General features: G+C 45.5%; 3 protein-coding genes across 11 annotated transcripts; 2 read left to right on the forward strand and 1 right to left on the reverse strand.

Annotated features, from left to right (window-relative positions):
• Window positions 1–2,254: 2,254 nt before the first annotated feature.
• On the forward strand, window positions 2,255–24,892 carry ZDHHC4 (zinc finger DHHC-type palmitoyltransferase 4). 4 transcript variants are annotated; one of them, XM_033914472.1, is made up of 6 exons: window positions 2,255–2,522; window positions 7,117–7,190; window positions 7,275–7,453; window positions 23,869–23,994; window positions 24,116–24,345; window positions 24,529–24,892. In XM_033914472.1, the coding sequence occupies exons 1-6, from the start codon at window positions 2,337–2,339 to the stop codon at window positions 24,805–24,807; spliced, it is 1,074 nt and encodes a 357-aa protein (XP_033770363.1). In that variant the 5' UTR covers window positions 2,255–2,336; the 3' UTR covers window positions 24,808–24,892. The 4 variants fall into 4 exon arrangements, with proteins under 4 accessions (XP_033770363.1, XP_033770365.1, XP_033770366.1 ...); XM_033914473.1 differs by having other exon boundaries at window positions 2,293–2,526; XM_033914474.1 differs by lacking the exon at window positions 23,869–23,994.
• Window positions 24,893–28,417: 3,525 nt separating this feature from the next.
• E4F1 (E4F transcription factor 1) lies at window positions 28,418–93,340 on the reverse strand. 6 transcript variants are annotated; one of them, XM_033914080.1, is made up of 14 exons: window positions 93,121–93,334; window positions 86,247–86,389; window positions 68,823–68,919; window positions 67,252–67,430; window positions 64,791–64,911; window positions 58,572–58,724; window positions 54,280–54,443; window positions 53,549–53,758; window positions 53,343–53,448; window positions 43,996–44,213; window positions 40,891–41,089; window positions 32,356–32,516; window positions 32,026–32,088; window positions 28,418–31,195 (listed from the first exon to the last, which is right to left on the reverse strand). In XM_033914080.1, the coding sequence occupies exons 1-14, from the start codon at window positions 93,230–93,232 to the stop codon at window positions 30,860–30,862; spliced, it is 2,262 nt and encodes a 753-aa protein (XP_033769971.1). In that variant the 5' UTR covers window positions 93,233–93,334; the 3' UTR covers window positions 28,418–30,859. The 6 variants fall into 6 exon arrangements, with proteins under 6 accessions (XP_033769971.1, XP_033769969.1, XP_033769968.1 ...); XM_033914078.1 differs by having other exon boundaries at window positions 86,238–86,389; XM_033914077.1 differs by having other exon boundaries at window positions 68,823–68,922; window positions 86,238–86,389.
• Window positions 93,341–96,513: 3,173 nt separating this feature from the next.
• PGP (phosphoglycolate phosphatase) lies at window positions 96,514–117,510 on the forward strand. Its single transcript, XM_033963948.1, has 2 exons — window positions 96,514–97,248; window positions 115,899–117,510. Exons 1-2 carry the CDS (start codon window positions 96,651–96,653, stop codon window positions 116,222–116,224), a joined length of 924 nt encoding a protein of 307 aa, XP_033819839.1. The 5' UTR covers window positions 96,514–96,650; the 3' UTR covers window positions 116,225–117,510.
• Window positions 117,511–141,251: the final 23,741 nt, after the last annotated feature.

The raw sequence follows: 141,251 nt of genomic DNA on the forward strand, positions 1-141,251 counted from the left end.
AGACCAGAGGAGAGGAGAGAGGAGCAATTCCCTAATCGGTGAATTTCAGTGTTTCTACACTGCAGGTGCTAGAACTGCATATACTGGGTCAATTATGGAAGGACTTTATTTCTCTAGAACCCCCCAGTCCCACCTGGCCCATTTTCTACCTAGAAGAGTGGAGGAGGTGGCCTAGTGCTTGGAACAGCAAACTGCCTCAGCACCCTGAGGTTGTGAGTTCAATCCCAGCCTGCTTCTTGTGACTCTGGGCAAGTCACTTAATCCTCCATTGTGATCCTGCCAGGACAGACAAGGAAAATACTTGAGTACCTGATTACTATTCAATTAATTGTAATCTGTTTTGGGTGAATCTCTTCATGAAATAAATCTAAATAATAATAAGATGCCTTTTCTCTACTCTTTCCCTCATAATAATAATAATAATAATTTTATTCTTATATACCACCAAAGCCATAGTAGTTCGAGACGGTTTACAATAAGAGGAGCTGGACAATCAGCGAAGATAGGTACAAAGTAAGGTTTTAAAGTACATGAAGCGGATAAAGGGATATGAGGGCTGGAACAGGTTGCAAACAATCAGCGAGAATAGGCTCACTGGACAGTCATCAATACATTTTTGGATAGTTATTTTGCACTCTCAGCGCAGTCCCTGCTCAAAAGAGCTTACAATCTGGTCAAGACAGCCAAATTGGACAAGAAAGTGATTCAATACACAGTGCTCAGGTGGGGGAATTACAGAGGGATTGAGAAGACAGACATCGGTGCTTAGAAGGTGGGCTGGAGTTTGGAATTGAAGCAGCTTCAAAGAAGGGGGTTTTGAGTCTGGATTTGAAGACTGCCAGAGACGGAGCCTCAGACACTCAGTTTGTTCCAGGGTATATGGTGCAGTGAGGTAGAAGGGACAGAGTACCTGGGGTGAGTGTGGGGAGAGAGGAGAGATACTGAGGAGCTGCAGAATAAATACACTTGTAGACCAGTAACAAGAATTTGAACTGTATGCAGAAAGAATGAAGTGACTTGAGGAAAATATATGACTTTAAATAGCTTTTGCTCCAGAAAAGGCTTAACTTTTCCCAATTCTCTCAAAAAAGGACTTCCTAAACCAAAGAAACTTGAGAACCCAAATTTTAAAAAAACTCAAATCCTTTATTTTCCCAGCTTCAACCACCTCTTCACCTTTTAGTCTCTATTTCATTAGCAGTTCCCGAAATCCAGAAAACTTGTATTACATGGTGACATAGTAAATGATGGCAGATAAAGACCTGAACAGTCCATCCAGTCGGCCCATAAGTTATACCCATTAAAAATACATGATTAAATTTACTTGTCTCTTCTTTGATATTTCTGGGCTGTAGACTGTAAAGTCTGGTATTGTCCTGGGTTCCAACTGCTGAAGTTCCATCTAATCAAGCCATTGTGACATCACAGATGAGGTTGGCTCTTAGGCATTGGTGGAATGAGGCATTGTGACATCACAATCTCAGCTCTGGAATGTTGCCACTCTTTGTGTTTCTGCCAGGTAACATAGTAACAGAGTAAATGACGGCAGATAAAGACCTGAACAGTCCATCCAGTCGGCCCATTAAAAATACATGATGAACTTCACTTGTCTCTTCTTTGATATTTCTGGGCCGTAGACTGTAAAGTCTGGTATTGTCCAAGCTCACTCCAGCCTCTCCAACCATCCCGTTGTTTGCAGGATATCTACCCTAAAGTCTGGCCAGTAACATCCTCATGTTCCAAGTTAGTGGAGTTCCCATCGGTGCCCTTCCCAGCCCAACCCTACACCAAATCATCACCTATGGGACCCAGTCTGCCCCGTAAATGCCTTTATTCAAGATTATTGCACTTGTCTCGATCCACTGCACCGTGATTCCCATGGGTTGGTTTCTAACTTCTTTCCCCACAGATTGAATATGTGAGGTTTTAAAAACTATTTATTGAAGAAAACTTATAGCCCAGGTAAACCTAAGGGGGTTAGAAACTGATTAGAAGATGAAATGGTAAAGATGGGGCACTCATAGAACAGAAAGGAAGGGGGGGAGGGGCACCAGTCAAACCATTTGTGAAAATCTCACACATAGGAAATAAAACGCGTCAGGCGTCTAAAGTGCTAAATGTTTCGGCCCCAACGGCCTTCTTCAGGGGCGTAAACCAATCGCCCAGTAGATGGCGCAAAAGGACGCAAAACCGGGGTCAACGTTGCCGGAAGTGCCCCTCCCCCACTTCCTCTTTTCTTCTGTGCGCTCAGGGGCAACAGAGGCTCCAGATGACGTCAGAACCAGGGAGGGGGACCGAGCAGGCGCCAAGAGAACGTTGGAGCCTTGCCGGCTGCTATGGCAACGCCGCCGTCGCCTCGCGCGCCTTCCGCCCGGCCGTCACGTCGGCGACGACGCCGGAAGTGCCGCGCTCCGGCTTTCAAGAACGCGCGCCATGGACTTCCTGGCGCTCTTCGGGCTTTACGCGCTTGCGCTGCTGCTGCTGCTGGCGGCGCTGCTGCTGGGGCGGTGGCCGGGCCCGAGGCAGGTAACCAAAAGGAGCCAAAAGCCCCTGGGACCCCCCCCCCCCAACCAAGAAAGCGGGGCGGGAGGGCTGCAGCCCAGTGGCTTTGCAGATCCAGGCTCAGTTCCTGGGGGGGGGGTTACACATGTTAACCTGATGCCATCAGACACTTCCTGCTCCACCTTCTTGACATTGGTGCAGCCCAGTGGCTTTGCAGATCCAGGCTCAGTTCCTGGGGGGGGGGGGGGGGGGGGGTTACACATGTTAACCTGATGCCATCAGACACTTCCTGCTCCACCTTCTTGACATTGGTGCAGCCCAGTGGCTTTGCAGATCCAGGCTCAGTTCCTGGGGGGGGGGGGGGGGGTTTACACATGTTAACCTGATGACATCAGACACTTCCTGCTCCACCTTCTTGACATTGGTGCAGCCCAGTGGCTTTGCAGATCCAGGCTCAGTTCCTCTGCAGCAGTGGGGTGGGGGGGGGGGTTACCATATCACCCTGATGACATCAGACACCTGGGACACCACCATGCATGCACAGATGCCCCCCCCAGTACCCCAGCTGACTGCCTACCAGACATGTTTCTTCAAGGTTTGTTAGAACCTGAACTATCCTGTCACCTAAGCCAGGGCTGTCCAACCTTTTGGCTTTCCTGGGCCAAATGATGCATCCCAAACCTAAGTGATGCATTGGCCGGAAAAAATTGTTTCTGGGGCCGCACCTACGTGCAAACACTGCAGCAAGACAGAGGAGGGAGCCGGCAAGACGGTAAAACACCCAGGGACAGCAAAGGAAAACACTGCATCGCCCTCGGCCACGTCACAGGGCCACCACTTGGACACCCCTGACCTAAGATACAGGAAGGCACAGTAGAGAGTGGAGGAATTCCAATAGCGCTAGAGGACAAAAGCATCTTTCAAGATAAAACTTTTTTCGTCTCTAACATATAAGGGCAGAGAGTGCCAAAGCCTAGACGCGTTCACAGAAAAAATATCTAGTCTTCGACTTCCTATTATTTTCAGCAATGGGGCTGTTAACACTTTTTGATCCATAGACCGAGGGGTACTATATGGAATGAGCAATTTCTCTATGAATTGTGGTTCTTTAGTGGAAAGAGTTTTAAATGTTAGAAGCAAGATTTTTAAACATGATCCTATGTTTGAGCGAAAGCCAGTGGGATTTTTTTTAATAATGGGGTTACGTGGTTATGGATAACCTTGACAGCAGTATTTTGTACTATTTGTAGATAGGCATCACAAAAAAAAGAAAAAAAAAACCCCATGAGTAAGGAATTGCAATAATCAAGTCTCACTATGATTAGCAAATGAAGTGGTATATTTAATGATTTTGGTTGAAGGAAATTGACCGCATCATTCTTAGTCTATAGAAGCATGATTTTACAACATGCTCGTCCTATGAAAGTTTCCAATTGAGGATAACTCCTAGAATTTTAATAGTTGTACATTATTTAGCGTAATGGGGATTTTTAAGCTTAACCCATCCTTCCATGGGCTGAGCATGACTTTTGTTTTCGGAACCTTGAAGGATAGCACATTTTTGAGGTAAGCCAGTGTTCAACTTGCTTGAGTTTATGGTTTAATTCTATTATTTCTTTTTCATTTTTGTGATTTAGGGGTGTATAAGTTGGGTATCGTCATAATAAGCAAAGGTTGTAAAGCCAATGGCTTGACAAAGACCTAGGAGAAGTGATAGGAAGATATTAAAGAGAAGTGGTGACAGAATAGAGCCTTGAGGTATTCCGTATTTCAGAGCAGAAGGTCTACATGAGCTGTCATTGAAGATTACTTTGGATATATGCTCACTCATAAAAGATTGTAGCCAATTGTGGATTTGTCCTGAAATACCGACTGATGCTAGTCTTTGTAGCAGTAGGCTATGATTGATGGTATCGAAAGCAGCTGACAAGTCCAGTGGTCTAAGTGCCAGTGCCAGCGCCAGCAACTCTCCCCACTGGCATCTCACCACAGCACACAGTTTGCTATACGCTAGTTTAGCATATCAGTTTTCCCAAGTTATATTCCTTCATTGTGTATTTGGAATAACACAAAAAGGGTATCAAAATTGCAAAAGTTAAATCTGTATATAAAAAAATTATTTACAATCAAAGAGTTAAGGCTTTGAATACATCACCTTTAGAAATCCGTTTAATTCCTTTGAAGGGCTTTTCATAAAAAAAACAAAGAAACCCAAGACCTATTTAAAAAAAAAAAACAAAAACGTGTGTTTTTCCTCCTCTGCTGGCTTATGCTCCGAGAAGCATTGGAGCATTTAGTACCCTGGGCCACAGTAGAAACCTCTACCGTGGCTTAGTTTTTTTAAAAAAAGGACCTACCATTGTTATTCTGACCCACTCTGAACCTGTTTGGTGGGGATATGGCAGAATACAAATCTATGAGCCTCAAAATATGAACCTAGTACATGATGTTAATTAAAAACAAAGAAATTGACCTCAGAACACTCAAATGTTAATGTTCTCACATTGCTAAAAACAAACAAACAACAAAACCCTTGTATTAATACTGAATATTTTAAAATAATTTGCTTCAATTTAAACAGTGTCCTATACGGACAACAAAAAGCATAATAGCCTTTATCCAAATAATGATCCACAAAAAAAAGAGGCACTTAACTTTTGTACGACAATGACCAGACCATTTCATTTTATTAGCTTCATCAGGGGTTGTGCTCTGAAACCCACAATCGGTGCTACTTATAACTCCTGGTCACTATACATGTCTTATGAACCCTTTTCCAATTTCAGAGCATGGCTGCGCCTCAAATATGGCGACAGCTTTTCATCATGTTAGGTCACCGCAAAATAAGCACAGAATTGCCAAATGGGTTATCACACAGGTACGCTGACTGATCCTGCTTTGATCCACACAGGCCCTGCACAAACCAGGTACAGCACCAGTAGCAGGTTAAGCAACACAGGCTCAGCACTCTTTCCTATTTGATATACTGTATTTCCTTTCTGGATTTTATATTGTAACCCACTTTGATGCCAAGTTGAAAGGCATCAAAGCCTGATGTCTCACCACCCTCTAAAATTGAATATGGCTATTACAGAGCTGCTCATATTACCACCTAAACCCATCTCTCCACTTCCCTTGTTCTCAGTTTCTGTGGACAACACACTCATCCTTCTTGTTTTGTCTGCTCGTAATCTCGGTGTCATCTTTGACTCTTCTTTCCTTCACTGCCCAGATACAACATATTGTTAAATCCTGCCGCTTCTTCCTGTATAATACCAAAATCCGACCCTCTCGAGTACACTACCAAAACACTTTTCCACACCCTCATCACCTCGTGCTTAGCCTACTTCAACTCACTGTTCTCAGGCCTTCCACTTAGCTATCTCGCTCCCCTCCAATCCGTCCAGAATTTGGCTGCACGACTCGTATTCTGGGAGAGCCGCTTTAGTCATGTTACTCCTCTCCTAAAGTCACTTCATTGGCTTCCCATCTTACTTACCTACACATGCACTCACTCAGCTGCCTCTATCTCTCTTCACTTATCTCCCCTAGAAGGATGCTAGGGTGCATAGGGAAAGGTATGGCCTTTAGGAAAAAGGAGGTATTGATACCTCTGTATAAGACTCTGGTGGGACTTCATTTAGAATATTGTGTACAATTCTGGAAGCCGCTCCTTCAAAATGATATACAAAAGATGGAGTCGGTCCAGAGAAAGGCTACTAAAATGGTGCATGGTCTTCGTCATAAGGCATATGATGGACAGAATTAAAGATCTCAATCTGAATATTTTGGAGGAAAGGTGGGAGAGAGGAGATATGATAGAGACTTTAAATACCTATGTAATGTAAATGCGCACGAGTCAAATCTCTTTCATTTGAAAGGAAGCTCTGGAATGAGAGGGCATAGGATGAAGTTAAGAGGTGATAGGCTCTAGAGTAATCTAAGGAAATACTTTTTTACGAAAAGGGTGGTAGATGCGTGGAACAGTCTCCTGGAAGAGATGGTGGAGACAGACTGTATCTGAATTCAAGAGGGCCTGGGAAAGGCAAGTGGGATCTCTCAGAGAGAGATAATGTTACTGCGGATGGGCAGACTAGATGGGCCATTTAGCCTTTATCTGCCATCGTGTTTCTATATAAATGATAAGCAGTATTAGTAAGGCAGTCTATAAATCTTAATAAACAAAGAACACACGCACAAGCTTGTTGAACCTCAAAGGATTTGAAACAGCTATACAACCTTCATTCTTCTCCCACTGTTGGCTCTTGTAAAATCTAAAGGACTTGGCTTTGCATGAACATTTTCAGCAGTTTTTTGCTATATTGTTTTTTTTTACCATTTAAAGTAAACCACTTTAAAACTCTGCTGTGTTAAACAGTATATCAAATTAATAGATCAAATCAATCCCTCCCAAAACACTTACAGCACTTAGGTTTGGGATGCATCATTTCACAGAGTTGTACATTTCAAAACAGCTCTAGCTGGATGTGTCTCTCAGCTTTAGTTCCCAGAACTATAGAAACACTCTTTGTAACTTCCATACCACACAGAGGCTTGCCTTCATAAATTACATGAAGCAAGAGTTGCTGTAATAATCTCTGCTTCTTCTTGCAGATATCTTATGCTGCAACTGCTCCATGGCTTCAACGTATAAGCCAGAATGCAGTTCAGAGATTCTGTCGGTCCCGGTAAGTACGAACACAGCAAAAGGACTTTCTGGGCCCAGCCTCTTGTAAACGTACTACTGTAAGTTTCACTTCCTGTCACCCCAGGAACCTGACGTTTGTCATCCTGCAGCTGGCGTTGGAAGTGGCTGTCTTTGCAGAATATAGCTGGGAAATCTTCGGAGCCTGTTTGGAACTGGAGTTCCGCTGGTTTTACCTTCTCCTTCCTTATGGTCTGCTGGCAGTGAACACTGGCTTTTTCTTTTTGTCTTGTATTACCGACCCTGGTGAGTTCTCGTCCAAGATAAATTTGGTTACATTTAAAATTTCACCTTTTATTGAGTTCTAACAGACCAGTGCAGACAGTGGGTTATGTATTAATACAGCTATTACTGTAGAAAGGAAAATAGTAAAACTAGAGGACAGGACTTGAGGTTGCAGGAGTGATGGACTTAAGAGTAATATCAGGAAATCCTTTTTCACAGAGAGGGTGGCTAATGCCTGGAGGGCTCAGGGAGACCAAAACAGTGACGGAATTCAAAAAAGGCATGAGCTAAAAACGAGGATCTCTAATTAGAAAATGGTATAAAAATCAAAACTTAAAGGGCTGCGTGTGTGTTTTTGATGACAGTTGATGCCTAGATGGTGACTCCAGCTGTGAAGAACTCAGATTTCTATGGTCTGTGTTAAGAGAGTTGCAGAGGGACAGAAATTGAATACGTCCCCACCAATCCCCATAAATTTCAGCAGTAGTTACACTTCTCCCTCCATATTCGCGGGGGATGCGGGCACAACATAGGCGCGAATATGGGAAAACCGCGAATAACCTTTTAACGTTATTCGCGGGTTTTAGAAAAAGCTCTCTTTTTTGTATAGAAACCACGAATAACTTTTCTAATGTTATTCGCAGTTTTTTGAAACAAGCCACTATTACTGCTACAGTTTTTCTCAAACTGAGCTCCGATCACCAGTCAGTCCTCAACCCCGACCAAGAAAGCAACAAGCAGAAGAGAACCCAAGCAAGGAAAAGCTCCTTCTAGCAGGAACCTCTCCGACCTGGGACAGAGGAAAAGCTTCTGCCGGTATCCGAAGCGGGCACTCCATTTCAGATTTCCCGATCGCACAGTAGGGAACTCTAATGCTGAGACATGCAAATGATGCCTGTAACTGCACTGTGGTGGAAGAGGGGAAGGGGGACACACCTTTCTGAGCTCGGCTCTGCCCGAGCAAGAGGAGCGGCAGGAGGGCGGTCAGCCTCAGGAGGTTCCCGCTCACCACAATTCCCAGCGATTTTCTCCATGCATGCTGGGAAGAAGCCTTTCTATTGATGCTGGGAAAGAGGAGGAGGAGCAGCGGCTGAAGGGCGGTCAGCCTCCGGAGGTTCTCGCTCACCACGATTCCCAGCGTTTTTCTCAGTGCACACTGGGAAGCATGGAAGCAGCAAATTTGTGGGAGAAAGTTTATAAGCAGCGATTTTCAGAGTTAATGGTAAGCAATAAACTTTTTTTATCAGTTCAGTACAGTACAGTAAAAGGAAAAAGTACTTTAATGATGATGTAATTTTGGGGGGCAGAGTCAGCGGCCGAAAAATTGCAAATAAGCGAATCCGCAGATACGGAGGGAGAAGTTTATTTCATTTAATTATGCTACTGAATTAAAGGCTTTGGTAGAAACTATTGTCTACTTTTCAAAAAATTTATCCAAATATCTTAACCCAACCCTTCTCCCTCCTCCTAGATAAATTCTCCCTCAAAACCTCCACTTAAATAATCTCTTCCTCCCCAAAACACCAACCAAGTATTCAGATCCCTGAAATGTAACATAATCTTATTTGTACTCTAACTGTAATCTATTTGTTATATCACACAGTAACGTACAGTCAATTTAATATCCAATTTTCAAGTTCTTCCGGAATTAATCCAGGTACCTCTCCTCCCTTGTATCCAAAAAAAAAAAAAAAAACCACCCCAAAACTGTTGTAACTTCACTGGAAATGTCCAGTTAGCTCTTTTGTAATCCGCCTTGAACTGCAAGGTATAGGCGGAATAGAAGTCCCTAATGTAATGTAATGTAATTTACAAATGAGCAAAGATAATATTTCCAAATTAATAAAGGAATTGGGAAGAACACATACTTTGTAAATGGGTCTCTGCCAGAGCCTCTAATTTAAATACTCCAGCTGCTGAGGACCCTCAAACTACAACAGTTGAAGACTTCCTCTGAAAGTGGCCAGGGTTCCTTTTTGCCAACCTTGTCGGGCAGCAGCCGCCAGCGATGGCTTCACTTGGCTGCCTTTGGAGGAGGTCCTCAGCTGGCGGTGCTTGGGGTCAGCAAGTACTTCAACACTGGAAAAATAAAACCAGTAAAAAGATCTGCTATATACATTTCCCTCCCATGCCCAACAATTCTCCCTATTTCCTCCCCCACCTCAGCATCTTTCCCTCCCTATGTCCCAAGTTTGTGCCCCTTTCTTTTCTACCTTCTGTGTCTAAATGCACTCCCTACCTTGGCCTAAGTTTGTGCCCTTCCCATGTCCCAAGTTCATGCCCTCTCTCTCTCTCTCTCACTTGTCTCACTGTGCTCACTTCTACCCTTCTGTGGCCCAAATACTTCGTGCCCCCCTCCTGCAAGATTGTACCACAGCCATTCAGGTGGGCCACCTCTTTCCTGCCTTCCAGTCGCACTTCTACGCTAGGCGGGGTGCAAGGAGCGCTGTATATGACTTTGTGGAGGGGCAAATGCGCTACAGGGTAGGAAGGAGGTGCTGTTTGGACACACACTGGTGAAAGCCCTTCACCGTGCCTCCATCCCTGCAGGATCCACGCAGCCGGGGGGAGGGGGGAAATTCCCATTGGCCCCGTTCCCATGGCACTCTGTGTCCCATATGTAACAATCTGGTCTAGGATATGCTGGGGAGTGGCCTAATATGGATGAGAATGGAGTGGTGCGGGCCTCCCCATTTCCAAAAATCAAAGCATAATTTCAAGAAGTCTAAGTTGAATGAACAGATGCTAAATACCTAGAACTAGTGGACAGAAGATAGAAAATGTGACTTGGGTAAAGAAGATGGGATTCGATGCAGAAAAGGCAGCCATGGCGGGCCTTGGCTTTACTTGAGCTCGCTGCTCTTGGAGAGTGAGAGGACCATAGTGGTGTTGGTGGAGAGAACAATGGTACTGATACACCCCCTGATCATATCCCGTTTGGATTACTATAACACCAGCAGCCCCTGCCCACTGCCTCCTCCCCACAGCCAGCTGGGAGAGGAGACTTGATCTTCGAATCGAGCGGCGGGAGCCCAATCCACACCGCTGCAGGGAAGAGGACCAGCAACCCCTGCTCACCGCCTCCTCCCCACAGCCAGCCGGGAGAGGAAACTTTGATCTTTAAATTCGAGCGGCAGTAACGGCGTGCAACCGTTCAGCGCACCAGCTAAGGCGCACGCGTCTTTGCGAAGCGACAGCGCGAAGAGACAGAGGACGCTGACCTAGAAAACACAAATTACCCCAGCAGACGACTCACCAGCCCTGCATTAAACCCATCAAGAGAACTCAGCTACTGTCCCAGCCTAGAAGAGCCGAGAAGTAAGGAGACGACTTCTACTCTTCTCCTCCCTAGACTCCAACACCAAAAAAAAACCCAAAAACACCTCAGGCCCAACACTACCAACCTTCCAACCCTTCAAAGAGCCCACAAAAGAGCACAGCGGCTTTCCCAGCCCAGTAGGGCAGAAAGGAAGGGAGCCACCTTCTTTCCCCTCACCATAACTTCCAATATAGTTCTAGACCTTTCAGGAGCCTATACCCTGCGTCCAGCTCCCAGGCAGAGACAGTACAACCTACTCACATAATAAAATGACACCCCGCACAACAAAACTCATCCAAGTCCCCTTACTACTCTTCCTGGTTTTAACAAATTGGAAAACAACAGGGTACTATATTTCCCCTATCCCAATTTTGACAGAAACCTACAGACATCTTCAACCATCCAGGAAACCCCACTCACCTAGAAATCTGATAGACTGCTCAACGTTTACCCATAAAACCATCCTTCCCAGTTGGGGAAAAAGACCACCTCCCAAGCCAAGGACAACAGCCCACAACCCCCATCCACAACCAAGAGATGAAATAGCGGAGTTCCTACAGCAGATATGCAACCTATCCTTGCAAACAGGGGTAGTCCCGGAGGACAGGAGGATAGTGAATGTCACACCCATCTTCAAAAAAGGATCCAGAGGCGACCCGGGGAACTACAGACCGGTGAGCTTAACCTCAGTTCCGGGGAAGATGGTCGAATCACTAATCAAGAACAGTATCAGTGAGCATATAGAAATAATCTGATGAGAACCAGCCAACATAGTTTCTGTAAAGGAAGATCATGCTAAACAAACCTACTGTACTTCTTTGAGGGGATAAACAAACAATTGGACAAAGGTGACCCCACAGACATCATATATCTGGACTTCCAAAAAGCCTTCGACAAGGTACCCCACGAGTGCCTACTAAGGAAACTGGAACCACGGGGTAGAAGGGGACGTGCATAGATGGATCAGAAATTGGCTGGCGGACAGGAAGCAGAGGGTAGGAGTAAAGGGTCACTACTCTGACTGGAAAGGGGTCACGAGTGGCGTCCCGCAGGGGTCAGTGCTGGGACCGCTGCTGTTCATTTATTAATGACCTGGAAACAGGGACGAAGTGCGAAGTTATAAAATTTGCGGATGACACGAAACTCTTCACTAGGATTAGAACTGTTGAGGAATGTAAAGAACTGCAAAGGGATCTGAACAAGCTGAGTGATTGGGCAAATAAATGGCAGATGAGCTTCAATGTAGAGAAATGTAAGGTCTTGCACGTAGGGAAAGGAAACTCGATGTACAAATACACGATGGGGGGGGAAGTTATTGGGGGAAGGCAACCTTGAAAAGGACTTGGGGGTCTTGGTGGATAAAACAATGAAGCCGGCTGCACAATGCGCAGCGGCCTCCAAGAAGGCGAACAGAATGTTGGGCATCATCAAAAAAGGTATCACTACCAGAACCAAAGAAGTTATCCTGCCGCTGTACCGGGCGATGGTGCGCCCGCACCGGGAGTACTGCGCTCAATACTGGTCACTGTACCTCAAGAAGGATATGGCGATACTCGAGAGGGTTCAAAGAAGAGCAATAAAAATGATAAAAGGCATGGAAAACCTTTCATATGCGGAGAGGCTGGGGTTTTTTTCCTTGGAAAAGCGGAGACTTAAGAGGGGACATGATAGAAACTTACAAGATCATGAAAGGTATAGACAAAGTAGAGAGGGACAGATTCTTCAGACTTGCAGGGGTAACAATAACAAGAGGGCACTCAAGGAAATTGAAGGGAGACAGATTCAGAATAAACGCTAGGAAGTTCTTCACTCAGGGTGGTGGACACCTGGAACGCGCTTCCAGAGGAGGTGGTAGAGCAGAGTACGATTTTGGGGTTCAAAAAGGGATTGGACGAATTCCTGAAGGAAAGGGGACTTGAGGGGTATAGTTAGAGGGATACTATACAAGGCAAAATGTTGTATGTAAAAGATCACTAACAGGTCTTTGACCTGGAGGGCCGCCACGGGATCGGGCTGCTGGGCACGATGGACCTATGGTTTGACTCAGCAGAGGCGATGCTTATGTTCTTATGTTCACCCAAAATACACTTCCAATCCCCATACAAAATACACTTCAATAGCTTGTGCACATATGAACATTAGATCGATAGGCCCTAAGGCAGACCTAATAAAGGACTGGATAGTTAAAGAACAGCTAGGCTGCCTATTCCTAGCCGAAACCTGACTTACCTCCGATTCAGACCCCTGCATAACAGAATTCTGCCCCAAGGGATACAAATTAGAGATGGTCTGCCGAGAAAAAAAGCGAGGGGGAGGTTTGGCCATCCTAGTCAAAAACAACCTCAACAAAAAAGTTCTAGACAAATACTCTACTCCCCACTTGGATCTTCTAGCTTGCCAACTATCCGACGATAGTTCTCTGCTACATAACACCAGGAAAATGGATTGGCAAATAACAAGTACTCGAAGACTTCATCTTCAAGAACTCTCCAATGTCAACACACAACCTGCTCCTTGGAGACATAAACCTCCACCTAGAAGACCACACCTCCAAACAAGTTGAAAACATACTATCATACCTCAAAGCACTAACCTACCAGATTCTTAACCCCCAACCCACACATGATAAAGGCCACCAACTAGATATCGCTGCATACATGACCCAACACCCTCACACACCTGAAATCCACATCTCAAACGGGGCCTGGCACCCTTCCCTCTGGTCAGACCTTTATAAAGCCGAACTACTGAACAAATACTTCTGCTCAGTATTTACCTGTGAGGCACCAGGATCCGGCCTATAGCTGCAAACAAGAGAGAGCTCAGAAGACCCGTTCAGGAATTTTGAATTTTCCACCAGAATTGTCAAGGCTCAAAGTGTGTAAAGCCATGGGATCAGATAATTTACACCCCAGAGTGCTTAGGGAATTGAGAGATGTCCAGTGTTCCCTCTAAGCGGGCGGGTGTTGTGAGCAAACTTTTTTCACCGTGAGCCAAAAATATCGGGCGCCAGCAAGTTATGAGCCAACTCGCCCGATTCTCCTCTCGCCGCCCTGCCATCTGCCGTACGCCTCTTCCGATCGTGCGCTGTGACGAGAAACGTGTGCGCTGCGATGTAATATTTTGTGCACCAGCGCACGCCAGCGCAGCTTAGCGGGAACACTGGTTCAAATGGTTTTATTTATTTCCCCAAATTTATTTTTGTTATACGCATTGAAAATATTTGATATTGCGTTTAAATCAAAATCTCAATAAACTTGAAACGAGTGCCCGTGAGATTGTGGGAGGGTTAAATACTCAAAACTTAGAAGTTTTTGCTACGCCAGCTTTCTGGTATCTTTACATACAGTGGCGTACCTAGCATATGTAACATCCGGGGCCCATCATTTTTTGGCACCCCCCCCCATCTGTAAGAAAAACATGATTTTTAGTAACAAACCACACGTCACACATGAGTACCTAGGAAAAGGCAGCATCTTACATATTGCAGTGAGCAGTACATCAATACACCCATTGTAAAACTAAACAAGCCAGACCAGCACAGATCAATCCTACACCGTCAATCCTAACAGAAAACACACAGAACACAGAAAACACCTTCGCCTAGTAAGGAATATGTAATCACAAACTAACCCCTCCCTCTTTTACAAAACTGTAGTGTGGATTTTAGCTACGGAGGTAACAGCTCTGATGCTCATAAAATTCTGAGCATCAGAGCTGCTACCACCAAGGCTGGTGCTAAAAACGCTTCACAGTTTTGTAAAAGGGGGGATAAAATAAAAATACATAGACAAAGGTTAAATTGAACCAGCAAGAAGCTGGACTCTGCATACAATGCTTCACAGAAACAGTGACACATGTCTCCTAAAGCAATAAATAAATAGAAATTTTTTTTCTACCTTTGTCTTCTGTGGTTTCTCCTTTCCTCATCTTCTTGTAACTCTCTTCCTTCCATTCACTGTCTGCCGTCTCTCTTCCCCTATATGGCATCTTCTCTCCTTCTATGCCCCTTCCAGAAACTGTATGCCTCCCCCTTCCATCTCTCCTTTCACCCCATTGGTCTGGCATCTCTCTCCTCGCCTTCCCTCTCCCACACCTCTCCTCATAGTCTGGTATCTCCCCTTCCCTGATTCTCTGGCATCTCTCTCCTTTCCTTTTCTTCCATCTTTCGTTCCCCCTCCATGCTCTCACATCTCCCCCTTCCTTTTCCCTTAGACTGGCATACCTTCCTCCTATGCTCCAAGCCCTGGCATCTCCTTTAATTCCCTCCCTCATCTTCCTTCTCCCTCCAGCTGGGTACCGCAACACTCTTCCCTGCAGCTCTGCACTTCCCCACAATTGCCATGCTTCGGTTCCTCTTCTTCCTTCCTTCATCCCCCCCCCCCCCCCCGGCGGGACCCTGCGGCACCATCAACTCTTACTCCCTCTAATGTCGGCCCTGCAGCTCCAGACTTCCTCGCACCTTCTCCGCTCCCCCTTTGGATCGCTATTATTTTAAATGTTATAGCCGCGGAGCTGTATCCATCAGTGGAGATGTCTAACCTCGGCCTGCCCCGGAACTCTTACTGCAGCAGACGCCCGTCTAGGCAGGAACAGGAAGTCACTGTTGCAGTAAGAGTTCCGGGGCAGGCCGAGGTTAGACATCTCCACTGATGGATACAGCTCCGCGGCTATAACATTTAAAATAATAGCGATCCAAAGGGGGAGGGGAGAAGGTGCGAGGAAGTCTGGAGCTGCAGGGCCGACATTAGAGGGAGTAAGAGTTGATGGTGCCGCAGGGTCCCGCGGGGGGGGGGGGGGAGGAAGGAAGGAAGAAGAGGAACCGAAGCATGGCAATTGTGGGGAAGTGCAATCCCCCCAATGCGTCCCCTTACCTTACCTCCCCTTACCTTTGCGACGCGTGTGTGCGCTGTGAAGAGAAACTTTGCGCTGCGATGTAATATTTTGTGCGCGCGCGCAGGCCAGCGCACCTTAGCGGGAACACTGGAGATGTCCTGACAAAACCATTAGCCGCGCTCTTCAATCTTTCTCTGGGCACGGGAAAAGTTCCATTAAGACTGGAAAACAGCTAACGTCATTCCGCTCCACAAAAATGGATGCAGGTTAGACACTGCAAATTACAGACCGGTAAGTCTCACGTCAATAGTGTGCAAGCTTATGGAAACATTGATTAAACACAAATTAGACATGGTTCTGGACGACGAGAGACTGAGGGATCCACACCAGCATGGTTTTACAAAGGGGAGATCCTGCCAATCCAACTTGATCAGCTTCTTTGACGGGGTAACAAAAGAACTGGATAAAGGAGAGTCCCTAGATGTGTTGTATCTGGACTTCAGCAAGGCTTTTGATAGCGTCCCACACCGTAGACTTTTGAACAAGATGAGTTCATTGGGGCTAGCAGAAATATTAACTGCATGGGTTAAAGACTGGCTCAGTGGTAGACATCAGAGGGTGGTGGTAAATGGTACCCCCTCTGAAAAGTCGGAAGTGCACAGTGGAGTACCGCAGGGCTTGGTCCTGGGTCCAATCCTATTTAATATCTTCATACAAGACCTGCCTCAGGGACTTTGGGGTAAAATTGCATTATTTGCCGATGATGCTAAATTGTGCAACATAGTGGGTGGAGATACCATGCCCGACGCTATGACACAGGACATACTTTTTCTGGAGCACTGGTCTACTCTTTGGCAGCTGAATTTTAATGCCAAGAAGTGTAAGGTAATACAGAACCTACACTCTAAATGGTGAGACCTTAACCAGAACTGTGGCAGAACGAGACCTGGGAGTAATCATTAGTGAAGATATGAAGGCAGCCAAACAGGTGGAGAAAGCCTCATCTAAAGCTAGACAAATGCTGGGTTGCATCCGGAGAAGCTTTGTCAGCCGAAAGCCCGAGGTGCTGATGCCGCTGTACAGGTCCATGGTGAGACCACATCTGGAGTACTGTGTACAGTTTTGGAGGCCACACTATCGGAAGGATGTGCTAAGAATGGAATCGGTTCAACGATTGGCCACCAAGATGGTCTCAGAGCTCAAAGATGTCCCTTATGAAGAACGACTAGGTAAGTTGCACCTTTACTCTCTCGAAGATTGAGACGTTCAAATACGTTACTGGCCGCAATGAGGTGGAAGAAGATATCCTCTTCCTTACAGGCCCTACGGCAACAAGAGGGCATCCACTGAAAATCAGGGGCAGGAGATTCCATGGTGACACTAGAAGTACTTCTTCACCGAAAGGGTGGTCGACCGTTGGAATGATCTTCCACTTCAGGTAGTTGAGGCCAGTAACGTGACTGACTTTAAGATCAAATGGGATCAACATGTGGGCTCACTTCAAAGAAGAACTTAGAGGGGAGAGTTATTTGAGTGGGCAGACTTGTTGGGCCGTAGGCCCTTTTCTGCTGTCATATCTCTGGGTAACAAAATGGGGGAACTAGAGACAATAGCAAGACATGACATATTGGATATCATTGGCATAACAGAAACATGGTGGAATGAAGAAAACAAATGGGACACAGTACTACAGGGATACAAACTGTATAGAAGAGATCGAGTAGGGCAGAAAGGTGGAGGTATTGCTCTATATGTTAAGGAGGGAATAGATTCTGTTGAAATGGTTACAACAGAAATGAAAGAGAAGCTTGAATCACTCTGGATCAAAATTCCTGGTCAATATGGCGCAGATACGAAAATTGGCCTTTACTATCGTCCACCAGGACAGGCGGAGGAAACTGACTCAGAAATGATGGAGGAAATCAAACAAGAATGCAAGACAGGCAATGTAATTATATTGGGAGACTTCAATTTCCCAGGGATAGACTGGAAACTAGCAACCTCCAACTGCGGCAAGGCAGCCAAGTTCCTGGAGGTGCTAGGGGATTGCTTCCTGGAACAAATGGTAAAAGAGCCGACAAGAGGCAACGCCACCTTGGACTTGGTCCTAAATGGCCTCACGGGACCGATAACAGAAGTGGAAGTCATAGTTCCACTGGGAACGAGTGATCACAATGTAATCAACTTTAAACTTGACATCGGGAAAGGGAAACATGCCAAAACCTTAACCACCACCTTGAACTTTAAAAAGGGTAAATACGATAGCATGAGAGCCATGGTAGAAAAACGACTCGAGAAGATGGTGGACAAACTTGAAACGGTTGATCAGGCATGGACCCTACTGAAAAATACTATCACAGAAGCACAAGATCTCTACATTCCGAGGATTTCCAAAGATCGGAGAACAAAGAGCAAAAGAGAACCGGCATGGCTTACCATACAGGTGAAGGAAGCCATAAAAGAAAAGAAGGACTCTTTCAAAAAATGGAAATGCATAAAGACAACCGAAGCCTGGAACAAACATAAAGATGATCAGAAGAAATGTCACAAGGCGGTGAGGGATGCAAAACAGGAATATGAGGAAAAAATAGCCCAGGAGGCCAAAAACTTCAAGCCCTTCTTTAGATACGTGAAAGGGAAAAAAACCTGCAAAAGAGGCAGTGGGACCCCTGGACGACCAGGGAAGAAAAGGGTACATCAAGGAAGATAAACAAATCGCAGACAAACTAAATTCCTTCTTTGCGTCCGTCTTTACGAAGGAGGACACCTCAACAATACCTGAAGCGGAGAAAGTGTTTGCAGGAGAAATAGAAGACAGCCTCACCACAGTTGAAGTGGACTTAGACCAGATATACTATCAGATCGACAAACTTAAAAGTGACAAATCCCCTGGACCGGATGGGATTCATCCGAGAGTCTTAAAGGAATTGAAGTTTGAAATCGGAGAGTTATTGCAAAAACTTGCAAACCTGACAATCAGAACTGGACAGATACCGGACGACTGGAGGATAGCGAACGTCACCCCAATTTTCAAAAAAGGATCGAGAGGGGAACCGGGCAACTATAGACCTGTTAGTCTTACGTCTGTCCCTGGCAAGATGGTTGAAGCACTGATCAAGGATAGCATAGTCCGGCACTTGGACGCATACGACTTGATGAAACCCAGTCAACATGGATTCAGGAAAGGGAAATCATGTTTGACTAATTTACTCCAATTTTTCGAGACCGTGAACGAGCAAATTGATAGTGGGAAGCCGGTGGACATAATATACTTGGACTTCCAGAAAGCGTTCGACAAAGTTCCACACGAAAGACTTCTCAGGAAACTACAAAGTCATGGCATAGAGGGGGATATACAAAGATGGATAGGCAAATGGCTGGAAAACCGAAAGCAGAGAGTGGGCATAAATGGGAAGTTCTCCGACTGGGAGAAAGTGACTAGTGGTGTACCCCAGGGCTCGGTACTTGGGCCGATCCTTTTTAATATTTATATCAATGACCTGGAGGAAGGAACATCCAGTGAGATCATCAAGTTTGCAGACGATACAAAACTATGCCGGGCAATCAGATCGCAGGAGGATCGAGAGAAACTCCAGAGCGACTTGTGTCGGTTAGAAACATGGGCGGAGAAATGGCAGATGAAGTTCAATGTGGAGAAATGCAAGGTAATGCATTTAGGCAATAAAAATAAGGAATACGAGTATACAATGTCAGGTGCAACTCTGGGGAAGAGTGAACAAGAAAAGGACCTGGGTGTACTGATAGATAGGACCCTGAAGCCGTCGGCACAATGCGCGGCAGCGGCAAAGAAGGCAAATAGAATGTTGGGCATGATAAAGAAAGGAATCTCGAGTAGATCAGAGAAAGTTATAATGCCGCTTTATAGGGCAATGGTCAGACCACACTTGGAATACTGTGTCCAACATTGGTCCCCCTACCTAAAGAAGGATATAAAGCTGCTGGAGAGGGTGCAGAGACGAGCAACAAAACTGGTGAAGGGTATGGAGAAACTGGAATACGAGGACAGACTTATAACACTAGGATTGTTCTCCCTTGAGAAAAGGAGACTGCGTGGGGATATGATCGAGACCTTCAAAATACTGAAAGGAATCGACAAAATAGAGCAGAGAAGATTATTTACATTGTCCAATTTGACACGGACTAGAGGACATGTAATGAAGCTGAGGGGGGACAGGTTCAGGACTAATGTCAGGAAGTTCTGCTTTACTCAGAGAGTGGTTGACACCTGGAATGCTCTCCCAGAGGAGATTATGACAGAATCGACCATCCTAGGCTTCAAGAGCAAACTAGATGCATATCTCCTTAAGAGAGGCATATAAGGATTTGATGGACTATAAATTACGCCAGGTGTACACCTGGCAGGGCCTCCGCGTGTGCGGATCGCCGGACTTGATGGACCGAAGGTCTGATCCGGAGAAGGCAGTTCTTATGTTCTTATATTCTATGTTTCTATGTTTCAACATCAACTGGGCACAATCTAATAACAAACATCAACGCCAAAAAACTCCCTTCAAAACCCGCCAAAAAACTGAACCCACCACATTCTGGGACAAAGCAGACCTCGCAATCGATACCATAGACCCCAAAGAATTCATATCCCAATGGCGAACCTCAAGTGAAACAATCCTGAATGACCTAGCACCTGTAAAATCAAAATACAGAATCAGCAGACTGTCTGACAAATGGTTCAACACCGAACTTCTCCAACTCAAAAAGCATTGCAGACAACTAGAAAGAGACAGGAAAAAAACACAACCAAGAACACACTAAAACAGCATGGAGAAGCCTAATAAAACAATAAAAAACTTACTACTCCAAACTGGTCGGCATGGAGGCCCTAGACACAAAAAAACTATTCAAACTAGTAAAAAACCTCACTGATACCAAACTTTTCCTAGCCACATAAGGAAACCATCCAACAACAGCAACCCAACTTGCAGACCACTTCAAAAACAAGATTACTAAGACCAGGACCACCTTCATCAACACACACACACCCACCTCGACGAGATAATAACAAACCCCACAATAGGAGAAGCCATAGCAGCTGACAGACACTGGACCGACTTCTTGAAAGACACATTGAGTAACTAAGGGATTCGCCAGGGTAGACCTGGCTGGGCCTCCGTGTGTGCGGATCACCGGACTAGAGGGACCCATGGTCTGATCCGGTGCAGGCATTTCTTATGTTCTTATGTTCCCAGTAGTACATTGGTCTGACATGAACCAACTCTACAAAAAATATAGTCATGCATCATGCAACCTGAACAACTGTCCCACATATCTGATAACAAATGCCTCCCCCAAATTTAAAGCTAGCCTCATGCAATGGATACAAACCAGGCTAACGGAAGGTCTATTCCCACAGGACCTAGGAGAGATCATAATCACCCCAATTGTTAAAGATCATAAAGGCCCAATAGATATCCCCTCCAACTACAGACCCATCACTTCAATACCAATCTACGTTAAACTAATAGAAGGTCTAGTTGCTCAATACCTCACTAACTACCTGGAAGATCACAACCTACTTCATACCTCACAATCAGGTTTCAGATCCAACCATAGCACAGAGTCACTACTAGCAACCCTACTAAACACAGCCCGACAGCACCTTAGCAAAGGCAGAAGGATGCTGATAATACAACTTGATCTCTCTGCTGCATTCGACCTGGTTGACCACTCCATACTACTACAGATACTTGAAGCCATAGGGATATCAGGCAGGGTATACAACTGGTTCCAAGGATTTCTTAAATTACATTACATTACATTAGGGATTTCTATTCCGCCATTACCTTGCGGTTCAAGGCGGATTACAAAAGGTTAATTTAAAAAACAGAGTTACAATGATTAGCTAGAGAGGTAAGTTGTGGATCTTATGAACATTTAGCGGGTTGTTGAGGGTGGGGTGGTTTGTAAGAGAGTTAATAGGTGGTCATAGTGGAGATTCTTTTGTTATTATAGTGCAGTAATGGGTAGATCAAATGTCAGTTTTAGAGTTACTAAGAGGTCGTGGTGTTATTGCTGCTTCAGGAATTTCTTGAAAAGTGTAGTTTTTTAAATCAAGAACTTACAGAGTTAAATCAAACGATCTTAAATCAGAACCATGGTCTAACCCCTGTGGAGTTCCTCAAGGGTCCCCACTGTCACCTACACTCTTCAACCTCTTTGTATCCTCCTCCCTTGGGACCACTCTAGATAACTTAAATGTTACATCTTTCAGCTACGCAGACGACATTACCATACTCCTCCCTTTTGTTTCTCCAGATCCCACCTCAACAGAAAAACTGAAAAAAACACTAGAAGCAGTGGAAAAATGGATGATAAGACCATAAACTGAAACTAAACTCAGACAAAACAAAATTTATTTTGCTCGAAAAGGCCAAAACCCCTTCCATTTCAGAATTAGAAATTAATGCCACCAAATACCCTATACAGTCCGATCTTAAACTCCTAGGAGTGATGATAGATAGATGCTGCACAATGCAGGTCCAAATTAACAAGACTACCCAGAAAGCATTTTTAACCATGAGAAATCTATGAAAAATAAGAAAATTCTTCGACATAGAGCAATATAGGCTCATAGTCCAATCCCTAGTCCTAGGTCTAGTGGACTATTGTAATATCCTCTATCTACCATGCCCTGCATTCATGATAAAACTACAGACTGAACAAAACACAGCTCTCAGATTGATCTACTCGCTGAGTAAATATGACCACTGCCTACCTGGACTCACACTGGTTACCAATACAAGCACGGATTCAATTCAAACTATACTGTCTATTATTCAAAGCCTTAAATGGCACTGCCCCCACTTACCTAACCAACCGCCTAAATCAGAATCTTACTACTAGGCAAAGAAGAACTCAGACCCCATTTACTTACCCCCCATTCAAAGGTACTCGGTACAAGATGTTTGACAACCTCCTAGCGACGCAGGCAGTGAAACTTGACCACTCCATCTCCAACTTACTGACAACAACGAGCGACTTCAAATCATTTCGAAAAAGAATCAAAACTCTGCTATTCAAAAAATTTATCCAGACATCCTAACTCTTCCCCTTGTCCTTTCTCCTCCCTTGTAACCGCCCCCTCCCAAATAGTCTCACCCTCTTGTAACTTTTTTCTTTCCAAAGTATCAACCATATATACCACTACCTTACTTGCAAATCTTCTGGAAATGTACAGTTAGCTTCTCTGTAATCCCAATTCCTAAACTAATATTCCTGGAAATGTCCAGTTAGCTTCTCTGTAATCCGCCTAGAACTGCAAGGTACGAGCGGAATAGAAGTCACTAATGTAATGTAATATAATGTATACAATGGCATCACCCAAAACGAGATCAGGCATTTACAGATAATAGAAATCACTGCAATGAAGCACATTGAAAACATAAAAAAATATAATCATGTTACATCGCTCCTTATAAAGGCTCCCTATAACCCTATAATACACTGGCTCCCTATAACCCACAGAACAACATATAAACCCCTACTCATTACGTTCAAAACGCGTCACTCTAATCTCCCAGAATTCCTGAACAGTGTTCTCATCCCTTATATTCCGCCGAACACTCAGATCACACTCCCAACACCTTTTAACCGTTCCTTCAATGACTTCTTAGTATAACAAGAACAATTCATTTCAGTTACAGCTGCTACGTTTTGGAACGCAGTGCCTCTGGAACTACAGAACAGTTCAAAGGCAAATTAAAAACATTTTTTTTTTAGAAATGCTATCAGCCTATAATCTGCTGCAATCTTTGCTTCCCCCATTGTACAATCCTTAAGTGGCTTCCTTTACTATGACTTCTATGTCTTTCCCCATTACCCTTTGTCTCCGTGCCTTGGTTTGTTTTTTGTTTGTCACCCATACTTATAATTTTTAATATATATGTACACCTTAGAAATTTGATGGGCAGTTTAAGGGCATCAAGATGATGTTGCCAACTCCATATAAGTTCTGCCACAACTTACCCTATATAACCCCGATACCCTTTCTCCTCTTGTGGCTCTTGCTCTCTTTGACCAGTTCCTTTCATCCTAGAGACAGACGGCTGAATGCCCCCCACTATTGTTTCTGAGGAATTATTGAAATATGACTGATTTTAAAAAAAAATTGTATACATGGATCCCAAACAGGTTAAATGACTTGCTGTACTCTTCCCTTTAGAAATTGATAGGATCAAGGCTTGCTTTTAGCTTATCTTCCCTCTTCACACTCAAATTAAACCAATCTGTATTCTTTTATTGATAGGCACAATAACAAAGTCAAACCTTCAGCGGTGTCTTCAGGTATACAACTACGATGAGGTGCTATTTCAAAAAAATCAGCTTTGCCCTACCTGCACCCTGGAGAAACCCGCTCGCTCGAAGCACTGCAGTAAGGAGCTGGGTGCTGGGGGTGAATGATGAGATTTCCTCTACTCTTAGGGAGAGCAAATGTCAGGTTTCTTTAGGTATCTGACGCATGTGAGAACACAAACTCTCTTGTCTCCCTCTAGGAGTGTGCAACAGGTGTGTGCATCGGTTCGATCATCACTGTGTGTGGGTGAATAACTGCATTGGTGCACTTAATATCCGGTACTTCCTGCCTTACCTTGGCACACTGACCCTCATGGCTGCCTGCCTTGCACTTCTCATAGCTGCCTTTCTCCTTCAAGTCGTCCTTTTGTCTGGCTTAATGCTGGGAAGTTACCAGGAATGGGCCACAGAGATCAATTCTATTGTGCAGGTATGTGTGACAAAGGCCTACACGATTCTCACCATGGCCCATGAGGCAGCAGCTAGGATCCATGCATTCAAATTTGGGGATTAGTTCATGTGGTCCCTGTCACTTTGAATTACAGCCCTTTGGCTCAGTGACAGTCTCCTCTCCCTTCTGATTTAAAGTATTTTTTTCTTCTTCTGTTTTTAGCATCTGTTCCTGACCTTCCCTCGCATTGTCCTTCTCCTAGGCTTCCTACTTCTTCTCTCGGTCTTAGTTGGAAGCTACACCTGTTTCATGTCCTATCTGCTGCTCACAAACCAAACCACCAATGAATGGTTTAAACGAAGAGCTGGCTGCCCAGAGTGCTGGCTACTCCTTCCACATCAGCAACATTCAACTTTTCAAAATGAGTATTCAAAGGACTTTCTGGGAAACATCAGGGAAGTCTTCAGACCAAACATATATTTGAAGAAAAAGGAAATGTAAGAGAAAAGATCTTTTCTCTCTTGGTACAGGATTGAGAATATTTTGTAATGCAAAATTAAAAAAAAAAAAAAAAACTTTTCATAAAGAGCTTGTTCAAATCATTTCAGTCCTGTGGTTCCCCTCCCCTGCTTCCCAGCACACCACACAACCCTTCTTACCCCCGACACATCCCTCACCGGCTTCTCTACATAGCAGTAGCAAACTTGCTGCATAGGGAGCAAAGGTTAAAAACAAAACCAAACCATCTCTTTTGTAAAAAAACATTTTAAATGGAAAAAAAATGTTATGAGGAATATACTGTAGAACCCTGGCATTCACAAGCACTTGAGTGGGCTTTGAAATAAAGTCCAGCATCCACTCAACTTTATTTCAAAACTCCCTCAAGTGCTTATCAGTTGTGTGAATCAATCCAGCAGGCAGCAAGGGAAGGCTGAAGTGCTGTGTAGGCCCAAGAAGTCAACTTTTTCCTACACATTGCAATATATAACACAGGCTGAAATTTATCAGAGGATCATTGGGAGGGTCCAGCACTCTCAGCCCTTACCCTCACCCAACCAACCAACCCATCCATCCTCCAGCCAGACACCATGGGTGATCAAAAGTGTCTACATATAACACCACACATGTACATGATAAATATACATTGGAGAGGTAGGGAATCAGATCTAAGGTCGCACTCTGGCTCTCATGAACACATAAGACAATAGCTGAGTTTTTAATATTTATCTATACAGTTCTTATAAAATATGACCTAAGTGACTTTTTAAGCAATTATTAACAGTTTTGGGCTGATGACAAAGATACATACACTGCTATATAATAGCATTAAAATCAATTTACAATGAAATTCATTGTCAAGTGATTAATGAATTAGAAAACTGACCCACTGCAGTCAATCTGACCTTGACATTTTTCTGTGGTCTGACTTGGCACTAAATAGTGTCTTTGATATATGATGTCCACTGACATCAAAGGGGTGGAGTTCCTCTTCCTAAATTAAAACAATTCGTTTGGATAAAGCACAGGGTTAAACACCAGAGCCACTCTGCCCAAACGCTGAATGCAGCGGGTGTGAGAAGCACTGAAAACGCTCATCTGGACAGCGAGAGAGCAATATCGCAGTGCTACAACTTCTCTCAAGTTCCAGCCTTGCCTCCTTAATTGAACGGTGCTGCTTTACTCCTGCATCAGACAGCTGTTCTGAATTTACCCCAGGGACTGTGTATGGAGCAAGCTTCCACGTTTGGTACCATCTTTTCTACAAATAACCCACCTTTATAACATTAGTGGGAAGGAGAAGATTAGCACTGCACACACTTCTAAAAATAAACATAGAAACATGACAGCAGATATAGGCCAAATGGCCCACCCAAGTCTACCCATCTGCAGCAAACACTATCTCCTCATCTCCCTAGGAGATCCCACATGCCTGTCCCATGCTTTCTTGAATTCAGTCTGTCTCCATCACCCCTACTAGGAGAATTCCATGCATCTTCCACCCTTTCTGTAAAGAAAAAAAAACTTATTTCCTTGAGTTAAGCTGGAGCCTATCACCTCTTAACTTCATCCCATGCCCTCCCACTCTGGAGTTCACATTCAGCTAAGACTCGCCTTGTGCATTTAAACATCTCTATCATATCTCCCTCTCCCACCTTTCCTCCAAAGTATACTAAATTTGTCCTCATAGGTCTTATGACGAAGCCCATTTTAGTAGCCTTCCTCTGGACCGACTCCATCCTTATATCTTTTTGAAGGTGCGGCCTCTAGAATTGTACACAATATTCTAAATGAGGTCTGAGTCTTATACCGAGGCATCCATACCTCCTTTTTCCAACTGGCCATACCTCTCCCAATGCACCTTAGCATCCTTCTAGCTTTCGCCAACACCTTTTCAACCTGTTTGGCCACCTTAAGATCACCACATACAATCACGAAAGTTCTTCACCCCCAAAACTGTATCATTCCCTCTGGTTTTTGCAGCCCAAACACATTACTTTGCATTCCTTAGCAGTAAATTTTACCTGCCAAATATCAGACCATTCTTCAAGTTTCGCCAGGTCTTTCTTCATATTATTCACACCATCCCGGGTGTCTATTATAGATTTTGATATCAACCGCAAAGAGGCAAATCTTACCTGACAGCCCTTCAGCAATATCGCTTACAAACATGTTAAAAAGAACAGGCCCAAGAACTGAACCTTGAGTCACACCACTGGTAACATCCCTTTCGTCCAAGCAATCTTCATTGACCACTATCCTCTTTCGCCTTCGACTCAACCAGTTCCTGACCCAGCCCGTCACTTAAGGACCCATCCCAAGGGCACTCAGTTTTATTAGACGCCTGTGTGGAACACTGTCAAAGGCTTTGCTAAAATCTAAATACACCACATCTAGCGCTTTCCCTCTGTTCAAAGAAATTGATCAGATTTGTCTGAAAAAACTTGCCTCTAGTTGAATCTATGTTGCCTTAGGTCCTGTAATCCACTGAATTTCCTGAACTATTTTTCTGTAATCCCAGTCGTGGTTCTTCGTGAACATCTCCATGTTTGCCATTAAATCCAACTCTTCCTTTAAAGTCACAGGCTCTAGATCCAGAACCTCGTTTCCCATATTTCGAGCATTAATATATACTGCTTTCCAGTCATTGCCCCCTTTTCCTATTTGTTTAGCGGTATTTAGTGATTCACTTACCTGAAGGCTTATATTCACTTGGCTTTGATCACCCTGCCCCAACAGTTCTAGTTTAAAAAGCCCTGTTCAATAGGTTAGCCAGTCTGCTGCTGAAGACACTTTTTCCCTTCTTTGATAGATGCACACCATCCCTGCTTAGCAGCCCTTGAAATATCATTCAATAGTTCAGGAAGTTGAAACACTTTCGATGACACCATACATGCATTCATCTCCAGGATGCAAGCTTTTCTGCCTTGGCTTTTATCTTCAATAGGTGACTACCACCTGTGCACCTGACTTCTTCACCTTTTCTTCTAGAGCCATCAAGTCACTTGATACGTGTGTGTCTGTGTGTGTGTGAGGGGGGGTGGGGATACCCAGCAGTATCGTTATTGCCAACATGGATCAGTAGCACCAGATAATAGTCATTAGGCTTGATGAATCTCGTTAAGTTCTCCATAACATCTTGGATTTTGGCACCAGACAGACAGCACACCTCCCAGGATATCATATCTGGTCTGCAGATGGATGCCTCTGTACCCTCCCTCTCCAACCACCACTACCTTATACCTCCTAGTATACAACAAGTTTTGAGATTGAGCTTTGGTCCTTCTCCCTGGGATGCTCTCATCTCCTCCACTTCCAGGGCTGCATATCAGTTCTTCAGTTCAAGGGTAGGTGGAGTCACAGTATTGATCCTGCAGGGTTCTGCAATCTGAGACAAGCTATCCTCCCTCAACATGGCCTCTTTTTCCTCACTGCTGGAAATCTTTGATGCCTCATGAAACAATTCCATCAATGTACCTCTCATTCTCATGGATGCTTTTCAGTCTTGCTACCTCCTCTCTCAGTTCCTTTACTTCCTTCATGATGGATTCAAGCTGAAGACAGCTTGCACATGGAACCACTCCCTCTGCTTAGGCAACAGTCTCCGTCTGCACAGAGACAGAAGCTGTAACCTGAGCAACAGCTTTGGTGACACAATGTTTCCCAGCCACATTGTGGTTGCAGAAGTACTTATACCTAAAATAAAAGGAGCAGAAAAATCCTACCAAAGCAATGTCCTTGGCCTAATTGACTGAAGAGGCTATAAATCAAAAGATCAGCCTTGGGGTAGGTGAGAATTGGGAGGGTAAGGCGTGGAAGGCCAGCATGACATTATAATGTCTCTCTGCCGCTGCTCCAAACCACGCGGCTTGTGCTGCTTTCGGCCACGGCTCCCCTCCTCTTAAGGGGGAGCCGGCCGCTGACTCCTCTGGTGACGCGGCGCGGGTGGGCAGAGCTTACTCTCGCCGCTGCCCGCCCTCGCCTCCACTACCATCTGTCTCTGCCTCAGCCCTCCTTCCTCCTCCTGGCTACCTCTCTCTGCCGCTGCTCCAAACCACGCGGCTTGTGCTGCTTTCGGCCGCGGCTCCCCTCCTCTTAAGGGGGAGCCGGCCACTGACTCCTCTGGTGACGCGGGTGGGCGGAGCTTACTCTCGCCGCTGCCCGCCCTCGCCTCCGCTACCCTCTGTCTCCGCCTCAGCCCTCCTTCCTCCTCCCGGCTACCTCTCTCTGCCGCTGCTCCAAACCACGCTGCCGCTGCTCCAAACCAGGTAGTATCAGTGAGATGGGAAGAGGAAGGTATTCGTGGTGTTAAGATTTTTCAGGGATTTCTTGAAGAGTATAGTCTTTATTTCTTTTGTGAACATCTTGTAGTCTGGGGTTGTTATCAGTAGATTTGAGATAATGCATAGACAATGTCACAGTTGTGGCATGACAACCAGCAAGGAAGGACTGTGTTTCAGTAGTGTATGAAGTCAGAATGAAAGGTTCAGCATTTCTTCAGCTGGAGGAAAGAGGGTTCAGAAGGCATAGGTGGTCGGTTAGCAACCATGGCCTTTGGGGGGGGGGGGGGGAGTACATGTGTCCCTTTATATTCGCGGGTTTGGCAATCGTGACTTGTTATTCACAAGTTCCATCAATTACAGTAAATGTGAATACCTGTATAAGGAGTCATGACTTGAGGGTAGTCCAGAATAGTCTTCCACTGCAGGTGATTGAGGCCAGCAGCGTGCCTGATTTTAAGGCCAAATGGGATTGGCACATGGGATCTATTCACTGGGAAAAGGTAGGGGAGGGACATTAGGGTGGGCAGACTGGATGGGCCGTGGCCCTTATCTGCCGTCTATTTCTATGTTTCTAAGAGCTCCTCCTGAGCAGCAGTGCTGGTCAGCCAGGACTTCCAATGCCAATAAAGCTCCAGGCTTACAATCACAGCAAATCATCAACCCCACCCCCTGGTTAGCAGCCATCCTTTGAGACAGAAAGCTGTCCATTTCCCCTTACAGTAACCCTTTGAGAATTAACACTGCTAAATTCTGGCCCCTCCGCCTCTGTTAGAGAAATGCTAGTTACATAGCTATTTGGAAAGTGCAACTGCTCTCCCTGCTGAGTGATGTAACACTCGCTATCATTGGGTATCTTGCAAAAAGGAGAAATTAGGTTCTTACCTGCTAATTTTCTTTCTGTTAGCTTGAAGACTGGTATAGTCCTTACGAATGGATTCCCCTTTTGTGCTGGATAGAGCTTGGACGGGTCCTGTTTGGGGATCCGTCCGACCTCGGGGGTGTTAAACTTGGCGGGTCTTGTGCTGGTTCTCTCCTCCCACCTTCCTCCACCTCCCCACATTTTTGTAGAGGTGCCTCAGCCGGCGGCCTGGCCCCCTGGTTGATCAGCCCTCCAGCTTTGAGAGCCATGGAGACTAAGTGATGGCTCTGGAATCCTGAGCAGATTTGCCTCTAGATAAAGTTCATGTTTGTTTATTTTACTTCAGGGCTCTGTACTCAAGTCTATTGCACAGATAAATAGGATAATTTGGTATCCTATGGCATGTAGGGACCTCTGACAGTACCACACCCAAGCTGAGAGGCAAATGTTTGCATTCTCTTTAAGAAGCTACCAAAAAGCAACGTAAATGGATTATATATATATTTTTTTTAATATACTTAAATCTGATAAACTGTCTACTTCATAAAAGGAGACAAGGTGTAGAAAAAATATTCCCATTTAGAAAGAGCTCTATCACTGACCATGTTATGCAGAGTGACAGCCAGAGCCCACAAAAGCCTCGTCACACCACTGTGAACCCATCTACCCCTCTCTACCAGCAGCAAGAGCCCCCAGGACACAGATAACCTGCTCTTGTAAAGGAAGCACGCAGCAGTGGTACTCAATCTTGGCTCACTTCTTCCTGTATCTTTTGGTCTTCTAATAATGGCCACATCTTCAAACACCAGGCTGCAGCTTGAATCATGGGAGAGCTACAAGATACCCACCTTATAGCATGATACAAGAACACAGAGGCCTGGAAAGTTCCTAGAGTTAAGGGTCCACAGAAACCTCACACAATGACTGTCTGTACTTCCACTTCACCTTCCTGGGAGGCAATGACAAATTCTCTAGTGTGTTCCTCAGAGGCAACCACGGTCAGCGTGGCTTCCTCTTCACCACCTAATGTGTCCTCTGTGGTCAGCACAGCTCCTTCACCAATTGCAGATGCCAAGGTCAGTGCAACTTGCTCCGTTAAAGACTCTGGTGTGGCAATGGTGATTGTGTCAGTGGCATCCGTGGTCAGATGGGCATTTTCAGCTACTGTAACATTCTGTACGAGGATCTGGTGGCCAGAATTTGCCCGGTTTACTATCTGCTGCACGACCTTCATGATGTGACTATCTACCTGCGACACAGAAACAGAAAAAGGTGGTTATAAGAACAAAAATCTGTCGTGGGAGGACAATATTTATTTATTTTATTTCATTTCTAAAATTTATAGACCGCCTATAACTAAGCGGTTAACAATAAGAACATTCACAATAGTTCACGACAACAAAGTTTACATTTTCACACACTAACCTAACACCCTTGGAACAATCTCAAAACCAGAGGAAGTATCAACCATCGTTGAATTATATCTCAGTAATCATAGTTCAGCTCAATCCACATGAAAAATTCAGACAAAGGCCTCAACTTATAGTTTGGTCTTTAACATTTTCCTGAACTTTAACTAGTCAGAACAAGTCCTCAAGATGCTAAGGACACAATTCCACAATTTCACTCCTGCCACACACATCATTGCTCCTCTAAATTTAACCTATTCTCCTTCATAGAGGTCAGTCTCATAGTACCTTCTGACCTCAATGCCCTCTTCGGTTTATACACCTCCCACAGAGTTTGGAAATTCACTGGCACAAATCCATATAAACTCTGATGTATAACTGATGACAGCTTTAAACAAACCCTTTGAGTTACTGGAAGCCAGTGCAGTTGTTTTAACACCAGGGTAATGTGTTCTCTATGTGAGATATCCAAAATTAACCTCGCCACAGAATTCATCAATTGTTGTAATGCTTTACATTTAACTTTCCCAAATCCTAAGTAAAGCATATTACAGTAGTCTAGGCGAGTCAAAATTAATGCCTGTACCACTGAGCCAATACACATGGAATATTTTAGGCTGCATGCATGTGTACCACTTTGTCCCTGCTCAGTTCAGTCCCAGCACCTTACCTCGTCTCTTGACCCGTCAAGTAGTTCAGCTGCTTCATTTGACTCCGAATCCTCGGCGGTAGCCTTTGTAGAAAAGCAGAAACACATCAGCTCTTCACAAACCAATTATTTACAATCAAAGCGAAGCAAATGTTCAGCTTAGTGAAAGAACAGGAAAACAGCATAGCACGTTTCCTATCTAGCAATCGGGTCTCCTGATTTTTTTAGGCTTCTCAGTTTCAGGCCGCACAGTGATGAACAGCAAGTTCATTTTTATTCTGTGCTGACCTTTCTATTAAGCTTAGATTTTTCTCAGGGCCCAGGTAGTGTTCAAGTGCTAGCAGTAATTACCTCAATAATATACTCCTGCGTGTCTGCAACCACAGATGAGAACTCAACCAACACTGTGTGTGGATCCTCTGATAGCAATGTTGCGGCCACGCTCTCCGTCTGCTCCTCCTCTTCCATCAATGTCTCTTCTTCAGCCTCTTTAAGGGCTAAGAGGCAGCCACCTGAGGAGCATTTGAACAAACCAACAGCCTGCTAAAGTTTATTTCCTCCAAGGCCCTTGGCTGCTTACAACATTATGTAGATTTCTCAACTTGCCACACATTTAACTGCTTAAAATACACAGTCAGTTTTCAACCATTGTAAACATATATAGTGTGTATGTATATATACATACTAGTATTTTATTTATTATTTTTTTATAATTCTTTATTCATTTTTAAAACTTTCATCAAGTGTACAACAATCATAATAAACACAATTAATCAGAGCACTTGCATATCTTATCATTATAATCTAAACATACAAATGTAACCCTCTCCCCACCCTCCCTCAAAGCCCTTCATTCATAATAAGAAACCTATATTTGTATCCCTCCCAATACTATATGGTGTATAACTAATAGAAAAATGGCATTTAATCATGACAAAAAGACGTTAATGGCTCCCAAATTTTAATAAAATTATTATAATTTCCATTTTGTATCGCTATTGATCTTTCCATTTTATATATGTGACATAATGAATTCCACCAAAAATTAAAATTCAGCCTACTATGATCTTTCCAATTATTAGTAATATGTTGGATGGCAACTCCAGTCATGATCATTAAAAGTTTATTATTACACGATGATATCATAGAAAGATGAAAGATGACGGCAGAAAAGGGCTACAGCCCATCAAGTCTGCCCACTCTACTGACCCACCCCATTAAGTCTGAGTGCTAATGACCTAGTTCCTTAACTCGACCCTCGTAGGGATCCTACATGGGTCGAGTTAAGGAACTAGGTCATTAGCACTCAGACTTAATGGGGTGGGTCAGTAGAGTGGGCAGACTTGATGGGCTGTAGCCCTTTTCTGACTCTTTTTTCTCATATACATTCCAAATATCACAGTATCATAAGATAACGCTACATGGTTTTCCAATAAACAATTTATTTGATCCCAGATTGAGTTCCAAAAGACTAAGATATGGGGACAGTAGAAAAAAAGATGATCCAAAGTCCCTACCTCCAATTTACAATGCCAGCACCTATTGGACAAGGAACTATTTAATTTTTGTAATCTAACTGGGGTCCAGAAAGCTCTATGTAACAAATAAAACCAAGTTTGTCTCATAGACGCTGACATTGTACATCTCATTCTCCAAGACCAAATACTAGTATTTTAGCCCGTTACATTAACAGGTGCTAGCTGTCTGTCTTTCTTTCCCCCCCCAACTTCCCTGTGCAGCAGCCACAGCAGCATTCCCTCCCCCTCCATGTCCCTGTGCAGCAGCATTCCCCCCCACCCTACTTCCCTGTACAGCAGCATTTTGAAACCCCCCCCCACTTCCCTGTGCAGCAGCAGCATTCCCTCCCCCCACACCACTTCCCTGTGCAACAGTAGCATTTCCCTTACCCCCCTTCCCTTCCCGCGGTCCCGACCCCACACACACACAGTACTCTGTGCAGCAGCAGCAGCATTTCCCGGCCTTCCTTATCCAAAAGCAGCATTTCCCCCCCACCCACTTCCCTGTGCAGCAACAGCATTTCCCGGCCTTCCCTGTGCAGAAGCAGCATTTCCCCACCACACACACACTTCCCTGTGCAGCAGCAGCATTTCCCGGCTTTCCCTGTGCAGACGCAGCATTTCCCCACACACACACACTTCCCTGTGCAGCAGCAGCATTTCCTGGCCTTCCCTGTGCAGAAGCAACATTTCCCCACCACACACACACTTCCCTGTGCAGCATCAGCATTTCCCCCCCACACACACACTTGCCTGTGAAGCAGCAGTATTTCCTGACCTTCCCTGTGCAGCATCGGCATTTTCCGCCGCCCCCTTCCCAGCTGCCACGTTGAAATTAATAGAAAAGCGCTGCACCGCGCTACCGCTGGCTTCGGCATCTTCTATCCACAGTGGCCAACCCTAGCGGAAACAGGAAGTAGTCAGAGAGGGCGGGCGGGCCACAGTGGACAGAAGAGGCGAGGCCAGCGCTTTTCTCTTAATTTAAAGGCGGGTGAGCCGGCCAGAAGGAGGAGGCTTTGGCGGTGATGGTTTGGGCTGTGAGTGAGGGCGGGAGGGGAGAGTCGGCGGCTGTGCTGCTTCTCCGAGTTGTCTGGCCGCCGCATCCGCACTCCTGCTTGCCACGGACCTACTTATCACACATCAGAGATCACGGAAGCACGCAGGTAAGTGCGCATGCGCGGCTAGGGTTTTATTATATAGGATATATTTATTTATTTTTTGCATACAACTCCTAAAAATGTCATTTTTGCTCATCACCTCCTTTTCTCTCTTTTCTTCATCACTCCCACATTGCTTTCCCCATCTACTCTCTGCTCCTAATGGCTAGTAGGCACAGCCTACCCTTTCTTTTGAATTTTCTCTCTCTTCCTTCATAGACTGTCTTGTTCTCAATTCCTGCCTGGCTTCCATTGTATCTGCACTGTTTGATTCTGCACTTAATAGGTAATTTAATTCCTGTCCACATTAGTGGAAAGTACCTGAAGAGAACCATGGACACATCTTACCTGATAATTTTCTTTGCTTTAGTCCTACCAGACCAGTCCAGAATCTATGGGTTATGTCCATCTACCAGCAGCTGATGACAGAGAAGCAAAGTAGTTCTGTGCAATTCACCCCTTAAGGGCACCATGCAGTCTGCTCAGTGGTTCAAATGACCAAGCACTGATGCTCACATTCACACCTCCGGCTAAATACTATATTCGCTCGTTACACTTATGAAGAAGGTACTGTTGTGCCAATACACAGTTCTCCAATTAGGTCAGGAGCTAAAACCCAAAGAGTAGCAACATTCCAGAATCTCATAGAGTAGCAACATTTTGTCCAATCCTTTCTTAAAACCAGCTATGCTATCTGCTCAAACTCCAAATCCTTGTTTGAAAGAAACTCAATCCAAAGGCAGGAAGGCTGGAGACATGGGGGAAGCCACTGCTTGCCCTGTATTGGTAGCATGGAATATTGCTACACCTTGGGTTTTGGCCAGGTACTACTGACCTGGATTGGCCACCGTGAGAACGGGTTACTGGGCTTGATGGACCATTGGTCTGACTCAGTAAGGCTATTCTTATGTTCTTAGATGTTACAGGAAACCAAACTAACCTGCAAATGCACATCTATAGCTCAGACTGGAGATAAAAAGAACAAAAGGTGTGATTGGTAAAAGAAGCAAATATTAGATGGACAGAATCTGACCAATTACACATGTTGGAAAAGAAATTTAAGGAGTATATGAAGTACTTAACCTTACTGGAGTAAGAAAACTAGAATAAAAAAAGTTCAACTGATTCCCCAGGAAGATGAAGTTCATAAAGAAGGAAAGAAACAGCTACTAAGATCGTCTTCCATCTGAAAAGGAGAAATTAGGTTCCTACCTGCTCATTTTCTCTTTTTTAGTCCCTTCAGACCAGCACAGAATGGATGGGACGTACCAAAGTAGTGTATATCATGGGTGTAACCTCCGAAGGGCCGTCACAAGAACACGCTCACTGAGCAGCACCTGAATGTCCACACAGTAATGGCGAACAAATGAAGGGAGAAAAGACCAAATCGCAGCTTAACAGCTATCCACCAGAGGCACAAGAGAACTCTCAGTCCAAAAGGCCGCCTGCCCCCAAGTGGAATGAGCCTTGAAAAAATCAGAACTGGCTTCATTTGAAGAAGGTATGCCAAAGCGATAGCCTCCTTGTTCAAACGCGCAATTGTAGCCTTGGAAGCACCATCCCCCTTACGTGGACCCACCCAAAGGACAAACAGATGATCTGACTGACGGAACTCTTGGGTCTGCTGAACATAAGCGCGAAGGACCCTACTGACATCCAATTTGCGCAACTGACTCTGCTCCAAAGAGCCCTCCTGACTACATAAGACCGGAAGGACAACGGACTGGTTGACAAGAAAAGGCAAAACCACCTTCGGCAGAAAGGGGGGAAACTAACCGCAGCATGACCCCTAGAAAACTCCAGGAAAGGCCTACCTGAAAAGGCCTGCAGCTTGGAAACGTGTCTCGTGGATGTAATGGCCACCAGGAATACTGCCTTAAGCTTAAGGTCCTTCAACATGCAGGAGCTGAGAGGCTCAAAAGGATGACGAACAAGCACGGAAAGAACCAGATTGAAATCCCAGGCTAGAACCAAAGGACAAACTGGTGACCAGAGCAATTTTGCCACCCTCAAGAAGTGAATCACATTCAGAGCAGAGGCCAAATGCCAGCCATGCAACAGGCTGCGAAAAGAAGACAAAGCCGCAATCTAAATCCTAAGGGAGGACCAGGCAAAGCACTGCTCCAGGTCATCCTGCAAAAACTCCAAGATGTGAGGCAAAAACGTGTGAAACACCAGTCCTCAAAAAGACACCCAATGTGCATATAAGCCTGAAAGGTGGAAAGTCTCCAAAACCCCAAGAGGGTGGAGATCACCTTATCTGAATACCCTTCTTACTTAGGCATTCCTTTTCAAGAGCCAAGCCATAAGACAAAAGGGACCTGGAACAAACATGGGAATGGGACAGAAGTTCAGGCGAGAGGGACAGAGGTAGAGGATCCATCACAAGAAGATGAACTAGATCTGCATACCATGGGCACCTGGGCCAGTCCGGAGCTACCAGATCACACAACCTGCATGACGAGTAATGCAAAGAACTCTGCCCACCAGAGGCTATGGAGTAAAGACATACAGCAGGCCATCTATCGGCCAAGCTTGCACCAGAGCATCCAGTCCCTTAGCCTGGTAATACCTGCACCGACTGAAGAACCTCGTCGCTTTGGCCGGTCATGGCCCTGAGGTCCATGACCGGCTGGCCCCAGGCCTGATCAATTCAAAGGCTTCCAGCCCAAGACACCATTCGCCAGGATCCAGACCATGACAACTGAGAAAGTTAATCTGGACATTGTCCACTATGTGGGAAGCCAAGATGTTCAGAAGATAAACCTCTGCCCAGTCCATGAAAAGAGTTGCCTCCTGTGCTACCAGATGACTCTTGGTTCTCTCCCAATGATTGACATAAGCCACCGCTGTGGCATTGTCCAAGAGAACCCGCAATGACTTGACCTCCAGCAACGACTGGAAAGCTACCAACGTTATCCAAATGTCCCTGCTCTCCGGAACACTGATCAACCAGAACACTTCCGCTGGTGACCAGCTGCCCTGAGCCGAGTGACCGAGACATTGAGCTCACCACCCAAGGAGACAGGCATCTGTGAGAAGCACTGTCCATTGGAAGACTGCAGCCACCATTGCAAAACTAACCCCTGAAGGAGGATGGGAGAGTCCAGATCATGAAACTGTGGCGACCACTGTCGAAGCACATACTGAAGAGGACGCATGTGAGCCCGAGCCCACCTAACCGCTTCCAGGGAGGCCGCCATCGACCCCAAGACTTACAGAAATTCCTGCACCTGAAGACAATGGCAATCCATCAGGGAATGAAATCTGCGACTGCAATTTCAACACCTGGGCCTCAGGAAGCAAGACAATCCTCAAGCCTGTGTCGAAGAGAACTCCGAGATACTCCAAGTGCAAATCTGCGACTGCAATTTCAACACCTGGGCCTCAGGAAGCAAGACAATCCTCAAGCCTGTGTCGAAGAGAACTCCGAGATACTCCAAGTGCTGAGAAAGAGTCAACTGGCATTTAGATAGATTAATCACCCAGCCTAGTGAGTGCAGAAACTCCACTACTCAAGTCATGACTGAAATGACTTCATTCGAATCAACCAGTCATCCAGATAGGGATGAACCAGGATACTCTCCTTGTGCAAGGCCGCCACCATCACCAAGACCATAATTTTGGTGAAAGTCCATGGTGCCGTGGCCAAACCAAAGGGAAAAGCAAAAAACTGATAATGCTTTCCCAAAAATCCCAACGCGAAGGAATCACTGATGGGAGGCCTCCATCAAGTCAAGAGAAGTCAGAAATTCCCAAGGCTAGACAGCAAGATTTACAGACTTCAGAGTTTCCATACAAAAAGACGGAACCTGGAGTGCCATGTTGACACCTTTCAGATCCATAACGAACAGCGTGGGTTTGAACCCAAAATCTCAGGGTGGTGAGGCTGTAGCTCTAACCACTGCGCCACACTCTCCCACTATCTGCAGTCTAAAGCTCCCATCTATCACTTCCCTCCAAACCCCTAACTACCTAAATCTGCTCACTTCAAATCTGGAATCACATGATTCCCTGTCGAAAATTGCGGGATATAAGAAGCTGTATTGTATCGAAAATTATTTTTTTGGCAAAAAGGGAAAAAATGTTCAAAGCACCACTTTTCCTTGTGAACCACAAGAAACAGCTCCTTGCACAGAAATCTACTATACCGAACAAATGGGTGGGAGGCTTTTTGTTCAGAAAATTAGAGCATGCTGAGGCAGGAAAAAAAAAAGGATATTTAAGTTGCAGATGTAACTGTTTAGTCACTTGCATGGTTTATGGTTGGCCTGCCTCGGGACAATGGTGTTTATGGACACATGCCTATGACACACACTTACAATGTGTTTTCTGGACACATGAGTGTATGGATGCCTTTCTCCAGGAATCTATTTTGCATATGTGAGCCACTTTCTCAAACGAGGAGTTCAAGGAGATTTGGAGCAACTCATTGACATATGTGATTTTACAAGCATGTTTCCAGACCAGAAATTTTAGTGGTCAATTATGGATGAGCAAGCTGGACACTAAGAAACAAGACAGAAAGAAGATTGACTCATATGAGCTTTGGTGCTGGAGAAGGATTTTAGGCGTGCCATGGACTGCCAGAACAACAGATCTATTCTGGAAGAGATCAAACCAGCGCTGTCACTCGAAGCCGAAATGATGAAGTTACGACAGTGTTATTTTGGTCACATTCAGTTGGGAAGATCGAAGGAACCAAGGGGAAGGCGACCTGCAATCAGCAGGCTGGACATGTTGAAAACAACCATGGGGATGATGCTGGAGGATCTTACCGGACTAGCACAAAACCGATCTCTTTTTAGATCTGTAATTCAACAAGTCGCCAAGACTCAAGCACAAGTTGATGGCACCTAATTATAATGGGACACAGGATTTTAACAGGGGCTTTTCAGCATAAAGACCTAAGCAAGAAAAGTACAGACATGGGCACCATCGCCAACACTCTACACCTGTGGTCACTTTAGGAAGAAAGGACGGAACCATCCTGATCGTGACACCCACCTCTATAAATCAGAGGAATGGGTCTCAACACATGAGTACCTGCAACTCCGAAATGCACTGGGCCAAAGGAATGACTACTAGAAAGACTGTCTTCAACATAAGATCTTTAATGCAAGCCAATTCAAAGACTTGCTGGAAGGCTCGGCATAGAAAATGACATGGAAACAGTTTGTCCACACGAACTCTGTCTGATCCCATCCACTTTTCTTCAACCTTGACCAGCTGGATTGCTCCTTAGTCTTCCTGCCATGGCTAATGACTGGCTGGGTTCTCAACCACATCTCTCATCACCTAGGGCCAATCATTGTGGTGGCACCAGATTGGCCCAGAAGATCATGGTATGTGGAGCTGATAAGGGTTTGCTGGTGTCTAAGGCCTCGGTGCCACATTCCTCTCTTTTGCTGAAGAATCTGGCAACTTTGGATCTGATGACCAGGAGGGTCAAAATCAACAATAGTACTCCCCACCAGTCCATGATCTGAAGAAAGGCATCCCCCAGGACTGCTCCCACTCTCCCAGATCCAACATATTCCGACTTGGAAAATGCTCTCAGCTCCAGATAGACTATGTTGCTTCCACCTGCGACCAAAGACCCTGGCCTCTACAGTGGGCACCCCAGCCTGTCAGACTGGCATTTATGGTGTGCACCACCCAGTCAGGCATCACTTAAGAGACACCTTGGTCCCCAGGTTGTCCATTCTCAGCCACCAATGCATGTACATGGCAGAGCGCTCTATCACCACCTGCTGGTAGATGGGCATAACCTACAAGTCGCTGGACTGATCTGTTGGGATAACATGGAACTTTGTTTCTTTGTCTCAATGCACTGGACAACAGACATAACCCACATATTCTGGACTGACCTGGTATTGACGCTAAAGAATTACTTACACTTTTAGATTTTCCAAAGTATGTATAAGCCTGCACTACTGGACAGACAATCCAGAAAGCCCATTTGGATGGTTGAGGCAGCTTTAAAATTCCCCTGCCTATGTGCAAGCCAGTGGGGCCAAACCTGGCAGCATAAAGCCAGCTGTAAAACAGGAGGTAGGCAGCTATTCCAGCCATTTCCAACAATTCTGTGCAGAATCTGGGCCATACTACAGGAGGTTATTTGACAACTGCCATGAACCTAAGGCCCATATTATCGGAGTCTGTTAATTAATTAAAACTTGAATTCCAGCTTTGGCCACATCTACACATACCTTTGGTACGTAAATGCCTGTTTAGCGTTCCATGCTCTGCAAAGCCTCGGCCACATTTGTAGCACCTGAAGGGTTTCTCGCCTGTGTGATGACGGATGTGCCGCACGAGGGATCCCTTTTCCCGGAAACCCCGAGAACAAAACTGACACACATAGGGCTTCTCCTCCAGATGCGTGCGGAAATGGACCTGCTGTGCATTCTATTCAAACACAAACAGAACCACATTTAGAAACTGTCCTGATCATTCATTAAATTCAGACACTTTAAAAATTAATTTTACAGAAGTGTCTTCAAAATGCTACTTGAAGGTATAGATACAAATGAGGGCAAACCTGTTCTTAAGGAACAAAATCCAAGAATGATTAAAGCCTACACAGGGCTAGATATTCAAAAAGAGATTTAAGCAGCCAGAAACAGCTCCCGGCTGCTTAAAATTGCTTGTTCAGGGCTAACCGCTCATTTTCAGCACAACTTGAACTGGTTAGTCCTGCTAAAAATGTTTTTTGTTAGTGCTTAAGTGGAAAACCAGCTATTTTAGGGGCTTTATGTGAGCAAAGTCAGCTCTCACCCAGCACAAGTAACCACATTCATAAGTCAGTTCTATCATAGCTAGTTAACTGCACTTAACCGACTATGGTTTTGCTAGAGGCTGGATATGGCTCAGCACTGAATTTTCAGACATACAATAAATGTTACTGGCTAACATCAAAATGTAAAATATATAATAAACAAGCTCCTGAAAGGGTGTAAGGGAGTAAACAGATAAGCAAATCCACAAAAGTGTATCATTGTACAATCTAAGCCATGGGTCGGCAACCTTTTTATAGCAAAGAGCCAATTTATCCAAAATGTATGTCCCAAGTTTTACAAAGAGCTGCAAGGTGTAGCTTGTCCCCTCCAATGCCTCACAGGTTTCTGCACCTCTCATCCCTCCCTCCCCCAACCCATAGCCAAGGTTATCTCACCTCTCCAGGCCCTGACCCTTTAATCTCCATTCCAACCCCCCGGGCCTTCCAAGGTACCTGGTGGTCCAGTAGGAATCTTTGTGGCAGGAGCATGGCCCTCTCACTCCTACCTCCTAAAATGGCTGCCACGACATTTCGTGGCAACTCATGGTACTATAGGAATTGCCACAAGCAGCTGTGAGAGCTCAAGGCAGTCTGAGCAGCTGAAACTAAGGGCCAGAGGTTTGCAAACTGAGCAAAATGTACAGTGGCTTATGAGAAATGGGGGTCCTTTACTTAAACCCTCCCTAGGGAGCTGATTCAGAGTTCAGTACTAGAGATGGCACTATAGGTGCTGCTCAATCTAATCACTTTGAGGCTCTATCCTCAAAGGGTGCCAAAACCAGAGCTTGACAAACCCATCACTTCTCTTTAGGAAGGATGATGCTAAATGTTACCTGCTAATTTTCTTTCCCCGAGTCAAATCCAATTCAGATGTATGGGTTTATGTTCTCGTACCAGCAGACGGAGTCTGAGAACCATTGACTTTAATGACAACACCCTCTTATAGGGTTCTGGGCAGTATATATAATATCAAAGCTAAATCCCCTAATACAAATCAAGAGGAAATTGGAATAACTGCTAACAGACTACCACAGGCAAGCCATCACCCGCTGCACTCAGCCTGCCTGGACATCTGTCTCAGTGTTGCCCAAGTCAACTTCTGCCCTCCCCCCCCCACCACACACACACAAAGCCAATCTCTCTGCTTTTCTTCCAATTCTTTTTTCCAGCATTATTTATTACTATTTGCAAGTATATCAACTCCTTGACTCCTCCCAAAGTTGGGAACAACAGCCCAACAAAGTCCCCTAAGAAGAAATGTCAAGGGGGGGGGGGAAGGAGAAGAGGTGGTTAGGGGCCCAGCCCCCCTCCCCAAGCTTCCTTAACAGTACCAGCTCATTTAAGCTCGCTTGGCTTTAAAGGGACACCCCAACAGCTAAACTTGCACCAGAACCCTCCGGACCAGATATCAGTGGCACAGATTTATCTGTCTCCCAACAGAAATATTGGTTAGCTGTGATGTCATCAAACCAGTGGTGTTCAATCTGTATCTTAATTAACAGCTGCACACATGGCTGGCATTAGGTCTAAGTCACGCAGTGTAAAAATTCCAGTACAAGTTTGGAGAGACTTGAAAACATGCACCAGAGTACCTGTAACACAGCTTAAATCAATGCAGGTTTCTTTGGCAGCGGTAAAAGACAGCGATGGGAAGAGGAGGAACATTGAGCCATCTGTCTGGATGAGAGAGGGCTACTTATTAAAAAGATTAGAGGGAGGGAGAAAGACGGAGAAGGTAAGGAGTAGGGAATGAGACAAAGTGGTGGGGACAGCACGTCCTGACAGCATGGAGGCTGGGCTCATTCAATCAGATCCTAAAGGAGATACAGGGAAGGGGAATGACTCGGCAACTGGTTTCTAGATCTAAGAAAATCTGTCAAGGCCAGGGTTACAGACATATAGCAGCAAACAATATTGCCGATTGCTGAGACAGCTGTTCTTTGGCTAGTCAAACTCAATAAAGATCTTTCAGCTGAGGAGTAATAAGATCCCTCGGCTTCAACTTGGCACAAGGTAGGCTGCTGCACATGCCTCGATATCTTATGGGTAATCTGACATACAAGATGTTGCTGTGATCCTGAAACAAAGTGACAGGTTATCTTAAGCTTCCTGATCATGGAGAGATGGAAAGTTTTCAACATAACCTATGCAATCTGGGATTCAAGGTTTAAACTAGTCACCAGAAAGGCCTCCAATTTAAAAGGAGCTGCACCTTCGTTAGCTAAGATTCTCCTGGGCCGAGTCAACTTACTCCTCCTGGTCCATTCCAAGAGCACCTCAAGACGGAAATTTCATAAGTGTTTCCTCTTTCCACCCAGTTTCCAGAAATGCTCCAGAAGTATAAGTTTAGCTTGTGCTCCTTCCTGCATTCCAACCAGAGGAGGTGGGCAACCATTAAGTAACAGCTCCCTATCCTACTGAGATGCTGAATACAAGGGAATGACTTGAACGGTCAGAACAGAGTTAGGGAAGATTCCGTAATACATGTGCTAAAACCTAGAGGTCGCTTCTACACAACTCCCAGCTCTCTACCTACCTTGGTTTTGTACCTTTTGCCACATTTGGCACACGCATATGGACGTTCATCCGAGTGTACACGCATGTGCCCTTTCACATGTGCAATGGTCTTGTAGAGCTTCCCACATTCCCCACACTTGTAGCGACGTTCATTGAAGTGCACTTCCTGGTGCTTTTTCAGGAGGTAACCTTTCACGAACTCCTTCCCACACACGTCACACTTGTACAGCTTGTAGCCTAAGGAGAGAGCAGCTAAAATCAGACTCGGTGTTTTCTAATGCAAGCCCTGAGGCCAATGGTAGCCCCTGAAGACCTCCAAGATTTTAAGAAAGGTTTGACAATTTCCTGGAGGAAAAGTCCATAGTCTGTTATTGAGAAAGACATTGCTTGCCCTGGATCGGTTGAATGGAATGTTGCTACTCTGGGGATTCTGGAATCTTGCTACTCTTTGGGGATTCTGCAAGAAATGTTGTTCCTATTTGGGGTTCCGGAATCTTGCTAATCTTTGAGATTCTGGAATGTTGCTACTCCTTGGGTTTTGGCCAGGTACAAGGGACCTGGATTGGCCACCGTGAGAATGGGCTACTGGGCTTGATGGACCATTGGTCTGACCCAGTAAGGCTATTTTTATGTTCTTAAGGTGCCCCCCCCCCATCTTTTTTCTTCTGCTGCTTTCTGCTTCTCTATCAAAGTTCAGGACAGAAAAGGGGAAGTGAATGGGAGGGAGAGAGCCACGTGCTCAAAGGACAAGCCATTCTCAGTAGACAAAGAAAACACATTTAGAAATGTACACCTCTTTGAGGATCCCCCCCCCCCAATGAAAAGTTTGAAGGTGGGCTGCTGAGGATGGATGCTATTGACACACTGTGGTTAGCACTGGGAAGTTATTTAGTGACTCTCCTTTAGCTCATTTGAATTCAAAATGGCCCCAGAATAGTGAAGAGATGGTAAAATTATGTTCTTACCTGATAATTTTCTTTCCTTTAGAAGTAGCAGATGAATCCAGAGACAAGTGGGAATAGCTCACATCGACCAGCAGGTGGAGATAGAGAAACTGATTAACAGTTGGCCTTATAGCCTGGTATTCCTTCTGTCTATTCAGTTATGCTCCTTGCCCAAGCATCCAGAATAAGAGAATGAGCATCCAGAAAAAAAAACTTCTTTCCCGTAGCTACTGAACAATCCATAAATCTTAGAATACAACTACCAACCATAACTCAACCGAAAAGGTGCAAGCTAACCCGGCGACAGGAATATTATCGAAGGGGTGGGGCTCTGGATTCATCTGCTACTTCTAAAGGAAAGAAAATTATCAGGTAAGAACATAATTTTACCTTCCTTAGCAAAGCAGCAGATGAATCCAGAGACAAGTGGGATGTAGCAAAGCAATTCTCAATCTGGGTGGGAAGCAAACTCCGCCTCCGCAACCACCGAAGCAACCAAAAAACTCATATCGTACGTGCTCGCACATCCATGCAGAGACATGGAGAGAAGGTACTCTCGGAAGACCAGTTAGCCGTGCGACAAATCTACTCCAAGGGAAAAAAACTTCTGGGCTGAGCCCAAGAAGTAGTTAGCGTTCCAGCGGAATGGTCCTGAAGTTCAATCGCCACCCGCTCCTCCGCCAGCCTGCAAGCATAAAGCATGTCCTCCTGTACCCACTGAGCGAAGTAGGCAACCGACGCCGCTATACGCCTGAGGCGTCCCTTGAAGAATATCAAAAGGAGATATATCCCACAAACAGTTGTTAGAACCGAGGTCGCGGAGAACGCACCCTACGTATCTAAACAAAAATAGTGAATAAAAGCACTGCTCCCAATGTCCCCTCCCAGGAAGGAGGAAGGAAGGAAGGGAAAGCGAGCATGACGTCAAAGAAAGGATGACATCCTCATAGAAAGATATAGTGGTACCATCTGAACTGATACCCTATATTTTGGTAATCAGAAATAGGAATCCCCGGTGAACACGGACTGCAACATAGAAGATTGCAGAGCTGAAGCCATGGCCACAAGAACACCTTGTTCAACAGCACAGCCCTTTGGAATCCTCAAAGATAAGGATGAAATACAGCATTTGGTAAACTGCGAAGAAATACGTGAAGAATGTACTTCCAACCGGGCTTTCCATGAGGTGCCCAAACATACCGCACTCTGTTTAGGAACTGAACCACATAAAGCTGAGAAAGAAACGAAGAGTAACCTACCCCGTCCTTGTAACAAGCCATGAAAGGCTCAAGAAGCTGAAGGGTACTGAACGCTTAGCCCTTGGCAATACACTTGTGTTAAAAAAGGAACTCTGGAGTGGTCCAAACGATAAGAAGTACCCAAGACAGGAAACTAAAAACTTCCAAAAGGAAGTAGAAACCACAGTAGAAGATGTCCGTAGCACCCAGATAAGCGCAGAAACAAACGCGCTATGCCTAACCAGTACAAGGCAGCCAAGACCTCCAAAAAGCTAGGTCTGAATACTACAGTAGTACTAATATCCATGTTGAGTGGTCCCCAGGTGAGCAACGACAGAGATACCTGGACATATCTGTATCCCAGCTGTCTAAATACTCAGAAATACGTCCAACAAGGATGGTGCCGCTAATCCAGAGAATCCACAAACCTGCGCCCAGCAGTCGAGCTCGAGATGGCCAAACCAAGCCATGACCAGGCAGAGGGTAATATAGAAAAAGAGATGGCAGAGGCGATAAAGGAGCCACGCATCAATCTCCTATAACTGCCACTCCCTGGGTCCGCCGGATAAGCAAGGAAGCCTAGAAACGAGAGACGAGGCCATGCGAACTAGACCCAAGTGATCTCATGTACGCAAATAGAGCAAGAACGCCAGAGCCCCAAACTCAATATCCCGAATGGAGAAGATATTAGAAGTACTGACATGCCCACTCTCCAGAGTATACCATACTCTGTACCAAACAAGAAATGGTCTATGCTCAGATATCATGGAGAGTCTAACTAAACTCTTATCCCGATGCATGAAAGGATTAGCCAACAGAATCTGAAGATGACAGTGCACCCAATGGAAGTCGAACCACGTTGCCTGCCAACTGAGTACAACACATACTGCCCAAGCTGTAGAGAAAAAACTCCCGTCCAAATACTGATCCAAAAGGACCCCCCGCGGCCTTCTTGAGGAAAGATCTGAGGCTCCAGCAAAGTAGCCTGACCCTGTTCAAGAGTAGAAGAAAGAACCATTACTGAGCTGCCTCCAAAGTCCTGACCCCTATAGCTGCGGACGGAAGCCACCGAGTCTCCTCACCCCGACCGTCCAGGATGGGCGGAGGTCAAAAGCTAGTTCAGCAAAGACCCAGGCATGTCTAGAAAAGAGAATCGCGCCGAGCCACTAAAACAAACCTAGGGATGCATAGGGAGCCATCCAAACAATGGAGATACCGGAAACCACCAGCACACAAAACGACTGCTGTAGCGAAAGAAGGGAAAAGCAAGCCGAAATCCCTAGTGTAGTCAGCACTAAGGATCATAGAAACTACACAGAATCCCTTGTTCATCGCCCTGAGAAGTGTAGAAGAATGCCAATCTGAAACTGAGATCTACACCTAAGTTTCCGGCAGAAACACCCGTGTCTCCAAAATGCCCAGCTGTATAAAGAACTGAGGAAAGGAAAACTACCCTTCTGCTTCAGACAAATGTCAGGAAGTTATCCGAGACAACAGGCAGACTAGCAGAAATTGGATGAATCGCCTGGAAGCGCCAAAACGGTACCATCGCCCACCTCCACTAAGCGTTCGTGAAGCTACAGCTAGACGAAATGGCAAGTGCCAAAACCAAAAGCGCTGCTCTAAGAGAGGCAGGCAAACTTAGTGCTGAATCGGAGTTTATAGAAAAAAAAGGAAATTGACTCCCAGGTAGGCAGCCGAAAAGTGGAACTCTGAGAACTACGTTAGCAGAATGGTATCTAGTCTGCCCCATGCCCCCGTCATGGCCACCAGGTAGGTATCGGATTCTCCAGAACTACTAGACCCGTCCCGAGGACGCGGAAAGCAATTAAAGAGAACCCCCAACACATGGGGACTCCATGAACGAACAGAAAACCTGAGGAGGAGGCAAGGGACAAGTAACCCTAAGAAAAAACACACAGTCCCCGCCGTTGAAGGATAGAGACTACCCCCCCATGAGAAAGCCCGCCAAGGCCCTGGAAGGGTTTAGGATTCGCACAGAATGCAGTGCAAAAAAGTCAGTAAATGGCAGGATGAGCAATGGAGGAACTTTAAGAAGAACGACATTCTCTTAGGGGAAACCCCAAATCAAGGTGCATACAGCAACCCATCAAACAGTTCGAAAACTGGGAGACTGAAGAAAATAAACTGTACACAGTCGCCTCCGACACCGTGGAAAAACGCATTCCACCTTACTGTGATGGCCTGAAATGCCAACTCATAGAAGAGGAGAAAAGAGCTTTTAGGAAATGTGAAGGCACATTCAACTAACTGAAGAAGAGAAGCTCAGAGAAAGAAACCAGCAACAGACCGACAAAGAGACTGCCTGGAATACATCTGAAACAAGCAGATGGGTAGGAAGGAAAAGGAGCCGAATCTCATGGAAGAATCCAAAGGACACCACTGCCCCCCTTTCCAACAGGTGACCAGTGCAAAGACTATCAGGTCCCAAGAGAGTCAACCAACTCGTAATACCTACATACTTAAATGGTGATCTCATTGTGAGATCATCAAGGTGCACCTGCAAGGTAGAATGCCACCATTATAATCTGTGCTGGGGGAGCACTGGGAAGTTATTTAGTGACTCTCCTTTAGCTCATTTGAATTCAAAATGGCCCCAGAATAGTGAAGAGATATGACAGTATTTCAGAGCATCATGAGACGAAATGTGGTCTGGGTGCTTTCCAAAGCATCTGGCCAGGGAAGTCGCACCACCATGCATGTTCTTCTATGGAGTACAGAGAAAGAGAAGGCGCTTCATATACCATATCATTCCTGTACTTCTTTCAGCATCTGGCTATTTTTCTCACTGTGTTTTTGATATTTATTTGAAGACAGAGTGCCTGTGAAGTATAGATACACTTGTTTACAATTTTAGACTGCGAACAAACTTGGCAAACTAGCCAATCCTGCTACTTCAAAATGAATCTTTGTGATGCTGCATCACAGGAGATTACAAGCTTTGAATTACAAAACAATTTAAAATTCTAATCCTATGTAATGTTCTCGGATATAAACAGTGAAAGATCAGCCACCTAACAGAGCCGTGGGTTGTGAATCCGGGAGACCAAGTTCAAATCTCACTCATGTTTTAGAGACACCTAACCCGTGGATTATCTCATGTACAAACTTAGATTGTGAGCTCTTTGGGGAACAAAACATAAAATAGCTGACATTGATTTATTAACAATGGTACTAGTTAAAAGATATGAGCTAAATCCACAGAGGAAGATGTAGGGGAGAAAACCAGTACCAGAACTAGTATTCAATGCAGATGAGTCAGAGAAGCTGAAAAACCTCTGTAAACCTGGAAGATGTAATGGGGCAATTTAACAAGAGTAGCAAATCACCTGCACTGGATAGTAAACACCAGAGTACTGATAGAACTGAAAATATGAACTTAGTAATATGTAATTTGCCTTTAAAATCCAGCACGATACCAGAAGATTGGAGGGAAGCTAATGTAGCACCAACTTTTAAAAAGGGGTTAAAAAGGCATATTTTCAAAAAGCATTTTTTTAAAAAAGAAAAAGGTTTGGGTTTTTTTTTCAAATTCTTTATTCATTTTTCCATCTTACATCAAGAACACAATATTACATCATTTAAACCTTGTAAACATCACTTGTATTTCTTCTAACATCATCTAGGGGTGAGCGACCTTGAAAGAGACCTGGGAGTGATGGTAGATACAACATTAAAGGCGTCGGCGCAGTGTGCCACGGCCTCAAGGAAAGCAAACAGAATGTTGGGTATCATTAAGAAGGGTATCACGACCAGGACAAAGGAAGTCATCCTGCCACTGTATCGTGCTATGGTGCGCCCGCACCTGGAGTACTGTGTTCAGTTCTGGTCGCCGTACCTCAAGAAGGACATGGAGGGTCCAGAGAAGAGCAACTAAGCTAATAAAGGGCATGGAGGACCTCTCATATACTGACAGACTGAAAAAGCTAGGACTTTTCTCCCTGGAAAAGCGGAGACTTAGAGGAGACATGATAGAAACCTTCAAGATCATGAAGGGCATAGAAAAAATAGACAGGGATAGATTTTTCAAATTAAGGGGATCAATAAGTACAAGGGGGCACTCAGAGAAATTGAAAGGGGAGAGGTTTAGAACAAACGCCAGGAAGTTCTTTTTCACACAGAGGGTGGTGGATACATGGAACGCGCTACCGGAGGATGTGATAAACAGGAGCACGCTACAGGGGTTCAAAGAAGCTTTGGATAGGTACTTGGAAGACAAAGGGATTGAGGGGTACAGATAAGAGTAAAGGTAGATTATAGGGATGGGATTAGAGGTAAGTTACAAAATTAATCAGGGACCACTGTTCAGGCACTAGGCCTGATGGGCCGCCGCGGGAGCGGACCACTGAGCAAGATGGACCTCTGGTCTGACTCAGCGGGGGCAACTTCTTATGTTCTTATGTACATTTATACCCACCCACAAATCTTATTCTTATCTATTGATCAAACCATTTATATAACTTTATACCCTTCCCCTCTCCCCTATGTATGAGTACTTTCAGTGCATAATGGTGTCTAATCATTGCAATAATTTGTCAATGGCCCCCAAATTTTTAAAATTGCTATAATTCCCTCTTTGTATGACAATTGTTCTTTCCATTTTGTAAAAGGTTTTGATTTTTGAAGTACGTTTTGAAATGTGTTATTTCTGTATATTGTAATACTGTACATTTAAGTTTTATTATGTATGTTTTTATGTGCTCTGCACAGATTTTGGGATGTGTAGGATATAAATATTTAAAATAAAATAAAGAAACAGGTAATGTCCTATTATGGATTAAGAACTGGTTAAAAGAGACAAGAGAGAGTAGGGTTAAATGGTTAGTGGAGAAAGGTAGACTGTGTGGTCCCCGAGGGTCTATGCTGGGACCACTGCGTTTTAACAAATTGATAAATGATCTAGACATGGGAATAACGATGCAGGTAATTAACCTCCCATTTTACAAAACTGCGCAAGAGGGTTTTTTTTAGCACCGGTCGGCACGCTGAATGCTCTGCAATGCTCTGACGTCGGAGCAGTGTACAGCCCGGCGCTATAAACCTCTTGTGCAGTTTTGTAAAAGGGAGGGTAAATTATTCAAAGTTGTTAAAATGCAATAGAATTGTAAAAAATTGCATTTTTTGGAGACTGGGCATCCCAACAGCAAGATGTTAAATGTGAGCAAATGCACGCAAGAAAGAAGAACCCAAATGACAGCTCCGTGATACAAGGTCCTGTGTCTTTGTCATTGATACACTCGGTGTGTAAGAATGCAAATAGAATCCTAGAAATTATTAGGAAAGAAATGAGAATTCTGGTTAGGGCTGAATTAGAAAACATCGGTATATGCTTGAACCCGTCCTTTCTACCTCAATCCTAACTCTATACTAAAATTATCTAACTAGGTTACTATTACTTTATAACTTAATTTCTAAAAACCTCATAATTCATTGATATTTGAGTCTATTTAAACTTCACAGTGCTCTGAACTGGCAGGAGTGAGCGTTGCTAACAAGACTCTTCCCTGACGCAGCGGGGATGTAATTTGATCTCGCCACGTTGGATTGAGAGTAGCAAGCAACGGCCTTAGTTTTTAAAGAGCATAAGCTAAGTACTTTAAGTATAACAACTTTATAAAGATCTGGGGGCCATTAGAGAATTATTGTAATGAATGAACATCGTTTCCCTTTCTGATGGATATATGTATTTTATTGGGGGGATTAATATTTTTATTTAATGATTGGATTTCTGTTGAAGAATTGTTGGGTGGGGGGGAAAGGGTTATAATTTCTACGTTAATGGATTATATGTATAAGAATGTCAAGTGCTGTATATTTTATTAGTAATGTAATGTTTTAATATTAATCACTTGTTTGTCAGTTTTAAAATGAATAAAGAATTAAAAAAAAAAAAAAAAGAAGTTTCAAAAGTCAAAATGAAATCAAAAAGTTTACAGCACAAATGCACTTTTGATACAGTACTTTAAAGCACTGATACACTTTTTGCACTAGTGCACTTTTGTCAGTTCTGAGTATCTGAAATTAACTGTGAGGTTTAAATAGTCTCAAATATCAATGAATTTTGAGGTTTTTAGAAATTAAGTATTTAAAATATTGAGTTTATTATAAAGTAATAGTAACCTAGTTAGATAATTTTAGTATAGAGTTAGGATTGAAGAAATAAAAGATTAAGTTTAAAAGTTAGGATTGAGGTAGGAAGGACGGGTTCAAGCCAGTGATGTCAATAGGAGTAAGAGAAAAGAATTGTCTTTCTCTTTGAAAGAACCCCGAATGGGTAAAACTCCATAATCTGAGGCTTGATCCCGTTTATAGGAAAAAAGAAAGAAGAAAAGACAAATAATTACCTTCAGTGTCATTTTGGCCTACACCGATGGTTTTATAAACTATATTCAATTGATAGGTAACCATCAGGTTTTCTTTATTTATTGTTGAATTAGAAAACATACACAGAAGGGTGACAAAAACAATAAAGGGGATGAGATGAGTTCCTTAAGAGGAAAGACTAAAGTGGAGAAGAAACAGTTGAGGGGAGACATGAGAGAGAGGGTGGAGTGGAACGGGGAGGCATGAATCGCTTATTTATCCTTTCCAAAAATACTGCATAGTAATATAGTAAATGACAGCCGATAAAGTCTTGAATGGTTCATCTAGTCTGCCCAATGCTAGGACAAAAAGCTACTAAGTAGTAAATTTAAAACAAACTGGAGAAAATATATATTCAATCAACATGTAATTAAACTCTGGAATTTGTTGCCAGAGAATATGGTAAAAGCAGTTAGCTTAGCAAGGTTAAAAAAACAAGTTTGGATAATTTCTTAAAGAAAATGCCATAAGCCGTTATTAAGATGGACTCAGGAAAATTTACTGCTTATTTCTAGGATAAGCAGCATAAAACCTGTTTTACTCTTTTGTGATCTTACCAGGTACTTGTGACCTGTATTGACCACTGTTGAAAACAGGATACTGGGCTTTGATGGCCCCCTTTGGTCTGACCCAGTTTGGCAATGCTTATGTTCCCTTTTTGACAGCTTAAATCTTCTTCTCCCTTGGTGATGCAAAGAGAACTGCATGAACTGGCTGATCCTGCTAAGATTTACAGACTTCAGCCAGGATCAAACGCAGAATACAGGCATTACTCCAACAGATATGACAATCCTACTTACCTAGGTGTCCCTTGGCATGTATCCTTAGAGATGCAGCTCCACAGAAAGCTTGGTTACAATGGGAACAAATGTAGGCCTCATCCTCCTTTGGCCTCTTTCCATCTATCTATTAAAAAGGAGAGCAGAATCCTAAACAATACTTTATTTAGATAAAAACCTACGAGATTAACAGGCCGTGAACACAGATGGTAAAGCCCAAGACATACCGGTTCTGGATCCATCTCGGTGCACTTGGCCCCTTCGGCCTCCACATCCTCATTTTCCACTTCCTCAGAAGCCGTGACGCAGGAATGCTCACACTTCTGCAGGTCCTCCATTGTCACAGTCTCAATGACGATGCCGGAGTTCTTCATGGCCTGACGTAGCAGGTTCTCATTAAGCTCCACATCGGCCTGAAGTTCCCCAGCCTCTGACATCTGAATAGAAAGCAAAACAAGACTTAAGCACAGAAAAGGAATTCTTACTCTGCAGATGTGGGAGTGAATATGGCACCCAACAGATACTCTGAATGTCCACCCCATTCAGCAATGGATTTGTGAGATAAATGTGAACTACTGCATGACTTAAGTGCTATCTCCAGCCCTTTACAGCTGCTCACTATGTTTCTTGGAGATTTTATCATGATATTTTGTGAGCTGCTTAATATCTATGCATAATTTTGCTGAAAAAAATTGTTGTCCAGTAGATCCCGCAGCTATTGCAAAGCAAAAATCGATCCATTTGTATCCGTTCTACTCCACTTCAATCCCATCTCCCCTCAGCCGTCTCTTTTCCAAGTAAGAGTATGGGAGAGGTTTTAAGGCTGGTTAGATGGAGCATGAGTATTGGTCAGAAGAAGAAAAAAGGGGAGTCGTATGCTTTCTGCGCTGCGTGGACCGAGTTGTTCGAGGCATGCATTTCCCTTGGATGGCTGTATAAGTAACAAAAGGAAAGTCACCTCCTGGGCCTCAGCTTTGGTCTGCAGAGGTAGCGCATGCATTTGCACATGAACTTCATGTAGAACATTTCCCTTTGCGTCAGTCACAAGGCTGATGACTGGAGAGCCCTCAATAGTTTCCCGCATGAGAGATGTGACCGTCTCTGTGTTGGACTCACTGGAGCCTAAGGAGAAAAGAAATTTCCTCTATTAAAAGCAAAGTGAAGAGAGTCTCCTATAAAACAAAGGACATCCATAGTGTCATTGTGGATTAGCAAAAACAACAACCCTTGCACGTTCTAAATCTCAAAAGCGGAGCGCAGGAGTAGCCGAGTGGTTAGTGCGGAGGCAACTGGGTTTGATTCCCATGACAGCTCCTTGTAACTCTGGCCAGCTTGCTTAACCCTGTACCTGCCTCTAATATGTAAACCGTTTTGACGGTAAGCAAAGAAAGGAGGTATATCAGACCCCAAAAGGTGTGCGTGTCAGAGGCATTCTGAAACATATAAAACGTCTTCTCCTACCGCAGAGGCAGCTAGCAGGGCAAACATATGGCCTTGAGATCATTCGCGATCCAAGGGTCAGATTTGGGTTCACAGCCACTGTCTAAGAAGTCAAAGGCCAGGCAAACTAATGCAAACACCGCCACAGTAAAGCACTGAGAATATGGACATCACATCCTAATCATACATTCGCAACCCACTTTGTTAGGAGTATAATGGCAAATCATACCTTAGCCAGCAACACTAGGGATTTGGTATTTAGCATTAGTTCAAGTTCAAGTTCAAGTTTATTGATTCTTAATGAATCACCTATTATAAATTACTAGGCGATGTACAAAACCATAAAACATGTAAAATAAACAATGGTGATAATATAAAAACTGATTTTTGTTATAGATTAAAACAAAACAAAACAAAACAAAAAAAAAAATGACAAATAAAAATACTTATATATTAAAACAAATATTAGTTTTAGACGCAATACATACAAGAATTGTGAGGAAAAATGGGGGAGAAATTACAATATTATAGCAAGAAAAAGAGGGTTACAACTATGGTAAAAAACAAATAGGAGGGGAAGTTAAATTTGGTAAAAAAAAAAAAAAAAAAACTTTAAGAATCATACGCATCTTTAAAGAAGAAAGTTTTTAATGCTTTTTTAAATACGGCTAAGTTTTTTAAGTCCCTAATATACTGAGGTAAAAGATTCCATGATTGAGGGGCAAATACTGAAAACATATCGTTACGCCTAGTACCAATTACCTTTAAAGAGGGGACCGTAAGAAGGTTAGAAGAAGAGGAGCGAAGTGAACGAGAAGTATTGTAAGGGATTAACCATCTATTTATAAACTGTGGCTCATTAAAATTTATAGCTTTATAAACTAGAAGTAAGACTTTGAACGTAATGCGGTGGTTTACAGGAAGCCAATGAGATTTTATTAAGAGGGGAGTGACATGATCGTATTTTTTGGCATTATAAATTAATTTAACAGCAGTGTTTTGGATTAATTGTAATCTTCTTTTTTCCTTTTGAGTGGTATTGATGAGAAGGGAATTACAATAATCTAATTTGGAAATGATTAGAGAATGGATAAGAATATTAATGGATTTAGAATGTAAGAACTTAGTAAGTGAACGAATAAGACGTAATTTAAAAAAAACATGATTTGACGGTATTACTAATGTGATCATGGTAAGTGAAATTATTATCTAATAAAACGCCTAGAATTTTGATAGTGGAAACCTGTTTTAATTCTGTATTATTAATAGAAATTGGAGAAATTAAATTTAGATCACTTTTCCAGGAAAAAACTTTAGGTTCAGTGGGCACAAGGCAGTATCCGAGTGGCCCAGAGGGAGACGCGGCATTTCAACCAGGGCTTTCCTCGCCAGCTTGCTATTGCCCCTCCCCCCTCAAAAAATACTTTTCATAAACTAAAGATGAACAATGAAAGTCACATAACCTCAGAACTTCAAAAAGGTTTCTGTAAAATACGCAGGATAAAACTTCTTCAAAGACTTCTGTATATTATGTCCTAAATAAATATCAGATTTACCTTCCAACAAGATGACAAACTTCAGAAAGATTTATTTAGATTTCTATCCTGTCCTGTCCTCCCAACAGCTCAGAACTGGTTACAAAATGACATTCACAGCGTAGGAGGAGGACATGTTTAAAGACAGGGCAAAAGCCTTAAAAAAGGAAGGGAGGAGACTGAGGGAGAGTTTTCTAACTATTTGGGGCAAGGGGATGCAGATGGAAGCTTTCAAAGGGGTCAGAGGAATCAACGAAAGGGCTAAGTGTCTCCCAATAATTCTCAGTTGTTAGCGATGTGAGAGAAGAAAGTAAGGATTATAAAAGAGGTTAACTGACGGACTCACCCTGGCCACTTTACTCTGCCCTCCTTTTATCAAGCTCCATCACTCATTCAATTCCTGTGAGCGTCAGAGCATTTACCTGGCTGCACTGTTGCTTGATAAACCCTAAGGAAGGAGCTTCCAGTCTCTTTAGATTACCAGGTCTACTAATCATTTCTGGAGACTAACACTCTGGATGCAGTTAAAATTAATGAATGACAACTTCCCTTCACACTGGCACAAGTAAAAACTCAATGGCTCTGCTCCAGGTTTGGGGGTTTTTTCCCCCCCAATTAAACTCTAATGGCTCTCCAAGCAAGGCGTACAGCTGAGATACCTCTTAAATAAAATTGGGGAGGTGAGGGAATGGAGGGAGGGACTCAAGACACCTTAATGCATCCTCCAGCTTCCCCCCACCATGGCCTCCTGGTCTTAGTTTCAGCTAATTACCGCAACCTGCAGAGAGGATCGCTGGTGTTGTAGTGTTCCTTGCAGGCTGCCATTGACCTTCGCAGCACGTTCCCTCTGCCACGGTCCCGCCCCCTCCTCTGACGTCAGGGGCAGGATCGCGGTAGAGGGAACATGCTGCTGAGGACGACGGCAGCCCGCAAGGATCGCTACAGCATCGGCAATCTTCTCTGCAGGCTGCGGTAATTATCTGAAGATAAGAGCGGGAGGCCGGGGGGAAGCCGGAGGATGCTGCAAAGAGTGAGCAGCACTAGTACAGACCACGGGCCGCAAAATAATACCTGGAGGGCCGCAAGTTTGAGACCACTGCCTTAATGGGACCCCCCAAGCTCAGTTTGGAAAGACAAAGGCCTGAAAAAGCCCCTCTCCAAAGGTTCCTAAGGAAAGGCCTAGAAAAATATAACAGCTTTGCACAGCCTTACCAATCCACCTGCTGGAGACTGAGAACACAGACTGGCTCTATCGAGAGTCTGTCCACTTGCACTGTTGGAATTCAGTGTGTTCTCAGTCTCCACCTGCTGGCAGAGGAAAGTAAACCCATCTGTCTGTGCCAGTCTGGAGAGACAAAGAAAAAGCTTTTTTTTTTACATAACAAATGCAAGTATTATTGTGATTGCATATCTAACTCCAAGACAGAAGCTTGTATGGCATAGTTTTGATAGACAGTGGCTTGAGAACAACAAGAAAATTAAAAGTAGCAAGGAGGACATAATACCAGAGCTGAACCAACTACTATATTTTACTACTTGGCCAAATACTCATATAATGGGCATCGAGCTTTAAAATAGCAAATGATTAAAGAAGCAAAGTCAAATCAGAGATCAAGTGGTTCTTTCAGCAGGATTTAGAACAGAGAGTCACAGATTACCTGCATTGGAATATGAATCGCTATTTAGCCAAATGCAAATAACGTATTTGGGGCTGAATCGAATACTCGGTACTGTACTTTTTGGAGCCAGGTCAGTTGCCCTTACAGACCAGGCTGCTTAGTCCTGGGTGTGCAGCGGAGGTAGCATGAAGAGGCCCTAGCCCAGGGGTAGGCAATTCCGGTCTTCAAGAGCCACAGGCAGGTCAGGTTTTCAGGAGATCTGCAATTAATATGTATAAGATAGATTTGCCTTCTATAATCACAGCTCTACTGTATATAAAATATAATAAATATTGTTGTGAAAACCTCAGACCCTGAACCTGTGACTGGTGATAACACCGAACTGAGGTTCATTGGGGGACCATCATCGTTTTCACTGTCCCCTACCTGTGACTCTCGAGGACCGGATTTGCCTACCCCTGCCCTATCCAACTGCACCACGAGGTGCCCTTCAGAGGAGTGAACTATGAATTGCTTAGACTGAGGACGTATCAACTCTCAAACTAGCACCAAAATCCAAAAGGAACCTTGGGGAATTAAGTAGCCCGAGGAGGCTACTGCTCCAGAAGATAAGACAACATGAGATTAGGGGGGTGGGGGCAACAAGCTGAACTTACCTGCAGGTAAAACCTCTTTACTGACCACAATCTCCTTACTGATGCCGAATCGGATTTTATCCGTGCATGGTGTTAAAGACTTGAGGTGACGGGTCAGGGCCCCGGACTCACGGAAACTCTTCCCACATTTCTTGCATTTGTAAGGCCGCTCATCTTTAGCAAAAGGAAACCGCAAAATAGTCTGTCAGCTCAACAAGGAATAAAGTCAGCAGAGGTCACTGATTAATCATCACACATACAAAAGCTGAACTTTGCCTCCCAGAGTCTTTTAGAAAGACAGACAAGTGTTTTTTTCCCCAGAACACAGGCTGTTGGCATTTCAAGCAAGATCCAGCAGCAGAGAAACAGTGATGAAGAAAAACTAATGGCATGGAAAAGAAAAACATGTAAAATCGATTACTATTTTTAAGTATCTAATATAATAAAACGCTAAGCGCGCATGCGCACTCTTACCACGTGTTCCCTAATCCATATGTCCGTGGCCGGCAAAGTGCGTATGTGCGCTTAAAACGATCCCCACGCTCGCGGCAGCAGAACCCAAATAGCGGCTCGGGAAGAGAAGTGCTGACCAAAAAGACTCCTTTGGCAGCTTCCCACTCACTCTGTAAGATTTTTCACGGTCTTACCCTCCCATCTCTTCCTGATGTCTGACCAGCTCACTTAGTCCTTTGCCGCCCCTCCCCTTCCCGCGGTCCCAACTACAAACCTGCCGACTCCAGCAGCGTCTGCAGCACTCCACACACGCTGCCTCGGGGCCTTCTACTGCTCTGATTTGCTCTGCTGCGTCTCTGATGACATCATCAGGGACGTGCCAGAGTAAATCAGGGCAGTAGAAGGCCCCGAAGCAGCGTGTGTAGAGTGATGCAGACACTCCTGGAATTGGAAGGTTTGTCAGGACTGCGGGAAGGGAAGGGAAGGGTAGGGGGACTAAAGGAGCCGGCCAGACCGCGGGAAGGGAAAGGGGGGGTAGGGGGAAAACTGCTGCTGCACAGGGAAGTGGTGTGGGGGGAGGAAAATGGAGGGGGAGGGATTGCTGCTGCTGTGGAGAGACAGATAGATAGAAAGAAAGAAAGACAGACAGTGGGAGGAAGGGAGACAGAAAGAAAAGAAGAAAGACACAGGGGCAGGGAGAGACACAGAAAGACAAAGGGGGCCAGGGAGAGAGACAGACAGAAAGAAAGACAGCGGGAGGGAGAGAGAGACAGAAATAAAGTCAGACAGACATATTCTAGCATCCGTTAATATAACAGGCTAAAATACTAGTTTATTTATATTTAATAGCAGTATAGAGACCATCCCTACTCAAGGTTTACAGTTTGCTCGACAGATCAACAATACAAACAGGAGATTAGGGAGTTTCAGCAAGTGACTAAGATTTCAATTTAAAAACATCCTTTTAAAGATGCCTACAATTGATTTATCCTATTTTTATTTTTAATATTTAATTATTACTTAGTCATATCCTTCCTATTATGTTTTCTCTCTCAACAAATTGAAGTTCTCTCCTATTTTCCTATTGTTCTCACCACCCTTACCAAGTATGTCGATCTTGTAAGGTTTATGTTCATTATTTGTTGTTTGTTCCCTATTCATATTTGAACTTTTTTTATTGTATAATGCTTTGAATTCCAGGAGAAGCGTTTAATCAAATTTTAATATACTATTATGAAACTATGAAACTTAAAAAGGTGGGCTTTTAGCCTCAATTTGAATACAAATAGAAATGGAGCATGACATTATCTCAGGAAGTCTATTCCAGATGTTCAGTGCAACAAGATTGAAGAAACAGAATCTGGCATTTGGGGAGGAAGGGCACAGATAAGAGGAACTTACTTGACTGAGCAGAGCTGCCGAGATGTGGAGTGCGAGATATGCAAGGAGCCGTAGGTCATAAGAATTACCCTACTGGGACAGAGCAAAGGTCCATCAAGCCCAGTTTCCTGTTTCCAACCCAGGTCCCAAGTGCCTGGCAGAAACCCAAAGAGTAGCAACATTCCAGAGCAGAGATTGTGATGTCATTCCGCCAATGCTAAGAGCCAACCTCATCAGTGATGTCACAATGGCTCGACTGTCCTAGACTTGGCTCACATAAGAACATAAATGTTGCCACACTGGAACAGACCGAAGATCCAACAATGGCAAACCCAGGTCCCAAGTAGTAGAACAGATTTTATGTTGCCTATCCTAGGAATAAGCAGCGGATTTCACCAAATCCTTCTTAATAATGGCCTATGGACTTCTCTTTTAGGAAATTGTCCAACCTTTTTAAAACCCCGCTAAGCTAACTGATTTCACCACATTCTCCAGCAATGAATTCCAGCATTTAATTACAGGTTGTGTGAAGAAATATTTTCTCTAGTTTCTTTTAAATTTACTATTTAGTAGCTTCATCACATGTCCCCTAGTTCTAGTATTTTTGAAAAGAGTGAACAAGCGATTCACATCTATCCATTCCACTCCACTCATTTTATAGACCTCAATAGGTCAATCAGAGAAGTTGAATAGTATGCAAAAACAGACAGTGAGACAATGAAGCGACTTCAGAAGAGGGATTAGGTAAGTGTGGTGACCCTAGTGGAACAGAACTTTTAATAAATTGGAAAGATAGTTCAGTGAGAAGCAGGTTGCAGTCTAGGCAGGAGGAAATATAAAAGTGTTTTAATAGCATGTTCACAAAGAATTTGGGGGATAGAGTGATAAAAGGAAAAGGTTTTAGCAGCCTTCTAATCCACTTGATAAATTCCTCACTATACATCCATCCCATACACACTATTTTGATAAGGCCCATTACCAGTCAATACATTACTGCAACACTCTCTCCAAGGGCCTTCAAACAAAAGAGCTTCACCGTTTACAACTAATCCAAAATATAGCACTTGGGCTCAAACAATATAGAAGATACATTACAAATACTAGATACAATAGGAATCACAGGCAAAGTACACACATGGTTTCAAGGATTCCTACAATTCAGGACCTACAGAGTAAAGACAAACAAAGATAAATCAGAACCGTGGCGTACCCCAAGGATTGCCATTATCCCCAACACTCTTCAATCTCTACATTGCATCCCTCGGCACCTGCCTAGACAAAATAGGCTTAACTTCCTATAGCTAAGCAGATGACATCACCATTCTCATTCCTTTTCACCAGCAAATGCCCACCATGACAGACACACTACACAGAACTCTAGAAATAGTGGCAACATGGATGGAAGACCACAAACTAAAGCTGAACCCAGACAAAACAAAATTCATACTTCTCAAAAAAAAAAACCCAAAACCCCAACCATAACACACCTACCCCATTCAACCCACTCAAACTTCTGGGAATGACGATAGACAGATGCTGCACCATGCAACCACAAATCAACAAAACAATACAGAAATCATTTGCGATCATGAGAAACCTAAGGCAAGTTTGAAAATTCTTCGACAGAAACAATTCCAGCTCATGGTCCAGTCCCTAGTCCTAGGTCTCCTTGACTACTGCAACATCCTCTATCTCCCCTGCCCCGCAACCATGATAAAACAACTACAAACAGTACAAAGCACAGCCGTGAGACTAATCTATTCACTAAGAAAACTCGACCACATCACCAAGGCATACCTTGGCTCACACTGGCTCCCAATTCAAGCAAGAATACTATTCAAATTCTACTGTCTATTATTTAAATCCATAAATGGTGACAGCCCAGCCTACTTGAACAACCGCCTAATCCAAACTACCCCAACCAGACACAGGAGAACCCAGACACCATTCACATACCCTCCAATCAGAGACATCAAACGGAAAAAACTGTACGATGGCCGTCTAGACACACAGGCAGCAAAACTAGACCACCAACTCTCCAATCTACTAATCGCGACCCCAGACTACAAAACTTTCAGAAAAGAAATAAAAACCCTGCTATTCAAGAAATCCATGAAGACTAACTAACACCGTATGAAACATTTCAATCCTCTGAAGCCAGTTTTATTCACTATATTTGTTAGCAAAGTTGCCAAAGGGTTAAAAAGGAAAAGTTTGCATTTCGTGAAGGTCATGAAGATTTCCAGCAAAGTTGCTGCGATTCTCACATTCCCCCTCTCCTCAAGTCACTTCATTGGCTCTCCATTCATTTTCCTTTTACTGACTTACAAGTTCATTCGCTCTGAAGCCCCCCAATATCTCTCCTCACTTATCTCTTCCTATGTTCCTCCCCGTGAATTCCATTCATCAGGCAAACCCCTCTTCTCTTGCACTGCCATCTCCAGACTCCGTCCCTTCTTCAAATCCAAGCTAAAAGCCCACTTTTCTGAATCTGTTTTCAATTCTTAACTCTCACTCACTGCTGTCAGATCCCTGTATCATTTCCTCTCCCATAATCTCCCCAACCCTGAGATGTCCTGTCCAATTAGATTGCTAGCTCTTCTGAGCAGGGACTGTCTATTGTATGTTGAATGTACAGTGCTATAGAAATGATTTATTATAATAAATTTAAGGATATGTGGGGACCTTTATTAAATTACTAGTCTTTAAGCCCGTTACATTAACGGGTGCTAGAATATGTTTGTCTGTCTTTCTTTCTTTCTGTCTCTCTCTGCCGCTGTCTTTCTGTCTCTCTCCCTACCCCTGTCTCTTTTTTCTTTCCTTTCTGTCTCCCTCCCTCCCACTATCTGTCTTTCTTTCTCTCCCCACTTCTTTCCAATGTCTGCTCCCCCTGTCCCTCAGACTTCCATTCAGCGGCTGTCCCTCCTCTCCCCCACACTTCCATTCAGTGTCTGTCTCCCTCTCTCACCCCTTTTATCTACTGTTCACCCTCTGTTTTGCCCCTTCCATTCACTGCCCTCTCTTCTCTTTCCATCCAGTGTCCGCCCTCTCTCTCTCTCTGTTCCATATGATATCTCCTCCTTCTCTTCCCCTTTCCTTTTCCCTTGGTCTGGCATACCTTCCTCCTTCCCTGCATGCCCTGCTATGTCTTCTTCCCTCCAAGCCATTCTCCCCCCCTCTGCTCCCTTTCCTCCTTGAACTTCATCAGGCAGCAGCAGCATTCACAAATTATTGCTGTTGCCGGCTTCAGTTCTTCCTCTCTGGTGGGTCCTGTCTTCATGAAAACAGGAAGTAGGCAGGACCCGCCAGAGAGGAAGGCTTGAAGCCGGCAACAGCAGCGAATTTTAAATGCTGCTGCTGCCTGAAGAAGCCAGGCCTTAACAACAAAGCTCTCTCCAGCGTTGGCAGCCGCGAGAGCGAGGTAGGGATACTGCTGGACCACCAGGTTAAAAAAAAAATCAACCAAAAACTTAACAATGGCGGCGGTGCTGGGGGGATTTGAAAAGCCATCAGCCGTGAAGTATGCCACCTGCATACTTCACGGCCGACGGCTTTTCAGGACTTTAAAAACTTAGCAACGATGGCAGCAGTGCTGGGGAGGGTTTGAAAAGGTGCCGCGGCTCCTCTGTCAATCCCCGCCTGACATGTGTCACAACAGCAGTTTAAGTCTGGAGAGGGGGTTTGTTACAGGATTTATGGCTTGTTAAAAAATTTCTGACGTTTGGATAATGGAGGCACATGATCGGGAAAGGGAGCCAGAGCCGGCAAGACCGCGGTCTGCGAGAGAGGGAGCGTTAGCCACGGACCTACGGATCAGAGATCACGCAGGTATGAGTGTGCATGCGCGGCTAGCGTTTTATTATATTAGATAGTAATGAATAAGTTACACTTTTCCCAATCTTAATACACATGTGGATTTGGGGGGGGGGGGGATTTCTTGTTTTTCCATTAAGAATATATAGATGATTGTCGTAAGATATTATTTTCATGTGGTATATATTAGTTGTATATGAATTTGGGAGGGGGGTGGGGGTTAAATCTTCTTGGTGTATGATATTGAAAATTTTTCAAGTGATGTATTATATTTGGTTGATATTTACTGTACACTTGATGTAAGTTTAAAAATGAATAAAGAAATTATAAAAAAAAAAAAAAAAGAAATGATTTAGTAGCAGTAATTGCTGGAGGGTGTTGAGAACATGACAAGTACAATAGGTAGATTGTGCTGGGACAGATAGGGAGAAACGCCCCAGTACCTGAATGTAAAAACTGCCTGGACAACCTCCATTGATAGGCAGTAGATAGACAAGGTTACAAAGGAGAAAACGAAAAGGCCCAATCTTCCTACCCCTGAACATTACTGTTGATCAAGGCCACGTTCAAGGGTTTCAAGTGAAGGGGACCCACCTGTGTGCCGCCTGTTATGTCGGATTAAGGACCCCTTTGTTCTGAAAGCGGTTCCACATAATTTGCACTCATAATCTTTCCTGGTGCTGTGAGTAACCATGTGTGCCTTCAAGATACTCGCCTAAGAAAGGAAAAGACACACGGAAACAACTTTTGTTAAGCCAGAAATTAATCATGTACATGGCAAATTACATCACACAATATCAATAGCCACTAACAGGTACTTTATAAAACACACACACAAAATATCCCTGGACAGAATTAGAACAAGGCGAACAAAACCGAATACAAAAACTACCTGACAGACCACAAAGTCCAAAGTTCACTATAATCACAACCACAGGAAAGCCAGAAGAATGGATGTTCTCCATGGAGAGTTTGTTAAAAGTAGAAAAACAATCCACGTCCGGACATCTCAAACTCTCCATAAAAAGCCTGAATCGAGAACATCCATTCCACAGTTTCAAAATATTTAGCCATTTTTATATGCTTGTAGTTCGGACTCTCAACATCTCCTTTATTAATTCAGATGCAATAAACAATAAAATAAGTATGAAGCAAGCTCAACTTCCAGTGCCCCCCTTCCCCCAAGACCTTCCAGCCCAGCATTTTGCCTCCGACAATGGCTAATCCGGATTAACAAGGACCCAGCAAGACCCCCAAGGAGTGCATCCATTCCTTATAGCTCCAATGAAGCTATTAAGTAGTAAACTTACAATATTTCCTCACCAACGTGTAAATAAACTCTAGAATTTGTTGCCAGAGTATGTGGTAAAAGCAGTTAGCTTAGCAGAATTTACAGAAAAAAGTTTGGATAATTTCCTAAAATACCTTTATGGAAAAACGATAAGCAGCATAAAACCTGTTTTACTGTTTTGAGATCTTGACAGGTGACCTGGGTTGGCCACTGTTGGAAACAGAATATTGGGCTTGATGGTCCTTTGGTCTGTCCCAGTACGGCAAAGGCACCCGGAAGTACGTGGAGGGATCCGGGAGGAGGACAGACGCCAGCCAGGAGGAGAGTCATCTGCACTAGCCGACTTCCTCCAGGACATGCCTCTCGCCAGTGTGTGGCAGCACATCTGAAATCTCAGGAGACACATAAACTGCGATACAGTATAATAAGCCGTGGCTGATAATGGTTTGTCTAAACCCTTTTTAAATCCTGACATGCTAACGGAGATGCATTCTGATCATTTTATACCCCTATCATTTGTGTCAAGCTCCTTCGTGAACAGTGTGCACTCTTTCCAAAATTGCTCCCAATGGGAAAAAAACACTTAAACTCCACGGAAAACTAAATAGCATTAGGGGTGCGCAGACTGAAACCAAACTGCCTTCACAACAAAATTGCACAGCAGAGGCACCAAACAATTCCTTCATCTTAATACAGCCGTTCCCTTTACTTGTTCCCCCCCCCCCCCACCTCTCCGGGTTTTACAAACCTTTTACACACCCCTCATTAGCCACCTCTTCTCCACCTGGTCATCCTTTCTTCATCGGGGAGCTGTTTCATCCACATTATCCTCTTGGTCACCCTTCTCTGAATCTTTTGAAGTCTCACTATAACCTTTTAGAGATGGGCTGACCAGACATTCACACGATATGCAAAGTTTGGACACACCGTGGATCAACAGAATAACTAGGATTTCTTCCATTCCTCTCTGAATCATTTCTAACAATCCATTTGGGTTTTTGATCACTGAATATTTCAACTAATTATTCACACCAACCCCAAGATCTTTTTCCTAACTCAGGAGCCAGAATTTTAGGCCTATAGTTGGGATTATTTTTTTCCTAGTGCATCACTTTGCCCTTGGCTGCCCGAACCTCTAGTCTTGCTAGGTCTCCCCAAAACTCTCCAAACTCCACTCGTGATTCAGCAATTTTGAAGGAATGTTACATTCTCTGCAGATATAATCACCTCACTTTTCCAGCTCAATATCACTGATAACCATTTATCGAGTCCTACTTTGGTTTCTATTTTTTAACCAGTTCCCAGACCACTGCTTTCTATCCATGATGTTTCAATTTCCTCAAGAGTTTTGTGAAAGATTTTATCAAATGATTTCATTCTAAATGATAGCTTGCAGATTACTAGCAAAAGATCTACAGCTTTGTCCCAGTTAGGGCGCTGGTCTTTGACCTAGGGGCCACCGCGTGAGCGGACTGCTAAGCATGATGGACCACTGGTCTGACCCAGCAGTGCCAATTCTTATGTTTTGTTATTATTTAGTTTGTTTGCTCACTCCATGCCATGTCTCCAGGATGTACTGGAAATACCAGCGGTTTTGCGGAAAGAGCCAAGTCCTCTGGCTGCCTTTTAACCTGTGATTAGGAAAGAAAATGTCCTGCTTGCTTTTTTGCATTGAAGGATATCGGTCCCAGAAGCAGCTGCTTGCATGTTTAATGTGTCATAGCTGGACGAGACTATTCTTGTATGTGGGTCTGCATAGCTTACCGTTTTAAATGTCTTCTGACAGAGCTGGCACACATATCTCCCACCCTCATTAACCACAAATTTCACACTCAACAGGTCTGTAGTGCCCTCTGCTTCCAGCTCTTGCAAAATCTCCTGCCCTTCACTGCTTTCCTCATTCAGTTCCTTGCTATGTTCTTCATCTTTGGAATACTGCTGGCCTGAAAAAAAAAGTTATAATAGATTTTAAGCCCCGTGTGCTTTTAAGATTTTACAATACTACAAAAGGGAGAAGCCCAGGGTTTTGAACTTTGCTAGGACGTTCAGAATATCCATGACATTTTTATTAAATCTAACTTAGAAAATGTGTCACCAAGTCAAACAGAAAGCAGCATAATATAATACCTTTGCCTCAACGGGAGCAAAAAGCAATGTCCCCTTGCCCCCCCTGTCAGCATAGCTATTGCTAGCAAGCAGCATTTTTGGTTGCCCTAACCAATGTCAGCAAAGGCCTATGGGAAATTATATCAATCTGACTGGAATGTTGATGCAGAATTATGGGCTCCTGCACAGAATTCACAAACATTAATCATCCAGCCAGCCTGGATTATTTATCAAGAAGACAGGCTGCTTGAATGGGACAAAGAAGCCAGAGACTAATCCCATCTACCACGCCTGCAAGTATCACACCCTCCTTATCAATTAAACTAACCATTGTTTCAAACAGTTTACAAATTCTAAACAGAAAGATACTGGGAAATACAATAGTTTCTGTATTCAGAATAAGATTCCAAGCTATAAAAGCCTCCTCTCTGCAACACATTTCTATCTCTCTCTCTTTCTCTGTCTATCCTTCTCTTTATCTATGGAACCCGAAGCTTAGACCATCACCCCATCCCCCTTTCTCAATCTCTCTCTGGATCTCCTTGGAACTTCACGCTTCTCTGTCTCTCTTTTCCTCTGGACTCTGTAAGGCAGGGAAACTGCTTTGCTCTCTCCTTAATTTTAATGTTTAAGTGTAACTTTTATGAATCTTACTTTTCCATAAGCCTATTTCTATAATATATTCTTTATGCAATCACCTCTGGCTGTGTTTCTTATTTGATTCTATTCCTGGTGAATCTTCGGTGAGGGAATTGAACCTGGGACCTGGCGTTTGTAAGGGCCCCTACAATCCTAACATTGTGGGGCCATTACAATCCTTACACCCCCCTCTTTAATAAGAGCCGGGAAAGATAAGAGGCTGGGTAATATGAACTGCATTCTATAAAAACATTTTGAACCTACATCTTTGCTCTGATATTTACTAATATTTTTGGCAAGAAGCTCCACCAGTACTGGTGATAATGCCACCCCCTTCCACTTCTCAGCCTGAATAGCAGGGTTACCTGAGTCCTTTATCTTTATTAAAAATTTGATAAATTGCCAAATTATGGCCCAGCCAAATCTCAGCGTTGTACAATTCAATAGTCAGAAAAGAACTCCAAAGCACACGAGTCAAATGATAATTAATACAAATTAAAAGCTCAGTTTTCAATACTTAATGCAGTAAGAGAAGTGCAAGAAATGCCAGTTGCAAGCACAGAAACAGCCACAGTCCAGCAGTGACTCACCTGGATCAGATCCATTGCTGAATTCTTCCGACAGAGAAGAGGGATCAACAAGTATGTGATGTGCAACTGTTACCGACTCTTCAAGGGAAGGTACAACCTGCTTTAGGGGACATGAGAGAGACAGAGAGGACGTCAGGAGGAGCATTTCCTTCGGGCTCGTTCATTCCCTTCAAGGCTTAGAAAAAGCTGCAAATGATTACAGCGAACAAAAGCTGTCTCTACAAGCCTGTCCTCGGCATTATGCACAATGACAACCACTCATATACTTTGTATATTGGCAGTGTGGGTTTTCATTTTCATTTAATAAAATAATCTCAGTACAGCACACAGTTAGTATCAGCTTAATAAATTAGAAAATAGTAAAGTTAAAAGAATCCCATTCCCTATCACACCCACCCCCCTCCCAGGAGACCTGGTTCCATAACGATAGAGAAAATAATTCTTTCCTAAGGCTTCTTTTTCTAATTCAATATAACTCTCCCATGTATCATTAAATTTTGCCCATTGATTAGTTAAAAGGGCCGAAAATCTATTCCTAAATGGTCCCTCACATCTCTTAAAATAGGTACATTTTGCATACACTATTGCTGGCCAAGTGTCAGTCTAGCAGCTATAAATGCTAAGTCCAAAAGTTTAGATTGAGAAGGTGTTCAGCTTGAGTGGAACATAAGAACATAAGCAGTGCCTCTACTGGGTCAGACCAGAGGTCCATCATGTCCAGCACTCCACTCATACGGCGGCCCATCAGGTCCAGGACCTGCATATTAATCCTCTATCTATACCCTTCAATCCCCTTTTCCTTCAGGAAAACATACAATCCTTTCTTGAAACCCAATACCGTACTCTAGAGTCTGAGCTAATCTGCTTACATATTCAAATACTTGCTTCCAAAACTTCTGGACCCTTTGACATTGCCACCACATATGGTAGAAGGCACCTATTTCACCACATCCTTTCCTGCAAGTAGCATCACTCTGCTTCATACATTTTTGAATGGGTTGTCATGCTATAGATGGAAATGCAGGTTAGACGTTCAAGTGTCCTCAGACAGATGTTGCTTGAACAGATCCTTCCTTATTTTCCCTAGTCACAGGTGTGCGAGAGCGAGAAGCCAACAACCAGGAAAGCTGAGCATAAATCTCACTGTTGCTCCTTGTGACCCACCATCGCCACAGGGACAATCAGACTGCTAAGCCCTCCAAAGACAGGGAAACACCTAGTGAAGGCTGCCTTGAGAGACTACCGAAAAGCAAAAAGACCATGAATGCTTCCCTCCTAGCTCAGCATGTTCATGGCACGTTTTAAAACATCTCATACATGATGCCTTCTTTTCTGGAGCTGGTTAAAGGGAGAATGATTTCAAAACTTAACCACATTTATTAAAACAGGCATGCAATTAGAGAGAGCAGAGGCCCTTCAGTGACAGAGTGGAAGAAAGCTGTTTAGACTTTGTTACGCATGTCAAGAGGGCACCTCTGGCCGCTTGGTGGCGTTTTATACCTGCATTTGATCATTTGCCTTCTAGAGCCCGTAGCTACCTGATGAATATGTAACGGTGGGTGGGGAACACACATGTGTGGCTCGCTTTGGATGTATGTGTTAAAAATTTATCAAAAATAAAACAGGAAACATCAGATCTCTAAAGTCACACATTATTTATTTCTGAAGGAGAATCACCACCATTCTAAAGTACATTCATCTTCAAACTGAAAAGCCATAAAAACATTCAAAGCCAAGATTTTTACATAATTCAGTGAATGACTAAGCCTAGCAGGCTGCAGAGAGGAGACAAACCCAAGGGCTCCACTTCAGGAGCAATTAACCCCTTCAAAGGATGTTATACTAAGGACTCATTCACTCTGTGGACTTGAAAAGATCTTAAAATGCACACAAGCTGCTCATTACAGTATCATTTCAAAAACAGCACTTTTTGAAGTATTCCACTGTACAGACAGCTGCAACACGCAAAGCAACAGCTGAAGGGACACAGTTCTGAAACAAGGCAAGTTCAGCACACTGATCGTAAGCCCCTGTGAATGAATACTCCCCCTTTATCTGTCACACATTAACCCTTATCTAATTTAAGCTGTCCTTATTTGGAAAGGACATCAGCTGACAGGCATTGCATTACATATGTGCAAAGACTCAGGTTTTGTCCACGTGTCAATCAGGCCCTTGCCTACATGCAGAGTTGAGGGTGACACGATGTAAAAGCATGTACCTTTGTATCCACCAATCATTAGATGTGTAAACGAGGGAATTACTATGATGTCATTAGCTTAGAAGCATAATAAAAGGGACTCGGAGCTAGCCACTGGCCACGCCTCCTTCCTGACTCTTAGCCTGCGTGTGTGTGTTTGCTGTGTCCCATCCCTACAAACAGCACGTTAAAATGGCTCTTCTCTCACAAGCCTGCTTCGAACCCAGAACTCATTTGGCACATAGCTTCTACAAAGTAGAGAGCAGATTATTCTGTGAACTGTATCATTCTTTGACAAAGAAAATATTAACCACTACATTGCTTCCCCAAAAATAAGACAGAGTTTTATGTTAATTTTAGCTCCAAAAAATGCATTAGGGCTTATTTTCAGGGGATGTCATTTTGTTCATGTACAACAGGCCTGCCTAAGTCCGGTCCTCGAGATCTACTGGCAGGCCAGGTTTTCAGGATATCCACAATGAATATGCATGATAGAGATTTGCATCCCAAGAAGGCAGTGCAGGCAAATCTCTCTTATGCATACTCATTGTGGATATCCTGAAAACCTGGCCTGCCAGTAGATCTCGAAGATTGGACTTGGGAAGCCCTGATGTACAACAATCATCTCTTCCTTCCTCTCCTCCACCCCAATTCTTCCTCTTTCCTTACCCCCCCCCCCCATGTGCAGCATCATTCCTCCCCCTCACCTATCCCCTTGTGCAGCATTCTTCTATCTTCCTCCCATCTTCCTGTGCAGCAGAACCCCATCAACCTTCCCACCGTGAGACTGACATACCTCTGAGGCATCCAAAAACAGCAGCGGCAGCAGCACGCTGAACGGCCTTCCCTACCAGAACCTTCCCTCTGCTGCTCACTGATGATGTCATCAAAATTACACTGCCTTCATAATAGCAATGCCACAATCTGTGTGCTCCTATCTCTCATTGCCCACACGTATTCCCCCAACCCAGTCATTACCTTCCCCACAAGAAGTCCCACCCATCCCCCTCACCCACATCCAATAACTTCAAAGTGGGACTGGCAAATGCAAGGTCTGTAAACACCAAAGAAACTATAGGAAATGACCTCCTGAGACAATAACTGGGACATCTTCCTAATTAAGAATTGTGAAATAACTGTGCGTAAACAAACGTAGTCTTCTAATCGACTAAGGCCAGAATCGAGGAAATAGAACCTATTAACCTTGAGCAACAGAGGCTTCAGGAGCACACACTCCTTTCCTGGGTCCCATAAAAAGGATGAAAGCTGATGAATGACTCCCAAATACTGCAACAGACTTCTAGAACATTTAAGGAACCGAGCCACAGTCAAATCTACAAATGATGGAAGGAAAGCATCCTGATTGTAACTTCTGCTTCTGAACAACAAAAGGGGTCTCTTTGGAAAAAGTTTTAGAATATAAGAATAGCCCTCCTGAGTCAGACCAGTAGCCTGTTTCTACAGTGGTCAATCCAGGTCACAAGAACCTGGCAAAAACCCAGATAGTAGCAACATTCCATGCTACCGATCCCCATGTCTGTCTCAATAGCAGACTATGGACTTTTCCTCCAGGAACATGTTGAAACCTTTTTTTAAACCAGCTACATTAACTGTTGTTGCATCTTTTGGCAACGTGTTCCAGAGCTAACTATTCTCCAAGTGAAAAAAATATTTCCTCCTATTGGTTTTAAAGTATTTCTCTGTAATTTCATCAAGTCTTTGTAATTTTTGATAAAGCTTGTAAATATTTTGAGGAGTCAACTTTTACTCTTGTGGAGCAGAGTGTCATCGTATACTTAGGATGCTCTATGCACCTATTAAAAAGGTTGCAGACAACAAAGAATGTTGCAATAAGATCAATGTTCTCTCTAACAGCGACTGGATCTCAACTTTTACTAAAAAATTACATTGGTTTCCAGTTAACACCAGAATTCATTTCAAGTCCTGCACAATGGTTTGGCCCCATAGCACTTACAGGATTTTATAATTTTACTGGTAGGTTATTTTGTTGGTTTTTACTGGACACTTCTCAAAATTATTTTACATTCAGTTTCCACGTTCGAAGCCAATAAAATAACTTTTTAAAAATAATTTTTTCCATTTATGCGTCGCACATACCTATACAAACTCTAGGCGACATTACAGAGGAAGGTGTTAGAAGAGGGTAGGGAGGAGTGGAGAGAAGGATGTAGAATATTTCATAGGTAGGAGCACCATCTATGTAAATGATATCTAAATGAATTAAAGTAATATGTAAAAAGGAACAGACGGGAGGAACCATTAAACAATAGAATTCAGTTAATAAAATAAAAAGACTAGGGATAAAAACAATGGAATAAAATTTAAAATAATTCATAAACTGGAAGAAAAAACCAAAATCAAAAACTGAAAACCAAAATCAAAGAAGTCCAATCTCCTGCTCTGTTGCCTCAGCATATTTTAAATAATCCCAACAGCAAAAGTCCAGACGGGACAGGTGTCACTCGGGCTTTCCAGCTGCTGCAGCCCCGACTCATCGCTTCTAGGCAGAAGATGCACAGAGATAGAACAATCCAGCGCCAGGCCGCACTGCTCTTGGTGGGCGGCAGATGCTCATGGGCAGCTCTCGAAGAATACAGCACTCTGCCTCCTTCGGACAACCGGGAGGAGGAGTCCACGGCACAGTCCCACTCCACGGATCCGGAGACACCACCAGCTCTTCCCCAATGAGAAAGCAGATGCCACCCCACCCTAGGCAACCACCAGAAGCGATCCACCATGCCTCCACTGGTCCCGCCTCCAGCAACGATCTCCCCGCAGCAATCTCCAGTTACCACACGCCGGTAGGAAGGGCCTCAGGCTGAAAATGAACCGTTCCAGGCTTTTAGGTTAGTTGACAGTTATGCTGTGATTCTATAACTGCGTTCACACTGCACAGGGAGAATATTGTAACAAAAAGTCAGTCCAAAATATATGTAGTGAAATCTAAACAAGACCTGACTATACTGAAAACTAGTGCTAAGAGAGGGACAAGTACTTTATAAGGTATGCTCAGAGAAGTGAAACTCTGAAGAGGGGGTGAAAACCCTCTCTTGGGGTAAGAGTTTACCATCCAATCACTGCATAGGTAGTTCAAAGTCACTCTCTGAGAACTAGAAAAAATCCTAAAAAATTAGTTTTCAATACTGTATCAATATAATGAAAATTCAAAAATTGAAACAATTAATAAATCTCACTAGATCATAAATGTACTGTAGAATGTACTTGTCTTATGGAAATAAACTTGTTTCTCTGGGGATCTCGACGTGGCCCCGTTTCGTGGTCTGCTTCAGGAGACCCAAAAGTCAATCTTTAAAATACTGTAGGCTGTGATAAGCTGAAAAGCGGTTCAATGAAAAAATCCTTGACAGGATCAATGAGATAATCTGAAATACAAAAATTATTATCAGAACATAGCATAGACGGTTCTCTAAATCAGCTGTGCTATGAACAAGTCAAAGCTTACTGGCTAAAAGGGTGAAAGGAAGCAAAAACTGTGAATTCAAAAACATACAGATTGCAGGAGGAGTTCAAAGGTTCCAAGCAACAAAGAACGCTGCCGATCCCGCCAAATTTAACCCGATGCGGGAGGGGGAGGGGAACCTCCGTGCAACGACGCAATGACGTCATCATGTCGGCACACAAAGGAAAAACTGATACTTAATGTACAAATGAATGAATGAGCCACTGTCTAAAAAGAACCATTGAAAATGCATAAAATTAAAGAAAGGCATCCCATTCTAATTCGTTATTCAACCCATGAGGGGATAGCGTGTTCAGCTCATATATCCATTTTTGCTCTCTTCTCCAGAGCAACTTGGCCATATCTCCTCCCCTCGTGGTTGATACAGTGTCAATTACTGAAAATTTCAGGTCAGACGGGTCATGTTGGAATTGAAGCCAATGTGAGACCAACGGGGCTTCTTGTGTGTTGGTTCTAATCCTACTAACATGTTCGCTGATCCTAATCTTGACACTGCGGACTGTACACCCTATGTAAAGTAAGCCACAAGGGCACTGTATAATATATACTACTTGTTAGAAGTACAGTCTGTATTTGAGGGGAAATGTCTTCTTTTGATGTTGACATGCATCTGATGCAGAGGCACACTGTACTGACACATTTTGCAGTGTCCACACGGACTGTGGCTCCCCATGGTATGGATAACATTTTGGGATCTATTGATGAATTGTGAATGAACCAATCTTTGCTTGAGATTCTGATTCTTAGAAAATGCAAAACGGGGCAACTCTTGAAACTCTTGGTGGTATTGCATGATATGCCAGTGACGTTTAATGATATACTTAATTTGAACGCGAGATGTGAATAAGGTAACACACAAACCAAGGGTTGTTCTTCAGACTTCGGGTGAGACTCAAGTAACAAAGAACAATTGGCATATAAACCCCTCTTGTAAGCTTTGTGGATAACTGAAGCAGGATATCCTTTCTCCCGAAATCTCTCCTTCATAACTGCTGCTTTAGAGATGTATTCATTCACAGAGGTACAAAGTCTACGGAGCCTCAAAAATTGCCCAACTGGGATGTTGTTCCTCAAATGTCTTGGATGAAAACTGTCATACTGTAAAAGGTTATTGCGATCCGTGGGTTTTCGATATATGCTGGTATGAAAACCACCTTCACTTAAAAAAATGTTGATGTCCAAAAAAGGAACCTGGTGATAATCCTTGGTCATAGAAAAATGTAAATTAACATCACAAGAATTAAGCCATACAAGAAACAAGTCCAATCCATCTTCAGTGCCTGTCCATACTCCCAAAATATCATCGATATAGCATTTCCAGAACAGAAGATGTTTCCAATGTACAGAAGGATACAAAAAATTATGTTCAAATTTAGAAACATAAAGACAGGCTACGGATGGAGCCATTTTGGCCCCCATAGCTGTGCCCTTGACTTGCTTATAAAAGGTGTCTCCAAATTGAAAGTAATTCATACTCAGTGCAATGGATGCAAGTTGTGTCAAAAAATTAATTCTGGAATCAGGAATGGCCGACTCATGAAGTTCAGCTTTGATGATGTCGATGGCATCCTTTTGGGGCACATTTGTATACAAAGCTGTAATGTCCAGAGTAAAGAGTATGGCATGATCAGGGACGTTGGTGAAAGTGGCCAAAAAATTAATCATGCTGACAGTATCCAAAACGTAAGATGGTGCAAGAGGAACTCGGTCCTTAAGATATGTGTCTAAAAAAGATTCTATAACTGTCAAACTCCTCCTATCCAAGATGTTTCTGACTTGCCTGAGTGAAAATTAAAAGAAAAAAAGTACAGAACCCTGTAAAACTATGAATAAGGTAGATGAAAGGAACAAAATAAAGTAGAAACCAACAAAATAAAACATTCAGATATCTGAAAACATATCTATTTTTAAAAAATATGATTAATTAAAGTGGTAGTTTCTGAATTATATCAAGAATTTTTCTTTTTTATGATTATTTAGCTGGTCTGTTCCCAGTATTTTCTTTTGTAATCTGCCATGAACTTTTTACGGTAGAGGCAGAATATAAATCTTGATGTAATGTAAAGAGTAAAATTAAGTCAATCCACTTGTACCCGTTCTACTCCACTCAGGATTTTGTAGACTTCAATCCTATCTCCCCTCAGCCGTCTCTTTTCCAATCTGAAGAGCCCTAACCGTTTTAGTCTTTCCTCATACGAGAGGAATTCCATCCCCTTTACCATCTTGGTCGCTCTTCTTTGAACCTTTTCTAGTGCCACTATTATCTTTCTTGAGATAAGGAGACCAGAATTGAACGAAATGATGAGGTCCCACCATGGAGCAATACAGGGGCATTATAACATTCTTACTCTTGTTAACCATCCCTTTTTTAATATTCCTAGCATCCTTTTGCTTTTTTGGCCGCCGTCACACATTGGGTGGAAGGTTTCATCGTATTGTCTACAATGACACCCAGATCTTTTTCTTGGGCTCTGACCCCCAAGGTAGACCCTAGCATCTAGTATCTATGATTTGGATTATTCTTCCCAATGTACAGGGTGGTAAGAGGGTGGGGTTTGGGGTGTAAAGGGAGTACTGGTTATCCTCTTTTGTAATTCATGTCTCATATTTACCTTATATTGAAGAATCACAATATATCTTTGCCATTGTCTGTTGAAAATTTTTTTTGTTGTGGGTAGCTGTGTATTCACCTTTCTTTAAAATTTAAATATATAAAAATTTTCATCTGCTATTTTGGATACTCAGTCTTCCCATTTCCTAGAGTCTGCATATAGTGTCATCTGCAAATTTAAATCAGTTCACTCATCGTTCCAGTTTCCAGCTCATTTATAAATATGTTAGATAGCACCGATCCCTCCGACACTCCACTATTTACCCGTCCACTGAGAAAAATGGCCATTTAACCCTACCCTCTGGTTTCTGACCAATAACCAATTCCTAATCCACATCAAAACGTTGCCTCCTAGCCCATTTCTCATGATTACAATGCAAACACACCAGAAACCTTTGCTAAGAACACATCTGATCCCCACAATGTACATTTACACCAGTATGGTAACAATGCTCTACTGCCCATTTGGCATTGATTGATTGATGCTACCACACCGATTACTCTTCTATTAAGGTTCAGGTGCAAACACGGCTCTTAGGAGGATATAAGACCGCAAATAGAATAATATAACTTTCACAGGAACTTTGTCAAAAGCTTTCTGAAAATCTAGATACCCTGTGTTAAGTAGCTCACCTTTACCTACATTGTAAAGCTAATCGGAAAAGTTATTTAAAAAAAAAAAAACCAAACCTTCAGATTGTAAATATTAAGATTATACCAAGAATGAGTCTTTCCTGTAGAAGCCATGATTTATTGATTTAAATCAAATCCACCCTGGGTGATAGTGTCTGAGGATTACAAGGTTGTGGCCATAACCAGAAGGATGGTTTAATTTCAAAGGTATTCATATCCTGAATATTGGATAAGATAAAGAGGGGTGGGATTATGATTGATAATAATTGATATATGTTAAGTATTAGTATATGGGTGGGAAGGGTGGGTCTCTTTTATAAATATTTATTTGGAGTAATACAAACAAGAATGTCAAGTGATTAATTAATGTATTTCTGAATGATTATTGTACACTTGTTGAAATTTCTGAAAATGAATAAAGATTAAAAAAAAAAAAAAAAAGGTATTCCTATCCAAAGAATTAATTTTCAGATGACAGGATAGAGTTGTCTAGAGCAGAGTTCTTCAACCTTTTTACACCTATGGACCGGCAGAAATAAAAGAATTATTTTGTGGACTAAAATTAAAACCCCCATCCTCGTGAACTCAGTCCCCGTCTCTATCCCATGTACTCTTTTTCTCTCTCTTTCCCCATGAGTGGGGAAAGAGAGAGAAAAAGATCCAGGGTGCATCTCTCCCACTCCCTCTACTGCCATATCCAACATTTTTCCCTCTCTTAGCCCCCGGATCAAGTGCAGCATTTTTCACTATTGTCCACCAGCCCCGTGCCTAACATTTCTCCTTCTATCACCCCTCTCCAGCACCATGCCACACCTCTCCCTCCATCACTATGTCCAACATTCCTCCCCCTTGCATCCCCTCCAATCTGTCCCTCTGTTCCCTCTCCACCACCATAGCCAACATTTCTCCCTCTCATCCTTCTCTATCCAACAATTTTCCTTTCTTCCTTTCCCCATGTGCACCTTCTTTCCCTCTCACTTACACACTCATCCCCAACAATTCTTCCTTTCTATCCCCTCCCTTGTGTCCCAAGTTCATGCCTCCTCCCTTCTTTCTGTGTCCCGAGTTCGTGTCTCCCCTCCCTGCCTTCCAACCTTTGTCCCAAATTCATGTCCCGCCCATGTCCCAATGCACTCCCCCCCCCTTTTTTTCTCCCTTACTTGCTCAGGGCCGTCCAGCCTCTGCTGAAGCCGGATTAGTGTCCCCTGCAAGCACGTGCCCGTCTTCCTTGCGGTTTGGCTGCTCCTTATCTTCAGCGCCAGCTGCACTTGTTTGCCGGGACAGTGCGCATCAGCTCTTGCACGCTGCTGACCTGGTTCTGGTTCCTGGTCAGCCACATGCAGCGTGCAAGAGCCACTGTGTGCTGTCCTGGAAAACAAGTGCAGCTGGCCCTGAAGATAAGGAGCAGCCAAACCGCAAGGAAGACGGACACGTGCTTGCAGGGGACACTAATTCTTCACGGACCGGCAGTTGAAGAACATTGATCTAGAGGACAGTGAATTGAAGCTAGAGAGGGGTTGACAGAGTGCCTGGCTGGAATGTCCTCCCACAAGAGTAGTGGAGACTAAGCAGTAATAGAATTCAGACATGCTCGGGATAAACACAAAGGAATCCTATATGGAAAGAGAATGGAAGAGAGATGGTGGGAGATCTGATTGATATCTACAAAATCCTGAGAGGTGTAGAACATGTGAAAGTGAATCCATTTTTTATTCTTTCAAAAATTACAAAGACTAGTACTCAATGAAGTTACAAATTGAAGGAAATATTTTTTCACTCAACAAATAGTTAAGCTCTAAAATTCATTGCCCGAGGGATGTGGTAACACGTTAGCATAGCTAGGTTTAAAAAAAAAGTTTGGCAAGTTCCTGGAGGACATAAGGGAAGCCACTGCTTGCCCTGGAATGCTGCTACTATTTGGATTTCTGCCAGGTACTTCTGACTTGGAAACAGGATAGTAGGCTACATGGACCACTGGTCTGACCCAGGATGGCTATTCTTATGTTCTTAAACTAACTTTTGCTTAGACAACTCCAGAAATAAGGCCAGACCTAGCTAGACAGTTCTGGACGGTGGCTTCCGTTTTAAGGCAAATATAGAATTGAGCTTTTCTCTTTTGCAACCAACAGACATAAGAGAAACTCGCATCTGAATTTTGTTTTTCCACCTGTTAGAGGATGTAAACTTAAAAAAACATCATCAAAATCTTTTTTCTTATCAAGCAGCGTTATGGGGTCAGGATTTAGAACAATTGCTTTTGCTTCCTGACACTTATGGGGAATTTAGGAGACATCGAAAAACATGTGTTTTCGAAGTATTTAGGCAGCTAATTCGTAAAAACTTTATTATGCACTATTTTGATCATTTTAGTGTCTCTAATTATTGGCTTTTAACTTTTTTAGTTCTATTCAACTTCTTTTATTGTTTTTTTTAACTATTGTAAAGCGCATAGAACTTTACGGCCTTGCGGTATATAAACTGATTATTATTATTATATTTAAGTATTTTTATTGATTTCAATATAATATCAAGTAAAACTTGTACAGAAAGCAATTTTAATCAAGCATATTACAATCATATAAATCCATACTTAACAAATTAAGCAGTTACAAGAAAAAGTATTATGGTAAAATTAGCTCAAGTCCTCTTTAGATCCAAGAATTTACTTCCAAGAAAAACAACCAAAAGAAGTAATAGCATGCCTATGGATCGGGAAGGGAGTTACAATTTTCTTTTAGAGCTCAAGCTTGAATTTTCTCCTTGTCCAGACAGGACATAGCCAGAAAATTAGTTAAATGTTGGGGCTCAAAGAATACATATTTAATTAAATGATAATGGACAATGCACTTACAAGGATGCCCCCAAAGAGATGACCCTCCCGGTTTCAAAAGAAAAAAAAGCACAGTTACTTACCGTAACAGGTGTTATCCAGAGACAGCAGGCAGATATTCTTAACGCATGGGTGACGTCACTGACGGAGCCCCGGTACGGACACTTTTAACTAGAAAGTTCTAGTTGGCCGCACCGCGCATGCGCGAGTGCCTTCCCGCCCGACGGAGGAGTGCGTGGTCCCCAGTTTCTTCGTTTCCGCGGAGCGAAGAAGACGCATGTGTTTTCAACGGCTGTTGAAAAATCTGATTTTTGCTTTCCCGCTCGCGAAATTTTCTTCTTTTTTGTTCTTTTCCCTTCGGGTTTCTTTTCCGTTCTAAAAAAAAAAAACAAAAAAACTTTGCTTTTTCTTTTTTCTTTGTTTTTCAGGCCGGCCCCGGCGGGGCCTGTTGCTACCATACAGGCCTCCAGTTTTGATTTTGCGGAGGCCGTGTTTCCCTTCATGCCCCCTCAGCCGGGCTTTAAGAAGTGCCATCGGTGTGCACGCCCGATCTCTCTCACTGACCCGCACAATTGGTGCCTACAGTGCCTGGGTCCAGAGCATCGGGCTGACACCTGCACTCGCTGTGCTACTCTTAAAAAACGTACATTAAAGAATAGACAGATCCAACAGAATATCCTTTTCGGTACCGGATCTGCCATGGAATCGGCCGCACCGTCGACGGCACCGCAAAAGTCGGCACCGACTACTTCGACGATGCCTGATCCTTCCTCGGGGTCGCTGGCACCAGGTAAGCCGGCTAAGAAGCCTTCCACTTCCCTTGAGTGCCCTCCTGCCACAGCGGCGACGCCGGTCCTCCCGACATCACGCCGACCCCGAAAACGCTCTGCCCCGATTTTGGTGAGTGCCTCGTCATTGGCCTCCTCATCGCCGGGGCATGGAGCGGCACCTATGGTACCGTAAAAGAAAAAAGCAGTACCGGTGCCTCCTGGACGACCGCATTGCGGCCATACTCCAAAGCCAATTGCAGGAACAACTACAGCAACAACTCCAACACAGCAATATTGGCCCCACTCCTTCCGGTACCGGACCGAGCCTCGCACCATACCACCGGTGTCGACACCATCGGTACCGTTGAACACGTCCATGCCGGTGCTTGCGGCTGAACCACTCAATCCCCCGGACCGGGACAACAGAGGTTGGAGGAATACAAGACGTCACTGAGGTAAAGCTAATTTCAGAACATTTAGATACTACACCATTACAACTTTTCTCACCTACAAAACCTCCTACAGTCACACTCGAAGCATTATGGGACTTGGTAGTGAATCTGGGGAATTCCTTAAATCCTCAAATAAAAAGTTTGGATAAAGAATTAAAAGAACAAAAGGAAGAAATAAAAGTTTTAAAGCAAGATATGTTACAATTTAAAACAGAGACACAAAATACAAATAAGGAGCTAACGCTACTGAAACAAAATCAAGATATGTTGGTTAAAGATAATATATTACTCAGGAAGAAGTTGGAAGTGCAGGAGAATAATGGTCGAATAAATAACTTGAGATTTATAAATTTTCCAAGAATCCTGTCAACTTCTCCTAGAGAAATGGTGAAAAGATATTTTATGGAAATTTTGGAAATTCCTGAAAACTCCTTACCTCCTCTTACAAGAGTGTATTACCTACCTACTAAGCCCCAATTCAAAGAAGAAGAAAAAATTGAGGAACCCCGGGAGAGGTCATTGGACATTTCGGCTATACTGGAACAATCAGATAGAGAATTGGCTGTTCCAGCTACTCTCTTGTTGTCTGTTGCTTTGGCTCCAGACAAGGATTGGATATTAAAACTTTTCTTTAAAAATAGATCCAAAGACTTCCTGGGGCAGTATATTCAGATTTTTCCTGATGTCTCTAGAGAGACTCAAAAAAGAAGGAAAGAATTTTTAATTCTAAAACCTGGAGTGACTCAAATAGGGGGTATTTTCTTTTTGAGATATCCATGTAAATGTGTAGTTAGATATTTATCATTGAAGTATATATTTACAGAGCCATCTCAACCGATTAGCTTTCTCTCAATGAAACGTCTAGAAAAAGGAATAACAACGTCCATGGAAAGTTAGTTTCCTGCACTTTAGTCAGATAAGGATTTTTCTTGTTTAATTAATTTGAATTATATATGTTCTACTCTTAATTATGGATCCAATAATATTGAGGACTAGTGTGAGATCAGCTAGATCAGTATTTCCTTGTAGTAATAATTTTGCAATTTTAGTTTAATATGTTGTTTGATTTCACTTTACTGTACAAGATGTATACGCTTGGAAATATTGAAAAATTTTATAAACAAATAATAAAAAAATAAAAAAAAAAAAAAAGAAATAGTATGTGCTCCAGATCAAGAACAGTAAATGCAAGCGTTTGGTGCAGAATTTCTGAGCCTGAATTTTGTAACGAAAGTTTTTGCCTGTGATGTCAGGGTGGAAGTGCGTGGGTACACCTCTCCGTTGATCTGAGATTTTTCTTTTGGTTTAGTATCATACTTTCTGGGGCATAAACGGTGTATTTCTACACTTGAGTGATTTTGCATTTTTTATAGACATCCAAAAAGTGCATATTTTATGAAAAGTTAAACAAACAGAGCCCTATATTGATGATACTTTCAGAAAATATTTTATAAAGAATATCTGTTTTTTTTAAATCTAAAATGAGCCCTGTAGGAGAGATTGATAGAGAAGGCCAAGGCAACTGGTGGTAGAGGCTCCCCTGGGGTGGTGCACTTGCCGAAGGGGGCATGACTGACACTGGATCATGGATAGCTGACCTAGCATGCAGTAGGTCAACCTTGTACCCGATTTGACGGACTTTCTCTCCCGTATTTATTACAATCTTATGGACAGACTTAAGGATGTCCCCTAATTGCTTGATGCTGTCTGCATAGTCATATTGTTTAACAAGTTTGATGATCTCTTTCTGGCCCGAGAGAACCCAATCTAAGGCCACAGTCAGGTGTCTGAGGGATGCTTTGACAACCTCCATGTCCACCTTCAGCTGTGTTATACTCTCATTATCAGGGGTTGTTAGTTCTTCAAGTAGATCATCAGTCAATGATGCTTCCTTGCCAGTTTGCAGTCTCGGATCGAGAAAGGTTGTCTTGTCTTTTTGCCGCACTGCTCGAACGAGTTGTGCGACATTCTCCCCCAGAATCCCCTGCTGCAGTTTCCCTCGTACAGGTGACCAAAAAGAATATTTCTAAAGGTGGAGGAAACATCAAAATGTTAAATACCAAAATAAAAAAACAAACATGTGCCTTTGGCTCAAACTTATCTTAAGGTAAAAATTCTCATAAAATGTGTTCTCCTAATATATGAAGATAGAATACGCAAGGCTTAAAAGCGATGGCTTGGACCCCAAAACAGGCATTAATAGCCAAGTGCTGCTATAGTGAGTCCCTGCATTTTTATTATTTTAATGTGTCGTCTATTGTGTGTATGACATTTTTGCTGTTTGCTGCCTACAAATGAAGGAAGGAACTACAGAAATAATCTCTGCCCCTCCCCCAACCCAACCCTCACACACACGCTACATTTCAGGCCATTTTTATAAATGCCACATTGCACATACACTAAGAAAGGACAATAACCAAACTGCTTTTAAACCTGGGTAAAACTTTGAACTGTGTATACATTCTCCCTCCCTAATCGTGGGGGTCAGGGGCTGAGCCGGCCCATGAATAGGGAAAAATTGCAAATAACTTTTGGCCGGCTCTGACCCACCCCCGGATCTTACCCCTTACCTGGTAATCTAGCAGTCACGTGGGGCAGGAGCGATCTTCCTACACTCCTGCCTCATGCAGAGCCGTGCTGCTAAGTTCCTGTAGTCTCATGAGACCACAGGAACTCCCTATTGTAGTCTTGTGAGACCACAGGAACTCACAGCACGGCTCTGCACAGGGCAGGAGTGTAGGAAGATCGCTAGACCAGATAAGGTCCTTGCTCCGATCGCCTCCCTCCAAGTCCCGGGGCCATTTTTTCTCAAGGGGGGGGAGCCTGGGGAAAAAACCGTGGATAATCAAAACTGCAAATAGGGAGGGGTGGCAAATACACACACATTGTATTTGCCAGCGTATAGGATGAACTTTTTCTCCCTCAAAATACGCTTAAAATATGGGGGGGTGCGTCTTATGCACCAGAAATCAAAATTATGAGTTGAAATTTCAGTCTAAAACTTCTGGTTTATATTAACATACCGTCACGTTGTTTCTGCTCTCTCTCGGACGCTGCGAGGTCTCACAAGTATGCACAGTACACGGACGTCACATTGTTTCTGCTCTCGGACGCTGCAAAGTTTCACAAGTACGCACGTTACACGAACGTTACGTTGTTTCTGTTCTCAGATGCTGCGAGGTCTTATAAAGTATGCAATGTACACGCGCGTCACATTGTTTCTGGGTTTTGAGGATGAAGATTAAAAGGTACCTAACTAGTGTTCCCTAGTTACATTTTTTTTGTAGACATAAGTAACTATAAAATTAGTACGGTCAAGTAGCAGAACAGACTTATCTGAAATGAGGAATCAGGCAGCAGGTTCATCAGCATATCATGGCCACGTGGAAGTATACATTCGTGTTTGGCCCGACCTTGTTGTTCACACTGGAGTCCCTTCCGAGACCTTCCCCGAGGGGTTTTAGGGGCTTTTTGGATCGAGCGATTTTGCTGGGCAAGAAAGTGATACTTCATTGCTGGATATCTTCCGATTCCCCAAAACTGGCTCATTGGCGTACACTGATGTTGGAACTGGCTTCAATGGAGCGCCTTCGGGTTCCTTCATTGGAAACGCCGCTGGGGCGAGCATTTTGTTCTTGTTGGGAACCTTTTTAATCCACTCTGACACCCAGAGCTCGCAGTCATTTGTTGAATGTTTATTTTTTTCTGTTTGTGACACACTGGAATGGGGTTTATGGTTTGTTACTTGCTGGTTTTGTGTATCGGGGGGTGGGGGTGGGGGAAGCAGCATATTATGGTGAAATGCAAAAGGTTGTTGGGACTCATTTCATTTGCTTTGTACACTGTGGTGTTCTGTGTTTTGTTTGGTTCTTTTTGAAAATCAATAAAATATATTAATATAAAAAAATGGCAAAGCTGCTGTATCGGTGGCAGGCCCAAGACTTTGGAACTCAATGAAAGAGATAAGAAATTGTTAAAGACCTCCCTATTTGTGATTGTCTAAATGCAGGTAGCGAACAGAGTATCTCTAGATGGAGTTGAAGATAAGATGATGGTCCTCCTTGAGCTTTTTATTTGATAATGTATTAATTGATAGGTAAAGTTCATTACTTTTATGTATTTACCTGTTACCTGCTGAGTTGATAAGCGGGATAGAAAAATTTAAAAGAAATAAATAAATCTTTTTTGGGGGGGCAATATTCGTATGATTTCTCATTATTGCTACACTTTGATTATAATCTTGTGTTCAAGCATAAAATCAGGCCCTAAATGTTTAGAGACGCTACTGGCAGGTTTCACTTCCAGACTCTTGTGAAAACACCTTAATGGCTCAATATTTCAGACAGAATCAGATCATAGTATATCTTCGGTTCTGTACCAGCTTGATTACAACCCAGGCATGAGATTCAAGCGTCACCTTTTGTACCTCTTCACTGAGCAGACTGGCAGAAGAAACAGTCACAGCGTCTTGAACTCGATGACAGAGCTTTTGTATCTTGTGCTGGACAAACTCTTCCAGGCTCGTGAACTCTGCTAGACAACGGCCACACCTGTGCACATCGTCCTCATCTGCAGTGAAATATAGGAGAGAAAGGTTTGAAAATTGTAAGTCAGATTTCAATATAGCAAACAGGTGTTATCCAGGGACAGCAGGCAAATATTCTCACTGATGGGCGACGTCACCAAGGAGCCACCAGTACGGACCACAGTAAGAACTTGGAAAGTTCTCGGCTGCACGCACTGCACATGCGTGAGTGCCTTCCCACCCAACGTAGGCACGCGGTCCCTCAGTTAAGATAAGCCAGCTAAGATGCCAACAGGGGAAGAGGGTGGGTTGTGAGAATATCTGCCTGCTGTCCCTGGATAACACCTGTTACGGTAAGTAACTGTGCTTTATCCCAGGACAAGCAGGCAGCATATTCTCACTGATGGGTGACCTCCAAGCTAAATGAATGGGATGGTGAGAGAGTAGGAAAATAAATTTTGTAATACAGATTGGCTGAAGTGCCCATCCCGCCTGGAGAAAGACTCCAGACAGTAGTGAGAAGTGAAGGTATGAACCGAGGACCAGGTAGCAGCTTTACAGATTTCCTCAATGGGAGTAGGCCTGAGGAAAGCAACAGAAGCTGCCATAGCTCTAACTTTATGGGCTATGACACGTCTCTCCAGTGCCAGTCCGGTCTGAGCATAGCAGAACGAGATGCAGGCGGCTAGCCAGTTGGAAATCGTTCTTTTAGAAACAGGATGTCCCAACTTATTTGGTCAAAAAAGAGATGAAGAGTTCAGGAGAGGATCTGTGTGGCTTTGTGCGATCCAGGTGGTAAGTCAAAGCTCATTTACAGTCCAGAGTATGTAAGGCCTGTTCTCCAGGAAGAGAATGAGGCTTAGGACAATTGACTGAAGAGAAGTCCAAAAGACAGCCGCTTGAGCGGGAAGGCAGTGAAAAAAAAAAAAAAAATCAACGATACTGTTGAAAGTGACTTCTTAGCTCCGCAGAAACTAAGAAACTGAGGGACCACGCGCCTATGTCGGGTGGGAAGGCACTCGCACATGCGCAATGTGGGCAGCCGAGAACTTTCCAAGTTCTTAAAGAGGTCCGTACCGGGGCTCCGTTGGTGACGTCACCCATCAGTGAGAATATCTGTCTGCTTGTCCTGGGATAACATCTATACCAGCAGTCTCAAACTCAAACCCTTTGTAGGTACTTGGAGGACCGCAGAAAAAATAGTTAGTCTTATTAAAGAAATGACAATTTTGTAAAACTCTTTATAGTTTATAAATCTTTCCTTAACTGTTAAAGGAAAGGTTTATAAACTATAAAAAGTTTTATCTCATGCAAAGACATTAACTATTTTTTTCTGTAGCCCTCCAAGTACCTACAAATCCAAAATGGGGATTATCTGAAATCTGATCATTAGAGCTGAAGACAAGATTTTGGACCAACTATTTTGAGGCCCTCAGTATTATAAAGAATGATTCTTTATGGAAAACTTGTGCCTTAAGTGTCCGGCGGTTGCGTCTGCAACCGCCTTCAGCTCTCACCTCCTCCAGCACTGGACACACGCACAAGCTGCACTGCCTCCATTGGTTACCTTACGTTCTGAACATTGCCCGCCTCACTGCTGTAACCACACGCAAGCGCTTTCCTGCGTCTGTATGCGATTGTTCTCTAATATTCCAGAACACGACCGCTGGACACTTAAGGCACAAGTTTTCCATAACAAATCATTCTTTATAATACCAAGGACCTCAAAATAGTACCTGGCAGGCCTTGAGTGACTACAGTACGTTGTCACAAGCAGGCCCTGAAGAATGGAACAGACTTCCAGCATACATAAGGCAGCAGGGAGATTTGAGTACTTTTACTGGAAACAATTTTTTTCATTGAGCACAGCAGAGGCAAAGAAAGAGACAATGATATAACAAAGAACACACAGGTGCACCAAAAGTCATACAGCAATTATATCCCAAGTCCCAGAACCCTCCCCCCCACTGCCCCCCCCCACTCCTCCAAACAACAATAACCTTAAGAGAAAAAAAAAACCCCATCCAGCCCATCCAAGGAGGGAGGTCAGAACAGAAACCAAGCAAAAGCAGAACATTCAGGGCCCTGGACTCTGATGAACCCCCAAAAATCAGAAAGTGGATCTCCCGAGGAAGAAAGAGAAAAATGAAAAGGGGATAAAAGGGAAAAAAAAAAGGCGGAGAAAAGCCGTGAAGAGGCCACCCCAAGGCCGCGAACCCCTCACCACTCAGGAAAATCAAATAGGCAAAGTATTAAGAATCAAACTGCAAGCTAGAGACAGAGAGTAAATATAAGGACCCCACCATACCTGCAAAAAAAACTTCGATTGACACAAAGAATGACACACTCGACCCCTCTCAAGCAGCATCAGAGCATGCCAAGCCCAATCCGAAACCCATTCCCCCAAATAATCTTCTTAGCCACTAAGCCAGCCTTCCGCAAAAATAACCGACCTACTCCCGGGGGAAAATGAAAAGCCTCGATTTGAGTACTTTTTAAAGATTGCTGAAACGGCACTTACCTCCCTCTTTTACGAATAAATTCTATGAGCATCAGCAGCGTCTACTGTGAACTATCAAGACTCAAAGTGAACAAAGCCATGGGACCAATCTACACCCCAGGGTGCTTAGGGAGTTGAGTGATGTCCTGGCGGAACCGTTTTGCACACTCTTCAATCTTTCCCTAAGTACAGGAAGAGTCCCGTTGGACTGGAAAACAGCTAACGTCATTCCACTCCACAAAAAGGGATGCAGGACAGAGGCTGCGAATTATAGACCGCTGAGTCTCACATCGATAGTGAGTAAACTAATGAAAACACTAATCAAACACAAATTAGACACGATCCTGGACGATGAGAATCTGCAAGATCCCCATCAACATGGATTTACAAAGGGAAGGTCCTGCCAATCCAATCTAATCAGCTTCTTTGACTGGGTAACAAGAAAGCTGGATATGGGGGAGTCCCTGGACGTCGTGTTCTTGGACTTCAGTAAAGCTTTTGATAGCATCCCACACCGCAGGTTATTGAGCAAGATGAGTTCGATGGGATAAGGTGAAACATTAACTGCATGGGTTAAAGACTGGTTTAGAGGTAGACTTCAGAGGGTGGTGGTGAACGGTACCCTCTCCGAAATGTCGGAGATGATCAGCGGAGTGCCGCAGACTCGGTCTTGGGCCCGATCCTATTTAACATCTTCGTAAGGGACCTAGCTCAGGGGCTTCGAGGTAAAATTACATTATTCGCCGATGACGCCAAACTATTCAACCTAGTAGGCAAAAGCACATTGCCAGACAGTATGACGCAGGACCTACTCTTACTGGAACATTGGTCCACGACTTGGCAACTATGTTTCAATGCCAAAAAGTGTAAGGTCATGCACCTTGGCAGCAGAAATCCATGCAGATTTTACACCCTAAATGGCGAGACCTTAGCAAGGACTACAGCAGAACGAGACTTGGGGGTAATCATTAATGAAGACATGAAGACGGCCAATCAAGTGGAGAAAGCTTCATCCAAGGCTAGACAAATGATGGGTTGTATCCGTAGAAGTTTCGTCAGCCGAAAGCCTGAAGTCATAATACCATTATACAGATCCATGGCGAGACCTCATCTGGAATATTGTGTACAATTCTGGAGGCCACATTACCAAAAAGATGTGCTGAGAGTTTAGTAGGTTCAATGAATGGCAACCAGGATGGTCTCAGGACTCAAGGATCTCCCATAAGAGGAACGGCTGGGTAAGTTGCAGCTATACTCACTCGAGGAGCACAGAGAGAGGGGAGACATGATCGAGACGTTCAAATATGTCACGGGCCATTTCGAGGTGGAAGAAGATATCTTTTTCTTAAAGGGCCCACGGCAACAAGAGGGCATCCGTTGAAAATCAGGGGTGGGAAACTTCATGGCGACACCAGGAAGTATTTCTTCACCGAAAGGATGGTTGATCATTGGAATGATCTTCCACTGCAGGTAAATGAGGCCAGCAGCATGCCAGATTTTAAGAAAAAATGGGATAAGCATGTGGGATCTCTTCATGGAAGAAATTAGGGGGCTGGGTCATTAGAGTGGGCAGACTTGATGGGCCGAGGCCCTTTTCTGTCGTCATTTTTATGTTTCTAGCATCGGAGCAGTTACTACCGCTGCCAGCGCTAAAACCCGCGCTATGCATTCGCAAGAGAGGGGGTTATTTTGTAAAATGAAGTATGGGTGATAAGGAATTAGTTATTAAACAGAGGAAAATGTACATTATTGTCTACGGATAAATTATTCTGATGTATTGCTTTTGTATATACGTTTTGTTATATATATTGTGTATGTGATTTTGCGATCCACCTTGTTAAGGACGGACTATAAATAAAAACTATATTCAGCAATCTGTTTTTACATGTAACTGATAAAAGCCAATAAACTCCCAAACATCTTTTTTCATGGATATTATTGGATAAACACCAGCAAAACCATCACGCTCCCCTCTCAATGTCCCAGTGTGGAGAGAGGCAGCTTGTAGCCTGCTTGGATGGAGCATCTCTCCAAAGGAACCTCCTCAAAGTGCAAGGGACTCTGGAATTGACCTATAGGGCATATCTCAGAGAGGACTGGAGAGAAATGGTCATCACTGGAACAATTAGGAAGTATCTCGCGTTACCTAACGACAATCACTGCAGAAAGTTCACAAGGGCAGGGAGCTCCCTGGTGCAGAGGAGAAACCAGAGGGGACCAGTGATCCAAATGGCAGAAACGAGTGTAGGGGCAGAGAACTTAGGGAAGGACAGAAGGAAAAAGTGAGCACCAGTGATGAGGCTGGAAATAGGAGACGCGGAGAAGGAGAGGTTACTAGGGTTCAGAAGGGGCCAAGAGTTTGTCTCTTGGATTTCAATTGGTGCTAGAGATGGCGTAGAATAGGGATCTCAAAGTCCCTCCTTGAGGGCCGCAAACCAGCTATACTCACTCGAGGAATGTAGAGAGAGGGGAGACATGATCGAGACGTTCAAATATGACACGGGCCGTATTGAGGTAGAAGAGGATATCTTTTTTCTTAAAGGACCTACGGCGACAAGAGGACATCCGTTGAAACTCAGGGGTGGGAGATTTCATGGTGACACCAGGAAGTATTTCTTCACCGAAAGGGTGGTTGATCATTGAAATAGTCTTCCACTGCAGGTAATTGAGGCCAGCAGCGTGCTGGATTTTAAGAGAAAATGGGATAAGCATGTGGGATCACTTCAAGGAAGAAATTAGGGGGAGGGTCATTAGAGTGGGCAGACTTGTTGGGCCGTGGCCCTTTTCTGCCGTCATCTTCTATGTTTTTTCAGGATTTCCCCAATGAATGTGCACTGAAAGCAGTGCATGCACATAGATCTCATGCATATTCGTTGGGGAAATCCTAAAAACCCGACTGGATTACAGCCCTCGAGGAGGGACTTTGAGACCCATGGCATAGGACTAAAGCATGTGCAGAGGCCCCTCCATTCACCAGCGAGTATACCTTTGATTTAACCGAATGAAGGTATAGCCTAATGCCTAGTGCAAAGGACTGAGAACCCGGGGATTCCCCACATGAGCCCTTGCCAAGGTTATTAGGTCTGTGGCTTTTTCGCCCATTTGGGCTGTTGTTGAAAGTTGGTTGCAGGAAATTTGAGCAGTGGTGCGGGCTTTTTTTGTTGGGGGGGGGGCTGGGTTCTGACTGTAAGTCCTCTGTAGGGAGAAACGGCTATTCTACAAGCGATTGAGTTTTGTCATCATCACTGCACTGCTGTGCTGTGTGTTTTGTCACTCCAGCCATAGACTTGGCCCAGTCACCTCCCTTTACTTGCCAGAACCAGCAGGGTGGAAGCAGGTGAGAGCTGGGCTACTTTGTGGGCACACTGAGAGCCCCAAAATGATCACAGGAACCTCACAGCCACCTACCTGCAATCGATCATTGTAGACTTATTTACTCTTAGCAATATGAAGACATACATTGAGCTCTGCAGCTCCTCAGTATCTCTCCCGACACTCCCCCCCCACCCCCGCCCTCAGGCACACCACTCATCTGACAAGTCTGTCTGGGGCCAACTCCAGACTCCGTCTCTTCTACTTTGCTGCACCGTATGCCTGGAAACAAACTAAGCTCCGCCTCTGGCAGTTTTCAAATTTAGACTCAAAGACCACTTCTTTTAAGCTGCCTCAACCCCAAACTCCAACCCACCTTCGAAACACTGATGTCTGTCTTCTCATTCTCTCTGTAATTCCCCCACCTATGTATCGTCCAGTTTGTCTGCCTTGACTAGACTGTAAGCTCTTGTGAGCAGGGACTGTCTCTTCTGTGTTTTGATGTACAGCTCTGCATATGTCCAGTAGCGCTATAGAAATGATTAGCAGTAGTAATAGCATGGAATGTTGCTACTCTTTGGAGGTTCCTCATGGAATCTTGCTACTCTTTGAGGGTTCCAAATAACAGCAACATTCCAGAATCTCAAAGAACAACAACATTCCGGAATCCTGACTCGATACATCAGGCTCCGTCTCTGGCAGTCTCAAAGCTCCCCCTCAATTCCAAACCGTGATTCCCCCACCTTGACTAGACTGTAAGCTCTTCGGAGCAGGGACCGCCTCTTCTATGTCTAGTAGCGCTATAGGCATGCTCAGCTGTTTAGAAGGGGATCTGGCAACTTGTCCCCCAGCGCCCCCGGCCTGGCACTTTGGCAACTTTGCTCAACGCCCGGGGCAAGCAAAGAGTTTCTGCTCGACAGCCGTCAGTGCCGTGTGCCCAGAGCTCCGCCCCTTCCCCCTTACCTTCGCCGCCTAGGAGGCCTCCGGGCTCCGCCGGCCCGACCAAGCCCGGTCCTGGCAGCGCGCTCAGTCGCCGCCCGGCCGCCGCTGCCGTAAGCTTGGTTGCCGCGTTCATCGCCCGTCGGACGCGCCTCTCCCTTGTCGCAACGCACTGCAGGGAAAATGGCGACTTTACGACCGTGTCGTCATAACAACGAACAGTTCCGGAGGAGGAGGCGCTGCCCACGTCAGGTGACTCCAGCGAGGCGCCGCGCCACCATTTTGAAAGTGGGCCGCCAGGACCTGGGCGGCGACTGCTGGAGTTGGCGCGCGCGTACACACCCGCAGACCTGAAGCTTAGGAAGGTAACGCATTGCTGCTACGCATGCGCGTCCATTGCAACGGCGTACGGCCGAATTACATTAATTAGAGCCAATCAACGGCACCAATTATCAATTAAATAGATCTGCGGAACAATCCAGCACTCAGGCTCTCCACTTTCCAGTCCAACCTTACACTTGCAAAACAAGACTACTTCACCCAACTATCTATTCTACTCCAATCCCCCCTTCTTTCACTTTCTCTCATGGCTTCTCAACCAAATCACTTCCACTTCTCCCTCCTCTTGACCCCTGCCACTTTTTCTTCTCTGAAATCACTGAGGAGCAAATCACACATTTTCTTTCCTCCTTCAAACTTACTACTTGTTCCTTTGATCCCATCTACTTATCCTAAACCTATCACTCTCCACTGCAAAGGGGATTCAAAGAGGGATTGGATAGATTCCTGAAGGATAGGGGGATTGAGCTAGCTTAACCCCCTTCTCCTCCCCTCTTGCAATCTCCCTCCCACCCTCTACTTGTATTACCCTCCAAAGACTCAACAATGTGACAGTTTCTACTCTTTAACATCCTCGTACTCTTCCAGCATCATCCGACACTTTTCCTATTCTCTCCTTCTATCTGCTACCCTCTTCTCAAAACTTTATTATGAACCAGCTCCTTAATTGTACAATGTATCCAGTTCCTTAATTGTAACTTTTTCCTGGATATGACCAGTTCTCTTAATTGTAACTTTTGTTCCTGGAAATGTCCAGCTATCTTATGATGTAATCCGCTTAGAACTGCAAGGTACAGGCGGAATATAAATCAGTAATGTAATGTAATAAAAGTAGAGATAGGTTAGGAAGAGTATAAATAGAAGAAAAAGGGGGATTACAGGGCTAAGTCAAGGAACACCTGACAGGTCATGGACCTGATGGGTCGCCGCGGGTGCGGGCTGCTGGGCGCGATGGACCTCTGGTCTGACCCAGTGGAGGCAACTTCTTATGTTCTTATGATTAGGACTCTTCAGCTTGGAAAACAGACAGTTAAGGGGAGATATGATAGAAGTCTACAAAATCCTGAGTTTTTCACTCTGTCAAAAATTACAAAGACTAGGGGACACTCAATGAAGTTACAGGGAAATACTTTTAAAACCAACAGGAGGAAATATTTTTTTCACTCAGAGAATAGTTAAGCTCTGGAACGCATTGACAGAGGATGTGGTAAGAGTAGATAGTGTGGCTGGTTTTAAGAAAGGTTTGGACAAGTTCCTGGAGGAAAAGTCCATAGTCTGTTATTGAGAAAAACATGGGGGAAGCCTCTGCTTGCATGGACTGTTGCTACTCCTTGGGTTTTGTCCATGTACTTGGGACCTGGATTGGCCACTGTGAGAACGGGCTACTGGGCTTAATGGACCATTGGTCTGACCCAGAAAAGCTATTCTTATGTTCTTATGTTAACCTATGTGTGCAAAATCTCATACTAGGCATATCAATTTGCACAGAAGATTAAAGAATGAGGATTCCCAATAGTGCATTCATTCACTATGCAGGCATGAACCATCACCCATGTGTGTCTATATAGTGTGCACTACTTGAAAATAGCGCAGTCTTAGCGAATAACATTCATTTGAAATGACAGCCCATTCCTAGTATTTTTCAAAGGGCGATATCCTGAGTGGAGTATGAGTGGGACAAGGCGGGACTCACACAGCAAAATAGCTTACAGAATACTGTGTTAGTGCACCCCTGCTGCATTTAGGGCCTCTTCTATCAAGCAACAGTAGCGAGCGCCATGCGGCAAATGCACCTAAGCCCTTTCAATCCTTATAGGATCTAGTGGATTTACTGCGCCAACCTGCAATATTTGGCCTCATAAAAGAGGCCCCTATGTGCCTGCAGTACAGTAGAGGGTAAGCTCTGGCAATGATAAGCATGCTAATATGTTATTCCCTCAGTGTGGGCCCTAGAGTGACTGATGGAGTGAGAAACTGATTAAGTGGAAAGTGACAGAGGGTGAAACTCCCTATCAGAAAAGGGATGTTACCAGTAGTGTGCCTTAAGGTTCGGTTCTTGGTCCTGTTTTCTTTAAGATTTTTGTAAGCGATATTGCTGAAGGGCTGTCAGCTACAGTAGACACCCCTGATGGTGTGGATGACACGAGGAAGGATCTAGTTAAGCTTGAAGAAAGGTCTGAAATTTGGCAGCTAAGAGTTGATGCTAAGAAATGCAAGGTCATGCATTTGGGCTGTGAAAATCCGAGGGAATGGTACAGTTTAGGGGGTGAAGAACGTTTGTGCACGACAGAAGAGCGGGACTTGGGTGGGATTGTATGTGATGATCTTAAGGTGGCCAAACAGGTTGAAAAGGTGACAGCGAAAGCTAGAAGGGTGCATTGGGAGAGGTATGGCCAGTAGGAAAAAGGAGGTATTGATGAAGTAAGACCTCATTTAGAATATTGTGCACAATTCTGGAAACCATAAAGAGGAGGATGTCAGTCCAGAGGAAGGTTGGTGGTCTATGTCATAAGGCATACGGGGACAAACTTAAAGGTAGACTTTGGAGGAAATGCAGGGGCATAGGATGAAGCTGACGGGGAAGGACTTCGTGGAAAGGGGGGTGGATTTGTGAAATGTCCTCCTGGTGGAGGAAATGGAAATGAAAACTCAAGAACAAGTACCCAGAATTGATAAAGGACAAAAAGGGACGTTATGATGGTTATGGATAGGGCAATGGTTCCCAACCCTGTCCTGGAGGACCTCCGGGCCCGACAGCCCTAATGACGATGCATGGCGCAGATTTGCATGCCCGGCACCTCATTATCTGCCTTCATTTATACCAGGGGTGTCAAAGTCCCTCCTCGAGGGCCGGAATCCAGTCGGGTTTTCAGGATTTCCCCAATGAATATGCTTTGAAAGCAGTGCATGCAAATAGATCTCATGCAGATTCATTGGGGAAATCCTGAAAACCCGACTGGAGAGGACCGACTTTGACACCTGTGATTTATACCGATGGGCAATTCAATCAGCCCGTTCTAGGAGGCTGATTCGAGTCCGGTCCTGGATTTTTAGAGCTTAGGAAAAGCCGGAAGGGGGCGGGGCCCTTTCTCCTTCGGGCAGTCGGCAGTTGCTGGCTCAGCCAATCGCGGCTTCTCTCTTTCAGCCAAGGCCACGCGAAGGGCAGCCGGCAGTTGGCGGCGCGCGCCTCGCTGGCAGCTGGGGAGCGCGAGGCCATGGCGGGCGGCCGCTGTCGGCCTCTGGCGGGCCCCGGCGCCGCCGAGCTGCTCGCCTCGGTCGACACGCTGCTCTTCGACTGCGACGGGGTGCTGTGGCGCGGGGAGCAGGCCGTGCCCGGGGCCGCCGAGGCGCTGGCGGCGCTGAGGCGCGCGGGCAAGCGCGTCTTCTTCCTGACCAACAACAGCACCAAGACGCGCGCCATGTACGCGGCCAAGCTGGGCCGCCTGGGGCTGGGCGGCGCCGAGCGCGACGTCTTCGGCTCGGCCTACTGCACGGCGCTCTACCTGCGCCAGGTGGCCCGGCTGCGCGGCAAGGCGTACGTCATCGGCGGCGAGGCCCTGAGCCAGGAGCTGCGCGCGGCCGGCGTGGCCCACCTGGGCCCCGGGCCCGACCCGGTGCGAGGAGGCGGCGCCGGCGACTGGGCGGCCGGCGCCCTCGACCCCGACGTGCGCGCAGTGGTGGTGGGCTTCGACGAGCACTTCAGCTACATGAAGCTGACCAAGGCGCTGGGCTACCTGCGCGACAACGCCTGCCTCTTCCTGGCCACCAACGCCGACACCCGGCTGCCCCTCGAGGGCGGCGCGTTCATCCCAGGTAGGAGAGGGGGAGGGGACGCCAAGGGCAAACAGTAGTGGGGGGGAGGAAGAGGATAGGAAGGGGGGAGGGGGCAGAGGATGACGATAGGAAGGGGAAGCCAAGGGCAAAGAGTAGTGGGGGGGAAGGAAGGGGGGAGGGGACGCCAAGGGCAAACAGTAGTGGGGGGGGGAGAAAGAGGCTAGGAAGGGGGGAGGGGACGCCAAGGGCAAAGAGTAGTGGGGGGGATAGGAAGGGGGGAGGGGACGCCAAGGGCAAACAGTAGTGGGGGGGAGGAAGAGGATAGGGAGGGGGCAGAGGATGACGATAGGAAGGGGAAGCCAAGGGCAAAGAGTAGTGGGGGGGAAGGAAGGGGGGAGGGGACGCCAAGGGCAAACAGTAGTGGGGGGGGAGGAAGAGGCTAGGAAGGGGGGAGGGGACGCCAAGGGCAAACAGTAGTGGGGGGGATAGGAAGGGGGGAGGGGACGCCAAGGGCAAACAGTAGTGGGGGGGAGGAAGAGGATAGGAAGGGGGGAGGAAGAGGATAGGAAGGGGGGAGGGGACACCAAGGGTAAAGAGTAGTGGGGGGCAGAGGATAGGAAGGGGAAGTGGGGACGCCAAGGGCAAAGAGTAGTGGGGGGGGATAGGAAGGGGGGAGGGGACGCCAAGGGCAAACAGTAGTGGGGGGGGAGGAAGAGGATAGGAAGGGGGGAGGGGACGCCAAGGGTAAAGAGTAGTGGGGGGGGGGGCAGAGGATGACTATAGGAAGGGGAAGCCAAGGGCAAAGAGTAGTGGGGGGGCAGAGGAAGATGAAAGGAAGGGGGAGGGGAAGCCAAGGGCAAAAAGTAGTGGGGGGGCAGAGGAAGATGAAAGGAAGGGGGAGGGGAAACCAAGGGCAAAGAGTAGTGGGGGGGGGAGAGGATAGGAAGGGGAAGCGGGGACGCCAAGGGCAAAGAGTAGTGGGGGGATAGGAAGGGGGGAGGGGACGCCAAGGGCAAACAGTAGTGGGGGGGGGAGGAAGATGATAGGAAAGGGGGGAGGGGAAGCCAAGGGCAAAGAGTAGTTGGGGGGGGCAGAGAAAGATGATAGGAAGGGGGGAGTGGACGCCAAGGGCAAAGAGTAGTGTGGGGGGGGAAGAGGATAGGAAGGGGAAGCGGGGACGCCAAGGGCAAAGAGTAGTGGGGGGGGCAGAGGATGACGATAGGAAGGGGAAGCCAAGGGCAAAGAGTAGTGGGGGGCAGAGGAATACGAAAGGAAGGGGGATGAGAAGCCAAGGGCAAAAAGTAGTGGGGGGGCAGAGGAAGATGAAAGGAAGGGGGAGGGGAAACCAAGGGCAAAAAGTAGTGGGGGGGGCAGAGGAAAACGATAGGGGGGAGGGGAAACCAAGGGCAAAGAGTAGTGAGGGAGCAGAGGAAGACAAAAGGGGGGGAAGCCAAGGGCAAAGAGTAGTTGGGGGGGAACAGGAAGATGATAGGAAGGGGGGAAGGTGAGACAAGGGCAAAGTAGTTGGGGGGGGTCAGAGGAAGATGATAGGAAAGGGGGGAGGGGAAGCCAAGGGCAAAGAGTAGTTGGGGGGGCAGAGAAAGATGATAGGAAGGGGGGAAGGGAAGCCAAGGGCAAAGAGTAGTTGGGGGGGGACAGAGGAAGATGATAGGAAGGGGGGAGGGGAAGCCAAGGGGAAAGGATAGTTGGGGGACATAGGAAGATGATAGGAAGGGCCAAAACCAAAGCTAAAAAGGTATAGGCTGCATAGCCTACAATTCTATGTGAATTATAAATTATTCAGCTAATAATTTTATTTTTATATACCGTCATACCAAAAGTTCTAGGCAGTTCACAACAGTTAAGGCAATACAGATAAATACATCAATTAAAATACATCTAAAGAATTGGCGAGATTAAATACTTACAATATAGGTAAAATACAGCAATTTACAAAAGAATAAAAAGGTAGTAAATTGAGAAGGAAGATACATTAAGATATCAGCCTACTCATGCATTTTTTCACTATCGAATGTACCTGGGGCAATGGGGATTAAGTGACTGCGCCCGGGATTGCAAGGAGCACTGCAGGGTTTGAACCCACAACCTCAGGGTGCTGAGGCTATAGCTTCAACCCCTGCACCATACACTCCCAACATTGCTATACTGGGACAGATCAAAGGTCCATTGAGCCCAGTATCCTGTTTCCAGCAGTGGCTAATTCAGCTCCCCAGTACCTGGCAAGATCCCAAGAGAGTAACAGTTTATACTGCTTATTCTAGACATAAGCAGTGGACTTGCCCAAGCCCACCTTAATAATGGCTTATGAACTTTTCCATCTGAGTCCTGCAGAAGGAGTAGGATGTACCCTGATCCAGCAGATAAGGCTAGAACCCATCAGTGTGCGGAGGTTTACCATCTACCAAAAGCAACAGTAGCAGCAGTCAAAATAAGTGTGCCTTTTTCTGCAGAGCTACCTTATGGGTTAATGCCGGATGTTATCCCAGGACAAGCAGGCAGCATATTCTCACATGTGGGTGACGTCATCCACGGAGTCCCGACGCGGACAGCTTTTCAAGCAAACTTGAAAGAAAGTTCAAGCTTGCTGTGCTGCACCACGCATGTGCATGCCTTCCCGCTCCACTAGAGGGCGCATCAGTTCTAAAGTTTCCACGGAGCCAGAAGCCCTGTTTTTGTCTCTCCGTGTTACTTGCCTTCTAGCACCGCGGCTTTGTTATTTTATTCAAAGTCGCTGTGCGCTTTCGTGTTTCTTTTCATTTTGTGTTGATTTCTAAAAAAAAAAAAGTTTCTGTGTTTCTTCGTACTCAGCTCCTGGTTTGCCGTGGCCTTGTTCGGTCGCGGCCGTTGTTATTCATGCCCCGGCTCTTGTCCGGGTTTAAAAAGTGCACCCGTTGTGATCGCCTCTTGTCGATCACCGACCCCCATCGGTGGTGCATCCTTTGCCTGGGGGTTGATTACCCCACCGATTCGTGCCCTAGGTGTGCGACTTTCCAGGCCTGGGCTCTCTGCCGTCGCCGCGCTCGTATGGCGGATTTGTTTATGGTGGAGCCGTCGGTAGGCCATGCCTCGACGTCGGCCTCGGCTTCAGCCCCGGCTTTGACCTCGGCCCCGCCCCGGCGGCCTCGAAACCCTCGTCTTCGGGCTTGAAGTCTTCACAGGGTAAGTCCCCACTTCTCTCCTCAGGTGCCACTCTGGTGAAGAAGCCATCTTCGGGAACCTCGGCGGGGCATGGTGGGACACCTTCTGCCCCGTTCCGGTCCTCCAAGTCGGGGCCTGTATCCACTCCTAGGGACTACTCGGTACCGAGGTCGCCTTCTGTGGAGTGTACCACTGCCCCCGATATGCCATCCATGATAGCGGTCCCGGTCTTTCAGGACATGCTCCGGGTGTTAATTTCTTCGGAGCTGTCCTCGGCTTTGGCCCACTTGCAGCCTCCCTCGACCTCGGACCAGCCTGAGCAGGGCGTTGGGGCGTCTTGGGGCAAGATGCGCCGGACCCGGCGGCTCTCATCCTCGGAGTCTTTGCTCGGGGCCTCGAGGGGTTCTTTGCCCTTGGGCCTGCCTCGATCAAAGCGCCGCTCTAAGCGTACTTTGTCCCCGCTTCGTCAGGGTGCTAAGCGCTCTCGGGGTTCCCCTCCGAGGCGGGGTCAATCCCCGCCGGCCTGGGCCGTCGGGGCACTCCGGGTCTCTGATCTTTCTCTTACCTGCAGTTGCTTCGGTCTCCTCCTCGGAAGGGTTCGCTCCGAGGCTCTCGGGACCCCTTTCCGAGGCGTCGGAGGAGTTCGGTGTCCCGTACCCCGAGGGGTTCCTCGGGACCTCGGCGGTCCTCGACCCCGGCGCACTCTTGGGGGTCGGGTCGTGGTGCTGGTCGCAAGCCCCAGTATTCCCGCGAGCCTTGCCCTCGTTTTCGGCGGCTCGCTGTTCTCGCCTACCCCGGAGGATGATCGGCCCGGGGCGCGGCCTTCCTCATTTTCGAGGTTTGTCTTAGATATGGGGCAGGCATTGGATTTGGACCTTAAATCTGGTTCCAAATATACGAAGGAGTTCCTGGCGGAGATGGATTTTCCTTCCCCCGCCCAGGGAATCTCCCCGCCTCCCCTTAAATCCGGTGCTCCACCATGCCTTTTTGAGGAATCTTGAAACCCCGTACGCGGTTACGGCAGTTCCCTCTAAAATGGAGTCCAAGTACCGTACCGTGCCCTTTCCGGGATTTGAGCGGGCCCAGTTATCCCACCAGTTGTTGCTGGTGGAGTCCTCGCTCAAAAAATCTCACCCTTCCAGGGTTTCTGCGGCAGTCCCGCCGGGGCGAGAGGGCCGTACGCTTGATAAGTTTGTACCAGAGACTGTACCAGAACTCAATGATGGCAAATCGGGTTCTGAATTATTCCTTCACTTATACGTCCTACCTCCGACAGTTGGTGAAGTCTTTGCCGGCCTTCCATGGGGTCTTGCCGGACTCGCATCGGGACGACTTTGGACGACTGATCGAGTCCCTCTTTTAGCTCCGTCTTTAGCTGTTCCATGCTATGCATGACGCCTTCGAGCTCACCTCCAGGGTATCCGCGTTCGCTGTAGCTATGTGCCGGCTGGCGTGGCTCAGGATCGTGGATATGGATCCTAATCTTCAGGATCGCCTCGCTAATCTACCCTGTGTGGGTTCCAAGCTCTTCGACGACTCTATCGAAGCGGCCATGAAGCGCCTCTCGGAGCACGAAAGATCTTTCGCTTCCCTGGTACGTCCTAAGGCAAAGCCCGCCGTTCCTAAGACCTACCGGGCTCCGCCTCGGCGCTACCTTCACAAGACTATTCCGGCCTTCTCGAGACTGCCTCCTCGAAGGCCGCCTCGGCAGTCCCGGGCGCAGCAGAAACCACAGACGCAGGCGGCGTCTAAGCCCGTTCCATCTTTTTGATGGTCTGAGCGGTTGGGGGCGGGCCCCCTCTGCACTGTCGTCGACCCCGCTTCCCATCGGGGGTCGTGTCCGAGGGTTACTCCCTCAACTTCCGGGAGGTTCCCCCCCGACTGTCCGCCAGGCGCGTGTCCTTCCAACCAGTCACAGCTGCTGCTCCTGTTGTCGGAGGCCGGGGTTCTCTTGCGCCTCCATGCGGTGGAGCATGTCCCTGCTCGTCAGCGGGGCCGGGGGTTCTATTCCTGATACTTCTTGGTTTCTAAGAAGACCGGGGACCTTTGTCCCATCTTGGACCTCCGGCGGTTCAACAAGTACCTTGTCCGGGAGAGGTTCCGAATGCTCTCCCTTCCGGTTCTGTACCTGCTGCTCGACGGCGGAGATTGGATGTGCTCCCTCGACCTGAAGGAGGCTTACACCCATGTTCCGGTGCATCCTGCCTTTGGCAAGTTCCTACGCTTTCAGGTAGGGGAGTTGCACCTCCAATATCGGGTCCTCCCCTTTGGACTGGCTTCGTCCCCTCGAGTCTTCACGAAGTGCCTAGTGGTTGTCGCGGCGGCCCTGAGATCCCGGGGCTTTCAGGTCTTCCCTTACCTCGACGACTGGTTGATAAAGGCACCGTCGAGGGAGGGGGTTATTGCAGCGACCCGACAGACTATTACTTATCTTCAGGGTCTGAGGTTCAAGGTGAACTTTCCCAAGTCCCAGTTGTGCCCCTCGCAGTCTCTGCAGTTCATTGGAGCCGTGCTGGACACGGTTCAACTTTGCTCGTTCCTGCCCTGGCCCCGTCGGGAGGCCCTAGTCAGATTGTGCGAGCAGCTTTCCCTGCGGTCCTGGGTCTCGGCCAAGCAGATGATGGTTCTCTTGGGTCACATGGCCTCCACCGTTCATGTCACGCCGTTCGCCCGGTTGCACCTTCGAGTTCCTCAGTGGACCTTGGCGTCCCAATGGCGGCAGGATCAGGACCCGGTTTCCCGTCTCATTGCCGTGACTCCTTCTTTGAGACGCTCGCTCCGTTGATGGACCGTCTCTTCCAATCTTTCCAGGGATCGTGGGATACTGAGAGAGGTGCTGGGATGTAACACAGGTATAGAAAGCTAACCAGGTAATAAGTATAGATACCCAACCAGGTCGTGCATGTGCAAGACCGGAAGGTTAGGACTTTGATGGGAAGATAGGACTCAATGGGAAACCAAGGTGGCAAGGGGGCCCCTTCTGGGATTCAGACAGGTCGTGACCTGTTTGGGCCGCTGCGGGAGCGGACTGCTGGGCGGGATGGACCTATGGTCTGACCCGGCGGAGGCACTGCTTATGTTCTTATGTTTGCTCTTTCTCGCTCCTCCACATCACAAGGTCCTGACCACGGACTCCTCGGAGTATGCGTGGGAGGCGCACCTCGATGGTCTTCGGACCCAGGGACTTTGCCGGCGTCGGATTACCTTTGCCACATCAATCTGCTGGAGCTTCGAGCCATTTATTTGCCAGTGGTGGCTTTTTGTCATCTGCTTCGAGACAAGGTGGTCCTCGTGCGCACGGACAATCAGGTGGCAATGTATTATCCCAGGACAAGCAGGCAGCATATTCTCACATGTGGGTGACGTCATCTAAGGAGCCCCAGCGCGGACAGCTTTTCAAGCAAACTTGATTGAAGTTTCAAGTTTGCTATGCTGCACCACGCATGTGCATGCCTTCTTGCCCACTAGAGGGCGCATCCCCACCTCGTGGTCCTCAGTTCTGTTTTTTCCGCGGAGCCAGAAGCCCTGTTCATTTTGTGCTCCGTGCATTTTGGCCTTCTGTCGCCGCGACTGATTGTTTTCTCTCGGTCGCTGTGTTTTCTTTGTTATTTTCTTTGTCGCGTGTACGTGCTTGTAAAAAAAAAAAATAAAATAGTTATTTCGTTCGTCTCCGGGGGCTCCCGGAAGCCGCGGCCACGGGACCTCGTTCGTTCCCAGCCGGTTCTTTGCTTCATGTCCCGCCCTTTGACGGGCTTTAAAAAATGCACCCGGTGTGATCGGTTACTTTCTATTACCGATCCCCACAGGTGGTGCTTGCTTTGTCTGGGCGCCGAGCATCCGACTGACTCTTGTACTCGGTGCTCTACTTTTCAGCCGAGAGCTCTCCGCCACTGTCGCGCCCGAATGGCGGAGCTCTTTGCTGTGAACCCCGCGGCGGGGAAGGCCTCGGCCCCGGCCTTGACCTCGGCCTCGACTTCCTCGACCTCGCCGCGACAGCCTTCCTCGTCGAAGCCTGCGTCCTCGACCCCGAAGTCAACGGTGGGTAAGTCCTCACTTCCGTCTTCTGTTCCAGGGTCATCGAAGAAGCCATCCTCGGGCTCCTCGATGGGGGCGGGTGGGTCGTCCTCGGCCCCACCCCGAGCGTCGAAGGCGGGTGCCCCGTGGGAATACTCGAGACCGAGGTCGCCCTCGAGGGAGCACCCACCAGCCCCGGACTTACCGTCCATGCTGGCCGTCCCTGTTTTTCAGGACTTGCTCCGAGTGCTGATTGCCTCGGAGCTGTCCGGCGCCCTCGCGCATCTGCAGCCGGCTTCCGCCTCGACTCCCTCGGCCTCGACCCTCGGGGTGGTCCCGACCTCGAACCCGTCCTTGCCCTCAACCTCGGTATTAGACCAGCCTGAGCGGAGTGTGCGGCCTCGGGACAAGGTGCGTAGGGTTCGGCGGATTTCTTCCACCTCTTCCTCGTCGAGGTCCTCCCGGGGCTCGTTGGCCTCGGGCGAAGCGTCGGGCGAGAAAGCCCAAACGCCATCGGGGCTCTCCTCAACGACGCGGTCGCTCCTCGCCGACCCGGACGGAGACCCTGCGCGTCTCGGAGCTCCGCCTCGATAATCCGAGGCTTTTCCGTTCCTCTGAAGGGGGGTTTTCGAGGGACACCTCGCCAAAGGAGAGGGAGCTTGCCTCGGTGCCTCGTACCCCGGGGACTTCCCAGAGGGGGGCATCGGAGGTCTCCGACCCCATCGAAGTCGTTTGGTGCGGCTTCCTGTAGCTCGGAGTCTGGCACTGGTCGACCCCAGTATTCCCGTGAGGCTTCCCCATCCTTTTTGGCGGCGCGGGCCTCCCGTTCTTCCCCACCTTCGAGGCCCTCGTCCTTTTCAAAATTTGTTCTGGACATGGGAAGGGCATTGGATCTCGATCTTTTGTCGGGATCCCAATATACTAAGGAATTTTTGAAGGAGCAAGATCTGCCATCTCCTCCGCGAGAGTCTCCGCGTCTGCCTTTGAACAAGGTGCTTCACCAGGCGTTTCTGAGGAACTTGGACTCCCCTCTGACCGTCATGGCGGTTCCTTCAAAAATGTAGTCGAAGTACCGTACAGTCCCTTGTAAGGGGTTCGAGAAGGCGCAGTTGTCCCACCAATCTTTGTTGGTCGAGTCGGCGTTGAAAAAATCGCAGCCTTCTCGGGTCTCTGCTGCGGTCCCGCCTGGGCGGGAGGGGCGGACCCTGGACAAGTTTGGTCGTCGCCTCTACCACAATTCAATGATGGCAAACAGGGTCCTTAATTATGCCTTCACCTTTTCGTCCTATTTGCGGCACATGGTGAAGGCGATGCCCCGTTATCACGGGGTCATGCCGGATTCCCATAAGAGGGACTTTGGAAAGTTTATGGACTCCTTGTCTCAACTGCGTCTGTATCTTTTCCATGCGATTTACGATGCCTTTGAGTTGTCCTCCCGGGTCTCTGCATTTGCGGTCTCGAGACGGTCCGGGGAGTACATCCGAGAACAGTAGAGGGGCAGTTTTTGAGTCTCCGGGGAGGCAAGCAGATCCACATGAGGAGTCCCCCAGCGGTCGAAGACCTCGTGCAGAACTCGGGAGTTTAGCGACCATTCGTGCGGCTGGAGAAGACGACTGAGTTTGTCGGCCAGACAATTCTTCTCTCCCTGAATGTAAACCGCCCGAAGGAAGATGTTCTGGGAGACCGCCCATTCCCAAAGGCGCAGGGCTTCCCGGCACAGGGACCAAGAGCCCGTCCCCCCCTGCTTGTTCACATAGTACATTGCCACTTGGTTGTCCGTCCGCACGAGGACTACCTGATCGTGCAGCAGGTGGCAGAACGCTCGAGCCGCCAGAAAAATGGCACGAAGCTCCAACACATTGATGTGACAAAGACGGTCCTCCACTGACCATAGACCTTGAGTCCGCAGACCGTTGAGATGAGCCCCCCACGCGTACTCCGAAGAGTCCGTGGTCAGGACCTTGCGATGCGGAGGGACGAGAAAGAGCAAACCCCCGGAAAGATTGGAAGAGTTGGTCCACCAACGGAGCGAGCGTCTCAAGGAAGGAGTCACTGTTACAGGAAAAGAGAGCGGGTCCCGATCCTGACGCCACTGGGAGGCCAAGGTCCACTGAGGAAGCCTCAGGTGCAAGCGGGCGAACGGTGTGACATGCACCGTCGACGCCATATGGCCGAGGAGAACCATAAAACGCTGTGCCGACACCGAAGTCTGCAGCGAAATCTGGGAACTCAGGCGAAGCAGGGCCCCCAACCACGGAGGCGGGAGGAACGCCCGTAGGCGCACCGTGTCCAGCACGGCCCCGATAAACTGAAGGGATTGAGCCGGGCACAACTGAAACTTGGGAAAGTTCACTTCGAACCCCAGACGTTGAAGGAAGATGATAGTCTGTCGGGTCGCTGAGATAACCCCCTCCCTGGAAGAGGCCTTGATCAGCCAATCGTCCAGGTAGGGAAAGACCTGCAGACCCTGAGACCGCAGGGCCGCTGCGACAACTACCATACACTTCATGAAGACTCGAGGGGACGAAGCCAGCCCAAAGGGGAGGACCCGATACTGAAGGTGCAAGTCTCCCACCTGGAATCGAAGAAACTTGCGGAAGGCGGGATGCACCGGAACATGGGTGTAAGCCTCCTTCAGGTCCAGGGAGCACATCCAGTCCCCCGCTTCCAACAGAGGGTATAGGACCGGAAGCGACAGCATACGGAACTTCTCCCGGACCAGGAACTTGTTGAGCTTCCGGAGGTCCAAAATGGGGCGCAAGTCCCCGGTCTTCTTTGGGACCAAAAAATAACGGGAGTAAACCCCCCGTCCCCGTTGTGTGTGGGGCACCGGCTCCACCGCCCGAAGTCTCAACAAGGCCCTGGCTTCCGAGAGGAGAAGAGGAAGCTGGTGTCGACTGGAAGGAGCCGCGTCTGGTGGGCTTTCCGGCAGCGGCGTCAAGAAGTTGAGAGAGTAACCCTTTCTTCTCGACTGGGGAGGGAGGTTCCTTTACGCGTTTCCTCCTTTCCCTCTGATCTTGAGGACGTTGGTTCATCTCAAATCGTCCAGAGCCACTATGATTCTCATTGCGCCTCGTTGGCCTCGTCAACACTGGTTCTCTCTGCTCCTTCAACTCAGTGTCAGGGAGCCTCTGCTTCTGCCTGTGTTTCCCTCTCTGCTGTCTCAGAGTCGGGGTTCGCTGTTGCATCCCAATCTTCAGTCATTGCATCTGACGGCTTGGTTCCTTTCCCCTTGACTTCGGTTTCTGTTTCTCAGTCTGTCAGGGAGGTTTTGGAAGCCTCGCGCAAGGTCTCGACTCGGCTTTGTTATTCCCAGAAGTGGACCAGATTTTCATCCTGGTGTTCCTCGCACCATCTGGATCCGAGTTCGGTTCCGGTGTCTTCGGTTCTGGAATATTTGTTGCATTTGTCCAAATCTGGGCTGAAGACGACTTCCATTCGGGTGCATCTTAGTGCTATTGCTGCTTTCCATCGGCATCTTGAGGGTCGGTCTCTCTCTCTTCATCCTCTGGTGACTCGTTTCATGCGGGGGCTTGTAAATGTTCATCCTCCTCTGAAACCTCCTCCTATAGTTTGGGATCTCAGTGTGGTTTTGGCTCAGTTGATGAAGCCCCCTTTTGAGCCTATTGACAAATCTCATCTTAAGTTTCTCACTTGGAAGGTGATCTTTTTACTTGCGCTCACGTCCGCTCGTCGGATTAGTGAGCTGCAGGCTTTGGTTGCAGACCCACCTTTTACTGTGTTCCATCATGACAAGGTGGTTCTTCGCACCCATCCTAAATTTTTGCCAAAGGTTGTGTCTGATTTCCACCTCAATCAGTCCATTGTTCTTCCGGTGTTCTTTCCGAAGCCCCACTCGCATCCTGGCGAGGTGGCGCTTCACACGCTTGACTGTAAGAGGGCGTTGGCTTTTTATCTTCAACGCACTCAGTCTCATCGGAAGGTTCCTCAATTATTTTTGTCTTTTGACCCTAATCGGTTGGGACGTCTGGTTTCCAAGCGCACCTTGTCCAACTGGTTGGCTGCTTGTATTTCTTTTTGCTACGCTCAGGCTGGTGTCGCGCTGCATGGTCGGGTTACGGGACATAAGGTCCAAGCGATGGCAGCTTCTGTCGCTTTCCTCCGGTCTACTCCAGTGGAGGACATCTGCAAGGCTGCCACTTGGTCTTCGGTTCATACTTTCACCTCCCACTACTGTCTGGATACGTTGTCCAGAAGCGACGGCCGGTTTGGCCAGTCGGTTTTGCGTAATCTGTTTTCCTAAATTGCCATCCTCCCACCTGCCCTTTTTTGGTTGGCTTGGAGGTCACCCACATGTGAGAATATGCTGCCTGCTTGTCCTGGGATAAAGCACAGTTACTTACCGTAACAGGTGTTATCCAGGGACAGCAGGCAGATATTCTCACAACCCGCCCTCCTCCTCCTCTTTGCTGGATATGGAACTGAGGACCACGAGGTGGGGATGCGCCCTCTAGTGGGCAAGAAGGCATGCACATGCGTGGTGCAGCATAGCAAACTTGAAACTTCAATCAAGTTTGCTTGAAAAGCTGTCCGCGCTGGGGCTCCGTAGATGACGTCACCCACATGTGAGAATATCTGCCTGCTGTCCCTGGATAACACCTGTTACGGTAAGTAACTGTGCTTTATGTCAACAAGCAGGGGAGCACGGGGTCCCTGTCTCATTGCAGGGAGGCCCTTCGCCTGTGGGATTGGGTGTTTCGCCACAACATCTTTCTTCGGGCAGCTTACATTCAGGGAGACCGAAATTGTTTGGTGGACAAACTGAGTCGTCTTCTTCAACCGCACGAATGGTCTCTTCATTCTCAGACTTTACGTCGGGTGTTCGAGCACTGGAGGACTCCTCAGATAGATCTGTTTGCTTCCCCCCTGAATCACAAGTTGCCTCTTTTCTGTTTCCGGATATACTCTCCGGATCGTCTCGAGGCGGATGCTTTCCTCCTGGCTTGGGAGGGGAAGTTCCTTTACGCGTTCCTGCCTTTTCCTCTGATTTTGAGAACGCTGGTACATCTCAAGTCGACTCATGCTGATCTGATTCTGATTGCGCCTCGGTGGCCTCGGCAGCCCTGGTTCTCCCTGTTTCTTCAGCTCAGTGACGGGAGCCGCTTCTTCTGCCTGTTTTTCCTTCTCTGCTGTCTCAGAGTCGGGGGTCGCTGTTGCATCCCAATCTGCAGTCTCTTCATCTGACAGCTTGGTTCCTTTCCACCTGATTCCTTCTCTTCAGTTGTCCCAGTCGGTGAGGGATGTTTTGGAGGCCTCTCGTAAGGCCTCTACGAGGCAATGTTATTCCCAGAAGTGGACTAGGTTCACTTCCTGGTGTGCTTTGCATTCTATTCATCCTTCGTCAGCTACCTTGTTTTCCGTTTTGTACTATTTGCTTCATTTGTCCCGTTCTGGCCTTAAGACAAATTCTGTTCGGGTCCATCTTAGTGCGATTGCTGCTTTTCATCAGCAGCTTGATGGCAAACCTATTTCGGTTCATCCTTTGGTTTCTCGCTTTATGAGAGGGCTCTTGAATGTTCATCCTCCTCTCAAGCCTCCTCCAGTGGTTTGGGATCTCAACGTGGTTCTCGCTCAGCTGATGAAGCCACCGTTTGAGCCTCTGGATAAGTCTCACCTGAAGTTTCTTACTTGGAAGGTGATCTTTTTGCTTGCGCTTACTTCTGTCCATAGGATTAGTGAGCTGCAGGCTTTGGTGGCGGATCCGCCTTTTACTGTATTCCATCATGATAAGGTGGTTCTCCGCACTCATCCTAAATTTTTACCCAAAGTGGTATCTGATTTTCATCTCAATCAGTCCATTGTGTTTCCTGTCTTTTTTCCCAAGCCACATTCTCATCCTGGAGAGGTGGCGTTCAATACTCTTGACTGTAAGAGGGCGTTGGCTTTCTATCTTCAACGCACTCAGTCTCATCGGAAGGTTCCTCAATTGTTTTTGTCCTTTGATCCCAATAGATTGGGTCGGCCGGTTTCCAAGCGCACCTTGTCCAATTGGTTGGCGGCTTGTATTTCCTTCTGCTACGCTCAGGCTTGTCTCGCACTGTAGGGTCGGGTCACGGGACATAAGGTCCGAGTGATGGCGGCTTCGGTCGCTTTCCTCAGGTATACGCCTATCGAGGACATCTGCAAGGCTGCCACTTGGTCTTCGGTTCATACCTTTACCTCACACTACTGTCTGGATACTTTGTCCAGGAGCGACGGCCAGTTTGGCCAGTCGGTTTTGCGTAATCTGTTTTCCTAACTTGCCATCCTCCCACCTTCCCTTTTTTGGTTGGCTTGGAGGTCACCCACATGTGAGAATATGCTGCCTGCTTGTCCTGGGATAAAGCACAGTTACTTACCGTAACAGGTGTTATCCAGGGACAGCAGGCAGATATTCTCACAACCCGCCCTCCTCCTCCTCTTTGCTGGATATGGAACTGAGGACCACGAGGTGGGGATGCGCCCTCTAGTGGGCAAGAAGGCATGCACATGCGTGGTGCAGCATAGCAAACTTGAAACTTCAATCAAGTTTGCTTGAAAAGCTGTCCGCGTCGGGGCTCCGTGGATGACGTCATCCACATGTGAGAATATCTGCCTGCTGTCCCTGGATAACACCTGTTACGGTAAGTAACTGTGCTTTACTGGCCAAGCAAAACACAAAGGGCTTGAGTGCAGCTATTAATGGCGACTCCAGGAAGTACTTCTTCACAGAAAGAGTAGTGGATCATTGGAACAGACTCCCACTCCAGGTGATAAAGGCCAGCAGTGTGACGGATTTTAAGAGAAAATGGGATACTCACGTGGGATCTTTAAGGGAGTAAATTCAGGGGAGGGGATACTTGGAATGGGCAGACTTGGTGAGCTATAGCCCTTTTCTGTTGCTTTTTTCTATGTTCTATGAAGGGGTAAAACGCGGATTTCAACCGCACATCCGTAAAAATCTTCATTTATTGACAGCTGAGGTTTCAAACTTCGTGTCTGCAGATCTGTGTTTTAGCCCTCATTCCACCGCTATAACTGTTGTTTCTGACCCCACAGATCTGTGCTAAGTCTTATTAATAATACATTTGATGAAACAATTCAGCTAAGGGAGGTTTGCATTTTACCCCAGAACTGCAGCAGGAAAATGTATTTTTGCTTTGTTCGGTCTTGAGCCCAGATGAACAGGGCCCAAGACAGCTGCCCTATTCTAGGCTACCACCTTAGCTTGAGAAATAATAGTTTTGCCACTTTTAGTCTTGGTATAGGTTATGGCTCTCAGACAGACCTCCATGACACTTCAGCTCTGATGGACCCTGATGCTTCTCTCTCCCTAGGCCGAGGCTAAAAGTGGCACGGACTTCAGAGCTCCCTTAGCTGAAATTTCCTCAAATTAATTATTATTAATAAGACTGGCAGCACAGATCTGTGGGGTCAGAAACAGCAACAGTTAACAGTGGTGGAATGAAGGGCTAAAACTAAGCCCCTGCCCCACTAGCTTTCCTATTGGTGCCTGAGCAGTGCTCAGGCACTAAGAGGAAAGGTGACAAAATTGTCACAGAAGTCGGCATCAGCTGACCCCCAACTTCCAATCTAAACAGGCCCCTGGTGTTTAGTACACCCTTACACACCTATCCTTACCCCTTCTGCCGCAACTATATATAAAACTCACTTTTTCTGAGGTTTAGTAGGTCACTCATTCCTGCCTGTGGTAGACATCTAGAAAAATGGCAACACCCAATCCACTCCTGTGAATCCTGGGATGTGCCAGGTAGGGCCTGTGTGCCATTTAAGGGCTTTTTTCTCTTGTTTTGTAATTGTACATCATAAAGCAGAAGAAGGATAAGACTGGATAGGAAAGAAGGTGAAGAGACTTTGACAACAACATTGCCTTGGAAGCAAAAAAATACATACTTTTTTTTAGTACAGTAAAATCTTAGTTTGTGAGCATAATTTGTTCTGGAAACATGCTTGTAAGCCAAAACACTATCTCAAAGCAAATTTCCCCATAAGAAATAATGGGAACTCGCACGATTTGTTCCACTACCCAAAAAATTTAATACAAAATAGTGTACTGTACAGAACAGTCACTACACACCTGTAGCATCAGAGAGAGAACAAATGATTACAGCACTGGGCGCCGTACATGAAGAAGGACACGATACTACTCAAAAGGGTCCAGAGAAGAGCAACTAAGATGGTTAAGGGGTTGGAGGAGCTGCCGTACAGCGACATATTAGAGAAACTGGGCCTCTTCTCCCTCGAACAGAGGAGATTGAGAGGGGACATAATCGAAACATTCAAGGTACTGAAGGGAATAGACTTAATAGATAAGGACAGGTTGTTCACCCTCTCCAAGGTAGGGAGAACGAGAGGGCACTCTCTAAAGTTGAAAGGGGATAGATTCCGTACAAACATAAGGAAGTTCTTCTTCACCCAGAGAGTGGTGGAAAACTGGAATGCTCTCCCGGAGGCTGTCGTAGGGGAAAACACCCTCCAGGGATTCAAGACAGTTAGACAAGTTCCTGCTGAACAAGAACATGCGCTAGTCTCGGGGCACTGGTCTTTGACCAATAGGGCCGCCGCGGGGGCGGACTGCTGGACATGCTAGACCACTGGTCTGACCCAGCAGCGGCATCTCATGTTCTTATGACTAAGTTGTGATGATGTGACACGCGTATACTGTACGCGCTTGTATTGCAAGACCTCTCTCATTTAGAACAGTCACTACACTCCTGCAGCGTCAAGAGAGAAGAACCTCCATAGTTAATGGCAATGCCCCTTAATCCACTTATATTGGACTTGCTGTGCTGCTTTGTTTTCTGATATGCTGCAAATTGTTGTACCCTGTGATGCTAAACTTTTTCTTTTACAGTGGCGACCTCCAGGAATGGAAGAGTCACTGATAAAGTATTATGTGTTTGTATCGGGGTTGCCTGAAGGGGGGTTGCAAGGGTATGGTCTTCTTCCACCATGCCTACATTGTCAAGGACTGTCCAGGGTATCTGGCATGCTTATTATCTGAGTCAGCTGCCCACCATACATCAAAATCAACTGGTGACCTACAAGAAATGGCAGCCGTTTGAATCTTGATATCAACAGTGTACAACTTCAGGACTCTCTTGGACTTTCTTTTAGTCACTAGTGGAATTCGTACTCTTTTCCTTTATTATCTTTGCCTTTGCACTTCTTTCTCATTGATAGGTTGTACCCCTGTATTAGTGGGTAGATACATGCAGACTCCCTGTTTTGAGTTTGTTTATATTTTGTTGATATTACTGAAAAACCTTTAATAAAGATTATAATAAAAAAGAACCCTCTGCTCAGTTGTGATGACATGATGCGCGTATACTACATGCACTCGTATTTGCAAGACCTCACTCATTTATTGAGTTAAAATTTAATAAAATTTTTTATTTTATTTATTTTATTTTATTTCTTATATACCGCTATACCGTGAGGTTCAAAACATTTTGCAAACCACTTGCACACCAAGTTACTCGCAATCCAAGGTTTTACTGTATATTAGAATTAAGAAGTGAGATCACTAGATGAACAAGGGGTATAAGGCCATAGGATTTCTTAATTGCAATTATCCAGTAAAGGTTCAAGGTGATTTGCAAGACAAGAGGCCCATGCAGCATCATGGGGAAAAGGTTACATTATGTTGGGGAAAGTTACATCACATTATAGAAGGTTACATTGTTGCAAGAGGGGAAGTAGTTGCATCAGGTTGTGGAGAACGGTTACATTGTCATGGAGAGAGGGCAGAGTTACTTTGCTGAAAGGCATTTATCAAATAGATATGTTTTCAGTCTTTTCCTGGAGTTCTTCAAAGAATCTATCCCCCTTCAACATTTCTCATTTTATTTTATTGTAAATCTATGGTTTGAGTAAGAGAAGTGGTATCTCAATATGGTGTATAAATCCAAAATGGCTGCAGGCCAGCTGTACTAACATAAGGGAGCAAACATCAATCGGAACCAACATCTGAAAAATCCCAAGGAGTAGATCCATGCTGGGAGAAGCAGTGGTTCTTATTCTGCCTGATTATGACTTATGGACCAATCCAGAAATTTGGCCAAACATCTCTTAAACCCAGCTGTATTACCTGCCTTCCTCTGGCAACAAATTGATGTATGGAGTGAGAACTTTCTGAAATTTGTTACATGTATGCTTTTTATCACAAAACTGGGGGACACCCAGGAAAGTAAAATGATAAAGATCTGTTTCCTATCGCCCTGCTTCTGATTTATAGAACTCTTTATCATGTCACCTCTCAGCTGTATTTTTCCTTACATGAAAAGTCCTCTGCAGACAGGGAAATCATTTGTGTACCTGGCTGTAGCCTGCCCTGTACTCAAATTTGGGAAAAGGTAACTTGTAACATTTAAAAGCCACATTGATTATTCTGTAGTGTAAAGATTCCAGTAATCAATGAAAAATAATAATAGTTTTATTTATATCCTGTCATACCTATTCAGTTCAAGATGGTATACAGTAAAGTAGAAATACAGTATGGATACCGCAGGTATCGTGGCAAATGAAGATTACAGCATGGGTTTGGGGGGGGAGGGAGGGGGTGCATGTTGAGAATATAGATGGGTTTCAAAGGATCAGATAAACTGAATTGGAAGTAACAAAGTTAAGATCTGCTCTCAGGGTCTTCACTGTGTCTACACATGAGATTGTTGTTTATTGGATCACCAATATATGCAAATATATGTCCAGTACATTTGAGGATACAGTATTCTGAAAACATGACTAGCTGTACAGGCAATGAGATAGGGGTGGAAGCCCTGCTTTACTTTAATCTAGCTTGAAAGATTTAAGAGGTTGCTTAGTTATCTCATCTTAATATCATACAGTATTAACAAAATATCAAATTAAGGTGGTTAATCAGTTAACAACATGTAAAGTCAAAGATTAAACCACCTTATTCATCCAAATGATCTCTGAAGGGTGAGAATGTCTTGTTTCCTTTATAGATCCATTTAGTTTGCCTCCTGCTTGTTATTAAGTCTGTTGTATGTTACATTCTTTGCATGCCTAAGGTTAGAATCGCATTCTCCTGTTGTTACTCTGAACTGGTGCACCTCAGCATTATAAGTTTCAAGTTTTATTATTTTTAATATACCGACCATTGACAAGTATCTAGCCGGTTTACAATGCTAAGATAAATTAAAGAATTAAAATAATACTTCTAGAGGGGGAAGAGTGAACATTAAAGACATTTTCCAAAGACAAACATAAAAGTGGGGTTAGAAGGAGAAAATGGGGGGGGGGGGGTAAATAATTACATTGTTAAAATAATAATAAAAAAATAAGTTAAAAAGAAGAGGAAGGGAGAAGGGATGTAACATTAGGAATTGGATCGCTTCTTAAAAGCGGTTGGCAGACTTTTGGGAATGAGAAATTTAGAAGCTGTGGAATGCATCTTGAAATAAGTACGTTTTTAGTTTAGTCTTGAATTTATCAAGAAGATTTTCATGGCGGAGTGGAATGAGATTAATATATGTCTTGTTTCTGTCCCACAGGCACTGGCTGTCTAGTGAAAGCAGTAGAGACTGCCGCTCATCGCCAGGCACAGATCATCGGCAAGCCAAGTCGATTTCTCTATGACTGTGTAGCTGCCGAGAATGATGTAGATCCTTCTCGTGCTGTAATGGTGGGTGACCGACTAGACACGGACATTCTGATGGGCTTCAACTGTGGCCTGAAAACCATCCTGACCCTCACTGGCTTCTCTACCTTGGAGGAGGCAAAGTCCTACCAGGACAGTGATTGTCCTACAAAGCGAAGCATGGTCCCTGATTACTATGTGCATAGCATTGCTGATCTTCTTCCTGCCCTGCAGGCTTAGACTTGCTTAGTCTCCTTCTGTCAGGATCCTCTTATTCCTGCTGGAAAGCCATATGTGCATTATCATTTTCAAACAGCTCAAGGTTCAAGTGTTGATTCTGCTGTGTGTTATGTCCTTTTACACAGCCATAGAAAAGATCTGTGCCTGGTGCTTGCTTAATGTGCTGAAAATAGTGAACTTGGCTTGATTTATAGGAACAATATAAATCTTTTGTATTAATGGAGAACAGGGTGACACTTATGGTGAACTCAAATAATTTTATTGTACAGTTAAGGACTCCAAAGTGAACCTGCTGTTTTACTAGAATACAGATTTACATGTTTTGCAGATGATCGGACAAGGATGCACTGTGTGAGCACTTGGTAATTTACTATAAGATCTGTTTTGAATAATAGCTTTCTGGGGCATTGAACAGACACTGCTGAAACTTATTGCCTCAAGGACATTACATCTTGGTGCACTTGTGTAAGTGCAGAATTGCTCAGGACACATTGAATTCTGTACACACAGAGGAGGAAGTGAGCTGCTGCACAGCAGGTCAGTTCCTTCTCGTGTGCTGGCTTAGATTTGCCTATTTATGTGAACTATCTGGCACATGCAGGAGTAAGAATCTGAGTCCTTGAAGCAGTGGTCGTTCGGGACTTGCTCAAAGAGTTGGGGGTAGAAGCAGGCTACAGATCCTGGCTTCCTTGCCTCTACCTTTTCTTTCCAGAATAAGCATTTGCTAGCAGAATTAAACAAGTGTCTTTCACTGATGACAGGGAAGCAAGAACGTCAAGCACTGTGTGAGAAACTCAGTGCCTCATAGGAATGTATTTAACAGGGTGCTCTTATGAGCTGCACCCCAGTACTCTTGGTCTTGCCTTCACTAGTTTAGCTCAGGCTGTCTACAATTTGGAATTTTGCCAAACACTTATGACCTAGATTGGCTGCTGGGCTATTCTTCCCATTTCCCCCCTTCTCCCAGTTGTTCTCCCTATAAGCTCCTCTGCTGATGGGAGATTGTTCTTTATTTTCTACTTAGCTGGATGTGTCCCAAGCCAACTATGTTAGGAGACCTACAACTGTTTTAATGTCGGTTGACCTTGCCTCCTTGGGAGCCTGGTGTAGTTGAATCTCCAGTCTGTGAAAATTGTTTTTTCTCTTAACCTCTCCAGTTCTCTTGCATACATATTGTTTCCAACATATGCCTAGTACTTAATATATAATTACACTTCCCCCCTCCCCATTCGCGGTTTCCTTACTCGCGATTTCACATAATTGCAATTTTGGGGGGGGGGGGGAGGAGGGAAAAAGAAACCCCATATTTTTGTCTTCCCCCCGGCATCCTGGCCTTACCTGGTGGTCTAGCTGGTTTTTGGGGCAGGAGTGATCTTCCTATGCTCCTGCCCTGTGCAGATAGCCATTAGGAAATGGCTGTGGGGAGTTCCTGTAGTCTCTCGAGAGACTACACGAACTCCCCACAGCCATTTCCTAATGGCTATCTGCACAGGGCAGGAGTGTAGGAAGATCGCTCCTGCCCCGAAAACCAGCTAGACCACCAGGTAAGGCCGGGATTCCAGGGGAAGGCGGAAGGGAGGCGGGGGTGGGTCAGAGCCGGATATTCGCGGTCCGGCACTGCCCCTATCCCCCGTGAATAACAAGAGAGAAGTGTATAACAAACTTGTGTTGCACATCCCTTTTATTCAGGAAGGAAAGCATCAAAGTGTACAGATGTTCCACAGGACAGAAGGGATGTTACAGGAAGCTCCCTGGTCTGTTGCAATGGAAGACCCCACCCCACCCCTCCCCCCCTTCTGCACTGGGGTTCTATCTAACAAAATTAGTGGGATTTCTAAGATTACTTTTCCCTCCAATTTAAAAATTCATTTTATTTGAGGAAGAATCTGTCCCACGTAACAACTACTGAATCTGTAGCAATAATTCTGGCAATACATTAATTACACCTTTCTTCCAGAATATTTCATAGGTGTCTTCTAAATGACACCTATGAAATAATTAATGTGTTGACACTATATGTAGATCCACATCTCCTGCCCTGCTCTTCCTGGAGGCAGAAGAAAGCACCTAGCCTGCTCTTAGTGAAATGTCAGCAGCGCTCCAGCAAGCTACCTCAGTCTTTTAGAGTAGACTAATGTAGAATTGCTTTAAAAGGGCATTAAAAATATGCAAACCTCTGAGCAGTATTAAATTCTAACAACAAGGTTAGCTTTAAAATAAATTACTGTATCTCTTGTAAGAGCGAGTAAGAAGCCTTGTATTGTAGTATTTTCTTGGCTTGTGGTGAGAGCATTAAACACATAAGCAGTACTTGGTAAAAGCTGGTTTTACAGTTTAAGAACAAAGGGAATGCTCAGAAGCAGGTATTCCTTTACACGGATATTTTTTCTAGTAAACCTGCAGCCCATGCGTGGCCTGGTGCCTGGAAAGAAGAAAGTAACTGCATTTTCCTTGTGATGTGTCTGGTGTTCTCCGCTGTCGCCTTTCACTACAGTTTGATAGGTTCTACAGCTGTGTAGAGGAAGTGGTCCCATTCTCTGCTTACTGTTCAATACTTGCAGGGAAGGTGGTGGTGTGATCTGTAGAGGTTTAAACACAAATACTCTGATACTGTAAAATGGTAGCTGTGTGGCAGCCTGTTTGTAGGAATAAGCAGTGTTAAAGGAGTAATACCATAGTTTGTGAATATCTCATTACATATATTTTGATACTAATATTATTTTGCTGCAGAGCTTATGCTGGAATGTATAATAAATCCATAATGTACACCTGTTTGAGGAGGATCTTCAGTATATGCCTAACAGTTCGACTTCTATTGTACAGGACAATTTCAATGCTAACAGGGCAAGACAGATTTCTTAGAATCTGAATGTTAGCAAATTTGGAGCTCTCACAGGAGCCTGTTCCTGCTGGCATTTAACTGCAGAGAGGCAGAGCACAGGTGCTCACTTGGAGCAACTGAAGAAACCGTGCCCAGTTTGTGAAGACTCCCACTTGCTTCAGAGAGAGTGGAGACACACACAAGATCTCCCCCTAGTTCTGAGGATGTTTGTGGAGCTGGGGCTCCATTCTCCTGGCAAAAGGGACTGGAAGATAAAAGCCCCCATGACCGATGCAAGGATATCTGTTTCCCTTGGTGAACTTCACCTCTGCTGCCTTCTCCAGCTCCTAGTTCAAGGTTACTTCTTCGCCGGACCTCCACAACCCCTCCACAGACCGGGAGCAGAGCAAGACTCGATCTGGGCATGGGAGCGAACTCCGCCCCTCCCCTCCCGAAGGTGCACCGCTGAGCCAGTTGGAAGGCTCAGCGGGAACCCCCCAAGGTTTGAACAGCTTTCGGTAAGTTTTTGCCTTTTTGTTACCTCTTTGCCGGACCTCCACAACTCCTCCACGGACCGGGAGCACACGGGGCAGAGCGGGAGCAGAGCAAGACTCGATCTGGGCGTGGGAGCGAACTACGCCCCTCCCCTCCTGATGGTGCACCGCTGAGCCAGTTGGAAGGCTCAGCGGGAACCCCCCAAGGTTTGAACAGCTTTCGTTTAAGTTTTTGCCTTTTTGTTATCTCTTCGCTGGACCTCCACAATCCCTCCACAGACCGGGAGCACGCGGGGCAGAGCAAGACTCGATCTGGGCGTGGGAGCGAACTCCGCCCCTCCCCTCCCGACGGTGCACCGCTGAGCCAGCTGAGCACAGCTGTTCGGCGCGTCAAAGACGCTCGCCTTAGCGAGAGCGCCTTTGCGAAGCACCCAAGAAGAGACCAGACATCCACACCAGTCCTCTCTACCACAACCTCCATTCCTAAAATCTCCATAACTCATACCCCACCCAAACAAAGTACACGAACAACAACCTAATCACTGATAACAACGTTACCTATTACCACCTGCTCCAACCTTCATAATGAAGCTAACACCACAAACAAACACCCTGATCCTCCTATTGATAATCCTCATCTCCAGCTGTAAGGTAGAAGCAAACAATCTACCCAACATTCCCACCAACTCAATTACAAACAAAATATATCACCCTAACAGGAGAGCTCCATCAGACAGAAACCCTAACCACCAAACAAACATTCAATACCCCATAACACCTACATGGGGAAGAAGAGCAACACCTCACCAGAAACCAAAATCTCTCACCTACCCTAAAACAAATCAGAAACACCATACTGAAACCACAGCTCTTAAATGTGCCTACCTAAACATCAAAGCCCTAGGCCCAAAAACAGACCTCATAAAAAACTGGTTAAAAAACGAAAACCTAGATTGCCTCTTCCTCACAGAGACCTGGCTTACATCAGACACAGACCCAAGAATCACGGAAGTCTGCCCTCAAGGATACAAAATTACAGTGACTTGCAGAGAGAAAAAAAGAGGAGGAGGTTTAGCAATCCTAATTAAACACTCCCTAACTCTAAACATTCTGGAAAAGACATCCACCCCACACCTGGACCTTTTAGCATGTCAAATATCAGCCACCACACTAAAAAAAACTCATTAAACTGTATGCTCTGCTATATAACACCGGGAAACTGGGCCATGGTTAGGCCCGAATTTGAAAACTTCATATACCAAAACTCACTTACAGCAGCACACAACCTTATCCTAGGAAACCTAAACCTTCATCTTGAAGACCATTCATCCAAACCAGTACAGAACCTCCTGTCCTTCCTCACAGCCTTATCCTTCCAAATTTTAAACCCTCAAACGACTCATGAGAAAGGGCACCAACTTGATATTGCAGCCTTCATGTCCCACCAAACATCCATTCCAGAAATTCAAACTCCTAATGGAACCTGGTCACCATCCCTCTGGACAGATTACTACACATACACCTTCGAAATTAACTGGACCAAAAACAAAACCAAACCTACATCCAAAACAACAACCTACACAGCACGCAAACACATCGAGCCTACCATATTCTGGTCAAAAGTAGATGAAACAATCCAAGAAGACAACCCCAAAGACTTCATAGCACACTGGGGCAAACTGAGCAATAACATCCTTGACGAACAAGCCCCACTAAAAACCAGAACCTGCAGAAGATCAGACCAATGGTTCGACGACGAATTACTCACACTCAAGAGACAATGTAGACAGCTGGAAAGAAAATGGAGAAAAAACTATCTAGATCATACAAAAACCGCCTGGAAACAAACTAACAAGCAATACAAACTTCTATAAAAAGAAAAAAACATTACAGAAACCTAATAGGCACGGAAACCCAAGACACCAAAAAAATTATTCCAAATATTAAAAGATCTAACAAACACCAAACCCTATATGACCACAAACAATAACCCCTCCCCTTCAGCCTCTCTCCTAGCAGAACACTTCAAGAATAAAATCACAAACACCAGCGATTCCCTCAAAAATAACCCAGCCCACCTAATTGATGTCATAATACCTCCTACAGAAAAAGAATCATGCGCTGCAGACAGAACTTGGTCCCAATTCCCAAAGATACACTGGACCGAATTCAACAAACTCTACAATAAATACTGCCATGCGTGCTGTGAACTCAACCACTGCCCACCTTATCTCCTATCATCAGCGAGCACTAAGTTCCGTACCCTATTCCTACACTGGATTCAAACCATGCTCACAGATGGCACCTTCCCAACTAATCTCAGCAAAATCATCGCCCCAATCCTAAAAGGTCCAACAGACAACCCATCCAATTACAGACCAATCACCTCAATACCTCTATATATCAAACTAACAGAAGGACTAGTAGCCAAATTCCTCAACAACTATCTTGAAGACCATAACCTACTCCACCCCACACAATAATAATAATAATAACAACTTTATTTTTGTATACCGCAATACCACAAAACAGTTCAGAGCAGTTTACAGGTTAAGAGACTGTACATTTACAGCGAAGTTACAGCATGTCAGAAAACAGTTCAGCATATCAGAAAACAATTTAGAGCAATTTATGCAATGAAGGTGCAGAGAATTAGTTAACAAGTGTATGGTATAAACCAGTGACAATTACAAAATGATCCAATCGCTGTTGCCAGGGGGGTGCCAACCGGGGAAGAAGGGGAGGCGAGGTTGGGATTATTAGTTTGGTAGGGAGGGCGGGGGTTAGAGGCTTCAGAACTAACTTCAGTACTGAGTCACTATTAGGCTCCCTTATCGACACAGCAAGACAACACCTCAGCACTGGAAAAAAAAAATGTTGCTAATACAGCTGGACCTGACGGCAGTGTTCGACCTAGTTGACCATAACATACTTCTCCAAATTTTGGACACAATAGGCAACTCAGACAAAGTATACTCATGGTTTGAAGGCTTCTTAAAATCCAGATCATACAAAGTAAAATCAGACAAGGAAAAATCCAAACCATGGTCCAACCCCTGCGGAGTCCCACAAGGATCTTCTCTATCCCCTACACTCTTCAACCTATATACAGCCTCTCTCAGCATGTACCTAAACAAACAAGGTCTAACCTCTTACAGCTACGCTGATGACATCACCATCCTCTTACCCTTTGGCCAACCAAAGCTAGCAATGACAGACACACTACACCAAACACTAGCTACAGTTACGATGTGGATGGAAAATCACAAACTGAAACTCAACCCAGACAAAACTAAATTCATCCTCCTGGAAAATAACAAAGTCCCTACCACTACCAACTTAGTAATCAACTCTATCAATTACCCTCTATAAACCTCCCTAAAACTACTTGGAATGACTATTGACAGGGGCTGCACCATGCAACCACAAATAAACAAAACGATACAGAAATCTTTCGCAGTCATGAGGAACCTAAGACAAGTCCGAAAATTCTTCAAAAGACCACAATTTCTGCTTCTAGTACAATCACTAATCCTCAGTATACTCGACTACTGCAACATCCTCTACTTCCCCTGCCCGGCAATAATGATTAAACAACTACAAACAATCCAAAATACAGCTTTGAGACTCGTATATTCATTGAAGAAATATGATCACATCACTGAGGCATACATCGACTCACACTGGCTTCCAATCCAAGAAAGAATATAATTCAAATTTTACTGTATACTATTTAAAACTATTAACGGGAACAGCCCAACCTACCTAAACAACCGCTTTATCCAAACTACCTCTACCAGGCATAGAAAAACACACACCCCTTTCACTCACCCCACAATCAAGGAAGTAAAACAGAAAAAACTTTACGACGGCCTACTAGCCACTCAAGCAGCAAGACTAGATAACCAAATTTCCACCCTATTGACATCAACCCCTGACTACAAGAGGTTCAGAAAGAATATAAAAACTATACTCTTCAAGAAATCCCTGAGTAAAGCCTAATACCACGAACACCTCCCCTACCCCTGATCCTACCTTTCCCTCTCTCAGAAACGATCTCCAATCTAACTTTGTAACCCTTCCCTCCACAACTCTTAATGTAATCCGCTTTGAACCGAAAGGTAATGACGGAATAGAAATCTGTAATGTAACCTGAAGTCTTGAGGCAAAAGCTGAGATGCGGAGGAGGTTTGCCCCAAGCAAAAAGAATTTATAGTTTTAGGCTCTGGAATTGAGAAATGTAAAGTGTGCAATTGTTAGTAACAATTAGATGTTTAATTATGTATCCTAGGCTTCTAATATAAAAATATAAACTGGCTGCACCATTATGTTCATTCACAGAAGTCCCCCTTCCCAAACATGAGCACAGGGCAGCATTAGGCTATTTCTCCATTACAAAAAGCCCATTTCTGATTTCATCTTGGTAACATCAACCCTGAGGTTATATAAAAAAACAACAACAAAGTCACTTGGGACCCAAAGTCACACCAGGATTCTACCTAGAAGTAGGGATCAATAGACATATTGTAGTTAGGCCCAGAATATAAATCTGACCAAGCAAGATTACTCCATATCCTTACATAGAAAAACTATGCTAACAGAATGCCTGACCTTGGTCACACAGAGCACACAGACTCTTGCCATATACAGAATACCTCAGATTTCCAATATAAATTAAACTGAAATACCAATAAGTCACTCTCTCCATGCAAAAAGAAACAGAATATGTAAATCCCAAAATTACATTTTTTTGTTTCACTCTCTGATTTCTGCTTAACTGTTCGCAGGGCTCCTGTTCATTTGATGTTGCTTTTCTATCCTCTATCTCAGACTGGTCTCACTTTTAGCTGTTTCTATTAGTTTGGATTTCATCCTGCCTTCTTGCCATTTAGTCCTCGTGTCTCCCTTTGTAGATAAAAAGGAAGTGGAGCTGTAGGGCCAAGGAAGGGGGTAGAAAGGCCAGGGCAAGGAAGAGGGAAGGTGATTGTGCTCTGCCTTAAGCTCTTCCCCTCATCTCTGCAGAAAGGAAAAAGTACCTGTATGTAAACCGCTTTGATTGTGGTTGTATAAGTATACAAATTCAATCCCTTTCTTCCTTGTGAGCCTTCTAGAAGGTTAGACAAGTAAAATACCCCTGCTGCTCTAGACTCTTGAAGAACTGCATTTAGTTATAGCTTTCCAATTTCCTCATATCTCTCTTCACCCCCACCCTTCCTAAGCTATCAGTAACTTCCCCTTTCCCCCCCCCCCCCCTTTCTACCATCTCCCCTTGTTGCTGGTTGCCATCCCCAGTGGTAAGGCTAGCCCTGGACCTGTGAGATTGCAGGGGCTAATTTGGTTAGCTGTTGACAAAAGGGAATTCTCTGTTTACCTACATAAGAATAGCCTTACTGGGTCAGACCAATGGTCCATCAAGCCCTGGAGCCCATTCTAACAGTGGCCAATCCAGGTCACTAGTACCTGGCCAAAACCCAAGAAGTAGCAACATTCCATGCTACCGATCCAGGGCAAGCAGTGGCTTCCCACATGTCTTTCTCAATTACAGACTCTGGACTTTTCTTCCAGGGGGTGTTTCTGTTATGGGGAGGAGGGGGTGTTCACCTCCGCTACAGGGGAGGGGTGTTACTTGTGATGCAGCAGGAGAGAATGGGCATCTCTTCCACTGCATCACAACACAGGCTTTCTAGCAGTCTCTGACACTAATCGGCAAATCTTTCTTAAAACCACAACCTCTGACAATGCATTCCAGCGCTTAACTATTCTCTGGGTGAAAAAGTATTTTTTCCTATTGGTTTTAAAAGTATTTTACTATAACTTCTCGAGTGTAATTTTTTGATGGAGTGAAAAAATCAATCATTTGTACCTGTTCTACTCCACTCAGGATTTTCTAGACTTCAATCATATCTCACCTCAGCTGTCTGTTTTCCAAGCTGAAGTGCCCTAACGTTTTTAGTCTTTCTTCATACCAGAGGAGTTCCATCCCCTTTATAATTGTGGTTGCTCTTCTTTGAACCTTTTATAGTGCCGCTATATCTTGAGTTAAGGAGACCAGAACTGAACGCAATACTGCAGATGAGGTTGTACCATGGAGTGATACAGGGGCATTATAACATTCTTAGTCTTGTTAACCATCCCTTTTTTAATAATTCCTAGCATCCTGTTTGCTTTCTTGGCTGCTGTTGCACATTGGGCAGGTTTCATCATATTGTCTATGATGACACCCAGATCCTTTTCTTGGATGCTAACTCCCAAGGTGGACCCTAGCTTCTGGTAACTATGATTCGGGTTATTCTTACCAATGTGCATCACTTTGCATTTGTCCACATTAAATTTCATCTCCCACTTGGACACTCAACTCTTCCAATTTCCGAAGGTCTGCCTGCAATTTTTCATAATCTGCATGAGTTTTAACAACTTTGAACAGTTTAGTGTCATTTGCAAATTTAATCACCTCACTCGTTCCAATTTCCAGATCATTTATAAATAAATAGCACTGGTCCCTGTGGCATCCCACTGTTCACTCTCCTCCATTGAGAAAAATGACCATTTAACCCTACTCTCCAACCAATTCCTAATATACAAATGAACTTTGCTACTTATCCCATGACTCTTTAATTTTCTCAGGAGCTTCTCCTGAGAAAATTTATGAAAATCTAGATACATTACATCAACTGGCTCACCTTTATCCACATGTTTATTCACATCTTCAAAGAAGTCAGGGAGGATAAGGTCATAGCGGAAAGACTGAATTCTTTGCTTCGGTCTTTACGGAAGAAGATGTAAGAGATCTACCTGAATAGGAAATGGTTTGCAAGGGTGATGATGCGGAGGAACTGAAAGAAATCTCAGTGAATCTGGAAGATGTACTGAGCCAAATCAACAAGTTAAAAAGTGATAAATCGCCAGGACCGAATGGTATACATCCCAGGGTATTAAAAGACCTCAAAATATGAAATTGCTGACCTTCTGTTAGTGATCTGTAACCTGTCGCTAAAATCGTTTGTAGTACCTGAAGATTGGAGGGTGGCCAATGTTAGCTGATTTTTAAAAAAGGCTCCAGGGGAGATCTGGGAAATTAAAGATCGGTAAGCCTCACTTCAGGGCCTGGCAAAATGGTAGAAACAATTGTAAAAAATGAAATTGTGGAACACGTAGACAAACATGATTAAATGAAATGGACTCTTCCCCCGGAACGGTGGCAACCCCCCTGCCATAGAACACCTTGCCTCCAGCGCTCCCTCCCTCTCAGTTTCAAATAGATGCATGGAGGGATGTGGACTCCCTCCCAGCTGGCCTGCATCTTCGCAAATGGGCCTTCCCCTCCCCGGTGCATCTTGGAATGCACCAGAGAGGGGTTTTATACAACCTGGGCCAATCAGAGCTATAAGAGGAGCCTTAGGTATCCAGGCCAATCAAAGCTTTAAGCTTCACGGTGCATCCGGGGAGGGGAAGGCCCATTTTCAAAGACAGGCCAGCTGGGAGGAGGGAGTCCACATCCCTCCATGCATCTATTTGAATGTAAAGGGGAGAGGGCATTAGAGCCAGGGGGAGAGGAATATGTTCTATGGGGGGGAGTGTTCACCAGCAGCATGGGTTTCTCCTGTTGCAGATGGGGTTGTCACTGCCGTTCTGGGTGGAGGTGTTCACCGGCAGCATGGGTTTCTTTGCAGTGGGAGAGAATCAGCATCTCTACTGCTGCAGGTGGGGGTGTTTGCCTCCACTGCAGGGTAGGGGTGTTATGATGCAGCGGGAGAGAATGGGCATCTTTCCTGTTGCATCACAACACAGGCTTTCTAGCAATCCCTAACACTGATCGGCACCCCTGAATTAGTTGCTTATTTATCCCAGGACAAGCAGGCAGCATATTCTTAACACATGGGTGACGTCACCGACGGAGCCCTCGGTACGGACCTTTTAACTAGAAGTTTCTAGTTGGCCGCACCGCGCGTGCGCGAGTGCCTTCCCGCCCGACGGAGGAGTGCGTGGTCCCCAGTTTCTTCGTTTCCGCGGAGCGAAGAAGACGCGTGTATTTTTTCAACGGCCGTTGAAATCACTTTTTGCCTTCCCGCTCGCGCTTTTGTTATATTTTTTTCTTCCTCTACCTCCGGGTTTCCTTTTTCTTTCAATTACAAAAAAAAAAAAAAAAAAAAAAAAAACTTTGATTTTTATTGTTTCTTTCGTTTTTGCCCCGGCGGGGCCTGTTGCCATTATACAGGCCTCGGACTTCGATTTTGCGGAGGCTATCTTCCCCTTCATGCCCCCGCAGGTCGGTTTTAAGAAGTGCCAGCGGTGTGCACGCCCGATCTCCGTTTCTGACCCACACAATTGGTGTTTGCAGTGCCTGGGTCCGGAGCATCGGGCAGACTCCTGCACCCGCTGTGCCACTTTACAAAAACGTACTCTTAAAAACCGAAGAATCCAGCAAACCCTGCTCTTCGGCTCCGAGTCGGCGATGGATTCATCACCCTCAGCGGCGGTACCGCAGAAATCGGCACCGTCCAGCTCGACACCGACCGATCCCGCATCGGCGCCACTGGCGCCAGGTAAGCCGGCTAAGAAGCCTTCCTCTTCCCTCGAGCGCCCTCCAGCTACGGTGACGACACCGTCCATACCGGCATCGCACCGGTCCCGTAAACGCTCCGCCCCGATAACGGTGAGTGCCTCGTCATCGGCCTCCTCATCGCCGGGGCGTGGAGCGGCATCCAAGGAACCGAAGAAAAAGAAAGCGGTTCCGATGCCACCCCTGGATGACCGTATCTCGGCCATCCTACAAACTCAGCTTCAGGAGCAGTTGAAGAAACAGCTTGAACAACTGCTACCCTCTATCCTGGCACCGCTCCTTCCGGTACCAGACCGGCCCGAGCCCCGCACCGAGCCCCCGGTGTCCACTCCTTCGGTACCGGTAAACACCTCGATGCCGATCCTTTCGGCACAACAACTTCCTGATGATCCTGTGGTTCATTCTCGAACCACAGTGGATCCTGCTCGGCACCAGGCGGTACGGCACTCTTCTCGGGACCGAGAACGACGCCGATCGTCCTCCCCTGGTGCCGTTTCGGTGCGCTCTGGTAAATCTTTGTCCAAAACTCACCACACCGCACCCTCCACCCCGGTGTCCCGACACGCACCAGAAGTCAGGGATCCGGATTTATGGGAGGAGACCCCTCTCGGTACCGAGGAGGATCCCTCCTCATCTGATGAGGAACCATCGGCGCCTGATGCCTCCTCTAAACCTGAGCAGTCCTCTTTTTCTAAATTTCTGAGGGAAATGTCTGCTGCTCTGTCACTTCCCCTTGAATCTGACTCCAAAAAGTCCCAAGCCTTTTTAGAAGCCTTAGACTTTGAGCAACCTCCCAAAGAGTTCCTCAAACTTCCCGTACATGACATCTTACGGGAGACATTCTACAAAAATTTGGAAAATCCCCTCACGGTACCGGGAGCTCCCCGTAAACTGGACAACCTTTACCGTGTCATCCCTATTCCAGGATTCGACAAATCTCAATTGCCCCATGAGTCCCTTCTGGTGGAATCCACCTTAAAAAAGACTCAGGGCTCCAGTGTCTATGCCTCTACCCCTCCTGGCAGAGAAGGTAAGACCATGGACAAGTTTGGCAAGAGGCTTTACCAAAATGCCATGCTTGCCAACAGGGCAAACAACTATTCCTTCCATTTTTCCTTTTATCTCAAACACTTGGTCCAACAGCTGTCTGCCCTCCAGAAGTACCTTCCTGAGCGCAAGGTCCCGCTATTCCAGCAGCACATATCTGGCCTTCTCCAAATGCGCAAGTATATGGTCCGCTCGATCTACGACTCCTTCGAGCTCACCTCTCGGGCCTCTGCCATGGCTGTAGCCATGCGTCGCTTGGCCTGGCTCAGAGTCTCCGACCTGGACATCAACCACCAGGACCGCCTGGCCAACGCCCCCTGTCTCGGGGATGAGCTTTTTGGAGAGTCACTGGATTCCACCACCCAGAAACTCTCCGCCCATGAGACTAGGTGGGACACCCTAATCAAGCCGAAAAAGAAGGCTCCGCCTGCTCGACCCTATCGGCCTCAATCATCCTACCAGCGGAGGTTCTCAGCCAGGCCACTCAATCCGCCTCCCCAACAATCTCGGCGACCCCGTCAACAGCAGCACCATGCCCAGGCTCGGTCTCAGGCCACCCAACCCTCCAAGCCTCCTCAGCCTGCTAAACAATCTCAGCCCTTTTGACTCTTCTCTCCAGGGCATAGCCAGTCATCCACCCTCGCTGCCTCTTCCACAGCCTATCGGGGGTCGTCTCACCATTTTCTCAAGCCGTTGGGAAGTCATCACGTCGGACCAGTGGGTCCTCAACATCATCCGCCACGGCTACTCTCTCAACTTCCAGACTCTGCCTCCGGACAACCTTCCCGTAGAGTCTGCTTCAAACTCATCTCAAACCCCCCTCCTCCTGAGGGAGGTTCAATCCCTCCTCCTTCTCAATGCCATCGAAGAAGTACCTCCAGATCAAAGGGGGCAGGGATTCTACTCCCGCTACTTCCTGGTACCCAAAAAGACGGGAGACCTCCGTCCCATTCTCGATCTCAGGGACCTCAACAAGTGTCTGGTCAAGGAGAAGTTCAGAATGCTCTCCCTTGCCACGCTCTATCCTCTTCTTTCTCAACACGACTGGCTATGTTCCCTGGACCTCAAAGAAGCCTACACTCACATCTCCATCAATCAACATTCTCGCCGCTACCTGCGATTCCAGGTACTGCACCACCACTATCAGTACAAGGTGCTACCGTTCGGCCTCGCCTCCTCACCCAGAGTCTTCACCAAGTGCCTTATAGTGGTAGCGGCCTTCCTCAGGTCTCACAACCTCCAGGTGTTCCCCTATTTGGACGATTGGTTGGTGAAAGCACCTACGTCTCCACTTGTGCTACAGGCTACTCATCACACCATCTCTCTCCTCCACCTCCTGGGGTTCGAGATCAACTACCCCAAGTCGCATCTGCTTCCCACCCAGCGACTTCAATTCATTGGAGCAGTTCTGGACACCACGCTAATGAGGGCTTTTCTCCCCTCCGATCGCAAGCAGACCCTGCTCCATCTCTGCCGTCAGGTACTCATGCATCCCTCCATTCCTGCTCGACAGATGATGGTCCTCCTGGGTCACATGGCCTCGACAGTGCATGTCCTTCCTCTGGCTCGTCTCCACCTTCGTACACCTCAGTGGACGCTCGCCAACCAGTGGTCACAGACTACGGATCTTCTTTCTCATCCCATCTCTGTGACATCATCTCTTCAGCAATCTCTCCAATGGTGGTTGAACTCCTCAAATCTTTCCAGGGGTCTACTTTTCCATCTGCCCCCCCACTCTATGATCATCACCACAGATGCGTCCCCCTACGCGTGGGGAGCTCACCTGGGAGATCTACGCACCCAGGGACTTTGGACCCCACAGGAGCGTCGTCATCACATCAATTTCCTGGAACTCAGAGCCATATTCTACGCCCTCAAGGCTTTCCAGCATCTTCTCTGTCCTCAAGTCCTCCTCCTGTGCACAGACAATCAAGTCGCCATGTACTACATAAACAAGCAGGGCGGCACCGGATCTCGCCCCCTTTGTCTGGAGGCTCTGCGCATCTGGACCTGGGCCACGGACCGCAATCTCTTTCTCAGGGCGGTCTATATCCAGGGCGAACAGAACTCTCTGGCCGACAATCTCAGCCGCATCCTTCAACCTCACGAGTGGAAGTTGGACCCTCCGACTCTACTCTCCATCTTTGCTCGATGGGGCACTCCGCAGGTGGACCTCTTTGCAGCACCTCACAACCATCAGCTGCCCCAATTCTGTTCCAGACTCTTCTCTCCTCACCGTCTGGCCCCGGATGCATTCCTGCTCGACTGGAGGGATCGGTTCCTCTATGCCTTCCCTCCACTTCCTTTGATGTTGCGGACCTTGTCCAAACTCCGCAAGGACAATGCCACCATGATCCTCATCGCCCCTCGGTGGCCTCGTCAACACTGGTTCTCCCTTCTGCTTCAACTCAGCTCCAGGGAGCCCATTCCTCTTCCTGTGTTTCCTACTCTACTTACACAGCAGAATCAGTCTCTACTACATCCCAACCTGTCTTCCCTCCACCTGACAGCTTGGTTTCTCTCGGGCTGACCTCTCCGGAGAATCTATCTCAACCGGTCCGCCTCATTTTGGACGCCTCCAGGAAACCGGCCACTCTTCAATGTTACCATCAGAAGTGGACCAGATTCTCCTCGTGGTGTCTCCGGCATCATCAAGAACCCACCTCTTTGGCGGTGGAAACTGTCTTGGACTATTTGCTCTCGCTGTCCAACGCTGGCCTCAAAACCACTTCCATCAGAGTCCACCTCAGTGCCATCACTGCGTTTCACGAGCCTATTCTCGGAAAACCCCTCACGGCTCATCCTCTGGTTTCAAGATTTATGAGAGGGCTCTTCAACATCAAACCGCCTCTCAAGCCTCCTCCCGTCGTCTGGGACCTGAATGTGGTTCTCTCTGCCCTTATGAAACCTCCGTTTGAGCCTCTTGCCACAACTTCATTCAGGCTTCTTACCTGGAAGGTGCTTTTCCTAATTGCCATCACCTCTGCCAGGAGGGTTAGCGAACTGCATGCACTGGTTGCCGACCCACCGTTCACTGTTTTTCACCATGACAAGGTTGTTCTGCGTACCCACCCTAAATTCCTTCCCAAGGTGGTCTCAGCTTTTCACCTCAACCAGTCCATTGTGCTTCCCGTCTTCTTCCCTAAGCCTCACTCGCATCCTGGAGAACAGGCGTTGCACACGCTGGATTGTAAGCGTGCCCTTGCTTACTACCTTGATCGTACCAGAGCTCACCGAACATCCCCTCAGCTCTTTTTGTCTTTCGATCCCAACCGTTTGGGCCGTCCTGTCTCCAAACGGACACTTTCAAATTGGCTTGCTGCCTGTATTGCCTTCTGTTATGCTCGGGCCGGTCTCTCACTGGAAGGATCTGTCACGGCCCACAGAGTCCGAGCTATGGCTGCTTCTGTGGCTTTCCTCCGTTCCACGCCCATCGAGGAAATCTGCAAGGCGGCCACTTGGTCCTCAGTTCACACGTTCACTACTCACTACTGTCTGGATGCATTCTCCAGACGGGATGGACACTTCGGCCAATCTGTGTTACAAAATTTATTTTCCTAATGGCCAACCATCCCTCCTCCCTCTTTGTTAGCTTGGAGGTCACCCATGTGTTAAGAATATGCTGCCTGCTTGTCCTGGGATAAAGCACAGTTACTTACCGTAACAGGTGTTATCCAGGGACAGCAGGCAGATATTCTTAAGTCCCACCCACCTCCCCGGGTTGGCTTCTTAGCTGGCTTATCCTAACTGGGGACCACGCACTCCTCCGTCGGGCGGGAAGGCACTCGCGCACGCGCGGTGCGGCCAACTAGAAACTTCTAGTTAAAAGGTCCGTACCGAGGGCTCCGTCGGTGACGTCACCCATGTGTTAAGAATATCTGCCTGCTGTCCCTGGATAACACCTGTTACGGTAAGTAACTGTGCTTTTTGTTGCCAAAAGCTGACACCACTTTTAGAAAATGGCTCGGCATTTTTTAAGAATCCACCGGAGGGCTCATTTCAGTACTGAAGAGCCCATTTGCATGTCATTGTCAGAGACTACTAGAAAGCTTGCTATTGATAGAGATAATCCGCTGCTAAAACGCGTACAGGCTAAACCGTTGGTAAACAGTTTAGCAACAGCATTAAAGTTTTGAGAATCTGGGCCTTAGTAACTTGCCTGGTATGACAAGGATTAGGCTGGGATTGAAGTCACAACCTCAGGGTGCTGAGTCAGCATCTCTAACCACTAGTGGCAGACCAAACAAGATTCAAATGAAAGGTCTTTATTAATACTCCTAGGAATGTGCCTGATTTGGCCACATTTCACCTATATGGCTGCATCAGGAGCAAACAAAAACCAGAAATAAAAAACAATTCATAAAATAAGATGGTGTCTAAAAGGGCAAACAATGCTAGGAATGATTAAGAAGGGGATCACAAACAGATCGGAGAAAGTTATGCCGCTGTACCGGGCCATGCTGCACCCCCAACTGGAGTACTGCATCCAGCACTGGTCGCCATACATGAAGAAGGACACAGTACTACTCGAAAGGGTCCAGAGAAGAGCAACTAAAATGGTTAATGGGCTGGAGGAGTTGCCGTACAGTGAGAGATTAGAGAAACTGGGCCTCTTCTCCCTTGAAAAAGAGGGGAAATTCAAGATAATGAAGGGAATAGACTTAGTAGATAAAGACAGGTTGTTCACCCTCTCCAATGTAGAGAGAACGAAAGGGCACTCTCTAATGTTAAAAGGGGATAGATTCCGTACGAACGTAAGGAAGTTCTTTGAGGGGGTAAACAGCCAGATGGACAAAGGGGAACCCATAGACATCATTTATCTTGACTTCCAAAAAGCCTTTGACAAGGTACCCCATGAGCGGCTACTTAGGAAGCTGTGGAACCACGGGGTGGAAGGGGACATACACAGATGGGTTAAACACTGGTTGGCAGGCAGGAAGCAAAGGATTGGAGTGAAGGGCCACTACTCGGACTGGAGGAGGGTCACGAGCGGAGTTTCGCAGGGGTCAGTACTCGGACCACTGCTGTTCAATATATTTATCAATGACCTAGAAACGGGGATGAAGTGTGAAGTTATAACATTTGCAGATGACACTAAACTCTGTAGCAGGGTTAGAACTGTGGAAGAATGTGAGGACCTACAAAAGGACTTGAACAAACTGGAGAAGTGGGCAAATAAATGGCAAATGAATTTCAATGTAGGGAAATGCAAGATCATGCATATAGGGAAAAAGAACCCGATGTTCAGCTACCAAATGGGGGGATTAGTACTGGAGGCAAGTAACCTTGAAAAGGACTTGGGTGTGCTGGAGGACACAACAATGAAGTCAACAACACAATGTACAGCAGCCTCAAAGAAAGCAAACAGAATGTTGGGTATTAAGAAGGGTATTACAACCAGAACGAAGGAGGTCATCATGCCGCTGTATCGCGCAATGGTGCGTCCGCATCTGGAATACTGTGTCCAATATTGGTTGCTGTACCTAAAGAAGGACATGGAGATACTTGAGAGGATTTAGAGAAGAGCGACAAGAATGATAAAAGATATGGAAAATCTTTCATTCGCAGACAGGCTAGAAAGGCTGGGGCTCTTCACCCTGGAGAAGCGGAGACTCAGAGGAGACATGATAAAGACTTACAAGATCATGAAGGGCATAGAGAAGGTGGAAAGGGACAGATTCTTCAGCCTATTGGGAAATACAAGAACTAGGGGGCACTCGGAGAAATTGAAAGGGGACAGATTTAGAACCAATGCTAGGAAATTTTTCTTCACTCAGAGGGTGGTGGACACCTGGAATGCGCTTCTGGAAGCTGTGATAGGACAGAGTACATTAAGGGGAGCCAAAGAGGGATTGGACAAGTTCCTGAAAGATATGGGGGATTGAATGTTATAGACAGAGGTAGAGATAGGATTATGGAAGGGTATAGGTAGAAGAAAAATGGGGATTGAAAGGTTTTAGACAAAGAATCACTTAAAGGTCATGGACCCGATAGGCCGCTGCAGGAGCGGACTGCTGGGGGCGATGGACCCCTGGTCTGACCCAGCAGAGGCAACTTCTTATGTTCTCTTATGTTCTTCACCCAGAGAGTGGTAGAAAACTGGAACACTCTTCCGTAGGCTGTTATAGGGGAAAACACCCTCCAGGGATTCAATACAAAGTTAGACAAGTTCCTGCTGAATCAGAACGTACGCAGGTAAGGCTAGTCTCAGGGCATTGGTCTTTGACCTAAGGGCCGCCGCGGGAGCAGACTGCTGGGCACGATGGACCACTGGTCTGACCCAGTAACGGCAATTCTTATGTTCTAAGACATTCATAATATCATTCAAAAAAACCTGTGATAATACATAATTTCAATTAATAAAATACATTGGAAATAAATATAAATTGCATGTTTACTTTCTACTAACTTAAAACAAACATAATATGTACATAAGCAAGAAATAAATACTAAAAACATCAAAGCTAAGTACAACTGAATAAAACAATAGTCAGAGTGCATCAACCACATTGCTAACACACCACTTGCATGAATTGAAGCTCCTCATAAGAATGTCAAAGAAAGATCATCTGTGCTGCACAATTCAGTTAAAATCAGGTTGAGCTGTGTGGACTTTGTATGTTTTCACGCTAAGGAGTTTTGTTCACACGGTGATTCTGGACAAGTTTTCAGCAGTTGTTTTGATTTGGGGATTCACTTGTTTTACTGTTACTACTTCTCAACCAGCTACAACAAGAAGGAATTGTTCATTACCTACGAACAGTTCATAAGTATACTTACGACCATCTTGAAAAAATATACTTGATAGTGGTGATCTTTCATCTGTTAATCATTATCTTCTGAATTCAGCTAAGTATTTTTCTACACTTATTTACTGACATTTGTTTGCTTGAACAACTTATATTTAACAAGGTGTTTAGGGCTGGTAGGTAGGTGAGTGCAATGATGTAATGATAATACATCTTTATTCTATTAACCTGCTGGTTTTGAATAAGATACCACACTGAGCACTCTAATTTTATTTTTTAATATATGTACTTTATTCAATTAAACAATTTAATTCACTTTATTTCATACATGAAACTTCTAAAAACCCAATAAAATAAACGAGGTCAAAACTGCTCAGCTATGCCTAAGTCTATGCAGATAATGAACAATCAAGCAGCCATGTGGTTAGAACTTAATTGAAATCTCAAAGCTAGGTCTGATATTTGTAGAATTAGCTGAAAATAATTAGCCATAGTATACTTCCAAACACTCGGGACCGGTAATACCACAAGGCAGACTTTTATTTGGGGGGTAGGGGATTCAGGGCACAACTGGGACCTATGAGATCCTTCTCCTGCTTTCCTCCCACTGCTGGGCCTCCCACCAGATGTCCAGGAAAACCCAGACATTTTCTCTTTTTAGAGGACTATCTGGGTGCCTGGATGGATGTTCCAAAACCCGGTAGTTTGTCTGGGTTTTGGAAAGCCCTGACATCTGGCCATGTCTGGAGGACCTCTGAGCTGATTATGTCACACGCAGTGGCGTACCAAGGGGGGGCGGGGGGCCTGAAGTCATTGGCGTCTGGTCCCTCCCGACATCTGGTTCTTCCCCTCTGGCCTCCCCGCACCATTTACAGTAGCGAAGCAGCCTGCAGCAAGATCGCGATGCCAGCGATCTTGCGCTGCTTTGTGCTGTTTCCTCCGCCGCGGTCCCGCCCCCCTCCTCTGACATCAAAGGAGGGGGGGGGGGGTCCGCGGCGGAGACAGCACAAGCAACGCAAGATTGCTCGCATCGCGATCTTGCTGCAGGCTGCTTCACTACTGTAAATGGCGCGGGGAGGCCAGGGGGGTGAGCGGTCCTTCATGGGGGGGTGGAGAGCAGGCAGGTCTTCAGGGGGAGATGCAGGCCTTAAAGGGGGGGGGACAAGCCTTCATGGGGGGAGACAGGCAGGCCTTTAAGGGGGGACAGGCCTTCATATGGGGACAGGCCTTCAAGGGGAGTGCAGGCCTTCGGGGGGAGTGCAGGCCTTCAAGGTGGGGACAGGCCTTTAGGGGTGGGATGCAGACCTTTAAGGGGGGGACCCTGGTGTAGAAGTACACGGAGGGAAGGGGGTGTTCAAAGAGACGTGCATATGCCAGACTTTGGGGGGGAAGAAATAATGGGTCTGAAACTAGAGGAGAGGGAGAGAGATGATGGACCATGGGATTTAGAGAGGGAAGGAACAGAAAGGGAGAGAAATTGGATACAAGGGATGGTGTGGAGGAGGGATAGAGATACTGGATAAGAGGGTAGTTGGGAAAAGAAAGGGAGAGATGGTGGACCCTGGGTGGTGGGGAAGGAGGGAGAGATGCCGCATGAAAGGGTAGTTAAGAAAAGGTGGATCTGTGGAGGGAGATGAAAAAAAGGAAAGATGCCAGACTTCCTGGGGAGGGAAGGGAAATGGAAGGGGAGGACAGAGATGGCAGATGGATGGTTAGCATGCAGAAAGAAGGAGACCCTGGCAAGCAAGTTATCCGAAGAAAACCAGAGCCTTGGACCAACAAGATTTGAAAAATAACCAGACAACAAAAGGTAGAAAAATTAATTTTATTTTCTGTTTTGTGATTACAATATGTCAGATTTGAAATGTGTATCCTGCCAGAGCTGGTGTTAGACCACAAACGTGAGCTAGGATTTAACAGAGAGAGGAAAAGTCCTTTTTGTTTCTTTATTTTATTTACACCACAGCGCCAGTGTGGTTAGGAGAAGCCAAAGGGGGTGAAAAAGCTATAAAACCCACCAGGATTTTTGAAAAAAACACCCAATTGGGCTGGAAAATCGAATCAAAAACCCAATTAAATAGGCTGAATCTAATTTTTTTTCCCTGAATCGGGCAGCACTAGTTTGCGCTACTGTCTCAGACTTTAGGACCTGGGATTGGGGAGAGATGGCATCCTTAGTACTTTATAATGCAAGTGAAACGAGGATTTGGTCAGACTTTTGAAGGGTCTGCAGAAGAAAAATATTGTATAGGCTGAGGATCATTACACAGCAGGAAATGGAAACTTTTCTTCCTTCTATTTTTGTGAATGGCAAGGCTGAGGATGTCAGAGAGTTCAGTTAAAATATGTGCTTTATAAGAAAATATAATAATGTGTTTTATAAAGTTTATAAGCATTGCTGGCCTATCCGGTGAGGTGTTCCTAGTGGTGGTGGCAGTGTGTCAATGTGTTGAGAGGAAGAGGTGGTCTGGGAAATTCTCCTGAGCAAACTCTGGGCCCATTTCCACCCCCCAGTTAGTCCACTCCACTCAACTGGTTCACACACTGAGTGGGTCTTTGGGTATTGTGCCTAGGTAGTTGTTTTGGGATCTCTTCCAGTGGTTTGTCAGTATCTCCTTGTGGTCCAAGGAAGGAAACTTTGTTAACCTTAGCATTGACCTTTTGTAACAGTGCTGCTTGTGTGGCATTAGGCTATGTAGTGATCGAAAGAAAAAAACCAGACCTTTGCACATTTTTGTATTATATGGTGGGTGTATGAGGAGATTCACATTTCCTGCACAGCTAAGTCCATGTGAAGTTCCCTTGTGCTGTATTTGACATCTAGCAAGGTCTCTGTTTGGAAGGAAAGATCTAAGCTTAAAAATGAAGTGGCCAGAAGCTTAGCTGGTTTTAAGAAAGATTTGGACAAATTCCTGGAGGAAAAGTCCATAGTCTGTTATTAAGACATGGGGGAAGTGTCTGCTTGCCCTGGATCGGTAGCATGGAATGTTGCTACTCTTTGGGTTTTGACCAGGTACTAGTGACCTGGATTGGCTACCATGATAATGGGCTACTGGGCATGATGGACCATTGGTCTGACCCAGTTAGGCTATTCTTATGTTATGTTCTCATCTGTAGGGGCCTTTGTTTTCACTTCTTATTTTAATGTATTTCTTTTTCTGGGAATTTATCAGTGTTTTTAATAATGGGAACAAAAATGGAAGAGAATTAATGTGTGTGGGATGAGGGGGTAACTAATTTCTTCAGCTAAATAATTCAATCCACCTCAACCAGACATAGGAGAACTCACACACCATTCACACACCCTCCAACCAAAACGTCAAAAGAAAAAAACTGTTCGACAACCTCCTAGCCAGTTGAGCTGCAACATTTGACCCCCAACTCTACAACCTATTGACCTTGACCACAGACTACAAAACCTTCAAAAAAGAAATAAAAACCCTTCTATTCAAAAAACACATAAAACCGAACTAACACAATCAGAACTGTCCCAAGCATCACCTGCAACTACTCCATACGTACTTCTGATGTCATGACAATTCAGACATAATTTATGTTATGTTATGTTTGGAATAATGGTTACATTTATGAGGTTCAATAAAAGAAAATTTTCACTGCCTGTTTCTATTCTGACCATTTATACTGTTTCATGGTTATTACAAAAAATATTTTTTATACGGGGGATGGGTGGGGGGTGTCAAAAAATGATGGGCCCCGGGTGCCACATACCCTAGGTACGCCACTGGTCACACGCCCTCCAGACCCAGAGGTTAGAGAACAAAGATGTGGGGTTGGGGGCATAACATGGCAGGGCACAATCTGGTCTCCCTAACCACCACTGCCCCCCAACCTCTTCCTGCACCAGCTCAAGCTTATGAGAATAAATGCTGAGTTCCAGCACTGTTGTGTTCCAACCTCCTGCCAGAAGGGATTGAGACATGGCAGCATTTGAGTGTGAGTCTGTGCAGCCTTCACTCTTATTTACGATTGGAGCTGGTTAGGAAGAGGTAGGGGGGGTTAGAGGTGAAAGGCCCAATAGTGGGAAGAGAAGCAGAAGGCTCTCATGCACTCCAGCTGTGTGTTTGAGGGGAAAGGTGTATCTGACTATCAGAAGGGAATATGTAACAGTGCAGGAGTGAGCTGCAATAACAGAGCTGTTTGCAGGGATGTCGGTCTTAAGTTAGGACTGAGATGTGTCTTGGGGGGAATCACAGTACTGGAACGCTGTACCTTTTGCACAAGCTTTCTTAGCAGTATGCTGAATGGATCTCAGTATCACTAATGGTTTATGAATAGAGTGTATGGCCATTGCTCCACCCTCTCCAGTTCAAAGACAGATAACACAGATCCAGACACATTCAACATGCTTTCTCATTTGATCTTACTATTTTAGGGTATATTTGATCATTCTGATATGTTTCTCTATAAGTTAATTTTTTAATATGTTTTATTGTAAGCTGTTTAGTGTTGCAGATTTGTAGTATAAAAATGTCAATAAATACTATGTAGCAGGATTGAGATATATTGGAAGGGCTGTGTGTCGGGGGTTGTCCTCAGTTCTAGAACTGAGGATCCCAGGGATGGGCAGCCAAAAAATTCTTATTTTGTATTGTTTCCAGGAAGGTTTGTTTTCTTCATTTTCATTTGGAGGAAAATCGTTGAGCAGATGCTGTTTTGAAGGAGGGTACACTATGTGCAAAGAGGGTCTGCTTGCTGTGCGTGGATCTGCAGTAGTTTGCCTGTGCACAATGATACCCTCTTAGTACCTTGAAGAAGTGTGCGCTATTATTGCCAAACCATAAAATATTTTTTGCTGCTGCTTTTCTTTTGAAAATGCCATTCAACATTCCCCACATCTTTGCAAATGAATATCCATCCCTAGAGCATACTAGGAGGCATATTGGCATAGTTTTGTCTAGAAGAGCAAATAATGCCTGCTTGCATCTCCTTTGGGGGTTGTTGATATCTGAGCAATGATCCTCTTTGTCTTAAGGTCCACCTCCCTGCTACGAGAGTGAAGCTGACTTTCAATTTCTCCACTTGCTGAATTCTAAATCCGATAGCTATCTCAAATACTGACAGATGGAGATCAGTACAAAGCACCCAACTGTTCTGTTTGGCTGACTTATGCTTCCTTTGCTGAAAGTTTCTCTCCATAGCACCATGTTCTCTTTCCACTCTCGGGTTTCGGAGCGCCACATGGGCATTCCAGTGCAGGTGTGCTTTGCACCGATGGACATGCCCTCTGGCAGTGCTGCATTTCTTCACTGTGCACGTTGTGAGGAGCCCCTCACTCATTCTGGACAGCAGCTACAGTGCGGAGGGAAAGAGCATCCTTACGGTAAGGGCGCCCTGC

This window comes from Geotrypetes seraphini, chromosome 11 (genome assembly GCF_902459505.1).
Source record: "Geotrypetes seraphini chromosome 11, aGeoSer1.1, whole genome shotgun sequence".
Classification (NCBI taxonomy): domain Eukaryota; kingdom Metazoa; phylum Chordata; class Amphibia; order Gymnophiona; family Dermophiidae; genus Geotrypetes; species Geotrypetes seraphini.

Excerpts from the sequence above, each read along its gene's own strand:
- E4F1 (XM_033914077.1), bottom strand. The coding sequence starts at position 93,232 with ATGAACGCGGCAACCAAGCTTACGGCAGCGGCGGCCGGGCGGCGACTG. Across the intron at positions 64,912-67,251 it reads GTCAGAAGACATTTAAAACG|GCGAGTATCTTGAAGGCACA; the intron begins GTAAGCTATGCA and ends TTCCTTTCTTAG. Across the intron at positions 32,089-32,355 it reads CGCAGGAGTATATTATTGAG|GCTACCGCCGAGGATTCGGA; the intron begins GTAATTACTGCT and ends TTTTCTACAAAG.
- PGP (XM_033963948.1), top strand. The coding sequence starts at position 96,651 with ATGGCGGGCGGCCGCTGTCGGCCTCTGGCGGGCCCCGGCGCCGCCGAG. Across the intron at positions 97,249-115,898 it reads GGGCGGCGCGTTCATCCCAG|GCACTGGCTGTCTAGTGAAA; the intron begins GTAGGAGAGGGG and ends TCTGTCCCACAG.
- ZDHHC4 (XM_033914472.1), top strand. The coding sequence starts at position 2,337 with ATGGCAACGCCGCCGTCGCCTCGCGCGCCTTCCGCCCGGCCGTCACGT. Across the intron at positions 7,454-23,868 it reads GTCTTGTATTACCGACCCTG|GCACAATAACAAAGTCAAAC; the intron begins GTGAGTTCTCGT and ends TTTTATTGATAG. Across the intron at positions 23,995-24,115 it reads CGCTCGCTCGAAGCACTGCA|GAGTGTGCAACAGGTGTGTG; the intron begins GTAAGGAGCTGG and ends GTCTCCCTCTAG.